Here is a 144,179-nt window from a genome sequence, read left to right on the forward strand (position 1 = left end):
TGAGGGGTATTGTGTTTGGAAGAGGACTTTTCTAGATTTCCCATACTGTCTTCCCCAGGTGATTTCAAAGAAAGCTGTGAAAATGTAGGAGCTGGTAGTTGAAAATAATAACAAAGATTTGAGTCCTAATGATCAAAGAACCCCTTACTAACTTAGAATGGCCATTTTCCCCTCCAAAGTATCCGTAACTAGGTAAAGGACATGGTGTGTTAGCTTAGCTCAATTATTTTTAAGCACTTTCAAAAAAAAACCCTTGGCATCCTTTCTTCAAAGAAACTTTCAGAAGAAACCTAGTATGTAGAACACAAGCTCAAGCTGATGCTGGGGTGGGAGTGGGGAATCTGCTGGGGCTGTGTAGACACCCTCCCTTTTGGAGACATCCTATCCCTCCTGAAGGCAACCTAGACATTTAATATGAAACTGAACAAACTTCTGTTTTAGCTTGTTGTTGTAAATTTTGGCTAAAATGTTGAAATAATAAGGCATAAAAGACATTACATACACCCAGACCCCAAGTTTAACAATATGTATTTTTAGGTTTTTGTCAAGCTAGTACCTTTTGAATACCGTTCTTATTCAATGTAGGCTAAATCCATGTTCTTTACGATGTATTGGTAAAGAACCTCAAATTGATTTTTCTTGATTCAGTTTCATTTAGTAGTTCGTGTCTTTCTGTTGCATTCTTTATGGCACCAATAGCTATAGAATTTATAAAGACTAGCTAGATGGCAAGAAGCAAGTATGCTACAGTTACTTTGAAACTGAGTTTGAACTTGAATGTATGTAATATATTTTTTCCACTTGAAGAGATTGAACATATTGTGTTATCTGTACTAAAACCTAGCATTATTGGAGAGAACGCTGGTCCTAAGAACCAAGTAGGTTAAGTGATGTATTGCTTTTATTCTTTTTTCTATCATTTTTCCCTTCCAGTGCTTTCTCATCTACTGGTCTCTAGGGAAAGCTCTGATTTCCCCTTCCACTCTATTCTTTAGAATCCCAAAGAGACGGTGTTCAGCTATGGATGAGTGAATCATCCAACAAATGTTTAGAGCACCTGCTTCTTGCTAGGCGCTAAGCTCTGCTCTGATACTACAGTGGTGTGCAAACCAGAGGAGGTTCAATGTTCCCACCCTCATGGAGCTTAGACTTCAGAGGGAGAGACAGACATATTTACATAATTATAAGATACTGAGTAATGATTGTGACACGTTATAAAGGAAAGTATAGAAAAGAATAAAATCATGTACCAGAGACCTAATTTTGTCCGCAGGAAAGGAAAAGCCTCTCTGTGGAACTGATGTTGGAACACTTAATATAAAATTAGAGTGTTAAGAGCTCAGGGAATTGAAAGTTAAATGAAGAAGATTTGGGGTTAGAAAAATCACAGGACTGGAGGAGCTGAAGGAACATATTTTTGGCAGATGATGTCCTTGCTTTATCTGCTGAAGGTAGAACCCAGATTCTAGCTAGGTACCAAGGTTAAATGCTTCTGACGGAACTGAGCAAAATAAGAAGTACAAAGAACTGGGATATGCTTTCATATACATTTTAGGATTTTCATTTTCTGTGGGTCAATAGAGAAGGAATTTACTTTAGAAAAAATTAAATTAATATGAAGAGTATTTTATTATTAAAATTTCAGGCATTTGGGCAAATATCATGAGATTTGGACATTTATATTTTTGAGGTTAGATTTTCTGAGCTATCTTCACACTTGGTTCATATCATTTAACCCTTTCAGGTCTGCTTGGGGAAAGGGATGAAGTCATGTCTCAGAGTGTATACTATATGGCTTTCTGGTAAATATAATTCATCTTCAGTCTTGACTCCTCTTACAGGCTTCTACAACAATACAAAAACATGTTTTAAACCAAGAGGGGTTCTACCTAATGGTTTCATTGGTTCCAGCAGATATGTAGAATCAGTGTCAAGATTTGGAAAATCAGGCATATTTTTTTTGTTTTTTTTGACTGAGCCCTACTGAGGTTTACAGGAAAAAAACAACACAGTATGCTATGCAATTAGCTTTAAGTCTCCCTTTCACATTTTTTGCAAAGACGGGTCAAAATTTTAGGCATGGACATTTATTAAGCCAAAACGCTATGAGTTTTGGCTTAATAAATTTTGGGGCTGAGCAAAGTGGTAAAGACTTGGGCTTCTTCCTGGCAAGTTATAGTAGTTATCTGACATCTTTTATTCAGCAAGCATTTCCTCTTATTTTTTGCAACAAGATTCTGCTTTCCCATAGGAGATTACGCTTCCTCCATTCTATATGATCTGGATAAGATAATTACTCAAGATGTACCAGCTCTCTGTCCGAAGGTGAGCAGTGACTCAAGCAAGACTAATGGGATTCCTTCTGGGAATTTGAATTTAGGCCAATTCTCCTTTTACGGCGTCACTAAGACACATAATTTCAACTGACTGTGGACCCACTTATCAGGAAATGTTATTAAATAGGTTTAAAAACAATCATGAGAAGAGTAATTCCAGGGTAGAAAATTGTTGGAGCTGAGTCATTTTTTAATGCTAGAGACCAAAAGAGACCCTCTCTGAGATGCCGTTCCCCAGATCCTCAAGCTATCCTAATTCTTGTCCTTCCTAGGGATTCTGTGAAGTACGTCATTTCCCTCCTGTTGTGGTTAAATTAGAGTATGTTCTGACACTGACTAGTATGTTTTTGTTATATTCCTTTGGATTGATTTCCTTTGGATGAACCTCCTTGGCTTGCTCTTCTCATGCCCCAGAGTGGCACACCCTCCTGGAAGAGGGCTATGGAAAAGGGCAGAGGAGGCTGCTGAACTTGATTTTAGTATAGGCTTTGGGCCAGAACCACCAAGGGAGTCTCTTGGCCTCCACATAATCCAGTCCTGTTCATCAATGCTAGAGGTTCTTTATCAGCACTTACGGTTAAGTCCATATAGCAACAAAAAAAATGAGCTTTGGCCTCCCCTATCCTCCTTTCTCGTTAGGTTTAAGTAGAGAATTGCTTGCGGGAATATGGTCAAGAAGGTTTTCTTTGCTTAACTTACATGGAACCCAAATGTCAAAGCGATTAACATAACCAATCTGGTGCAAATGATTTTCAATGCTTGATTTGGATATTTTGAGTATGTCGGCTATCTTCCGCGTGGTATAATGTTGTCAATTAATGTCTCCGTTTGACCGTTATCAACTTCAACTGATCTACCCAACCATGGAGCATTGTCCAGGAAGAAATGTACAGCATGAAACTTCACAAACTACCTTTGACACGTTTGATCAGTCACAGCACCTTCTCCATACACTGCACAAATCTCTTTTTGTGTTTCAGTTGCATTTTTACCTTTCTTGAAATCTTAAAGGATAATATGCCAAAAATGTTGCTTTTTTCTTCCATCTTCAATATTAAAATGGCTACACCAAAATTTACGAGTTTTGATAAGATTTTCTTTTTTAAATACAGGCTAATATGACAGCTCTCACAATCAATCTAACAGAATTGTTTCAAATGAAGTTAAAGACAACTAAACGCTACTAGAGCCACCTTATGGAAAAAAACCGAACAAAGTTTTTGGCCAACCCAGTGTATATTTTGCTCATGGATCTGTAGTGCTAGGTGGATGGTTGAAGTGGAAAAATTCTAACCAAGTGTCACTAGAGGCATGACTAATGACTAAATAAACCCATTTCCTTGAGTGATTTTTTTTAACATCTTTATTGGAGTATAATTGCTTTACAATGGTGTGTTAGTTTCTGCTTTATAACAAAGTGAATCAGTTATACATATACATGTGTTCCCATATCTCTTCCCTCTTGCATCTCCCTCCCTCCCACCCTCCCTATTCTACCCCTCTAGGTAGTCACAAAGCACCGAGCTGATCTCCCTGTGCTATGTGACTGCTTTCCACTAGCTATCTATTTTACGTTTGGTAGTGTATATATGTCCATGCCACTCTCTCACTTTGTCACAACTTACCTTTCCCCCTCCCCATATCCTCAAGTCCATTCTCTAGTAGGTCTGTGTCTTTATTCCCGTCTTACCCCTAGGTTCTTCATGACCTTTTTTTTTTTCTTAGATTCCATATATATGTGTTAGCATACGGTATTTGTTCTTCTCTTCCTGACTTACTTCACTCTGTATGACAGACTTTAGGTGCATTCACCTCACTACAGATAACTCAATTTCATTTCCTTTTATGGCTGAGTAATATTCCATTGTATATATGTGCCACATCTTCTTTATCCATTCATCTATTGATGGACACTTAGGTTGCTTCCATGTCCTGGCTATTGTAAATAGAGCTGCAATGAGCCAGGACATATTTAAAGTGATGAAGGAGAAAAACCTACAACCAAGATTACTCTACCCAGCAAGGATCTCATTCAGATTTGATGGAGAAATTAAAACCTTTACACGCAAGCAAAAGCTGAGAGAGTTCAGCACCACCAAACCAGCTTTACAACAAATGCTAAAGGAACTTCTCTAGGCAAGAAACACAAGAGAAGGAAAAGACCTACAATAACAAACCCAAAACAATTAAGAAAATGGGAATAAGAACATACATATCGATAATTACCTTAAACGTAAATGGACTAAATGCTCCCACCAAAAGACACAGACTGGCTGAATGGATACAAAAACAAGACCCATATATATGCTGTCTACAAGACACCCACTTCAGACCTAGGGACACATACAGACTGAAAGTGAGGGGACGGAAAAAGATATTTCATGCAAATGGAAACCAAAAGAAAGCTGGAGTAACAATTCTCATATCAGACAAAATAGACTTTAAGATAAAAACTATTAGAAAAGACAAAGAAGGACACTACATAATGATCAAGGGATCAATCCGAGAAGATATAACAATTGTAAATATTTATGCACCCAACATAGGAGCACCTCAATACATAAGGCAAATACTAACAGCCATTAAAGGGGAAATTGACGATAACACAATCATAGTAGGGGGCTTTAACACCCCACTTTCACCCATGGAAAGATCATCCAAAATGAAAATAAATAAGGAAACACAAGCTTTAAATGATACATTAAACAAGATGGACTTAATTGATATTTATAGGACATTCCATCCAAAAACAACAGAATACACATTTTTCTCAAGTACTCATGGAACATTCTCCAGGATAGATCATATCTTGGGTCACAAATCAAGCCTTGGTAAATTTAAGAAAATTGAAATCGTATCAAGTATCTTTTCTGACCACAACATGATGAGACTAGATCTCAATTACAGGAAAAGATCTGTAAAAAATAGAAACACATGGAGGCTAAACAATACACTACTTAATAACCAAGAGATCACTGAAGAAATCAAAGAGGAAATCAAAAAATACCTAGAAACAAATGACAATGAAAACACGACGACCCAAAACCTCTGGGATGCAGCAAAACCAGTTCTAAGAGGGAAGTTTATAGCAATACAATCCTACCTTTAGAAACAGGAAACATCTCAAATAAACAACCTAACCTTGCACCTCAAGCAATTAGAGAAAGAAGAACAAAAAAACTCCAAAGTTAGCAGAAGGAAAGAAATCCTTGAGTGATCTTACAAAACTTGATGAGATCAGGAGGGCACATATCATTTCCACTTTACAGACACATAAACTACAGCTCTGCATCTATGTGGTATGATGGTGTCAGGACAGAACTCAGGGCTCTGTCTCCTGCATTACTGAGGCCACATCATATATTTTAGTTGACTGTGAATAGAGCTTCTATTTTAGAGATTTAAAAATTACGCTGGCTATTGGAAAATAATTGCTTAAGTATCCTTAGTCCCTACCCTTGCACGTGGTGAATAATCCATTTATATTATTCTAAGTACTTGCTTGCCAGTTTAGCTTGAGCTATATAAAATTGCTGTTTGGTAGGTGAAAAACTGTCAAATACTGGCTGTTCCATGTGATTCAACCCACACCATTGAGAGATCAATTCACCTCTTACCACTCACCCTCCTCACTCAGCCACACTTGTGGCCTCCTCGCTGTCTTCACACAGAATGTTCTTGCCTCAGGGCTTTTGAATTTCTGTTTTCTCTGTCTTGATTGCTCTTATTTCAGATAATGATTCCCATCCTCACTTTCTTCAGAAATTTTATACAAATGTTACTGTCTCAAAGAAGCCTTCCTTCATCATCTAGTCTAAAATTTCAATCCCCTGTCCTGACCAAACACACCTTTTCTATCCCCCTTTCTGGTTTATTTTTTTTCCCCTTAGGATCCATCATTATTTTACATATTATATATAGTTATTTATTTTCGTTTATTGTGTATCTTTACCTTATAATGAAAGCTCCCAGTGGGTAGTGATCGTAGTTTGTTTTATTCACCGCTGTTATCTCCAACATTTAAAATAGTGCCTGATACATAGTAGATGCTCAATAAAATATGTTGAATAAATGAGTGTGAACTGACCTGTAGTAGCCATAAATCCATGGGTCTAGATCTTTGACAACATCACATGGGTAATTAGTTACTCTTTTGTGACAAAACCAGGATTGTAGAGGTCTCTGTAGCTATGGTACAGAGTGAGGGGTAGGCCAAGGAAACACAACTGTGGCCCATTCCTTTCCCATTCAAACAGGACAGCTCAGTTTTTATCTCTCTTATATTTTGGGGTTCAGGTAAGGATTTCATTAGGGAAAAGGTTTATGCAGATGGATAATAACAATTTGAAACCACTGATTTGGGATAACAACAACAAAAAGTGTTTATAAGTGATCGTGTATTTTTGAGACTAAAATATTGTGATTACAGTGTTTTTTCAGCACCCCATGAGGAGTGTAAGGGGTGGGTGTGATGGGGAGTCATCTGTAAAACCCACACATTCAGTGAGCTTCATATTTGAGAGATCTTTAAAACTGTTCTTGAAATGTAAAAGTTATTGTATTTTAATAAATTGTTGAAAACTCCCTCTCCCTCATTCCTAGGTATATTACTCTATATTAACCCTCCATGTGATTGAAAATTCCTAGTGGGGAAGGGGACACAATGTTATTTATGTATTTACTTTTTGGTGGGAAATCGGCCTGAGTGCTATACTGGCCAGAAGCAAGGGAAAGTGGGCATCAGGAATAACAGGTCTTAGTCCACAGTCTCCGAAATTTGTGTATTTCAACAAATTTTTAAACACATGATGACACAAAAATTGTTAAGGCCATAGTATAAAGACATTAAACGAATTGATGTGAAAGCAAGATGGTGAACCATAAAGTAATCAAAAGATATGTCTGCCTCTATTTGTTCTCCCAGTAACCTGGCCCAGAACCCTGCCTCAGATCACTGAGGGCTGCCTTAATCTCCTGTTTTTCCATGATACACTGCTTCCCTCTCACAAATCCTTCAAAATGGATATCAATGCACTTTATATGTTAATACAGAACTTTGCTCTATTGAAAATATAAACATATAAAGCAAGCTTTTACCTATCGAGATTTACAAATTGAAAAGGAACGTGCTAATCACAGTAAGCGTTAGTTGAATACTTAATAATTCTTAGACTAGAAGAGTAACTGATATTTAGCTAATAATTAATAATGATTTGGATGGAAGAAATACTATTTTCATGCAACTATACACATGTAAGGCTACCAGGGGAAAATAGATGGGAACAGGAAAAAGGAAAGAAGTCTGTGTGATAGTTACAGCAGAATGAGTGAAATTCTGAGTGAAGATTAGAAAGTCCAGGTAAATAAGACAGAGGAGAGCCAAAGGGTCCAGTGATACCGTAAAATGGAAAATGCAGCTGTTGTAATGAAATGAGGTCCTCCGTCTATTTTTTTTTTCTTGCCCTTACATTGTTTCTGTTAAATAAACATAATGGTTCGGTTCTTAACCTGTTTTGATCCAGGGACCTTTTGAAATCTTGTTAAAAATGATAGATTTTTCTCCCCAGAAAAAAATGCTCCTATGCACAATGTTCTCCAAGGCCACTAAGTGGTGTGCAAAAATGTAACCTTCTTTGTTTACCTGCTGCATTTGTCTCTGTCTCAAGCCTGCATTCTGCCTGATAGCAGGAACCTAATCCAGCTCCTGGCAGTAAGCCATCCCTTCAGTGGCTTCTCCATGACTTGAGGTTTAAAATAACAACAACAAAATCCTGATATTTCCTCCCCTCTTCCTGCTTCTGGGGTTACCTCTAAACCCTGGGGCTCTGCTTCTTGTTCTGGCTCTACTTTGAGCAGGTATCCCTGAGACATATGAACAGCGTGTTGGGGCTTCTGGTTGTTGCTTCCATCACTGCTTGCTTTTCTTGCTGAGCAGCCATGTCCCCATTGTGCTGCACCTGCATGGTCCCTGCTCCTGGTCACTGCTATGTCCTTTTGTCCTGACTCCCTGATTCTCCCTTTGTTAGGGCTCTGCCCTTCTTCCAATCCTTTTCTCCTTGACAGCTTGGAGGCTCTGGATGGCACAGGTCATAAAGGATTCTCCTTCTGGGAATATAAGAATATGTCTATGTATTTTCTTATTTAAAAATATACAAAGAATAAATGAAAAAGTAACCAAAATAAGTAATGAAAATGATTTATAGTGGGTGGGTAGGAATGGAGTAAAAGGGATGGGGAAAGGAGTGAAACTTTCGAGTGTGCCTTTTAAATAATTTGGACTTTTAAACCATTTTAACAATTTACGTATTCAAAAAATGAAATTAAATGAAAAAGGATGAAACAAGTCAAACCTTAAAATTGTTTACTAACAGGAACAAATACTAATCCTAACTATATATTGAGCTGATAACATAACTATAGATAAGATATTTAATTGGATTATATTTGTACACCTATTTGTACTTGGATATAATGTAAGATAATAAAATAACTGCAGGGAAATCTTAAACTATATTTAGTAGTTAACTAATGGCAGTTATTGTAATTCTAAAACTATTTTGTGTGTATTTTAGGATAAAATAAATGAATCAATATGTTGATATTGTTGGCAGCCAGGATTTTCACCAGGAGAAGGGAGTTTCAACATACAGGATGTAAGGACAGTAAGGAAGAACTCCTTGGTATTAAATTTAGATTGGAGTTATATTATAATATAAATTAAAACTTTAAAATATCTGTATATAGCTATAAGCACATATAAATATTATATAAATAATAGAGAACTAACATATATATATGTATATATGTATGTATGTATACACAGAGAGATAACTGGCTAACTGTATACATTTGTTCTCCCCTGGAAAGACCTAAAATCAAAGACACCTTAGTGGCAGCAAGTACCACTAGTACCCAGACCTTGGTTGTGAATACCATACTCTACTAAATGAAACCAGAATTTCTTAGAGAAATAGCTAAAATGGGGAAAGTACAAAGTGAGCCTGGAACTTCTTGTGACAGGAAACAATGAACTGTTCAAAGACTAACTGGGTCTTGTCAAGAACACAACATGAATAGTAATGGTAATACATAGTAAAAAGTCCATGAATCCACAGTGATATCCAGAAATAGGGAGAGGGAAAAGGAGAGGGAGAGGGAGAAGGGCAGGAATAGAGGGAGGGATTGAGAGAGAAGATTGTCCTCCTTTAAGTAGAATAATGCCAACTAATAAACGCAGAATGAATGATAGAACAGTCCCCACTTTGTAAACTCTAACATATTAAATTGATTTAGGTAAGCATCATCAATGGATGCTGTGGTGCTGTGGTAGCAGAAAAACAGCCCCCCAAAATGTTCATGCCCTAATCCCAGAAATGTGTTACTTTACATGATGAAAGGCATTTTGCAGATGGGAGTAAGGTTAAGGACTTGGAGATGGAGAGATTATCCTGGATTATTTGGGTGGGCTCAGTGTAATCAGCAGGGTCCTTATAAGTCGAAGAGGGAGGCAGAAGAGAGAAGCAGAGAGATGGCAATATGAGAAGGACTCAGTTACTGATTTTGAAGATGGAGGAAGCAGGCCATGAGCCAAGGGAAGCAGGCAGACAGTGAGATGGTTGGAAAGAGTGGGGCAGGATGGTAACGGTGGTTCTTGGGGAGGCATATGCAAGTGTTCATGCAATTTTCTTTTAATTTTCTATAGGTTTGAAAATTTTCAAGCTAAAAAATTAGTTAAAAAGAAAAAGCCTAGGGGCTTCCCTGGTAGCGCAGTGGTTGAGAGTCCGCCTGCTGATGCAGGGGAAATGGGTTCGTGCCCCGGTCCGGGAAGATCCTCTCCTGTGGAGAGGCTGGGCCTGTGAGCCATGGCCACTGAGCCTGCGCGTCCGGAGCCTGTGCTCCGCAACGGGAGAGGCCACAACAGAGAGAGGTCCGCGTAATGCAAAATGAGTTAATCTGGGTGTGGATTATTATTGTCATTTTGCACATAGGAAAGGTTAATAATATGAACATAGACACAAGCACCAGTGAACATCAGGGACGGAGTAGAACTCAGGTATTCCAGCTATGCATCTGTTGTACATTTTATTAAATCAGTGTTTAACCACTCGTGGGCCCTGGTGGCTTCAGGATCTATTGCAGAAAGTCTGTCCTGAAAATGAATTTGGGTACCCAGCTTTGTGTATAGATTGAACTATGCCTCACACATATTCTACTATTTACAATGTCAATTCAGCTGTTTAAAAATATTTAAAAATTAAAAGTATTCTCCTTCTATTAAATATGTACATTGAGAGTTTTAAAAAACTGAAAAGCCAAGGATTTGGATTTTTTTTTTCTGGTTACTTCTATGGCGCCACTGCTCATTCTCACCATAGGCCATCAACATAGGACAATACTGATCCCAAGTCTTGCCTTACTAGAAGAATTTCTTTGAGGGTGGAAAATTGATATGAGTTTTTCGTTGTTATATTTCTAGAGCCTAGAACAGTGCCTTGTACTTAGCATGTGTCCAGTAAATACTGGTTGAACTAATGATGGGACAGAACTTCAAGGATGGAACCGCATTAGCTAAAATGTCATATATTAACCGTCCACACACAGATAGAATTTTGTCTACATTTTAGAGCCATTGAAGAGCTCTCTGAAGTCATCCTTAGACTCTAAATGAAACCCCACTCTACAGTTCTTCCTTCCCTCTCAGTAATTTTCTATTGATCTTCTAGTCTTTATTTCTCTGTTGCTCAATTGTTACTTCTAAATAGGCCCCACTAGCTGGGCTGAGTGCCTCTTTAATCTGTGCATTTTATTTCTTGAAACACATTTTAAGCTTCTTAAGGACAGAAACTACTTCTTATCTATTTTTTTCTACTCTTTTTTTCAAACCCAGAACCTGACATGGTGTCTATTTTTTTTTTTTGTAGGCATCTGTTATTTTTGTTTCTCCTGGCTTCTATTCATTCCTCTTCTCTTTTTTTTTCACAGACACACACTATATTTTATTTTTACAAGAGATAGACTGACACCAAGCATTGTAAATGGATGACCACAACAAAAGCAACAATGATTGCAATTACCAAACACGAAACCCACTCATACTATGTCATAATATTGACATTCAGTCCAGTAATCCTCCACTGTAACAGCTCCTTTACTTTGCAGTGAAAATTGATTTGTATATTTTTTGCCTCTGAGTCCTTGTGGGATTTTTTTTTTATTCAAACAAAAAGTCACAAAAATTATAATCATCCTCATCAGTTCACTCAGTCCCATGTAATTAATTTTTTTTCATCTTGATCTTTTGTTAGCACTTTTATGATTTCATCAGTTTTCCATTAGAGTTCAGAAAATGCTTATTCATTCAGTTCACCAGTATAGTCAGTTACCAGAAACCTGTACTTTCAGAGTCTTTTCCATGAATTCCTTGAAGATGAAACCCTTTTATAGGAACATATTTGCAAAAGCATCAGATACACCCAGAACTGTCTGTAAATGACAAAAGACTTAAAAATGACCATGGTTAAAGATTTGATGAAAGTTCATAATAATGCAACTGACAAGGAAATTTAGTTATTTCTGAGATATACATTTTAAAGTAATAACTAGAATTATGACTTACAACATTATACCAGAATATATAAGATTTTTAGAAATTTCATGTAATGTCTCAAATATTTATATTAACATATTTCCATACAAATAATCCAAAGAAAGTCTGGTATTAGTTGTTTTGTTTGCTTGTTTGTCTTTTTATACTGCAGGTTCTTATTAGTCATCAGTTTTATACACATCACTGTTTACATGTCAATCCCAATTGCCCAATTCATCATACCACCATCCCCACACCCCTGCCGCTTTCCCCCCTTGGTGTCCAAACGTTTGTTCTCTACATATGTGTCTCTATTTCTGCCCTGCAAACCAGTTCATCTGTACCATTTTTCTAAGTTTCACATATATGCGTTAATATATGATATTTGTTTTTCTCTTTCTGACTTACTTCACTCTGTATGACAGTCTCTAGATCCATCCATGTCTCAACAAATGACCCAATTTCGTTCCTTTTTATGGCTGAGTAATATTCCATTGTATATATGTACCATACCTTCTTTATCCATTCGTCTGTCAACGGGCATTTAGGTTGCTTCCATGACCTGGTTATTGTAAATAGTGCTGCAATGAACATTGGGGTGCATGTGTCTTTCTGAATTATGGTTTTATCTGGGTATATGCTCAGTGGGGGGATTGCTGGATCATATGGTAATTCTATTTTTAGTTTTTTAAGGAACCTTCATACTGTTCTCTGTAGTGGCTGTATCAATTTACATTCCCACCAACAGTGCAAGAGGGTTCCCTTTTCTCGGCACCCTCTCCAGCATTTGTTGTTTGTAGATTTTCTGATTAAGCCCATTCTAACTGGTGTGAGGTGATACCTCATTGTAGTTTTGATTTGCGTTTCTCTAATAATTAGTGATGTTCAGCAGCTTTTCATGTGCTTCTTGCCCATCTGCATGTCTTCTTTGGAGAAATGTCTATTTAGGTCTTCTGCCCATTTTTGGATTGGGTTTTTGTTTATTTAATATTGAGCTGCATGAGCTGTTTATATATTTTGGAGATTAATCCTTTGTTGATTCATTTGCAAATATTTTCTCCCATTCTGAGGGTTGTCTTTTCGTCTTGTTTATGGTTTCCTTTGCTGTGCAAAAGCTTTTAAGTTTCATTAGGTCTCATTTGTTTATTTTTGTTTTTATTTCCATTACTCTAGGAGGTGGATCAAAAAAGATCTTGCTTTGATTTATGTCAAAGAGTGCTCTTCCTATGTTTTCCTCTAAGAGTTTTATAGTGTCCAGTCTTAGATTTAGGTCTTGAATCCATTTTGAGTTTACTTTTGTGTATGGTGTTAGGGAGTGTTCTAATTTCATTCTTTTACATGTAGCTGTCCAGTTTTCCCAGCACCACTTACTGAAGAGGCTGTCTTTTCTGCATTGTCTATCTTTGCCTCCTTTGTCATAGATTAGTTGACCATAGGTGCGTGGGTTTACCTCTGGGCTTTCTATCTTGTTCCATTGATCTATGTTTCTGTTTTTGTGCCAGTACCATATTGTCTTGATTACTGTAGCTTTGTAGTATAGTCCAAAGTCAGGGAGTCTGATTCCTTCAGCTCCGTTTTTTTCCCTCAAGACTGCTTTGGCTATTCGGCGTCTTTTGTGTCTCCATACAAATTTTAAGATGATTTGTTCTAGTTCCGTAAAAAATGCCATTGGTAATTTGATAGGGATTGCATTGAATCTGTGGATTGCTTTGGGTAGTAGAGTCATTTTCACAGTATTGATTCTTCCAATCCAAGAACATGGTGTATATCTATCCATCTGTTGGAATCATCTTTAATTTCTTTCATCAGTGTCTTATAGTTTTCTGCATACAGGTCTTTTGTCTCCCTAGGTAGGTTTATTCCTAGGTATTTTATTCTTTTTGTTGCAATGGTAAATGGGACTGTTTACATAATTTCTCTTTCAGATTTTTCATCATTAGTGTATAGGAATGCAAGAGATTTCTGTGCATTAATTTTGAATCCTGAAACTACCAAATTCATTGATTAGCTCTAGTAGTTTTCTGGTGGCATTTTTAGAATTCTCTCTGTATAGTGTCATGTCATCTGCAAACAGTGACAGTTTTACTTCTTCTTTTCTGATTTGGATTCCTTTTATTTCTTTTTCTTCTCTGATTCCCATGGCTAGGACTTCCAAAACTACGTTAAATAATAGTGGTGAGAGTGGACATCCTTATCTCGTTCCTAATCTTAGAGGAAATGCTTTCAGTTTTTCATCATTGAGAATGATGTTTGCTGTGGGTTTGTCTTATATGGCCTTTATTATGTTGAGGTAGGTTCCCTCTATGCCCACTTTCCGGAGAGCGTTTATCATAAATCAATGTTGAATTTTGTCAAAATCTCTTTCTGCATCTATTGAGATGATCATATGGTTTTTATTCTTCAATTTGTTAATATGGTGTATCACATTGATTGATTTGTGTATATTGAAGAGTACTTGCATCCCTGGGATCAATCCCTCTTGATTGTGGTGTATAATCCTTTTAATGTGTTGTTGGATTCTGTTTGCTAGTATTTTGTTGAGGCTTTTTGCATCTATATTCATCAGTGATATTGGTCTGTAATTTTCTCTTTTTGTAGTATCTTTGTCTGGTTTTGGTATCAGGGTGATGGTGGCCACACAGAATGAGTTTGGGAGTGTTTCTTCCTCTGCAATTTTTTGGAAGAGTTGGAGAAGGATGGGTGTTAGCTCTTCTCAAAATGTTTGATAGAATTCACCTGTGAAGCCAACTGGTCCTTTGCTTTTGTTTGTTGGAAGATTCTTAATCACAGTTTCAATTTCATTACTTGTGATTGCTGTGTTCGTATTTTCTGTTTCTTCCTGGTTCAGTCTTGGAAGGTTATATCTTTCTAAGAATTTGTCCATTTCTTCCAGGTTGTCCATTTTATTGGCATAGAGTTGCTTGTAGTAGTCTCTTAGGATGCTTTGTATTTCTGCGGTGTCTGTTGTAACTTCTCCTTTTTCATTTCTAATTTTATTGATTTGAGTCCTCTCCCTCTTTTCCTTGATGAGTCTGGCTAATGGTTTATCAATTTTGTTTATCTTCTCAAAGAACCAGCTTTTAGTTTTATTGATCTTTGCTATTGTTTTCTTTGTTTCTATTTCATTTATTTCTGCTCTGATCTTTATGATTTCTTTCCTTCTGCTAACTTTGGGTTTTGTTTGTTCTTCTTTCTCTAGGTCTTTTAGGTGTAAGGTTATATTGTTTATTTGAGATTTTTCTTGTTTCTTGAGGTAGGCTTGTATAGCTATAATCTTCCCTTTTAGAACTGCTTTTGCTGCACCCCATAGCTTTTGGATCATCGTGTTTTCATTGCAATTTGTCTCTAGGTATTTTCTGATTTCCTCTTTGATTTGTTCAGTGATCTCTTGGTTATTTAGTAACATATTGTTTAGCCTACATGTGTTTGTGTTTTTTACGTTTTTTTCCCCTGTAATTCATTTCTAATCTCATAGCGTTGTGGTCTGAAAAGATGCTTGATATGGTTTCAATTCTCTTAAATTTACTGAGGCTTGATTTGTGACCCAAGATGTGATCTATCCTGGAGAATGTTCCATGCGCACTTGAGAAGCAAGTGTAATCTGCTGCTTTTGAATGGAATGTCCTATTAATATCGTTTAAATCTATCTGGTCTACTGTGTCATTTAAACCTTCTGTTTCCTTATTTATTTTCATTTTGGATGATATGTCCATTGGTGTACATGAGGTGTTAAAGTCCCCCACTATTATTGTGTTATTGTCAATTTCCTCATTTATAGGTGTTAGCAGTTGCCTTATGTATTGAGGTGCTCCTATGTTGGGTGCATATATATTTATAATTGTTACATCTTCTTCTTCGATTGATCCCTTGATCATTATGTAGTGTCCTTCCTTGTCTCTTGTAACATTCTTTATTTTAAAGTCTATTTTATCTGATATGAGTATAGCTACTCCAGCTTTCTTTTGATTTTCTTTTGCATGGAATATCTTTTTCCATCCCCTCACTTTCAGTCTGTATGTGTCCCTAGGTCTGAAGTGGGTCTCTTGTAGACAGCATATATATGGGTCTTGTTTTTCTATCCATTCAGCAAGCCTGTGTCTTTTGCTTGGAGCGTTTAATCCATTCGTGTTTAAGGTAATTATCGATATGTATGTTCCTATGACCGTTTTCTGAATTGTTTTGGGTTTGTTTTTGTAGGTCCTTTTCTTCTCTTGTGTTTCCCACTTAGAGAAGTTCCTTTAGCATTTGTTGTAGAGCTGGTTTCATGGTGCTGAATTCTCTTAGCTTTTGCTTGTCTGTAAAGCTTTTGACTTCTCCATCAAATCTGAATGAGATCATTGCCAGGTAGAGTAATCTTGGTTGTAGGTTCTTCCCTTTCATCACTTTAAGTATATCCTGCCACTCCCTTCTGGCTTGTCGAGTTTCTTCTGAGAAATCAGCTGTTAACCTTATCAGAGTTCCCTTGTATGTTATTTGTCATTTTTCCCTTGCTGCTTTCAATAATTTTTCTTTGTCTTTAATTTTTGCCAATTTGATTACTATGTGTCTTGGCGTGTTTCTCCTTAGGTTTATCTTGTATGGGACTCTCTGCACTTCCTGGACTTGGGTGGCTGTTTCCTTTCCCTTGTTAGGGAAGTTTTCAACTATAATCTCTTCAAATACTTTCTCTGGTCCTTTCTCTCTCTCTTCTCCTTCTGGGACCCCTATAATGCTAATGTTGTTGCATTTAATGTTGTCCCAGAAGTCTCTTAGTCTGTCTTCATTTCTTTTCATTCTTTTTTCTTTACTCTGTTCCTCAGCAGTGAGTTCCACTGTTCCGTCTTCCAGGTCACTTATCCGTTCTTCTGCCTCAGTTATCCTGCTATTGATTCCTTCTAGTGTAGTTTTCATTTCAGTTATTGTATTGTTCATCTCTGTTTGTTTGTTCTTTAATTCTTCCAGGTCTTTATTAAACATTTCTTGCATCTTCTCGATATTTGCCTCCATTGATTTTCCGAGGTCCTGGATCATCTTCACTATCATTATTCTGAATTCTTTTTATGGAAGTTTGCCTATCTCCATTTTATTTAGTTGTTTTTCTGGGGTTTTATCTTGTTCCTTCATCTGCTATATAGCCCTCTGCCTTTTCATCTTGTCTATCTTTCTGTGACTGTGATTTTTGTTCCACAGGCTGCAGGATTGCAGTTCTTGCTTCTGCTGTCTGCCCTCTGGTGGATGAGGCTTTCTAAGAGGCTTGTGCAAGTTTCCTGATGGGAGGGACTGGTGGTGGGTAGATCTGACTGTTGCTCTGGTGGGCAGAACTCAGTAAAACTTTAATCCACTTGACTGTTGATTGGTGGGGCTGGGTTCCCTCCCTGTTGGTTGTTTGTCCTGAGGTAACCCAACACTGGAGCCTACGTGTGCTCTTTGGTGGAGCTAATGACAGACTCTGGGAGGGCTCACACCAAGGAGTACTTCCCAGTACTTCTGCTGCCAGTGTCCTTGTCCCCATGGTGAAACAGAGCCAACCCCCACCTCTGCAGGAGACCCTCCAACACTAGCAGGTAGGTCTGGTTCAGTCTCCCCTGGGGTCACTGCTTCTTCCACTGGGTCCTCATGCACACACTACTTTTTGTGTGCCCTCCAAGAGTGGGGTCTCTGTTTCCCCCAGTGCTGTCAAAGTCCTGCAGTCAATTCCCACTACGCTTCAAAGTCTGATTCTCTAGGAATTCCTCCTCCCATTGCCAGACCCCCAGGTTGGGAAGCCTGACGTGGGGCTCAGAACCTTCCCTCCAGTGGGTGAACTCCTGTGGTACAAGTGTTCGCCAGTCTGTGAGTCACCCACCCACCAGTTATGGGATTTGATTTTACTGTGATTGCACCCCTCCTACCATCTCATTGTGGCTTCTCCTTTGTCTTTGGATGTGGGGTATCTTTTTTGGTTAGTTCCAGCGTCTTCCTGTCAATGATTGTCCAGCAGCTAGTTGTGATCCTGGTATTCTCGCAAGAGGGAGTGAGAGTACGTCCTTCTTCCCCGCCATCTTGTTTCCTCTTCCATTCCTCTTCTCTTGATAATAACATTCTGCTTTCTTTCTGGGAACTCATCTCACCTCTATTTTGTAGACAACTGTGGGTAAATGCAAGCTATCCTGTCCTGTCTTAGCCAAGCAGGAGAGGAGGTTTTGGAAGAAATAGGTTAACACCTAGACTGTAATCTTCTTCAGCATTATAATTAATTGAGGAAAAATAGAACACTGTCAACCTTCTTACGATATCAACTCAAGAAATTTTTTCATTGCAACGGTCTCTGTGGGTTTGCTGTGAATAGATTACTGATCCATGAATATTCTTGCATACTTGGTTGTCAAGATAATTTATCGTATAATCTATAAGTTTTGATTTGTAGCCTCATAAAAGACAGGAAGCCAGGCAGCCTCTCCTTTAGTTCCCCAGTGACAGGTAACTAGAAAGATATTTAAGCTGAGGGACCCTAAGCCCTGCAGTTTTCTTGTGTTTTTGTGATTCGCACTCTTGTCATGTCAGTGCTGGTCCCTCATGACTAAAGTGTATCCCATGTAGTGACTGAGACATTGGAAGATGTGTCTGGGGTGTCCAAGGCCTCCACGACCTTGTTGCAGTATGTTGTTGTCCCTCTTCTTAAGGCTTCTGTGTGCTTTCTTAAGGCTAAGTAAACTCAGTGATGGATAAGCCTATTGTATGCTGTGCACTTGATTGACAGTCTTGCAGCGTGTGACCCAGACTCAGCCAATGATACTTTCTCCTGGGACTCTGAATCTTGGGTTGGTGGCATATGTCCTAAATGGATTTTTTTTCTTTTTTAATTTGACTGGCAGCACAGCACTCTGACAAAGCTATAGAATAGTTCTTACTCCCTGGATGTCAGAGCTACGTGTGTTTCTGTCTATTTCCAAGCTTTTCCATGGTTTCTGTTAGCATGCTCTCTTTCCAATGAATTCCTGTTTACCTGATTAATCAGAGATGGTTTCTTTTAGCTGCCACCAGAGAACTCTGATGATACAGCTATGAGTAAGGTAAGTTCTCAATACATTTTAATTGTTTAGTTAGTGTCTTGATTAGCTACTGCTCTGTAATAAATCACCTCTAAATGTGGTGGCTTGAAATTACAACCACTTATTTAGCTGCAGTTATGCAGGCCCATGGGTTAGACTGGGCTCAGCTGTCTGGTTCTCTTGGTCTCAGCCAAATTTCCCCACATTCAGTATTTTTGCCATAAACATCTTTGCCACAAATGTTTTTGCCCCAAACATTTTCACTGCATAGCTAAATGGCTGTGAGGCAAGTTTGCTATCATGGATAAAATAATGAAAAATAAAAGTGGGATACTAAAAAGGACATACTAAAACATGAGAAATGAGTAACAAAGTTAAGAGGACCTTATTGCAAAATACAAAATACTTGAATACATTTAGAATGTGTGTAGATTCATGCAATACTGCACATATAACTGATTTTATTTTGTGGGTTGTACCTAAGCACTTGTCTTCCAAGGCTTTCGTTGATGATATTTTATACATTGATTGATTGATTGTTAATTTGTCTCCCTGTTTGGTGCCACACTTTTTCTTTTTTGCTAAAATTTCTTCCTTTATTAATAAAGGTAGCAGTTTTCAAACACTAGGATGCATATTTGTAACTGAGCTTTGTATTGTGTTGGGAAAGCCTCTGCACTGTTGTTTGTTAGCATTATTTCACATGCTGGTTGAAAGATGTTTCAAAGTTCTATGGGAAACGTGGGTTCAACTCTGTGCCTTTGAGGCTTTTGAGGCCTCTTTCTCTTCCAATGTCGTGTGCTTCAAAATAAGAAACCCACTCTTGGGACAAATCATCATCATCATCTGTCAACTCAAAAAAACCCAATAACGTTGCTAACCAGAAGAAATGCTAATGTATTCAACCAGATGAAAACAAACTTTCTAATCAAAAATTGCCAACCATTTATTTTACTTTTCATGGAATAATTGCCTTAAGGCCAATTAGCTTTGGGCACAAATGCTTGTGGCAAAGATGTCGCTAAAGATGTTTATGGTGAAAGTGCCTAGAAAAATTTTCTCATGCTTTTGTGGTGGAATGCACGTCAGGTGGGCAGCTTTGCTTCTGGAGGTTAGCTGGCCATCTAGGAAGTTTCTCTGGGCTTGTTCAAATAGTGGCGGTGGGGTCCCGAGAGAATGAGGGAAGCATTTTGTGCTGAATTGTGTTCCCTCAAAATCCATATGTTGAAGATTCAACCCCCCATTAGACGGTGACTGTATTTGGAGATAGGACCTTTAATGAAGCGATTAAGTTAAATGATGCCATTAGGGTGGGCTCTAATCTAATCTGACTGATGCTTTTTTAAGAAGAAATTTGGACACACAGAGAGATACTAGGGGTACCCATGCATAGAGGAAAGGCTATGTGAGGACACAGCAAGAGGGTGACCAGCATGCCAGGAAAGAGGTCTCAGAAAGAACCAAACCTGCCAATACCTTAATCCTGGACTTCCAGCCTCCAGAACTGTGAGAAAATAAATTTCTGTCATTTAAGCCACCTAGTCTGTGGTATTTTGTTATTACAGCCCTAGCAAACTAATACACGAAGCACACAGGTTCTCTTGTGGCTTGGTCTTAGAACGGGCACAACATCACTTCAGCTGTATTATATTGATAAAACTAAGTCACAAGTCCAGCCCAGCTGGGAGGTCACATTACAAATGGGTATGGATATAGAGAAGGGAATAATTGTGGCCAATTTTGTAAATAAGCTGTCACAGTAATTTGAATGGAAAGGAAGTATACAGAATAGAAATAGATATTAATGCAGAAAATGTTGTTGTGTACTTTAATCTGCAATTGAAATGGTTTGTCCAAAGCACATTTCTCTTTGGTGTGAATGGAATAGGCTAGCTGATGTTCATCCCATGGCCTGCCCAATGAAAATATGCCCACCTGCACCAAGGAGACCGTATTATGAAGCATAATGCCTTGACAAATAACCAGAATGTGGGAGGAATGGTATATTTCTTTTTTAACAGATCAAATCATATCATTAGGTCTTAAAAACTTAGCATTATCATGTCTTATTAATTTTTCAGAGGGATAGTTGCCCAATTCTTTTTTTTTTAACTGCCTAGTCCCCTTATTTTGTTTTTTTTAAGCATTTTTATTGGAGTATAATTGCTTTACAGTGGTGTGTTAGTTTCTGCTTTATAGCAACGTGAATCAGTTATACATATACATATATCCCCATATCTCTTCCCTCTTGCCTCTCCCTCCCTCCCACCCTCCCTATCCCACCCTTCTAGCTGGTCACAAAGCATGGAGCTGATCTCCCTGTGCTATGTGACTGCTTCCCACTAGCTATCTATTTTACATTTGGTAGTGTATATATGTTCATATATACACTACCACTCTCTTACTTTGTCCCAGCTTACCCTTCCCCTTCCTCATGTCCTCAAGTCCATTCTCTTGTAGGTCTGTGTCTTTATTCCCATCTTGCCCCTAGGTTCTTCATGACCATTTTTTTTTTTTAGATTCCATATGTATGTGTTAGCATACAGTATTTATTTTTCTCTTTCTGACTTACTTCACTCTGTATGACAGACTCTAGGTCCATCCACCTCACTACAAATAACTCAATTTTGTTTCTTTTTATGGCTGAGTAATATTCCATTGTATATATGTGCCACATCTTCTTTATCCATTCATCTGATGATGGACACTTAGGTTGCTTCCATGTCCTGGCTATTGTAAATAGAGCTGCAGTGAACATTATGGTACATGATTCTTTTTGAATTATGGTTTTCTCAGGGTATATGCCCAGTAGTGGGATTGCTGGGTCGTATGGTAGTTCTATTTTTAGCTTTTTAAGGAACCTCCATACTGTTCTCCATAGTTTGCCCACTTCTTGTCATTGACAGACTGGAGTGCTAGAAAGGTCAGGGAAAGCCCTTAACTTAAAAAAAAAACAAAAAAAAAACCGAAGAAAAACCATTCTCCAAGCCGTTAAAGTAGTGTTATGTCTCATTCCACCTTTGCATCTCTCCATGATAATGACAGGCTTTACAGAGAAGGCGTTTAAATATTGAAGAATTAATACTGGCTTCTATAGTTGAGACTGCATCATTAGTTATGTCCTGACTCATGTAGCTGGAAAACTTATTTACTTTGGATTGTAGAAATAGACTTTAGTCAGGTGTAGAAAAATTCATGTGGTGGCCTATAGAATTAAAGAAAAATGCACCACTTCAACCAATATTTATTAAGTATGTGTTCACGTTCAATATTTATTTAGAGGGGAAACTGGTTTATTAATAGTAAAAATTCTTCCTCCCTCCCTTCCTTCCTTCCTTCCTTCCTTCCTTCCTTCCTTCCATCCTCTTTTCCTATTTTATTTTCTCCCAAACAAAATTTCACATCAATGAGAACATTAGGGAATGATAAAGTATTTACTGAGGTGAAGTGCAGTAGCAAGGAGAGGGTTGGTATTGCACTGTGCCCGCTGTTTCACAGTTTGCACACCAAGCTCAGTGAGCCCTACCTGGTTTTCCAAATTCCTCTTCTCATCCTCACAGCTACCAGGTTTCCTCCCTCTCTTTTCCCATCCACACTCTGCCTTCTTGCTCCTGCCTTAGATTTTCTAGATCTGTATCTGGGATTCTCAATTTTTCCTTTCTTAGGCAGAACAATTCAGTGCTGTAACAGTTTTAAATTCAAACTTTGACACTCCCACTCACTAGTTAAAACTGCCTACAGTAACATCAAAGGCCATTATATGAGGAACAAAGTTTTACTCCTGTTTAACAAATAGAAGTTCCTCCAGATACCAAAATTTGCGTTCCTTAGAAGGCAATGGGAAATAAAAACTGACAAATCTACTATGAGCAGATGACCATAGTAAAAGGCAAAATAAGCAATTTCTTACATGGCCTGCATAGGAGAGGGGCCCATTTACATCTTTCTATCGTGTTAAAAGTTGTTTTGATGTGTAAATCATTTAAAAGTTAAAATGATTCTCATGATATTTTAGCAACCCTTATGGAATGGAGTCCTGGAGGTATTCCACTTGTCCAACCTCTAACACACCCATAGTTATTGTGATAATGAAATTAACTGTATCTGTTGAGAGATCTTTGACAGCAGTAATTGACAAGTGAACGCTTTAATGTACATCTGCCCCCATCTGAACACTTTTTTCCCAGGATTTCTCTCCTGAAGCTACAGTGATGGGGTGGGTGGGAGGGGCTAGCCATCTCCATCATGCCTCTTTCTGTTGGTTCTCCCAGCTCTTCCACTTCATTCACTGCCCCTAACTCCTGCTACCTGGATCGCAGTCCCTGAAAAGAAATTTGTCTTTGTTTCCCGCTCTGTTTTCTAGGGAACCCAAGCTAAGATACTCATTAAGAAAAAAAAAAAGAGGATAAGACTGGGAAAATAAGAATACTGTAAACTCAAACTTTACTTACTTTAAAGTGTTTTATGTGCATGAGGTAAAGGGCTATAATTCCTTCTACTCAACGTTCTTTGAAATATCAGAAAGACTTGTCATCTTCCATTTTTTTCCCCCAAAGATTGAAAAAAATCCGTAAGTGCATTAGAAAATCAAAACATGTAAAGAATTCTTAGACGATAAAAAGCAATTGAGATTATTTTATAAGAGAATCAAGAGCAGGGAAGCCATGTCTCCAGATCCATCTCAAGCCTACCTGTGTTTTTCCATCTCCACTGTCACCTTCCTAGACCAAGGTATCTTCCCCTCTTACTGGGGTTCCACCGGGTCTCTTTGCTTTGCTCTCGTCCTCCTACAATTCCTTCTCTGTGCTTTTCCCACCTTCAAGCCTTTGCAATTTATTGTTGCCTCTGCCTTGGATGCTCCTTACCTGCTTCTTCCCGTTGGCTCCTTTTAGTTCACCTTAAACATCATTTTCTCAGGTCAGAGCATCTTCTGACCTCCTGGTCTAAAGTCACCCTCCTCTTCTGCTTACCTCCCATCATTTCCTATTCCATTTATCTGTTACTTTTTTCATGGAATTTACCAAATCTGTTACAGTTTTTTATTTGTTTGCTTCCATATTAGTGGCTGTTTCTCTCATTAGAATATCAGTGCCATGAGGGCGGGAACCTGGTCTGTTGTCTTTATTGCCCTGTCTTGGGTTTTCAGCACAGTTAGTGACACACAGCATAGAAAGAATGACACTTTTCTTAGGGCTCTTCACTCAGTCAACGAGCACTGTACCAACTATGGAGCTAGATATTGGCAGTCAAGAAGAAGGAAATAAGACCCTGCCTTCAAGGAGCTCTGAGTGGAGAAGAGCATGGCCTTTTATTTTCTGATGCATAGTTTGATCATTTGTGCTACATATTTTATTTTTTTACCATTAGACTTTACCACACTGAATGCAGGATCTCAATCATCATTGTATCTCTACAGAGGTTAGCATATACCATGAAAATAAAATCATATTTTTGATAGCATTTAAAAAGTTCTAAGGGAGCTTTTATAAATATGATAAATTATTATTATTTTAATATTACTATTATTATTATTTTTGTGTGTGTGTGTGTGTGGTACCCGGGTCTCTCCCATTGTGGAGCACAGGCTCCGGACGCGCAGGCTCAGCGGCCATGGCTCACGGGCCCAGCTGCTCCACGGCACGTGGGACCCTCCCGGACCGGGGCACGAACCCGTGTCCCCTGCATCGGCAGGCAGACTCTCAACCACTGCGCCACCAGGGAAGCCCTAATATTACTATTATTAATTGTCCAGTAAAGTATAATCAGCGCTTCTTAACTATTTGTTAATTACCAAATGAGATGTTTATGTAAAAGGGTGAGAAAAAGATTGTGGTGTTGGTGAAAAAGAAGAGTCTGAGTGGATGGTAGGTAAAGTGATCAAAAGAAAAATTGGATTTGAAAGCCAAATCCCACACTGCTGTAAGGATACTCTTCTGCTCATTTTCTTTCCTGGAACTTTATAATTTAATAATAATCATTTCTTTAGATGTCTGTAGGAAGTTAAATAATGAGTCTGCTGCAATTTCAACACCTAAGAACAAAAAGTTCACAAACCATAGCATATTTATCTACTTGAAAATTACCTCATTATTTTCCAGCTTCAGTGTGAGAAGGTCACACAAATTAATTAACAACATACGGTCAGCAACATTCATTTAATTGTGATCTTTTGGGAGAAGGAAATCATGTACCACTGTCACTGATATGAGTTGGGAAGCAGGGGAACATCACACACCTGTAATTTTATTAATTATTAATGAAGACCAATATAAATAATGCATTTCCTATTTTGTTTACTAAGCCAGTGGGACTCAGTATAGCCTGAGATAATATCTCTGCCTAAGACAAAGAAAATTCCAGCTGCTCTGAATTTCTCGGCTGGAATTTATATCTTATAAATTCCAGCCAATAGTTTGCCAAAAAGGGATCTGGCTACTACAAGTGGATTTACAAAAATGCTGTCTGTGATCTAATGCTTAATAAATACAGTTTAATGATAATAATGTGAGCTGCTGAGATGAAAATACTTGTAAGGTAAGACCTGATGCCTTTTCAAATCAGGCATGTTCCCCAGACATCATGGAGCCATGTATACTTTAGAAAGAAAATTAAAGGAAATTTATGCATGTGTGTGGTCCCATATGAATGCTCACCAAAGGGGGACTTCAGCAGAGGAAAATTTTAATAATCAAGTGGATAGGGCAACCTGTTCTGTGTATGCTAGCCAGCATCTTTCCCGAGGTACCCTTGTTATTGCCCAGTGGGCTTATGAACAAAGTGGCCATGATGGCAGGGATGGAAGTTATGCATGGGCTCAGCAACATGGACTTCCACTGACCACTGCCAACTTGGCTGTGGTCACTGCTGAATGCCCCATCTGCCAGTAGGAGACACCAACTTTGAGTTCCTGATATGGCATCATTCCCTGGGGTAATCAGTCAACTACCTGGTTGCAGGTTGATTACATGGGACCACTTTCGTCAGGAAAGGTCAGTGCTTTGTTCTTACTGGGATAGACACTCTGCATACAGATTTGCATACAGCATTGCTTCTGATCAAGGAACTCATCTCAAAGAAAAATGTATGGCAATGGAGCCATGCTCATGGAATTTGCTGGTCTTCCCATGTTCACTATCCTGAAGCAGCTGGCTTGATAGAGTGGTAGGATGCCATTTGAAAACTAAGTTACCACACCAGTTAGGTGGCAGTTCCTTGCAGAGCTGAGGCAAGGTTCTCTTGAGGGCTGTATATGCTCTGAAATCAGCATACAATATATGATGCTATTTTTTCCATAGTCAGGATCCATGGACTCAGCTATCAAGGGGTGGAATGGCAGTGGCACTACTCACCATTACCTGTAGTAACCCACTAGCAAAATTTTTGCTATCTGTTCCTGTAACTTTATGTTTTGCTGGCCTAGAGGTCTTAATTCCAGAGGGGGGAATGCTTCTACCAGGAGACACAATGTTTCCATTAAACTGGAAGTTAAGACACGTCCACTGTGAAGTCCTCATGCCTCTGACTCAACAGGCAAAACAGGGAGTTCTTGTGCTGGCTGGAGTGATTGGTCCTGATTATCAAGGAGAACTTGGACTACTTTTCTACAATGGAGGTAAGGAAGAGTATGTCTGGAATAAAGGAGATCCCTTAGATTGTCTCTTAGTATTACCATGCCCTGTAAATATGGTGAACTACAGCAACCCCATCCAAGTAGGACTGATGGCCTAGACCCTTCAGGAATGAATGATCACCCTGCCAGGTAATGAGCCATGACCAGCTGAGATGCCTGGCGAAGGCGAAGAGAATACAGGATGTCTGGTAGAAGAAGGTAGCTATAAATATCAGCTACAACCACATGACCGGTTACAAAAATGAGGACTGTAATTGTTATGAGTATTTCCTCCGTATTTCTTATGAATACGTTTGTGTATGTGTATAATATCTTTTTTCTTTCCTATATTATTCCCTTATCATGTAAGGTAAGATATATTGACTTGATATCAGTACTTAAATATTGTTGATTTTACGTCATAGTATTTAAGTTATTGGATGTCGGGAGAAGAGTAAACATCACTCAAGGACTTTACCTCTTTTTCTGGGAAAGGTATTAGTGCGTTTTCGGTTGTATGTAGGATAGTTGTATCATGTTAGATGGAATTATGACCTTGTTATTGTTTTTATCTGGAGATTAAGTATGGTTTAAGGAGATGCATATAGTTGCCAAGTTGACAGCTGGTGGGCTTGTGATAGTTAATTTTATGTGTCAACTTGACTGGGATAAGGGATGCCAGGTAGCAGGTAAAACAGTGTTTCTGGTGTGTCAGTGAGGGTGCCTCCGGAAGAGATTAACATTTGAATTAGTAGACTGAGTAAAGATTGCCCTCCTCCATGTAGGTGGGCATCATCTAATCTGTTGAGAGCCTGAATAGAACAAAAAGGCAGAGGAAGGGTAGTTTCACTCTCTCTGCTTGAGCTGAGACATCCATCTTCTGCCCTCTGACATCAGCGCTCCTGGTTCTTGGGCTTTTGGACTCAGACCAGGACTTACACCATCAGCCCCCTCACTCTCAGGTCTTTAGACTCAGAGTGAATTATACCATTGACTTTCTTGGGTCTCCAACTTGCCGATGGCAGATCTTGTCAGTCTTTATAATCATTTGAGCCAGTTCCTCATAATAAATCTTTTTTTACATATCTGTTATATCCTATTGGTTCTGTTTCTCTGGAGAACCCTGACTAATAGAGTGTGTGTGTCTATGTGTCTATAGAGCTAGTATTTGATATAGAAAAGAATCCACTGAGAAGCATAGAAATAAAATGTAAACAAAGAATAAAGAGTAATTAGAGAATAAAAACTTATTACCCAGTCAGATTTCATAGAATCGGAAATCTAATAAAAAGGCATTTGAATCAAAAGAACCTGAGTACAACCTAAGCATTGAAAATAAGGGAAAAATGTCCTCCCCCCCTTTTGTTTTTCATTCCCTCTATACACTTTCCTGATGATTTCACTCACTTCCAGAGCTTCAGCCCAGATGTCAGTGTATAAACGTGGACTAGAAGAGAAACTTTTAGCAAAAGTTTACCAGATAACATTCTATGAAAGACCTGAGCTCTGCACAGGCAGCTGCCTCTAGACATCTTACGTGGATACTCTGGTTCCTCAGACTCAGTGCACCCCAACCTGTACCCATCACTTCCCCTTGCAAACCTGTGCCTCAGTGCCATCACCATCCAGCCAGTCTCCCACAATAAGCCCCAGATTCACCCTTTTCCCCTCCTTTCCATTTACTCCTCATATTTGATTGTCCATTGACTCTTGTTGCTTCTACCTCAGAACTGTCTTTTGAATGCAAGCCTCTGTCCTCTGCCTCCCTTCCCCCTGCCTTAGTTTAGACTCTTATCAACAGATTCCAACAGGTCTGTGCTTCTCCATTCCTTCTGAATTTCTCTCCATCTGCCATTACTGCTGCCAGAACAGTTCCCCAGTTTGCAGACCACTGGTGATGCTCAAACTCCTCATCATGTCACAAAGGCCCCTCACAGCCAGGTCCCAACACACCTCTCCTGTGACAACCACTCGCTCTTCCCAAAGCCCAGCTCTTGGGAATTCTTAACCATTCCCCCAATATGCCAGGCTCCTTTTCACTCCTTTGTATCTGCAACTCCCCCTGCTTGGAATTCCTCTATTCCTTCTTCCTGCATTCTCCTTGAAGCCACCTCCAAACAGGTGACAATCTTGGTTACTGGTTAAGACTAGGGGCTATGGAGACAGATAGTCTGGGTTGGAATCCTCCACCAACTTGCAGTGTGATCTCAGGCAAGTCACTTAACTTCCCTTGTCTTAGGTTCCATGTCCATAACATGGGAAGATCAATAATGATACCTATATCTTAAGACTGTTATGAGAGTTAAATGATAAAATATATGTAGCAGGACTCCACATCCCTTCTTAGAACAGTAAATGTATAATAAATGTTAGATACTATGACCAAAATTTCTCAAGGCAGAGTTAGTTCTTCCCACTTCTTGGATCTCTAAAGATGAGGGCTCTGGTATCTGGAAAGTTTGCTCAGAAGGACAAGTGATGTCCTGAGTTCCGAGGAAATTACTAGGGGAGTTTTCATAGTTAGAGCAAGGAAAATCATTCTTTATTTCTTCAGAGTCCTAGGCACTGGGGATACAAAGTGACCAGTTTGTTGAATAAGCCTGTTGGAACTAAAGTGCAAAATTATATTTTTCTTCCCTCCGTTTTTAAAACTTTCTCAGCCACTGGATAAGAACCCATCAAGTCCTATAGATATTCTCTTCACTCTTGAGTAATTGACATTCTCTAACCTAAGTCACAAACTCTGTCTCAATTCAGTCGAATTTCCAGTCTAAGACATGATTAAAGCTTTAAACTTGATTTAATGCTATTTCGTTTCTTTGCTCCAGCTCTGCCTGCTTTAGGCTAAAAGCCTACAGTGGGAAAGTGAGTGTGGTGTTGGATAATGATACACAAAACACAGACCTGTTTTTCAAGCTCACTGTCTTTTGTGGGGACAGACGAATGGTAGATTGGATTACAGTGTGACATATGCTGTAATAGAGGTATGCTTATGGGCGTAGCAAAGCAGAAGAAGGGTGCTGAAATCAAGCTGTGACATGAGGAAGGCTTCCTATAAGAGATGAAACATGACCAAAGCTCAGTTTCGCAAGACTGGCAACAGTTTCCGATAGAGGAAGTAGCAGGTGCAAGGCAGGAAAAGGATCATGAACCTAAGGATCACTTGCCAAAGGGATTGCGTTTGCCATAGATCCCAAGGGAGTTACTTTTGCCAGCTGTGCTACTAAAATGTATATGACCACACAATGTAGGCGTGGAATGTGGTTTAGATATGGATTAGATTAGATATGGAAAATATTGTGGGTTGATATTTTGGGTTCTCTGATTTACTAGCTGCCTGATCTTGGGAAAGTTGTTGAACCTCTTTGAGCCCTAGTTTCTTCACCCAAAATGGAGAGATTGTTACTCACCTCAAAGTGTATAAATTTAAATGAGGAACTACATATGCAGAGTTCTTTGTACTATCCTATTGGTTCTGTTTCTCTGGAGAACCTTGACTAATCCAGTGTATGTTTCTGTGTGTATATGTCTGTGTGTCTATGGAGTTAGTACTTACTTAGTTTGGGCTTAATAATTGTTAGGTCATTTACTGAAACTATCTCCACTCCCTGCTTTTAATTTATATTGAGGACAGATTGGAGGAGCAGAAATTATATGGCAAACTCAAGAATAACATTTCTAGATATTGAGACAGCATGGACCTGAATTAGCAAATTGGTAGTGGGATGGGAGAAAAACCACATATAGTTGGAAACAGTGCCCTAAAAGAAATAGACTAGCTATGTCTGTTGTCATTGTTAATTTTCAATTACATTTTTATTTGCCCACTCGCTGATTATGCTTGTTTGTCTGGCTTCAGGATCCATCATCTTTATCGTATTTGAATGTAGCCTTGTACACAATTTGAGATCCTCAAAGAGAAGTTATTTCTATCAAAAAATGATTTGTACATTAAAATAAGCTGCCACCTGGGAGATTATAACCTAGAGGCATCATTACTTTATTAGCTGAGCCCAAAATTGTTGGAGTAAGATTACCTCAGATGAAGAGGTGGCATATGATTCTTAATTGCTTTTGATTTCTAACACAGCTTATTTTGGTTTAACTAAAATACATGTCCATTTATTTGAAGTACTCTGCCTAGAAAGGTGGGGCTATGAAGTCAATGCAAATAGAGGAGAATCATCAAAAGAAATATGGTGGAAATGGCACCAGAGGAATCAGAAAACCTGGGTTTGTTTCTGGCTCTGTCACTGACTAGTTGGGTAACTGGAAAAGTTGCTTGTAGGATAAATAAATATGATAAGATGAATACGGGGCCTGAATGGTGAAGTAACTGATAATGTATTTCCTTTTGTATCCCCCCTCTTATCTCTTTCTTTACTTCATTATCTTTTACCAGTTCAAACCACTAAGGCTCAACTGTTACCAGAGGTTCACCTGGGTATGAAAGAATTTTGTAAGAGTGAGGGTGATATGCCAACATGAGTGTGTCGATATGATTATATTACTGGTTCTTTCTTTTTGTGACCTTCTTTCTGTTGTTAATGCCAAACCAGAATTTCTTTTAGTGACTTTGATCTAGAAACTATTATTATTCTTAGTGAAAAGTCTTTCACATAATTCATATCATTTAAAAAATCATGAATATTTACCCATATTATTCATATTTACTAATAACAATTCCAATGCTTTTGATGACAGAGTAGCTTAAAGCAGGTCAATATTTCAGGCTAATTATTTGTGTGTTACCTGTTGCTGAATTTCTTCAGCAAATAGTCTTGGTTTGTGACTTAAATGACAGTAGAGAGTCAATCACTAATGTGAATTGAATGTGAAAATCAGGACTTGTTTGTTTCCTGGTTGATTGCTTTAATTCTGATTTGATTTCTTCACACCAAAGGAAGTGAACATGTAGTAATCCAGGTGGAAATTTAATATCCTGTCTATGCAGTACAAAATTGGAGTGGGAAACTGAAGCTTTTTGCAAAACATTCTATATCAATATCATGCCAAAAATGTTTTTTATTGAATGTCTAGAAATATGGTCCTGTTGTAAGATTTAGTACACAAAGAGTTGTCCCAACCCAAATCTGTGCTTTCAGAAAACATATTTTCATGCTATGAGCTTAAGAGAAAGAAGAGGGAGGCTTTCTAGCTAACAGTAGTAGCTGAGGTACTGTGGCATTTTAAACAAACTTGAATGGCCCAGTTGCTCAATAAATCCTCTTCGTTTACTTTCACCAAATGCACAGGAGGTTGGGATATGACACTGAGTTAATTATGGGTGCAGGACTTTCCAGAATAACACTGGGTTGAAGACAGGTTGACATTTTCAGTAATGCCATGGGTCAGAAAGGTAAGCTAAGTTGGGCTCACGTAAATCTGGAAAGCAGCTTTATGTTTTACCCAGTAGAAGGAAAGAAACAATCCTTAGAGTCCATTGCAACACTGCCTTGGAAGGGTCCTAAAGGCCATCTCGTTTAAACTGCAACACTTGTGATCAGGTTGGTTGGATCTAGAACGTCACAGAGTGCTTGACCTTCAGGGCCTGGGCTGGTCACAGAGCTGAAGAACCATTTTGACTCAACCAGTCCCAGAGTGCCAGATGAATCTGCTCAGTGGCCAATTCCCTATCTTCAAGGTGCACATGTGAATACTCACCTGTGTGCATGCCCCCAAGTGAACACATACACACGCACACACACCATGGTGTGCAAAGGAAAGGCTTGAGAATAAGACCAAGAAAGCTTGTGTTTTTAATCCCTTTTCTGTTACTTAATAGCTATGTGGTCTAGAGCAAATCACCTCAGCAAATCACGCTGGATAACTGCCTTTTGCCTCTCTGGATGTCCTATCTACCCTTCTCTAACCTGCTCTCTGTCCCAGGGGGCTGACTTTTAGGGACTATATCAGAAGGCTTCCTAGTCTTCTGGTTTCCTGTTGGGTTTGGTAAATGTTGAGCCCCAGCAGGAGGCTGGAGGGAGAGAGAACAGTGAGCTTGGATGTTTTTCTGTGACCTCACCTTGGGCTGACTTTGTCCCTCAACCAAAGGTCATAACTGCCCTTGGGCATATTATCCTTGTGTGACCCTCCCTGCTGTCCCCCTTTATCCCTCACCCACATAGTCCCTACCTACCTTACAAGCTGAGGATTTTCCCTTGATAAATAGTCCCTTTACTAAACTCTCTTTGAATTATGTTAATTTGGTTGTACCAACTGTTTCCTGCTAGCACCCTGACATGTTTTTTTTTTTTTTTTTTTTTTCCGGTACGCGGGCCTCTCACTGTTGTGGCCTCTCCCATTGCGGAGCACAGGCTCCGGACGCGCAGGCTCAGCGGCCATGGCTCACGGGCCCAGCCCCTCCGTGGCATGTGGGATCTTCCCGGACCGGGGCACGAACCCGTGTCCCCTGCATCGTCAGGCGGACTCTCAACCACTGTGCCACCAGGGAAGCCCCCTGACATGTATATTCAATGGACTATTATGAGAAGATCTCTTAGTTTATGTCACTGTTCATCAAAGAAGGGGCCATGGTGGGTCAGTGATGACTGCCGTGAGCTCAGCTAGAGGGAGGTAAGCATAGATGTCAGAATTAGCTCTTTCACAAGTCTCCTCTGGTTCTAAATGTTCTATGACTCAATGTGTAAGAAACTGAAGGAAGCCTATTACATTTTGGACTTTTATATTTCTATGGGGAATCTGGACTGGGATGATTAGACAAATGTAGTTTAAAGGAAGTTACAAGCAAGGTGTGCCTATGAAAACCAGAGATGATTCCATACACACAGAGTCTTCCTATAAATAGTGCCTTTCAACTATTGTTCATTATTTTCAGTATTGGATTATTTTTCACCAAGTATTGCTTTTTTGTTAAGTGTTAATTCTAGGTCAGTGTTTTCTTATATGTTAGCAATATACAGATTATAAAAAATATACAGTAGTTAGACAAGCCTCATTTGGCAATATGGCAAAAGTATTTACTACCAATTAGTAGTATTAAAAACCATCCCTAGGGCTCTGGGTGTATTCTCTGGATTGCAATTCTTTTTACTTTCCCATCTGCCTCTCAAGTTAAAACAGAAACTGCTTATACTCATGAAATTTGCCTGGTAGTAATACCCTTGGGCTTTCTCGTAAATTTTCCAAGAGTGTATATATGGTCAGAAAAGCCAAATGTGCCTATTTCAGCCCTCACTGTGGTAAGACTCATGAGATGATTTGAGGTCACCTTTCTCCTGGTAAGGATTTTATCCAGTTTCATTTTCAAAAAGGATCAACGACCAAAACTGCTTATGATCCCCAGCGTGAGTAAAAACTTTAAAGGAATTTTTCTGTTAGAAAAAGTTACTAGAGCATTCCTGTCAAGCTGTCTATCTTTGTGGGATTTGATCATTTGAACATTCAGTAGTTGATAGAATTTGACAGCTGCTGCAGCTGTCTTTTTTTTTTTTTTTAAAGATACTCCTTTAAGGGCCTTATATCATGGTTCTCCTCTCAAAACAGTGACCCAGAGCACTTGCCACTTTTGCCCACAGAAGCTAAACCTACTAGTTACTGGGAAAGAATATATTACTTGGCTATAGGATGCTAATAGTAAAGATAATTCTTCTTATCTTTGTTTTCCAAATTCCTTTCACACATGCTTGGTTATGTTATATTTGGGATAATGTAATGAGGTTCTTAGGGAAAGTGCTTTATTTTTAGTTTACACATGAGAAATCTGAGGCAGAGAACTGTTATCAGGCAGCACTAGAACCCTAGATTATTAGTTCATAATAGGCTTTAATTTTCATTTTCATGAGTTATTCATATTTAACATATGCCACATAATTTAACCGTAGGAGAGCATTCCCCATTCATAATTAGGTTCGTAAAAATGGTCTAGTAGTTGAAGATAATACTCTCCACTTTCAAGATACCCAATATTTTTAATGCTATTTTTTCATCTATATATTCCAACTTGAAGCACAGTGTGATTTGGTGCTTTGAGACAAGGCACAGACCATTAAATAGGCTTGGGATTTTGTATCCCTCACTAATCCCCTCCCAGCCCCTTTCTGCTTATTTCTTTACCCTGAAGCAAAGGCTGAGATTCTTCTCCACATGAGCCCTGTATTTGGATTTTAGAGCATATGGGTCATAGCACCACAGTAAAAGGAAAATAAAGATTTATACAGATGACTTTGGCAATTCCAACCCTCTTTGTTCCAAAGAACAAAACTTCCTTTGGCATGTTGTGTCAGAGGACTTGCTTGCACTACCTTCATATCCTTTGCAGGAAATGTATATAATTGAGAAGATCTCATCTGGAAAATCTAGAGTAATTATACTAATGAGCTGGACCTGCTGATCCCAGAGATCCTTTCAGCTTTAACAGCCTGGAATTTCAAGTATTAACAAAGAATTTGATCTCCAAATGATTGAGCTATTGTGTGTGAGGCAGAGAGCAAAGGGGTATGAGGAAGGGAGGGTTTCAATGTCCATGTGACCTAAGAAATGAGGATTGAGAGAGATCAATCCCAGCATGAAGGAGCCATGATGAAAAATATTATAGAAGCAAACTTAGAGAAATCACAGATAGTCATAAAGTTGAAGTTTGACTGGGAATGGAGATAATTACATGGACTTGGAACAGAGGAATTGGGAACCAAAATGTCAGCATGGTGCTGCATTCTGGAATCCAAGCATGTGGGTTCAAATCTCAGCTCTGTCCTCAACTGTACATCTGTCCATATATGATTCAGTACAGAACAGCACACACACCTTAGAGCAGTGATTTCCAACCTTATTTGGATATTAGAGCACTAGACTCATCTGGGAGTTTTGAAAAAATGCAGGTGGCTGGGCCCACTTCTGGAACAGTTCAGCCAGAATCAGGGACTCATTGGGGACTGGGGTGGTGGAGGAGATAGGCTTGAGAGCCTGGTTTGAAAGCCACAGGTTTATAGCCATTATTCTCACATTTTTGTGTGTCAAAATCAACTGGGGTGTTTGTTAAAATAGATTGCTGGGCTCTATGCTCATTGAAAGTGTTCCTGGTGAATTTGAGGTTCTTTCTTTGTCGCGAAAGGATTCGGAGATGCAGTGATAGGTAAGAATCAGATTTATTTAGAAAGAAACACACTCCATAGACAGTGTGGGCCATCTTGGAAGGCAAGAGGCAAGAGGCTTCAAAATATGGTATGGTTAATTTTTATGGGCTGGGTAATTTCATAGGCTAATGAGTGGGAGGATTATTCCAGTTATTTTGGGGAAGGGGTGGGAATTTCCAGAAATTGGGCCACCTCCCACTTTCTGGCCTTTTATGGTTAGCCTCAGAACTGTCATGGCATTGGTGGGTGTGTCACTTAACATGCTAATGTGTCACAATGAGCTTATAATGAGGCTCAAGGTCTAGTGGAAGTCGAATCTTCTGCCATGTTAGACCCAGTTGGTTCTCACTAATTTTTGTTATGTACTATGGCTATGTCGTTCTCTTAGAGGTTGTGCCCTGCCCCCTTTCCTCCTGTTTCAAAAGTGAACATCATCAGGTCAAATAGTTTGTCCACAGATCAGAGTGTTGCAGGAAGGGACATCTCTTCCAGGGCTCGAGAGTGGTCTCTTAGAGTGTTAGAGTGGGTCTAACACTCAGAAATGAATTGTCCAAGGAGACACATGTGCTGACAGAGACTTTATTGGGAAGGGCTGCCTGGGCAGAGAGCAGTAGGGTAAGGGAACCCAGGAGGATTGCTCTGCCATGTGACTCGCAGTCTCAGCTTTATGGTAATGGGGTTAGTTTCCTGGTTGTCTCTAGCCAATCATTCTGACTCAGGGTCCTTCCTGGTGGCACGTGCATCACTTAGCCAAGATGGATTCCAGCGAGAAGGATTCTGGGAGGTTGGTAGGCATATGGACTGGCATCTCTTCTCTCCTTTTGACCTTTCCAAAATTCTTCTGGTTGGTGGTAGCTTGTTAGTTCCAAGTTCCTTACCAGGACCTCCTGTTTTAAGATAACTCATACCTGGCCAGGGTGGTTTCAGTCAGTGGTTCCCCTAACAAGAGTATTCAAATCTATGACTATCCTAAAAATACCTGATACTTGATTTTATTAAATATAAACAATGACACAAGAGGAGCACAAAAAGAAGATGAAGCAGAATAATTCTATGTAAGATGAAAGACAAGTTGAACTCTAGCACATACATGGAATTGAACAGAATTCAATTGTTAGGAATTTTGTGGTTAAGGTCCCACACATTTTCTTTCCCCTCATAAGTCGAATTTGTAGATTGACTCCTCCTGACACCACAGGTCACCTTTTAAATGTTGACTTCAGTTGATTTTCTCAGGTGAGAAATGAATTTTATTAAATATTCTAAGAATATCTCATGTACTAGAAAGAAAAATATGATTGCTATCAGGTGATAAACATTATCATGAAAAGAGACCAGTGTAGATATGAAAAATCTAGTCCTAAAGCATACAGAATACAGTCTGAACAATGTTGTAATGGCAGAATAAATAGAATTCCTGCTTGTTTGCTCTTACTGATGTCTTTTCAGAGGATCTGGAAAGCTTTGTGTGTGGTGTGGTTTTTTTTTTTTGGTTCTCTCATTTAATGAGGTGGAGTATTCTCTACTCTAGAGCCTTGTCACACAAGATGTGGTCCACAGACCTGGAAATGTGTTAGAAAAACAGGATATCAGGTTTTTCCATAGACATATAAAATCAGAATTTACATTTTCACAAAATTCCTAGGTGAGTTATGTGCCTTTTTAAGTTTCAGAAGCTGTGCTACAACATTCCAACATTGTAAATCAGGGGTTGTGGGGAAGCAGATCATGGTCTAACAGAGAGCATGAAGATACATTCTCCTAGATACTGCTCCAGTTAAGATATGCGTTGGGTGCAAACAAATAGGCAGAGAAAAAAAAATGTTAAAGAAGAAAAACCATAGTTCATCGTCCTCCATCTGCCTTGCCTACATAGTATAGAAATTTGGGCCTATATTGGTGAGAAAAGTTTCAGAGGTTGGTGAGATACTTTCATGGCATTAGCTGAGGCCACTGGCTATCTTGGTTCTAGTTGCTTTATCTTTCTAAGGTGAACCAAGTCCTGACAGAAAAACAGGGGAGTGAATACAAATAATAAAAGCAATCCCATTGTAACTGGGTTTTGAAAGTTTATCCTAATGGATACAAACATGCAAGGGTCTAATTTCTTCTCAGCCAGTGCCTTTGACATTATTCTGTTGAATCTGGCTTTCCTAGATCTTAATAACATCTTTGTCAGATCTCATAGCTTCCAAATAAATTTCAGTTATTAAGTCTAGTCCAGTCCAATATAAAACTTCAATCACACCTACCCCCTCTTCCTAGCTCAGGGTTCATCAGTGGCCTGAGGGGGCATGCAGCACGGGGGGGGGCGGGGAAGGAGGCCCTCGCTATTAAAGTCCACTTCCCTCCCCTTTTCCTCTTCTGGTGTGTTGGGCTAGGGAGGAAGGAGATGGCATGAGAGGGAGAAGATAGAAATAGATGTATGGACACATGTGTAAGCTTTTTAGGTGGACTGTGGGAGGGACCCACTTCATAATTACTCTCATGGAAGATCCATCTTCAGCTCAAACTTTTCCCTTGGCCTCCAGATTCCTTCACCATTAGTATATCACATGGCCATAAGCTCCTGCTGCTTCCTGAAGCAACAGATAGCCCTCCTATTTAGGGTGTGAGCTCATAACTCAAGCCTTGCTACTATGTTCCAGTGTTCTCTTGACATATGAGAGACTCATACATCACTCATACATCACACATCATTCACGTACTCAAACATCACCAGACACCACATGGCTTCCGTTCCTTCCTTCACTTTTGCCATCTGTGTTCAACTTTCTTGTCTGTTCAGATTAGCAATAACACTAGGAATGAGATGCTCGTCTCTTTTTCCTGTAGACACCCCCAAATCCTACAAGTGGTCTTTTGGTGGAGCCCTCACTGGACTTTGGTGGGTGAGCACTCGCCTTCCTTCCTCCTTCCATGAGGAAAAGCTTCAGTACCCTGATTAGACCTTAGAATCAGTCATGTGTGCGTCTGTGGATCCTCAACCCCTTCTTCCCTTTCTCCCTCTCTACTTTTCTGTTTCTGTCTCGGGGGAGAGTCCTGAGGGATGTTTTGGAGCAACAGAGAGAATATACTCACCTTTTACAAGAACTTGGAGGGGCTGTCCTGCTCCCCAGTTGCTTGTACGTTTATTTAGGAAGTGTGTTACTAGACAATTCTGTGTCCTCAGCCGTGAGGCCTCACTGCCAATTCCAGAATAGTAGGAAAGGTTCTACTCAGCAGCCCTTTACATTATAATATACAATATCTATTGATGATTTCCTTTGTACTGATTGTATTAAGCATTTTATGTATTCTATTTCACTTAATCCATAGGACAATACCATATGATAGTTCTATTGTTATTCTCATTTAAACAGTTAAACTCTGTAATGGACTTCTGTTATATCTGGTTGCACAAAAATATTTTTAAAAGCCTTCCCATTTTGTAATAATTCCATTGAATTATGTCTTACTATCCTAGTGAGGAAACTAACAAATGAAAACTTTGTTTCTGGAGAAGAATAAGTGATTTAGATTCTACCCACCAGATATACCTGCAAGAGACTTCATACAGAATTGAGTCACGTGTAGTGAAGAGGCATGGTGCTGAGTTTCCATGTTGCAGCATGTCTCTGTACTGAGACAGAGAAAGTGTGTTAATCCGTTTGGGCTGCTGTAACAAAATACCACAGGCTGCGTAGCTTATAAACAACAGAAATTTATTTCTTCCAGTTTTGGAGCCTGGAAGTCCAAGATCAGGGTGCCAGCATGGTCAGGTGAAGGCCCTCTTCTGGGTTGCAGACTTCTCATTGTATCCTCACATGGCAGAGAAAGGGCAAGGGATCTCTCTGTAACCTCTTTTATAAGGACGCTAATCCCATTCATGAGGGCCCTGTGGTCATGACCTAAACGCCTCCCAAAGGCCCCAAATCCTAATACCATCACCTTAGGGATTAGGATTTCAACGTACAAATTTTGTGGGGGGACACACACATTTAGACAATTGCACTGAGGAAGGCTCTATTACTGGCAGTGATGGTAGCAGCCCCCTGACTTAGGCACTTTCTGATGATGGCAGAGGAAGCAGTTTCCTTCTTGGTAGGTTGGCTCTGAGATGTAGCTCTGGGTGTTCTCCCCAGAAGCTCAGCTTGGATTCTGACTCTTCAGCCTTACAAAGATTCCGTGGACTCTCTCTGTCTTTCTCTCTGCTTAAACCAGTAACACAGGGTTTGTTGGCTACAGCAAAGCACCCTGGCCAGGACAACAATATTACCAATATTGCTTCTATTCTTCATATTTCAAGAGGGAAAAACTGTAGACATTAATCTGTTTTATAAAGACAATCCTTAGAAAAATCTGAAAGTCGGGACTATCAATGGTTACAATATTTCTCCACCACTAATAGATATAGCTTTACTCTAACAGTGTTCTATTGAACCTAAGATGCTTATGAGGAAAATGTTTTAGATAACATGAAGACTCACTCTGGGTTCAAAATATCATATTTAAGATTTTGCTTTTGCATTGATTTGCTGCATATGATTCAGCAAATTTGTTTCGCTGAAGCATAGGATCATGAGGTGAAAAATCAGAAGACCTGTTTGAGTTCCGGCACTGCCCTTTATTAGTTATGTGGTCTTAGGCTAGTTTATTAACTGCTTTGAGACTCAGTTTCCTCATTATAAAATTGAAATAATCATCACAGTAGTATTTTCCATCCATTCAAGTTTTCTGGAAGATCAGATAAAAATGTTCTGTGGGCAATGAAAAGCTAAAATAAATAAAATAATAATTATTATAGCTATGGTCTTTTGAATAATCTCTGTGAGTAGAAAATAGTAGAAAATAAATGCCAGATTTATTTATAATTTATTATATATAATGCCAGATCCATTTATAATTTATTATAATTTAATTTTTTATAATCTGGCTTTTCTCTAAAAAGCCAGATTACTAGGAGAAAAAAGCAAAGACATTTTTAGGAAGGCATAGAGAACATATATATTTCTTTGCATGCAAACGTCTTTTTTCTGAAATTACGTAAGGCCTCTGATCAGAATATAGCAATTCAGGATCCCAGGAGAGTCAAATACATTTCATCTACAGTTCTGGAAAGGATGGCCAATTTTTTGAATGCTTTATTACCCATGAAAACTTCTTATTCCCCAAATATTATTTGTTCAATTAAATAGAAGAATAGAAGAATAAATAGAAGAGTAAATAGAAGAACAGTAGAAGTTGCCTAGAGGTTCTTAGGTCTCTGGAAAGTTGCTGGGTAGTTGCTAAGTCAAGTCTGTCTTTTGAAGATGGAACCCTGGGACCCTGGCACTTGTGTTGTCTAGTGAAAAAGGCCAAGGTCATTTCCATGGGGACTGCCCTTCTCCTGCTCTCTTCCCCGCCCCCACCCCCCTTCCTCAAAGGGTAGAGTAGGTTTAATGTGTAAAAGAGCCATGAATTCCTCTTGGGTGTACTGCATGCCCCCCTTCCCATCTGTGCTTCAGGATTACATCATTTTCCCGAGTGTAGAAATCAAAAGGAGTATTTTTCATAATTTGCAAGGGTGGCTATGGTAGGTCAAGTTTGCTATAATAACTTTTCAACTGTGTTCTATCTTCATTTTTACAATCGTTATATGCATAGGATAGCTGGTGATAACTATATTCACTGGCACATGAGACCACTCCCTGTGAGAAAAGCATTTGTAATGGAAGAATAGGCTGCACTTGCCATGCAACTGCTCTCAGCAGAGAGGATCAGATATCAGGAGCACAGGTGGGGAGATGGCAGAAGCCTGAAATCTTCAGTATAATAACTTATTTCACAATACAGTGGTCCCTCCTTTACTGTGGTTTCACTTTCCATGGTTTCAGTTACCCACAGTCAACCATGGTCTAAACTATTAAATGGAAGATTCCAGAAATAAAACATAGATAAGTTATAAAAATTGGGTAGTGTTCTGAGTAGCGTGATGAAATCTGGCACCATCCTGCTCCATCCTACCTTAGTCATTTGGTAGCCTTCTGGGTTATCAGATCGACTGTAGTGGTATCACAGTGCTTGTATTCAAGTAACCCTTATTTTACTTAAAACTGGCCCCAAAGTACAAGAGTAGTGAGGCTGGCAATGCAGATATTCTCTTACTGTGCCTAATTTATGAATTAAACTTTATCATAGCTATTTATTATAGGAAAAGCACATAGTATATATAGGGTTTGGTACTATCTGTTGTTTCAGACATCCACTGGGGGTCTTCGAACATATCCTCCTGAGGATAAGGGAGGACAACTGTAAACTGACTGTGACTGGGTTCCCTGAGACTACTGGAGAAAGGGCGGAAAATTCTATACAACTGATAGGATGCCTAAGCATGATGACCCACACAAATATTGGAGTACAGTCAGAGCTTTGAGGAAGGAAAGCTGGAAATTTGGAGAAAGCTTTGGACTTGGAAATGGGATGCAAAGGGGCAAAGGAGCTTGGTGGAAATGTGCATTCTATTTATTAGAAACCCTTCCCATAACTAATTCTTGAATTGTGCTTTAGAGCATACAAAGAGCTCTTATATACATCAGTTCTCTTTTCATCCTCCCAATCTGTGAAGAAACTATTTTGTTCCCATATTTCTTACAAGGAAACTGAGGCTAAACTTTCTTGTTTAATTTGCTTAAGCTCACACAGCAAGTGAGTGGTGGAGATAGATCATGTGACCTCAGCTGGAGCCCATTCTTTATTACCCCAGCTATCTTGCTGATTACATTGAAGATAATGGTGATGACTTTAATTTTTATTAAATTTTTTTTAAACATTACGGGGATTCTTTCTTCAGGCTAAGAAACTGAGGCTTATAATGTCAGTTTTGAATTCTGCTTTATAGTTCCAAGGTGAAAAGCTTAGATCCTTTACTCTTTTTCAGATTTCTTGACTAAACAATGATGTTATTTGAAGTTTTCTGATATTTGTCAAATTATTTAGGTCAACACATGGAAACAGCTTCAAGTTTAAAATGACTCTTGTAATCCCTTTCCTGTTTCTCTCCCAAGAATGATTTCCTCTTTCACGATTGGTTGGCCTGTATGTTACTGTAAAAATCAGTTTGTGGAAGGCTAGTTATTTAAAAAAAAATGATTTTTTTTTTACTATAATGGAAAAATGCTATTTTCAGAAGCATGAATTTAATTGTCTTAGATTACTAGAGTCCCAAAGAACCAACTGTGATAGATATAGCTACTACTGTCAAGTAAGTGATGCTATAAAGGAAAATAAAATTTTGGTAGAAAGATTAAACAATTACAGAAAGGGAGGAATGGGATTTTGTTGCCTAAAGACAATGATATAAACTGAGAAAGAATCCTAGTTGGCCACCCCCTTGTCAGGAAAGGACATCTGTCTTTGAACATACACATAAGTCATGAAAGTACAACTCCCCCAGGGAGGGGTAAAATTTTAAGCCTTAGCAGGATTTTAAGTCATAATGTACATAAACTCAACAGTCATTTGTAAGAAAAGGTTTTAACAGGGTTAGAATTAAGGGAGAAAAGCAAGACACGTGACTCTGGACACCTAAAGAGACAGAGTGATAGCATTCCTAGGGTGATAACAGGACTTTGGAAGGGGCCTAGTTCCTGATCTTTCTGAAGACAGTCCAGTAATAATCCTGCTCACTTTCTTATCTAACAAAGACAGGCTTAATATCCTGCAAACAAATTAGGAGATAAAAATATATAACCTTTTATATTACTTCGGTTTCTGATACAGACAGTGTGGCCAGACAGGATGTTTAGCCTAGTTGATTAAAAGCACTGAGCTAATAAGACCCCTAAAAATTATCTGTTCACAGTAAGCTTTGTGTCCTGGAAGAACAGTGCCTGCCTATGCTGAACTGTGCAGTAGACAGAGTTCATCTCGAGTGTCTCTTACTCCCACCTGCCTCCTCTGTCCCTGTTCCCAGAACTTTCCCACACTTTACATTTCCCTAGTGCTCACTCACATGCTCTGGCTCACGGAGACTTCACACCTGGGTCTGCTTCTGGCTGTGTCTCTGCTGCAGCCCTTTCCTTTCTGCCTAGCTTCTATTTAAACTTACATGTCCTTGCTCTCCTGACCCCAAGGCCATGTTTTCTGTTAGATGAGAGTATCTGATAACCCATGCTTTCCCAAACCCAACTTTTAGTGTTCCTCCAGATATCAGTAGATACAACTCAGGGGGATAGAAAAAGAGTTACTTGGCAAAATAAGTTTGTAAAATTCTGCATTCTATACCATCGTCTTAAAGATTCACAATTCTCATTAGCATATTAAGGCTTGGTGAAGTCTTTCAGAAATAAATTTCTGTGATGAATTCAGTATGGAAGAGACTATTATAACAATAAAAACGAAGGTGTAAATTTTTATCCTTCCCAGATATTATTATTTATTCTAACACAAGTCTATAGAAAAAAAATGCCTTGACTTTGAGGAATGACCCTGAGTTTTGGAGTTTCAGGCACAACAGTGTGTATTGATGGGTGGTATTTGGCACAATTCAAATTATTTCTGATTACTTTCTGCTCTGCTAAACTAAGCCACAGTCTTAGGGTAATTTGATTACTTCCTCTCCAATCAGAAAAAACGGGTAGAGTTTGGGTAAGCTTAAGGCTCTTGTTTTAGCAATTTCTATGTCCATTATTTCCAGATATTCTTTTTTTTTTAAATTTCAAAAGATATTCTTTTGAGAAGTGAAATGTTCTTCTTTTCCCATCAGTCCACTAATATCAGGTCACTCAACATTTAAAATACGGGTGAGAGGAAGGGGATATGGGGATGTATGTATACATACAGCTGATTCACTTTGTTATACAGCAGAAACTAACACAACATTGTAAAGCAATTATACTCCAATAAAGATGTTAAAAAAATAAAATATGGGTGATATTGGATTCTTCTTCTTTTCTTTTTTTGTTTGTTTGTTATAGCCATCTCAGGTCAGGAGCAGAGCTCTCTGATAATGTGATCAGATGACTAAATTGCAATCCTCTCCCATTCCATCCTCTGCTAATGAAAATATTTTTATTTACCTGGGAACTGGGGTATTTTGGAAATTATATTTTAAAGTGATTATATTAAGAAGATGCCTTTTGGAAAGCCTCAAAATGAGGTCACAGACCTTAAAGAAATATTTACTGCCTTAGGAATTTAGGCTGTCAAATGGAATCTGGAGAAAAATGTTGTCAATTTAGTTTCCTTCCTCCCTTCCTTCCCTCTGTGTGACCAGAGCACAAGATCTCTCTTTCTGTCTCATTCTCTCTCTGGATGCCAGCTCTTGTTTCCCATAATATAGACATTTATTAGTTCTCTGGTCTAATAAAATTTTTTAAAACTTCTAATATTTTAAATCACAGCTTTTTATCTGTGACTATGGTGGTTAAGTTTCTAACTTTGATGGAAAATCTCCTATTTCCACCAGTTCAATCTATCAAATAGTTGCAATGGGTATGATTGGAAGCTTTTCTCTGCTAACATCTTCCCCTTCCCTTACTTTTTGTTAAGTGTGAGTAGAGATGAGCCATTCTGTCAATCCAATATAATGATGTCTGAAATACAGGATTTGGGAAGTTCCACAGAAATCATTTGGACAGTTTTATCAGACATACTTATTCAATCATGTACTGCAAGATTCTACTGATGACTATGGTAAATTCTAGAGCAGAAACCTGTTTTTGAAATACCGAGCTCCTTAACGTGCCACGTATGTGTACCTTTTAAAAATTCTTTACTGGGCTTCCCTGGTGGTGCAGTGGTTGAGAGTCTGCCTGCCAGTGCAGGGGGCACGGGTTCGTGCCCCGGTCTGGGAAGATCCCACATGCCATGGAGCGGCTGGGCCCGTGAGCCATGGCCGCTGAACCTGCGTGTCTGGAGCCTATGCTCCGTGGCGGGAGAGGCCACAACAGTGAGAGGCCCGCGTACCAGAAAAAAAAAAAAATCCTTACTAATGAAAATTTATCTTAAGTTTATACATATATATATATATATATATACACACACACACACACACCCCTATCAAATTGAACTTTATTTATCTATTTATTTATTTTTGGCTGTGTTGGGTCTTCGTTTCTGTGCGAGGGCTTTCTCTAGTTGCGGGGAGCAGGGGCCACTCTTCATCGCGGTGCGCGGGCCTCTCACTGTCGTGGCCTCTCTTCTTGTGGAGCACAGGCTCCAGACGCGCAAATTGAACTTTAAAGTGCCAATTTACTGATTAACTTAATGAACATCAATCAAAAGAGGTAGTGACTAGCCAATCAGCCGAGAAACACATCAGTCATATTAACTGGGAATAGTTGTATATAAAATTTTGACATTAGTCAATAGGAGTATGTCAGTAACTTATCTAGAGGCTTAAATCACATTTAAAGATTTATTTCTGCTTGTGACAGAGCCTGTCCCTGAAGAGAACATCACAGGCAGTTGAGCTTATGCTTCTTTGGAAAAGCTTCTCATTCAGCATTGAGGTTGAATTATGTCTGCATGATTCATGTAATTTATGCTCCATATCTCTTTAGGAGAGAGAACTTAGTAATAAGCATGCAAGCTAAGGAGCATCTAGTAGGATGTTATCAATTACCAATTCACCCCAAAGTTTTATGGTCAAAGGGCCACTGATAAGGGCAACTGTAGGGAAAATGGTAAAGCTGTACCCACTGTAAACTTAACTAATTGGGAATCCTTTCCTACCTAAGGAACTATAAAGTTTTCATGAGGCAGTGGAAAGGTTTAGTGTCTGCCCTTGAAGTCCAGCCTTGATTTTTCCCCTTTTTGGGGGATATATCTCATATTCTAAACCTTTGTCCTTTATCTGCAAATCTCTCCACCAAATATCAATTCAAACTTACCTTCTTGGATGTATTCCCTCAAGGCTTAGTCTTTATTTCCTGTAATAATGGTTCATTATTTTAGAATTTGTGTATTCTCCGGCAAAAGGCATGCTGGAATTACCCTAGTAATATAGAGTGGTGGTATACATAAGAATCAGGGTGGATCTGGGGAAAAGTGACTGACCTGATGACCTGCGGACACCTACGAGGTTCGTGGATGTGCTGTGTTCATGAGAGGAGTGAACGTAGATGTGATTAAGTGACTCACCTTCTGGATAAAATAATAATTTTTTTCCTCAAAAGAAAGCTCAAGGGTTATCAATTATTTAGTTTAAATTGTCTATTAAGGGAGACGCAAGAGGGAAGAGATATGGGAACGTATGTATATGTATAACTGATTCGCTTTGTTATAAAGCAGAAACTAGCACACCATTGTAAAGCAATTATACCCCAATAAAGATGTTAAAAAAACTAAATAAATTGTCTATTAAGTAGACAAAGTAATATAGCTGACTTGTAATGTATTAAGCTAGAGGATTTATAGTTACAGTATACAGATAAAGTTCACAAAATATAAGGCCACGAAGGCTTGCTAAACCCTTCTATTTATAGTCAAGATAAAGAATTAAAGTGTGGTTTTATAACATTGCCTTTACAGTAATTATGGTGGGCGGAAAGACGTACAAAGCACAAGACAGATGTATATTGATTATAGTAACATGTTACTATAATAAATTGTAGTAGAAACACTGTGTTTAGTGGAAATGATTGGTTAGTTTAGCTTCTAATTATAGAATCAAGAGGGAGAAATTCAAACTTTTACTAATATTTCAAGGTTATGTTATATGACTTCTCAAATAAAATATTTATGAATTGATATGAAGGTGATATACATGTGTTTATTAAGAGTCCTCTTTTATTTATGCACTATGATCTACTTGTCTTTTAATAGTTCTTAAGAATAAGGGCTTATTTTATGTTTCTTCTAAATATTTTTATTTAAATTAATTTTTATTGGAGTGTAGTTGATTTACAATGTTGTGTTAGTTTCTGCTGTACAGCAAAATGAATCAGTTATACATATACATATATCCACTCTTTTTTAGATTCTATTCCCATATAGGTCATTACAGAGAACTGAATAGAGTTCCCTGTGTTATACAGTAGGTTCTTATTAGTTATCTATTTTGTATATAGCAGTGTGTATATGTCAATCCCAATCTCCCAGTTTATCCCTCCCACCACCGTTCTCCCTTGGTAACCATAAGTTTGTTTTCTACATCTGTGACTCTACTTTTGTTTTGTAAATAGGTTCATTTGTACCATTTTTTTAGATTCTACATATAAACGATATCATATGATATTTGTTTTTCTCTGTCTGACTTACTTCATTCAGTATGGCAATCTCTAGGTCTATCTATGTAAATATTTTTAAATGCATCATAAGACTATGATTACAACAAAAAAACAAACATGCTCATTTACATGTAATTTTACAAGAGGATGAATGCAGATGGGATTCTAATTAGAACTGTATTTATCAATTAAGTAAATAATGTGTTTGCTTCTTGGTAAAGCAATGTGAGTGACAACCCAGGACATACGGTCTTACGAAGACAAAAATGTTATGCTGGAGGACACCACTATCTCATTACTTGGGGGGAGGAGGGGCTGGGTAAAGATGTGTGAGCACCTCCAAATCCCACCTCATCCTAAGCCAGTGTAGGGCTATTTGGAATGGGTGGCAATGGTAGCCATGCCCAAGGTAGAAATGGAAGGGTTTATTTTGCCTCTTACAATCTGGCATGCGAAAATGGTGTCCCTCTAGATTTCTTCAGAAGGGTGATTGCCTTCTTATTCTACTGGAAGCCTCTTTTCCAAACTTTTTAGAAGAGCTCACTGTTTACATCTCTAGAGGCCCAATGGAGTCCCACGTTTGAATTTCAAGAAGTGACTAGAGATCATAGAGTTATTTTCTCTATTATTAAGTCCTAAAATGTAAAATGAACATTCTGTCTGCTCTGAAGGATAATTGAAAGCTGATAGCTGTCCTGTTGTGTTTGTGGTTTTGTTTTAACATGTTTTTTTCACCCCCCAGGGAAATCCAAGGGCACATCTTCTGGTATATACATTTACAGATTTATCTTCTATATCAGGAGGCTGAGGAAATCCAATTAATGAATTTGGTTTGGACAGATTACAGGAACAGACGGATGGTGGTTACCAAAAGCCTGCCATGTGCTGCTAATATGTAAATAGGCCAGTAAATTATTCCTGCTCTTGTGTTTTGAGAACACATGTTGGTTTCCTAAGCTCTGTATAATTCAAATGAGGAATACTTTGAGTATCAATGTTCAAATGTGTTTATTTTAGAGTTAAATAACAGATAATTTTTTAGATTTCACTGCATACATAAATCCTGTTGATTTGTGAATCTGAGGTTTTCACTAATTTTCTGGGCAGTGATGAGCTACGCTGATTTTAATTCTACTTGTTCATTGCACTGCATTACAAGCTAGAATATAGTTGGCTGATTTTGATTTCATGCTTCAGATTGGAAATTGCATTGTGGAAATGAACTCATCACAACAGGTAAATGAATTTGACCAAGACATTAAGTGGGCATCTCCACCATGCCTAATGCAATATCAGTATCTTCTCTGGGGTGCATAGGCATCTGTGACAGCTAAAAATGAGTTCCCTTGTTCCTCGAGTGCTTAGCATCTAATTTTAACTAACCCTGAAGGAAAGCCCAGAAAGCTGTGTCATGCTGCCCTGAAAATCATCAGGGACCAGTCCACCTGGGATTGGCATGCAGTGAGTCTGCTGATAAAATTTTCATAAAAATGAGGATGGATGCCTTCTGCAGGTTGCTCATTCTGTAGACTACTAATATGAAGTCACTGAACAACAATATATATGGGAATATCTGGTTAATAATTTTAGAGATAGCAGTTTTTTGGAAGTTTGAAAGATGGCCTTTTGTTTTTTAAACCTATCTGCAACAGTCCTGTTCTCTTTCTCTTTCTACTTTTTTCAGTCTTTGTATTTTTTTCTCTCTTCTTTCAACTCTTGATTTTGTCTTTTTTTCCTTCCAGAGTAAAGAGATGACAGAAGAGAGATATATTCTGACAAAAGAGAGGGTCATAATAACAGACTATACAATGTATTTTGATTTGTGTTTGGATCACATTGTATATTTTCATGTATTTATTTTGAAAAGTTGGAAAGTTGAATTTTTAATTATTTTTCTCAATTTTTCCCTAATGAAAATCAGTAACATACTTAGAATCAATGTTTAAAATGTTTGTTTCTGGATTGATCTAGTTTTATACATTAATGATCTCTGCATCTTAATTTTAAGGATTTTGGTCTTTTTTTTTTGTCCTAAAGTAAGGATAAAGAAGTTGGCTTATCAAGTAGGCAGAGGACTGGATGCAAGGTATGAAGCCAAAATGGGATGTGAGCTGGGGAACCAGGAAAGAAAAGATTTAGCTTTAGTGATTGGAAAAATAGGAGGTAGCCTGGAGGAACTCAAGAGCATTTGCCAACATCTCTTCCATACTTGAGAGAGTTGCATTCATTCAGAGGTCCTAGAACAGGCTAGAAACCATGGTTTTCAAATCTCTTTTACTCACAAAACTCTTTTATTAACTGAACTCTTGAACAGATTCTATTATGTTAAATAGTGAGGTAGAGCTCTACTTTCTTGGCCTCATATAAAGGTAGTCTCAGAGTGAACATTTGTCTTTGCAGAGCACAGCATGAAAATCACTGTGTTAGTGATTTTCAGCCTTGCATTCTGATTTTGTTTCAGAAAGCAAAGTCAGTATGACTAATTTTGGTTGTTACTCAGTGAGTTCTTTACTCATGTGAGATTGAACAATGGAGGCATGCCTTTGATGGACACCACACGTGGGGCATCCTTGGGCAGTTTGGAAATGTACCTGAGTCAAGGGGGCGGTGTGTGTTCTCCTGGAGGTACATAAGTGCTGACAGAAGAGGATCTCAAGCAAAGAGAAATGTCTAACCATGTAGCCTTCCTTCCTCAAGGCAATCGCTAAGGCTCACAGTGTTTTCTGAGGCAGAGGTCCCTAGCTCTTCCCGTAGCCTGAGATGTGCTTCCTCCAGCCCTTGGGAGGATTGCTTCTTCTTGTTCTTCAAGTGTCAGATCACTGGTCACCTGCTCAAAATGGCCTTTCCTGACTGCTCTGTCTCCTTTAGGCCCTCTTCTTACAGTCATGTTAATCATCTCCATCGCAACACCCTGTGCATTTTTTTTAAGGGACTCTAGGAAGAGTTGTAGCTTGCTAAGTTTTAGTCTTCCTCACTAGAATATAATTTCTGTGAGAGCAGGGACCATATCGCTCTAATTCCCTCTTGTAACTTCAGTACGTGGTGGTTACAATACCTGGTACATAGTAGACATTCAATAAATATTTGTTGAATGAATATTTTATATGAGAGGAATAAAACATAACAGAGACCACTAGAGGACTCATTGGGGTCATTTCTTTTAGGCAATTTCCCAGAACAGTGAAGTATTAATTTTCTGAATATTTTTATTAAAGAAAATTGTGAAGTTTTATGTATCAGAGAATGTCAATACTTGTAAAGTGAGTGTATTTATAGATTTCTAATCAGTCATCCATGGTAAAGGAGATAGAAAGTATTAGGAAAAATAAGAAACAGGATAATACATATTTTCTCTCTTCCCTTTGTTGTTATAACCAAGTCACATTAAAATTAATGACATTCATTTATCCTAGAGGTAGTGCCATTTTGCACTACTCACTTTCTGCCATGGTACTTGATAGTACTTGAGAGTAAATGTTTCCCTTCTGAATGCTGTTACTTGGGTCCCTACCAGTCTCCTGTGGATCCCTGCAAGGCGAATGTGGAGATCCTGATGAGGGGGACACAATGCTGCACAGAGAGGATACAGAGGGCCACGATGGTCACCCATCAGTAGACAGTTGTTGGAGCTAAGGAAAGTGGGTTTTATAGGCATAGGACACTTAAAAGAGATAAGAAGAGTTGACCTTTCTTGTTTATGTATATTTTGAGGCAGTGGAATTTGTTCATATTTCATTTCGAGCTTGGAAGACTATGAGAACTAGACATAATTACGACCAGGTGAGTTAGTAATGTTGGAAGGAGGATGGGAAAGGAAACTAACAGTTATGGACTGCCTGCTGGGTTCTGCGATAAGTACCTTTATGTCCATTACCTTCTAGAAATTTCCAGATGGAGGAGGCTCGTCTCTAACAGCTGACACCTGAACCTCAGATTCCTGGCAATGAGGTATAGATTGGGGAAAATGTTCATCTGTTATCATCACACCATAGTAATAAATGTTGTCAATGTTTGACTTTTCCTACTAACCGAAAAATAGGAGTTAGAATTTTTGCTTAGCAGGATTTTGGTATGAACTCTTAATTAACATTTCATTTATGTGCTTTTCCCCATTATTGTCAAGAGGGTTGGGGAAATGAGTCATGACAGCAAACCATATCTGAATATGAGTCTACCTTTTTCTCACCTGATACGTGTTACAAGTCCTTATTGCTTCAATTTCAATTTATTAGACAGCTGTTGTTAAAGTAGGCATGGATTTTTACTTCTGTAAATATGAGTGCTTTGAGAAATTTACTCTGTTGGGTATTGAAAGCAATTAAAGTTAAATAGTGTGTATGTGTTTTAAATTATACCCATGTTATGATGAAGTGATATTTGAATGTGAGTTGTTGTTGTTGTTGGTTTTTTTTTTGGCGGTATGCGGGCCTCTCACTGTTGTGGCCTCTCCCGTTGAGGAGCACAGGCTCCGGATGCGCAGGCTCAGCGGCCATGGCTCACGGGCCCAGCCGCTCAGCGGCATGTGGGATCTTCCCAGACTGGGGCACGAACCTGTGTCCCCTGCATTGGCAGGCAGACTGTCAACCACTGCGCCACCAGGGAAGCCCTGAATGTGTGAGTTTTTGATTTACAATGACAGAATTCAGATTACAGAATTCAGAAAATGTAATCCAGAATGCAGGTTTGTAAAAATCAATCTCTAATAGCAAAATAAACAAGGATAATATAAATGTAACATTGTATCTGATTGAATGGCTATTGAACCTTGGCATTTGAATTCACTTATTTAATATGGAAGTACTCAATATTTGACTGTCCCATGGATACAGCTTTCTCCATGTTTCCACTACCCCCGATCCCTTTCAAAAATTTCTGCAAACTCCCAGGTTGTTATATGGCCTATGTGAGTGTTTAAAAATGAACCAAATTTGCTTTTTTATTTTTGAAAACATTGTGACACCTCTTGAGCCCTTGCGTCCCATCCCTGTAATGTGGCTGGAGATACACTGAGGAGTCCCAGAACCCTCATGTTGTCAGTTTTGCAGGCCCTGGTGTGGCTGGAAGCTTAATGAGCCCTGCTATCACCTTGGTCGGTTGGCTTAGTCCTCTGATCCAGAAACCTGCTCCTGTCTTTCATCCGTGCATCATGTCATTGGAAGGGAAGGCATCCCTTTCACCATAAAACCCTCCTTTCCATACTCATTTCACCCCAGAAAGCTACTAAGGTACAGAGGTGTAGAATAGTACTGTTCTTAGAATCATTTATTGAGTCAAAATAACCCCCTAGTTTTCTTGCCTTACCAACCAGGACACATTCCATTCATAAGGAGCCCTCAGCCCATGCTTGGTGCTCTCCAATCTCTTCTCAGCCACTCATATCTCCTGCTGCCGCCCACCCAAGACACCTAGGCTTATTTTCCTAAATCCTAGGCTGTTGTGAATAACACAGTTAGAATAGAAAAATGAACCACATCACTTTCTGCTTTAATGTAGAACTTGGTTCATCCTAAAACTGTCTTGGACTCTAATTTCTCGCCCACTGGAACTTCTTTGCAGCCTTCTTTTCCCCTGACACCTAGTTTTTCCTCAGAGTGGGAGGTGGGTAGGATAGATTCTTTCACTCTGACCCAGCTCTGCTCAGAACTGTGTTGAGACTGTAAATCTGTGGATCAGCAGAACAGGTTTAAATGAATAATCCATTAGGTTTAGGCTTTTCTATTGATTTAAAAAAGCCTATTCTGCTTCTTTTAGATCCTGAGAATGTGAACAAGTAATTATATTCAATGCTGCATAAGATTGCTTGTACATGTTTTTAAATGAACCATTATGACACAAATTACCTTGAAAATGTAATATTACCAGGTCAGATGTTAGTATCCTTTTGGAGTCTGTCATCAATTACATGTTCAGATTACAGACTGAGTAAAGGTCATTCCTACTCACTAATTCTGCCAGATATACTGCCAGGTGGGAGAGCTGCTTAAGAAGGCAGTTTAGTTTAAGGACAGGACATCCTCTTACAAACCTATCTCTGAGGTGGGAGCTATTTGCATTAACATATTTATTCATGAATTTTCCAGAGCATAGGGAGAATGGTTGAAGTTTCCCTTTTCCTTAAGAATGCATGAATTTAACTTTATTAGTTGTTATATGCTTCTCGATTTTTAGTTGGAAAAGCTCAGAGGGCCTTGATTTTTTGCTCTCAAGAAATGGGCCCTTGGCTAATCTGCCAAAGGCAATCTTAGCCACCTTTGTGGTGTCTGAAGAAGGCTTGTAAGGTCAGGACACCAATTCTCACCAGGGTGCCCCCATTCAGGTGTCATCTCCACTCGCATTGATAGAATTTTATTTATAGCTTTTGTAAATTAAGGTATTTGTGAAAGTTAATTTGGACGAGGAAGTCATTATCCAAGGGAGAAACACAAATGGGGGGAAATAATAACAGAAACAAAGAGCTGGTTTAAGTTCGAGATGGTTTTGAATGAAAGCGGATGCACAGATATATCAATAGATTAGGATTGTAGGTGATATTTGATGGTAGAGAATAAAGCTGAGGTATTGCCTCAGGGAGTCTCATCTCAAAGAGTTAGGCTTGAGTGGGGAGTCCTCCCTGGTAGCCCTGAGAGGAGGGAACTAATATTTAGGCACCTATATGCACCAGGTGCCTCTGTATACATCATCGCCTTTGAATAGATGATGGGCCTCACACTGCCAGGGAACAGTTCCACAGAGAGGAGCACACTAGCGGAGACTTGGACAGAAGATAAGCAGGGTTAAAGGAGCAAATTTCTCCAAGAGCTGTGCATAGATTGAAAGCTTCAGACACAGCTATGACATCAATGGTGTAATGACCACAGAGAAGACATCAGGCCCAGAAAGAGGTGACACAAAGTTAGAGACAAAAGCTACAGAATCAAAGGAATAGTTGAAATACGAAAATGCTGGACTCTAGAGCTACACCATGCACCTTACTGTGATTAGTTTTAATCATTTGTACCCCTAAGATGAGCCGTTACCAGACTTACTGAGATTTTTCTAGCCTTCATGGTGACTTATACTCCACAGTTCCTGAGTTCTTATTTAGGACAACACTATGTTGTATGTATTTGTCCACTTAGGAGTAACTAGGGGTAGAGGCTAAAGAAAAGCCAGCGAGAACTCTCTAATTCTTCCTCCTTCCTTTCTGAAGGTCTTTGAAAGCCAAGGAAATGAGGGACTTAGGCTTTCACCATGGCCAGGGGGACTCCAAGGTGGCTGGAAAATCACAGTTCTTGCCTGGCTAGTGTTGGCTTCCTTAAGCTGTAGTCATGAGGACGAATTTCCCCACATTCAGGTATCTAGGAGCTTTCTGTGATCTTCTAAGACAGGTAACATGTACGTCTATGCCTCTTGGGCTCTGTAGATATATATCCCTAAAAGAAAGCTCGGCGACTCGAATTTCTCTGACACCATGTACTTAAGCTTCTGGATTCCTTCTCACTTCTTGGAGAGCAGTACCAGAGGGCTGGAAGGTTTATCCCTATTCTACTGGGACACTGCAGGACTGTGCAAATGCTTCACCTGAACCTAAAGTTCCATAGGTTCATATTCATTTGTCCAGAGGTGATTTGTTCAGGACACCTCTGTGTCAGAAGATGCCTTGCTCATTACGGAAGTATTCCATAACGAAATATGAAGTCATAAAATGTCAATATAAAGATGTGCTATATCTATTTCATTATTAAAAAGATAGGAAAATTGTGGTTCACATTGCAGTTTCTGAGGAGACCTAAAGGAATATGAAATTGATTTTAGTCCTAATCACGCTGTATGCCACTGAACCGAACTGGTCTCATGTTTCAGTGCTGGAAACAAAGGCAAAAAGGTCAACCCTAGACTCTGAAGCACAAATTCCAAAAGAGCCCCATTGCCCTGTTTTTTCTTGTCCTTTGCAAATAAATAGGGCTCCAAAGGAGAGACAGCCCAACTAGGAAGATTTCAAAATATGACTCTTCCAGATCCTCCTTGGGTTCTCCAGTTTGGAGTAGAAACCCTGACATTACTGCAGGCTGTATAGGCTACAGGAGTTCAGCCTGAACCTGTGTTCTACAGCAGGAATCTCCGAACAGGCGGCAAGAGGAGATAGTTCCTATTTTCCAGAAGCCTTGTGATCTCTGGGGTGTGGGGTGTGGGAGCTGGAGATACTGAGGGTGAAGTGCTCAGATGGGAAAGAAGTATTGCTGAAAGGGCATGAGTATGGAAGAATCTGGAAGCAAGGAAATCAGTTAGAGGCTCCTGAGCTACTTCAGGAGAGAGTTGATGAGGGTCTCACCTAAGGAGATAGAGCTGGGATGAAGAAGGGAAAGAATATTTGAGAGATGTTTCACAGGTAAAATCTTCAGTACAACCATACCTCTTAAACTTTGAAGTTTCAGCCTCCCTCTCTGGTGTTGCACGGGAGCTTCAAGTGTGAGAGTGAGAAAGCTCAGGATGGATGCCCAGAATATAGACTCAGCTTCATTCTAGTCGCACACTTTGCAGTTGACAACCTCTACCACCACTACCACCAATGCGAAGTTATTTACACCTCTAAATTTCCTACATTCAGCTCTCTCCTGTGTTCTCCTCAGTCTCCCCATCCCCTGGGATATCCTAGGTCCCAGTTTGAACTATCAAATTTTATAACTAATTGTGATTCACTTCACCATAGTTTTATAAATTTTTCATTTTGGTTTATTGTTTTAAAATCAACTCTTCCCCTAGGAGATACAGCAATGATAGAAAATAAATGAAACCTGTGCTTATTACAACTCACCCTGCATAAATCATCTTACCCTTGGTGAATGGGAAAATGGCTATTCGTGTGAGGCTGAAAATTGAATGTACTCGGGCAAATTAAGGAGCAGAAAATGAGTACGAAATGAGAGCGTTCAAAAAAGGTTGTTTTAAGACGTTTCAGGTTTGTTTTTCCTCTTCTGCTCTAAAATATTCTGTGTACTAAGGACTTGCCCAGGAGTCAAGGGAAGCAGCTTCTACATTATCAGAGTCAGTGTGAACCTGTATTATCAGCAGGTCCACAGGACCCTAAGCATTTTTCTCAGGATTAGAGAAGATGTGAGAATCATCACACAGAGCTGAGTCTGAGTGAAATGAGAAGCAGACCAAAGGTAAGAGGTCTCTGGGCAGAATTTTTTTCAAAAGTGGTTTCAGACTTCCCTACACGGCCGAAGTCCCCAAGAATTTAAGTACAGATCCATGAGCAAAACTTGGGATTTGAATCTGAATTTTTAAGCTTGGGCCCTGGAAATGTGCATTTTTATAAAAGCTCTTGAAGTGACTAAGAGTCATGATCAGGTTTATAAACTTCATTTCTGGTAGTTGGGACTAGAATATAAGAAACTAAGAAATGGGGTTGAGTTTTCCCTTTAATTACAACCTTAGAGAAGTACCTCTAGGTTTTACTTCTTTCTTATAAAATATGAGGCTCCCAGATCCCTCCAGGATCTAAAATGTTATGATTCAATAAATAAGAGTTTTAGCAGTTACATTTCTGTTTTTGTGCCTTTGGGTTTAGAAACTAATTTTCAGAGCTTGCCTTTAATGTAGATGGAGTTTGTGGCTGACTATAGCACCAATTCAAAGGATTCCAAGTAGGTTTTTCTTCCTCAGAACATCTACACCAGCCTGCTTTCAGTTTCGGAAATTTCTGCATTAGAGGAATGAGTTAAAGTGAGGTCTCTTTAGTTACATATTTAAGTCCCCTTTTGTAGGAGTTAGTAACTGCATTAGCAAGTTGATAATAGTTTTGTACCAAATATTGTAGCATTTCTCAGCCACTTTTTCTATCATGACACTTATGACTAGTTGTGTTCACATGTGCTTTTCTTTCTCATTGATGCAGTCAGTGTTGTGTATGATGCCCAACTGTATCACTACTGTTTTCCTTCCTATTATGAAAGCATCTCAGAATACAAAGAATGAAAGTGACGTAATTATTAGAATAACCTAGAATTTGGTCAAGTTTTATAAGAATAAAAGTATCACTAATTCTCCAAGTTGGATGTGAGTAAAAAAAAATTAGTTGAGACATGCCTCTTCTGATTGTGACTGTGTTAATTTGCTAGGTCTGCCATCAACTGATTGGTTTAAACAACAGAAACCTATTGTCTCAGTTCTGGAGGCTAGGAAGTCTGAAATCAAGGTGTTCTTCTTTCCAGGCATGTCTGGCTCTGTGTCCAAATTTCTCCTTTTTATGAGGATACAAGTCTTATTATGTAAGGATCCATCCTAATGATTTCATCTTAACTTGATCATCTGTGAAGACCTTATTACCAAATAAGGTTACATTCACAGGTACTGATGGTTAAGACTTAAACATTTTGGGGAGGATACAGTTAAACCCATAACAGTGTCATTCCATTGTATGGTGGCATTGATGGTGAAAATCTAATGAATTAATTTATGAGGTGGATCATGGTCCTCGAAAATTAATAAAAACATAGACAGGTTTTTCTGGTGTGAGATGGAGAAATTAAAGATGGAGCACAGAAACTGCCAGAGGCATGACTGGCCCAGATTGAAAGGCCTTAAACTGCCAGCAAAAAGTAATTGGTAATGAAGACCATGGGAAGGGTTGTCATAACTAGGAGAACTACCTTAAGGTAGTTGCAAGGACACTAAATACAAACTTAGCCTTCTTTATGTAGAAGACAGCTCCTACAGGGAAGTGTGGGAAGGGTAAGGTTACTAGAGTAAATTTTGGAGTAGCTGTTTTGAATCTCTGCTCCTGAGAGTTTCATAGCATTGAATTTTTATATCACCATCTTACTGTTATAATAAAAGCATTAATCACATCATTAATAAAACTAGTATTTTATCCCAAACCTGGTAGTTTTCTATTGGTATATATTAAGGTTGTACAATTGCACAGCACATATACTGTGCACTGACATGTATTTTGAAGGTAGTCTGGGAAATGGGAAGGTATTTGATGGTATTTTGGACATACATAGTGATGCCTGCTTGTACTGTCATGAAGCAACTGTGTGCATATTTCCCCAACTTCATGATCATGTTGGTATCGTGAAATTGTTCAAGATGGGAGAATTTATACTATGGCAATTGGCAAGTGCTGTAAATTATAGCTTCAACTTTGTATTGAAAGCTGGTTATTAAACATTCACCAGAACACCACCAGATATAAACTGTGTTTTAAACAAATTAATACACTCTGGTTTTAGGGGCACTTACAAGAAAAACTGTTTTTCTTATTGAACAAAAGTAGCTGTTTCTTGGTACCATGCATTAGAATAGTGTGAAGATGAACAATAGGGCCAGTTTAGGAAGCAGATGAAATGAATTTGAACTGCAATCTAGTAATGCCTTCTAGAGCTCTTGAGCAAATTGCCGAGGTAATTCTGGTATGTGAAATGCATTCATTAAGAAGAGTTAAAATTCAAACTTCCTGCTTCCCTGACACAGGATGATTAACAGGAGGGCTAGAAGGATCATCATTTCCATGGAAAACCCTGGAAATCAGAGAGTTCCAAGCTGTCATTAGTTGTTTTCAGGATTAAAAATTTTTTTAAAAATGACTAATTAAACATTTGTTAATTCAACCTGTACATTTTATGGGTATTTGGATAATATGCACTAATGTGAAGAAAAATGAGCTTAGGAACTTAGAACCTTCTTTAGGTTGATTTGCCTTTGAATTACCAGAGAAGAACAAAGATGTCACCTTTCTGAATAAGTCTGCAGTGCACCTCAAGCTTTAACGCGTTTATAGATCATCTGGGAAGCTTGTTAAAAAATTTAGATTTTCATTCAACAACTCTGTGGTGGGACCTCAGCTGCTGGTCCCCAGAGCACACTCTGAGTAGCAAGGAGCTAGAAATCTTTCAGAGGATGTGAGTGTGGAGATGCCCCTGACTGGGTGTGACCCTCCCTTTCGCCCACCTTGCCCTCAGCAGCAATAAGCAACACATGATTTGAAGGTTTTCCTTCTATTTTATTCTGCTACACTTTCCTTTAATTTAGATTTATTTACTGGTTGATGGTAACAGTGTTCTCCCTTAGAAATTCCTCTGAGGTCACCACTTCTTAACATTTAAACCTGTTCTATTTTTTTTTCTCCCTAAGTCTTGAGACTAACTGGGATCTCTGTAATTCCACACAGCTGCCAGTAGAGGTCATTACCTCGTTACAGAAATATTTTCTTTCTTTTTTTTTTTTCCTAAGAGATAGTTCAGTGGCTGGGATGAATTTGCCTTCTCTGGGAGGGAGTCAGCCTAAGGGACCAGTTATCTCCAAGGCCACTGGTTTGCACATAATATCCCCTCCATGCAAAAGTGGGAGTGTCAAAGATGGGCAGACTTTTCCAATCCCCTAGGAAAAATGAAGGAAACAACAACTGAAGCATGGCTAAAGGGCTACAAAATTTAAATGCAGTGTATTAGTTTGCTAGGGCTGCCGTAACAAAGTTCCACAGCTGGTGACTTAAACAACTGAAATTTATTTTCTCACAGTTCTAGAGGCTGGAAGTCCTCAATTAAGGCATTGGCAGAGTTGATTTCTTCTGAGGGAAGGATGTGTTCCAGGCCTCTCTCTGACTTATTGGATGGCCATTTTCTCCCTGTTGTCTTCATATCATCTTCCCTCTGTATGTGTCCATGTCCACACTTCCTTTTCTTATAAGGACATCAGTCATGTTGGATTAGGGCTCACCCCAATGAACTCATATCAATTCAGTTACCTCTTTAAGGACTCTTAATAAATACAATTAGTGCTCACCTCGGCAGCACGTATTACTAAAATTGGAATGATACAGAGAAGATTAGCATGGTCCCTGTGCAGGGATGACACGCAAATTCGTGAAGCATTCCACATTTTTTTTTTCTATTGTGGTGCTGATGTATCTTCTGGTTGTTTCAATATTTTTGTATTCTTCCTAACATACCTGTTAGTTTCCTAGCCTAATTTTTTTTTTTTTTTTGCCACTCACGCAGCTTGGGGGATCTTGGTTCATGAGCCGGGGGTCAGGTGAAGGAAGCTTCTGTGGTGGGAGCTCCAAGTCTGAACCACTGAACTAATAGAGAAACTCAGACCTCTGGAAATATTCACTGGAGTGAGGTCTCATGGAGGTCCCTGTCTCAGCACCAAGACCCAGCTCTACCCAACAGTCTACAAACTACAGTGTTGGAAGCCTCAGGCCAAACAACCAGTAAGACAGGAACACAATCCCACTCATAAAAATAAAAAAAAATGAGGCGGTAAAAAAATATGTGACAGATGAAGGAGCAAGGTAAAAACCTACAAGACCAAATAAATGAAGAGGAAACAGGCAATTAACATGAAAAAGAATTCACATGAAAGATAGTAAAGATGATCCAGAATCTCGGAAATAGAATGGAGGCATGGATTGAGAAAATACAAGGAATGTTTAACAAAGATCTAGAAGAACTAAAGAACAAATACAGATGAACAACACAATAACTGAAATGAAAAATACACTAGAAGGAATCAATAACAGAATAACTGAGGCAGAAGAACAAATAAATGAGCTGGAAGACAAAATGGTGGAAATAACTGCCAAGCAGCAGAATAAAGAAAAAACAAGGAAAAGAATTGAAGACAATCTCAGAGACCTCTGGGACAACACTAAATGCACCAATATTTGAATTATAGGGGTCCCAGGAGAAGAAGAGAAAAAGTAAGGGTCTGAGAAAATATTTGAAGAGATTATAGTTGAAAACTTCCCTAACATGGGAAAGGAAATACCCACCCAAATCCAGGAAGTGCAGAGAGTCCCATACAGGATAAACCCAAGGAGAAACACACTGAGACATATTAATCAAACTATATAAAGTTAAGTACAAAGAAAAATATTAAAAGCATCAAGGAAAAAGCAAAAAATAACATACCAGGGAATACCCATAAGGTTATCAGCAGATTTTTCAGCAGAAACTCTGCAGGCCAGAAGGGAGTGGCAGGGTATACTTAAAGTGATGAAAGAGAAAAACCCACAACCAAGATTACACTACCCAGCAAGGATCTCATTCAGATTCAATGAAGAAATCAAAAGCTTTTCTGACAAGTGAAAGCTAAGAGAATTCAGCACCACAAAACCAGCTTTACAACAAATGCTAAAGAAACTTCTCTAGGTGGGAAGCACAAGAGAAAAAAAAAAGACCCACAAAAACAAATCCAAAACAATTAAGAAAATGTAATAGGAACATACATATTGATAATAACCTTGATTGTAAATGGATTAAATGCCCCAACCAAAAGAAAAGACTGGCTGAATGGATACAAAAACAAGACCCATATATATGCTGTCTACAAGAGACCCACTTCAGACCTAGGGACACATACAGACTGAAAGTGAAGGGATGGAAAAAGATATTCCATGCAAATGGAAATCAAAAGAAAGCTGCAGTAGCAATACTAATATCAGATAAAATAGACTTTAAAATAAAGACTGTTACAAGAGATAAGGAGGAACACTACATAATGATCAAAGAATCAACCCAAGAAGAAGATATAACAATTATAAATGTTTATGCACCCAACATTGGAACACCTCAGTACAGAAGGCAAATGCCAACAACCATGAAAGGAGAAATCGATAGTAACACAATAATTGTAGGGAACTTTAACACCCCACTTACACCAATGGACAGATCATCCAAACAGAAAATAAATAAGGAAGCACAAGCTTTGAAGGACACAATAGACCAGATAGATTTAATTGATATTTATAGAACATTCCACCTGAAAGTGGCAGAATACACTTTCTTCTCAAGTGCACATGGAACATTCTCCAGGATCACATCTTGGGTCACAAATCAAGCCTTGGTAAATTTAAGAAAATTGAAATCATATCAAGCATCTTTTCCAGCCACAATGCTATGAGATTAGAAATAAATTACAGGGGGAAAAAAACATAAAAAACACAAACACATGGAGGCTAAACAATATGCTACTAAATACCAAGAGATGACTGAAGAAATCAAAGAGGAAATCAAAAGATACATAGAAACAAATGACAACAAAAACACGACAACCCAAAATCTATGGGACGCAGCAAAAGCAGTTCTAAGAGGGAAGTTTATAGCAATTCAATCTCACCTCAAGAAAAATCTCAAATATACAGTCTACCCCTACACCTAAAACAACTAGAGAAAGAAGATCAAAGAAAACCCAAAGTCAGTAGAAGGAAAGAAATCATAAAGATCAGAGCAGAAATAAAATAGTAATGAAGAAAACAATAGCAAAGATCAATAAAACTAAAAGCTGGTTCTTTGAGAAGATAAACAAAATTGATAAACCCTTAGCCAGACTCATCAAGAAAAAAAGGGAGAGGACTCAAATCAATAAAATTAGAAATGAAAAAGGAAAAATCACAACTGACACTGCAGAAATACAAAGATTTGTAAGAGAATACTACAAACTATATGCCAATAAAATGGACAACCATGAAGAAGTGGACAAATTCTTGGAAAGGTACAATTTTCCAAGACTGAACCAGGAAGAATTAAAAAATATGAATAGACCTATCACAAGCAATGAAATTGAAACCGTAATTTAAAATCTTCCAACAAACAAAAGTCCAGGACCAGATGGCTTCACAGGCGAATTCTGTGAAACATTTAGAGAAGAGCTAACACTGATCCTTATCAAACTTTTCCAAAAAATTGCAGAGGGAGAAACACTCCCAAATTCATTCTATGAAGCCACCATCCCCTGAAACCAAAACCAGAAAAAGATATCACAAAAAAAGAAAATTACAGACGAATATGACTGATGAACATAGATGCAGAAATCCTGAACAAAATACTAGCAAACAGAATTCAACAACACATTAAAAGGATCATCCACCATGATCAAGTGAGATTTATCACAGGGATGCATGGATTCTTCAGTATATGCAAATCAATCAATGTGATATACCACATTAATAAATTAAGGAATAAAAACCACATGATCATCTCAATAGATGCAGAAAAAGCTTTAACAAAATTCAACACCCATTTATGATAAAATCTCTCCAGAGAATGCACATAGAGAGAACCTACCTCAACATAATAAAGACCATATATGACAAACCCACAGGAAGCATTATACTCAATGGTGAAAAACTGAAAACATTTCCAGTAAGATCAGGAACAAGACAAGGATGTCTTGTTAAAAACTTGTTAAAAAACTTGTTATTTAACATAGTTTTGGAAGTCCTATCCATGGCAATCAGGGAAGAAAAAGAAATAAAAGTAATACAAATTGGAAAAGAAGAAGTAAAACTGTCACTCTTTGCAGATGACATGATACTATACATAGAAAATCCTAAAGATGCCCCCAGAAAACTCCTAGAACTAATCAATGAATTTGGTAAGGTTGCAGGATACAAAATTAATGCAGAGAAATCTCTGGCATTCCTATACACCAACAATGAAAAATCAGAAGAGAAACTAAGGAAACACTCCCATTTACCATTGCAACAAAAAGAATAAAATACCTAGGAATAAACCTGCCTAAGTCTTTCTCCCTCTGCCTAAGGAGGCGAAAGACTTGTACTCAGAACACTATAGAACGCAAATGAAGGAAATCAAAGATGACATAAACAGATGGAGAAATATACCATGTTTTGGATTGGAAGAATCAATATTGTGAAAATGACTATACCACCCAAAGCAATCTACAGATTCAGTGCAATCCCTATCAAACTACCAATGGCATTCTTCACAGAATTAGAACAAAAAATTTTACAATTTGTATGGAAACACAAAAGACACTGAATAGCCAAAGCAATCTTGAGAAAAAAAATGGAGTTGGAGGAATCAGGCTCCCCCCGACTTCAAATTATACCACAGAGCTACAGTAATCAAGACAGTATGGTACTGGCACGAAAACAGAGATATAGATCAGTAGTACAGGATAGAATGCCCAGAGATAAACCCACGCACATATGGACACCTAATTTGTGACAAAGGAGGCAAGAGCATACAAAGGAGAAAAGACAGCCTCTTCAATAAGTGGAGCTGGGAAAACTGGACAGCTACACGGAAAAGAATGAAATTAGAACACTCCCTAACAACATACTCAAAAATAAACTCAAAATGGATTGAAGACCTAAATGTAAGACTGGACACTATAAAACTCTTAGAGGAAAACATAGGAAGAACACTCTTTGACATAAATCACAGCAAGATCTTTTTTGATCCACCTCCTAGAGTAATGCAAATAAAAACAAAAACAAACAAATGGAACCTAATGAAACTTCAAAGCTTTTGCACAGCAAAGGCAACCATAAACAACAAAAAGACAGCCCTCAGAATGGGAGAAAATATTTGCAAATGAAACAACAGACAAAGGATTAATATCCAAAATATACAAACAGCTCATGGAGCTCAATATCAAAAAAACAAACAATACAGTTAAAAAATGGGTGGAAGACCTAAATAAACATTTCACCAAAGAAGATGTACAGCTGGCCAGGAGGCACATGAAAAAATGCTCAACATCACTAATTATTAGAGAAATGGAAATCAAAACTACAATGAGGTTTCACCTCACACCAGTCAGAATGGCCATCATCAAAAAATCTAGAAAAATGCTGGAAAGGGTGTGGTTAAAAAGGGAACCCTCCTGCACTGTTTGTGGGAATGTAAATTGATACAATCACCATGGAAAACAGAATGGAGCTTCTTTAAAAAACTAAAATAGAACTGCCATATCACCCAGCAATCCCACTACTGGGCATATACCCTGATAAAACCACAATTCAAGAAGAGACATGTACCACAATGTTCATTGCAGCACTATTTCCAATAGCCAGAGCATGGAACCAACCTAAATGTCCATCAACAGATGAATGGATAAAGAAGATGTGTCACATATATACAATGGAATATTACTCAGTCATAAAAAGAAATGAAATTGAGTTATTTGTAGTGAGGTGGATGGACCTAGAGTCTGTCATAAAGAGTGAAGTAAGTCAGCAAGAGAAACACAAATACCATATGCTAACACATATGTATGGAACCTAAAAAAAATAAAATTGGTATTGATGAACCTAGTTGCAGAGCAGAAATAAAAGATGTAGTCATAGAGAATGGACTTGAGGACACAGGGTGGGAGAGGGAAGCTGGGGTGAAGTGAAAGTAGCATCGACATATATACACTACTGAATGTAAAATAGTTAGCTAGTGGGAGGCAGCTGCATAGCACAGGGAGATCAGCTTGGTGCTTTGTGATGACCTAGAGGGGTGGGATAGGGAGGGTGGAGGGAGGCTCAAGACGCAGGGGATATGGGGACAATATATATGCATATGGCTGATTCAGTTTGTTAAACAACAGAAACTAACCAATATTGTGAAGCAATTATACTTCAATAAAGATCTATTAAAAAAATAAATCAGTATGACACTGGTGTAATGATAGACGTATAGATCAGTGGAATGCAATTGGGTTTCCAGAAATAAACTCATGCATTTATGGCCAATAAATAAATAAATAAATAAATAAATAAATACAATTAAATTCTGAGGTATGGGGGTATTAGGATTGCAACATATGAATTTTTTTTTTTTCAGTACGCGGGCCTCTCACTGTTGTGACCTCTCCCGTTGTGGAGCACAGGCTCCGGACGTGCAAGCTCAGCGGCCATGGCTCACGGGCCTAGCCACTCCGCGGCATGTGGGATCTTCCCAGACTGGGGCACGAACCCGTGTCCCCTGCATCGGCAGGTGGACTCTCAACCGCTGTGCCACCTGGGAAGCCCTACATATGAATTTTTTTTTAAACATCTTTATTGGGGTATAGTTGTTTTACAATGGTGTGTTAGTTTCTGCTTTATAACAAAGTGAATCAGTTATACATATACATATGTTCCCATATCTCTTCCCTCTTGTGTCTCCCTCCCTCCCACCCTCCCTGTCCCACCCCTCCAGGCGGTCACAAAGCACCGAGCTGATCTCCCTGTGCTATGCGACTGCTTCCCACTAGCTGTCTACCTTACGTTTGGTAGTGTATATATGTCCATGCCTCTCTCTCACTTTGTCACAGGTCCCCCTCCCCCTTCCCATATCCTCAAGTCCATTCTCTAGTAGCTCTGTGTCTTTATTCCTGTCTTTCCCCTAGGTTCTTCATGACATTTTTTTCTTAAATTCCATATATATGTGTTAGCATATGGTATTTGTCTTTCTCTTTCTGATTTACTTCACTCTGTATGACAGACTCTAGGTCTATCCACCTCATTACAGATACCTCAATTTCATTTCTTTTTATGGCTGAGTAATATTCCATTGTATATATGTGCCACATCTTCTTTATCCATTCATCCAATGATGGACACTTAGGTTGTTTCCATCTCTGGGCTATTGTAAATAGAGCTGCAATGAACATTTTGGTACATGACTCTTTTTTTTTTATATACTTTTTTTTTTATTTTTATTTTTTTTTGCGGTACATGGGCCTCTCACTGTTGTGGCCTCTCCCATTGTGGAGCACAGGCTCCGGACACGCAGGCTCAGCGGCCATGGCTCACGGGCCCAGCTGCTCCACAGCATGTGGGATCTTCCTGGACCGGGACACGAACCCGTGTCCCCTGCATCGGCAGGCAGACTCTCAACCACTGCGCCACCAGGGAAGCCCCATGACTCTTTTTGAATTATGGTTTTCTCAGGGTATATGCCCAGTAGTGGGATTGCTGGGTCATATGGTAATTCTATTTGTAGTGTTTTAAGGAACCTCCATACTGTTCTCCATAGTGGCTGTACCAATTCACATTCCCACCAGCAGTGCAAGAGTGTCCCCTTTTCTCCACACCCTCTCCAGCATTTATTGTTTCTAGATTTTTTGATCATGGCCATTCTGACTGATGTGAGATGATATCTCATTGTAGTTTTGATTTGCATTTCTCTAATGATTAATGATGGTGAGCATTCTTTCATGTGTTTTTTGGCCATAAGAATTTTTGATGGGACCCAATTTAGCCCATAACATGCAATAAATAGACAAAATGTCTTAAAAGAATGGGACTTCACTGAAAAATAGCGCTATGTCTACAGCTATAATTTGTCTGGAAAATTCAAATCAAAAGTTTCTTTTCCCTCCATTACCTGAATATGTCTTGAAGATTGAATTAAAATAAAAATCAGCTCCAGTTGTCTTAAGTAATTGTTCATTTTTTGTAGGTGTTACATTTTGATGGCTGATCTAGGAGTAGATCATAGGGGAGGAGAACTCTGAAGCAGGAGACAGGGTGCACATCTTCCAGTTACATTATCCAGACCAGAGGCATTTTCTCCTAAATTATGTCCCACCACTATTTCTATCATAATTTCTTTGTTTCATGTCTGTTGAGTTTCCTTCTTCTTCTTGATATCTTTCCAGAGATCACATGAACTAAAAGTAAAGTCTCTGTTCTTTGAATTCATTAATTCATTCCAAAGACACACTCCAAAGCACCCACTATATTTTTAATACCCTGGGCACATAAACTTAAATGTCAGTAACTTCTCCCTAGTAACTTACTATAATAGAGTAGAAATGTTTGTAAGAGATGTGTGGCCATGTGCCATTGCAGAATAGTTGGGGGGAGTAGAGTAATTTTAAGGAGGAATCAGGAGATTTTGATATGTCCTTAATTTGGCATTTATTCATATGCCTTAGGAACCCTCTTCTTACCCACCCAAGAGTTGTTATTTTTGTATTTCTCAGAAGGCAGTACACATTGTAGGTGCTCAATGAATGCTTGTAGAAGAATGAATAAAATCAGGTGTTATAATTCTCTTACTCAGGAATAAATGTTAAGGTACTATTCTGCAAGGTGGGCTTACTTGGGTGATCTGCCCATTCTGGGCACCAGCCCTTGTCCATCAGGGTCCACACGGGCCACATAACTATAAATCCCACTCCCAGAGGGGCTTCATCAGAACAACAAAAAGGTATGTTGTAAATGACTGAACACGAGTTACAGACTTAGAACTTTATAGAATTTAGCTATTTTGAAGATGCAACAACTAAAATGTTACAGACTGGGGTTTTGAGATTAGCATTTTACTTTCTCCTTTCTAAGGAAATAGTGAAAACCTTGGTCAGCTCTGGCTGAGAGAATTGTATCCCTCTTGATCTCCTTCAGATTTTCAGGTTTATTACATTAGTTCTCTTGTAAGTATTCTGCCTTGTTCTGTCCTATGCCTTTTGGTGTCAAGAAGGTCACTTCTTCACAGTGGAGCCCTTTTTAATTAAAATAAAGATTCTAAATTTGCTTTGGGTCCATTTTAAGTGCAGAGACTTCATTAATTACACCAGGAGGAGGTTTTCTAATGCTATAACATCTAGGAGCCTTTGAAAAATTAATTTGAAAAGGTGTTTCTTCCTTATTGTGCGGTTTTGTTTCCTCTTGAGTATTCTGATGGCTGTATCTTTTCTTTTTTTTAAATCCAGATTGCTTTAGAGGATGAGGAGCCTGCTGATTTGATTGCAAATGAAATATAAGCCTCACAGCCAAGAACCATTAATACCATAACATTCTATCTGGTTTTAGCCACTAGGGAAAATTACTATTTAACAAAATGTTGAAATAAATAAATAGTAATTTATGACACCATTGTTCTCTGTTGTTGGAAACCTCACCTTTAAAAGTAGTTATCACATCTTGGAGGGAGACTCATGAGAAGAAAAAGAGTTTGAGGGGTTTTCTCCAGTGGTGCTCTCCTGCTTGACTCTTTCTCCCCCTTATTAACCCACTCCTACTGAAGCAAATACACTTGGTCTTCCACTTTGTTTTTTCCCCAATTTCTTTTTGTATAAATACTCTTGGCTTTGAGGTAACATGAAGGAGTGAATGCTAGGTCTGAGAGTCCAGAACATAAGCAGACATGAACGCCTCATCACTAGAACATCAAAGGCTAACACAGAAAGTGCTAAAACAGAAATCAAGTTGTTTCCAGCTACCCTTTCTTGTGAGATATTTAGCATCCTGTTCAATATTTGGACACTTGGACTATTCCACAGGCTCCTCAAATCTAAAGTAGAAGTGAGTTAGAGGTAGAAACCTAGATGTGGTCCTTTAGTTGTCTGAGCAAGGACATTGTCCCAGTAGATTCTCTCTCGACATGGTTTGTGCTTGGCTCATTATGTCCTATCAGTATTTTTACTTTTTAGTTATTTATTTTTTGAACTGGTTAAAGATTTAGATCAGAATGGGGACACTGTGTAGAAGCTATTCATGAGGTTTACTTGCCAGTTTATTACAAATTTCATCCCTCTCCCCAGGGAGAACACACTCTCTGTTTCCTTTAATCTCTTTTATAAGGGATGACAGTGTATATTAACAGAGGGCAAGAATAGATCATTGGGTTTAAGTATTAATAATCATCTAATAATAAGATGTGATAGGATTATATTAGAATTGCAAAACTGGTCTATTTATTAAGAGTGACAGGCTATCAAATTATAAGCCTCAGAGGACAGAGGAATAATTATAATCTTCTAGAAATGCAAAAAGTTAAACTCTTTTGAAAGTCAGTTTTATTATTTTGCTATAAACTATGGCCAAATAAGGTTAACTCTGAAAATGTCTGCTATGTGAAAAAAAAACTTTTATTAGCATTTAAATGAGACCTCATCTTCTAACACTTTCTGGTAGTTTTTAGAAAAATTCTACCTTTTTGGTATGTTCATTATGCATAAGGATGTTAAGGTCTTGTTGATAACATAGAAATTAATATGGTTTTAAAATGTTTAATTCAGTGTTATAAAATGATTATTAGCTGCAAGTATAGTACATTCTCTAATAGCTCATTACAAAACATGTTATGGAATGTATCAGTTAAAAAACTTTATATACAGTCTGTGACGACTTGAAAGAAAAGGCAGTGTGAGCAATAACCCTAACACAGGATCTCAAAGTGGGAATTCACATTTCATCTGGAACCTTGACTGACTACTTATAGAACTTCCTCTACAAAACTAAACAAGTCACTTCCCTGATAATAGCAGCTAACTTATTTGGATGTTCTTTGAGCCCCAGTTGAGTGACCTTCATCTGGTGTATTGTCTTCCATTATCTCCAGCCTCACTCAGCCTCCCATTTGGAGTATCTTCATTTTTCTTTCTTGGCTTCTTTATCAGAGCATCTAATTTTAGCTCCTACCCCATTTCTTCTCTTTATTTCTAAAAAATTTTGAGGCGTGTTCTTTAATAATTAGTTTAATTTATTTGTAATTTTTCAACTCATTGCGTCTTGGCATCAATTCCTACCATTTTACCAAAACCATTCCTAATTGCTGGATTTGGCAGTAATTATTTTCCTGTCATTGTCTTTTTCTTTTTTTAAACGTTTTATTTTATATTGGAGTATATTTGATTAACAATGTTGTGTTAGTTTCAGGTGTATAGCAAAGTGATTCAGTTATACATATATGTATCTATTCTTTTTCAAATTCTTTTCCCATTTAGGTTGATAAATGTATTTTGGATGTTGGCTTTGAAGATAAAATACTAGACCTGTAGACCAGCTTGGTGGAGCAGGATGTCATCCCCAAATAGTGACATCTGCCTCTGTGAATATTGGGGGGATTCGAAGACTCCAACACATTCACCCTAACAACTCTAGCCAAGCCCTGCACTGGTTCCTCAAGGTGGTCAAAAAATATAACTTATTTACTAATCGTGCCCTCTCTTTTTATGAAAGTGGGATTCTGTAATTACTAAACACTGTTAAAGTGCAGTAATTATATTTCATTATACCAACAGGGGGATAATAAGCATTGACTATTACCCCCAGAGTCTAGCTTCAAATTTTTTGAACTCTAGAGCATCAGTGTGGGGCTACATAATGCTAACTTCACTTCTCTCTGATCCCTACAAGGACCATACAGAGTAAAAAGAGACTGCAGTTAATGGTGCCCTAGGAGTAGGAACTGGAGAGGTTAAGAAAAGTCCTATACAGGGTATGCAAATAAGTACATTGATGCAGTTTGTCATGAATAAACAGCTTGAAAGTCCAGGAAAATTTTAAAAAGATCTAGAGAAACAACTAGTCATGGTAAACGTGGCCTCAGCCTACATTTCCATGATTAATACAGCAGAGTAAGTTAAAGAATGCCTTTGGAAGGTCACCTCGGTTTCTTGTTAGTTAAAATCAAGACATACAATTTGTTCATTGTAATAGGGCATGGTATCCTTACTATAAAATTCTATCTAGGGATAAGCAGGAAGCTTCTTCATGACTAAAAAGTTATATCTAAATAAGTAGAGAGGTAGAAATCTTAATACCTGAATTATAGAGATGAAGTTGGTCTACCTTTCCTGCCCACCAATAGGACTTTGTCTCCCTAGAGGTATAAACCATAAGACCTGGAAACTCTTTAATTCTGTTACCTGATCTACCTATGATGATGGTCCAGGAGTCACTACAATAAACACTGAATTAATCAGGTTCAGAGAAAGTTATTTTTACCTTAAATGTATAAAAAACACAGATGACTGAAAAGATAGACTCATTTTCAGGACCCCAGGAGTATTCTCATGCCTTGAAACCTAATGAAATTTACCTTGCTGGGTTTGAGATGTTCTTGGGAACTGCAACATCTTTATTCCTTCCCAACTGGAATGGGAATATCTATTCTATACCTGTCCCACCATTGTATTTTGGGAGCAAGTAACTAGTTTGTTAGTTTCACAGGCCCACGATGGGGAAGAATTTTACCCCAAGATGGAGCATAACCCAAGTCTTATTATACTTGATTTAGATAATTTAGAAGATGAGTTTTGGGACTTTTTGTGTTAATGACATTTAGATGAGATTTTTGGATTTAGAGTTGGTGCTAGAATGGGTTAAGTCTTTTGAGGAGGTTGGAAAGGGGTGAATGTATTTTGTACTTGGGAAGGATATGAATTTTGGGAGACCAGGGGCAGACTATTATGGGTTGAATTCTGGTCCCCAAAAGGTGTGTTGAAATTCTAAGGCATGGTACTTGTGAATGTGACCTTATTTGAAAATAGACTCTTTGCTGGATTATCCAATGACTGATTTCCTTATAAGGAAAGAGAGCTTTGGGGGCACACAGAGACATAGAGGAGACACAGGGAAGAAGACCATGTGAAGGCGGAGGCAGATACTGGAGTTATGCTGGCACAAGACAGGAAATGCCAAGGATTGCCAGCAACTATCAGAAGCTAGAAGAGTCAAGGAGGGCATCTTCTTTAGGGCCTTCAGAGAGAATGTGGTCTTATCAACACATTCATTTCAGACTTCTAGTCCTAGAACTATTAGAGAATACATTTCTGTTGTTTTAAGTCACTTGGCCTGTGGTAATTTGTTACGGCAGTCCTAAGAACGTAATACAAGGTAGGGTTCTATTTATATGAAGTTCTAGAAAATATAAACTAATCTATAGTGACAGAAATTAGATGAGTGGCTGGCTGGAAATATGGGGGTGGTATGTTGGGGACAGGAGGAAGGAGGAAAGGTTTACAAAGGGACATGAGGAAATTTTGGGAGTGATGGACATACTAATTATTTTGATTGCAGCGATCGAAACAGCATAATGTGCACTTCAAACATGTGCAGTTTATTGTATGTCAATTATACCTCAATAAAGCTGTTAAAAAAGTCATTTCTGGCGAGTAGAATTGGATTTAGAATGGAATTAAGTGAGGGCTGTTGAAAGAGTAGCAACATAGAATATATTTTCCTTCTTTTATCTATGTTGCTGTGTCTTTTTTTTCTGAGAAAAAGAAAGAAAACATTGTACTTGATTAAATTCTTGGAAATTAGCTCTTAAGTGGATTTAAATGAATTAGCATTAATCTCCCATGGACACTTTTGCCATTGTCCACTTACGGCACCTTTATCCTAACATTTTGCCTTGGTTGGGTTCTATTCTCCCTTTATCAAGCTCAGTAATTGGAAGTCCATTGATAATTGCAGTCATATTATTTGTCTCATTTTCTGTGAGAAACATTTTCCAATGTGCTGTTGTAGTCTTAGGTATAATTCAGTTAGTAGAGACTTTGTCCTAACCAATGCCTCCTTAATGACAGCTGTTTTACTCTGCTGGAGCAGATGAAGCTAACTAGCTTTCTATTAAGGCAAGGTAAGAGGTAGGGATAAATATCTATTTTTTTTCTTTATACAGATCTGATAGTGCTGGCTCACAGATATACATTAATGGTCTTTGCAAAAGATCTTGTGTGATTTGAAAATTTATGATTGGTGAAAAATGAGGGAACAAAAGGGAATTATAGCTTTGTAGTATTTTACATGGTTGGACAGTTTCTTCTTCTTAAAACCTTTAATGACAGAAGTCTCCTTTAGTTCTCTGATTTCCTTGGCTTTTCATGCTCCTCTTTTTATTTTTGTTTTCCATTTAAATGTACCTCTGTACCTACTCTTTGGATGACCTCCTCTAAATGAATGGCTTCAAGCACTACACTTACTGTTACCACTCACAATTCTGCTGAGCTTTACACTTGTACACACAGCTGCCTAAAGGGTAGTTCTATGTCCCACCTCCAGGTAGTGAGACTTACCTGTTTCCCCCAGTGTCTACTCAATAAAGCTAAACATCTTCACTATTTCTGCTTCTCCTCCCTTCACAGGCAATTCTTTAAAAGTCTTTTACTTTTTTTTAAATGTAATTTTTATTTTATATTGGGATATAGTTGATTTACAATGTTGTGTTAGTTTCAAGTGTATAACAAAGTGGTTCACTTATACATATATCCATCCTTTTTCAGATTTTTTTCCCTTATATGTTATTACGGAATATTGAGTAGAGTTCCTCTGCTATAAAGTAGGTCCTTGTTGATTATCTATGTTATATATAGTAATGTGTGTATGATAAATTAGGAGTTTGGGATTAAGATATCTTTTACTTTGTTTTACTTCAATATCTCATATCGCTCCCTTCGTTTCCAAATCTTCCAATTCCTCTCTATTTGAGTTACACACTAGATTGTAGACCTTGACCTATATTTTAATTTTTCTCCTACATATTCCATAGAAATATCTTTTCAAAATGGACAGAGAATCAATCTGCTTGAAGTCCTTTAATATTCTCCAAAATAGTCCCCCCAAAGTTCAGAGTTCTTTGTTTAACCAGTAAGATAAAGCCCCTAATCACAAAACTAGCCATATTACTGTGTTTGCTGTACATTTTATAAATACCACATTTATCATTTTATCAGGTAAGATAGTTCCCTTATTTTACTAGCTTGTTATGTTTGTTTGTTTGGGTTTTTTTCTTTTTTGGGCTGATGTGCTGAATTGTTTATCATAAAGGGGTAATGAATTTTAAGTTATTTTCCTTCATTATTGATAAGATTCTATTGTTTTCTCCTTTAATCCATTAATGTAATAAATTAAATTAATTGGATTTTTAAAAAGTTAACCAACTTTGCATTCCTGTGTAAAAAAAAAACTTGCCTATGGTTTACTATATTTTTCACATAATTCAGGATTTGGCTTGTCTATATTTTGTTTATGATTTTGAATGTGTGTTCCTGCGTGAGGTTAGTCTATTGTTTTCTTTTCCCATATTGTACTTGCTTGGTTTTGGTATCTAGTTACACTAATTTCATAAACAATTCCAGGAGTTGGCCTTCTTTTTTTTATAAAACTCTGGACAAGTTTTGTAAGTTGGAATTACCTGTTCCTTGATAGTTTCATGGAACTCACCTATTGGACTGTCTGGGTCTGGAGTTTTCTTTGTGGAGATATGTTTTTAACTTCTTACTCAAATTATGTAATGTTTATGTAAATAGTAGGGGTCTTCTTGAGCCAGGTTTTGAAAGTTATATATATTTTTGGAATTTGACATCTCATCTCTGTTTTCATCTTTACTGGTCTATTATATCAATAGACTTCTAACAAAAATTTTTGCCTTACAATTTACCCTCTTTTATTCCAAATATTTTTTTAACATCTTTATTGGAGTATAATTGCTTTACAATGGTGTATTAGTTTCTGCTTTACAACCAAGTGAATCAGTTATACATATACATATGTTCCCATATCTCTTCCCTCTTGTGTCTCCCTCCCTCTGACCTCCCTATCCCACCCTTCTAGGTGGTCACAAACCACCTAGTTGATCTCCCTGTGCCACGTGGCTGCTTCCCACTAGCTATCCACCCTACGTTTGGTAGCGTATATATGTCCACGCCACTCTCTCACTTCGTCACAGCTTACCCTTCCCTCTCCCCATATCCTCAAGGCCATGCTCTAGTAGGTCTGTGTCTTTATTCCCGTCCTACCCCTAGGCTCTTCATGACATTTTTTTTTTCTTAGATTCTATATATATGTGTTAGCATACGGTATTTGTTTTTCTCCTTCTGACTTACTTCACTCTGTATGACAGACTCCAAGTCCATCCACCTCACTACAAATAACTCAATTTCGTTTCTTTGTAAGGCTGAGTAATATTCCATTGTATATATGTGCCACATCTTCTTTATCCATTCATCTGTTGATGGACACTTGGGTTGCTTCCATGTCCTGGCTATTGTAAATAGAGCTGCAATGAACATTTTGGTACGTGACTCTTTTTGAATTATGGTTTTCTCAGGGTATATGCCCAGTGGTGAGATTGCTGGGTTGCATGGTAGTTCTATTTGTAGTTTTTTTTTTTTAACATCTTTATTGGGGTATAATTGCTTTACAATGGTGTGTTAGTTTCTGCTTTATAACAAAGTGAACCAGTTATATATATACATATGTTACCATATCTCTTCCCTCTTGCGTCTCCCTCCCTCCCACCCACCCTATCCCACCCCTCCAGGCGGTCACAAAGCACCGAGCCGATATCCCTGTGCCATGCGGCTGCTTCCCACTAGCTATCTACCTTACGTTTGTTAGTGTATATATATATATATGTACATGCCTGTCTCTCACTTTGTCACAGCTCACCCTTCCCCCTCCCCATATCCTCAAGTCCATTCTCCAGTAGGTCTGTGTCTTTATTACTGTCTTACCCCTAGGTTCTTCATGACATTTTTTTTTTCTTAAATTCCATATATATGTGTTAGCATACGGTATTTGTCTTTTTCTTTCTGACTTACTTCACTCTGTATGACAGACTCTAGGTCTATCCACATCATTACAAATAGCTCAATTTCGTTTCTTTTATGGCTAAGTAATATTCCATTGTATATATGTGCCACATCTTCTTTATACATTCATCCGATGATGGACACTTAGGTTGTTTCCATCTCCGGGTTATTGTAAATAGAGCTGCAATGAACATTTTGGTACATGACTCTTTTTGAATTTTGGTTTTCTTAGGGTATATGCCCAGTAGTGGGATTGCTGGGTCATATGGTAGTTCTATTTGTAGTTTTTTAAGGAACCTCCATACTGTTCTCCATAGTGGCTGTACCAATTCACATTCCCACCAACACTGCAAGAGTGTTCCCTTTTCTCCACACCCTCTCCAGCATTTATTGTTTCTAGATTTTTTGAAGATGGCCATTCTGACTGGTGTGAGATGATATCTCATTGCAGTTTCGATTTGCATTTCTCTAATGATTAATGATGTTGAGCATTCTTTCATGTGTTTGTTGGCAATCTTATTATCTTCTTTGGAGAAATGTCTATTTAGGTCATCTGCCCATTTTTGGATTGTTTGTTTGTTTGTTTGCTTGTTTGTTTGTTTGTTTGTTTTTTTAATTGAGCTGCATGAGCTGCTTGTAAATTCTGGAGGTTAATCCTTTTTCAGTTGCTTCATTCGCAAATATTTTCTCCCATTCTGAGGGTTGGCTTTTCATCTTGTTTATGGTTTCCTTTGCTGTGCGAATGCTTTTAAGTTTCATTAGGTCCCAATTGTTTATTTTTTTTAATTTCCATTTCTCTAGGAGGTGGGTCAAAAAGGACCTTGCTCTGATTTATGTCATAGAGTGTTCTGCCTATGTTTTCCTCTAAGAATTTTGTAGTGTCTGGCCTTACATTTAGGTCTTTAATCCATTTTGAGTTTATTTTTGTGTATGGTGTTAGGGAGTGTTCTAATTTCATACTTTTACATTTACCTGTCCAGTTTTCCCAGCACCACTTATTGAAGAAGCTGTCTTTTCTCCACTGTATAGTCTTGCCTCCTTTATCAAAGATAAGGGGACCATATGTACAGGGGTTAATCTCTGGGCTTTCTATACCGTTCCGTTGATCTATATTTCTGTTTTTGTGCCAGTACCATACTGTCTTGATCACTGTAGCTTTGTAGTATAGTCTGAAGTCAGGGAGCCTGATTCCTCCAACGCCATTTTTCGTTTTCAAGATTGCTTTGGCTATTCAGGGTCTTTTGTGTTTCCATACAAATTGTGAAATTTTTTGTTCTAGTTCTGTAAAAAATGCCAGTGGTAGTCTGATAGGGATTTCATTGAATCTGTAGATTGCTTTGGGTAGTAGAGTCATTTTCACAATGTTGATTCTTCCATTTCAAGAACATGGTATATCCCTTTGTATCATCTTTAATTTCTTTCATCAGTGTCTTATAATTTTCTGCATACAGGCCTTTTATCTCCTTAGGTAGGTTTATTCCTAGATATTTTATTCTTTTTGTTGCAGTGGTAAATGGGAGTGTTTTCTTGATTTCACTTTCATATTTTTCATCATTAGTGTATAAGAATGCCAGAGATTTCTATGCATTAATTTTGTATCCTGCTACTTTACCAAATTCATTGATTAGCTCTAGTAGTTTTCTGGTAGCATCTTTAGGATTCTCTATGTATATTATCATGTCACCTGCGAACAATGATACCGTTACTTCTTCTTTTCCGATTTGGATTCCTTTTATTTATTTTTCTTCTCTGATTGCTGTGGCTAGAACTTCCAAAACTATGTTGAATAAGAGTGGTGAGAGTGGGCAACCTTGTCTTGTTCCTGATCTTAGTGGAAATGCTTTCAGTTTTTCACCATTGAGGATAATGTTGGCTGTGGGTTTGTCATATATGGCCTTTATTATGTTGATGAAAGTTCCCTCTATGCCTACTTTCTGCAGGGTTTTTATTGTAAATGGGTGTTGAATTTTGTCAAAAGCTTCCATGTATTGAGATGACCATATGGTTTTTCTCCTTCAATTTGTTAATATGGTGTATCACATTGATTCATTTGTGTATATTGAAGAATCCTTGCATTCCTGGAATAAACCCCACTTGATCATGGTGTGTGATCCTTTAAATGTGCTGTTGTATTCTGTTTGCTAGTATTTTGTTGAGGAATTTAGCATCTATGTTCATCAGTGATATTGGCCTGTAGTTTGCTTTCTTTGTGACATCCTTGTCTGGTTTTGGTATCAGGGTGATGTTGGCCTCATAGAATGAGTTTGGGAGTGTTCCTTCCTCTGCTATATTTTGGAAGAGTTTGAGAAGGATAGGTGTTAGCTCTTCTCTAAATGTTTGATAGAATTCGCCTGTGAAGCCATCTGGTCCTGGGCTTTTGTTTGTTGGAAGATATTTAATCACAGTTTCAATTTCAGTGCTTGTGATTGGTCTGTTCATATTTTCTATTTCTTCCTGATTCAGTCTTGGCAGGTTGTGCATTTCTAAGAATTTGTCCATTTCTTCCAGGTTGTCCATTTTATTGGCATAGAGTTGCTTGTAGTAATCTCTCATGATCTTTTGTATTTCTGCAGTGTCAGTTGTTACTTCTCCTTTTTCATTTCTAATTCTATTTATTTGAGTCTTCTCCCTTTTTATCTTGATGAGTCTGGCTAATGGTTTATCAATTTTGTTTATCGTCTCAAAGAACCAGCTTTTAGTTTTATTGATATTTGCTCTCGTTTCCTTCATTTCTTTTTCATTTATTTCTGCTCTGATCTTTATGATTTCTTTCCTTCTGCTAAATTTGGGTTTCTTTTGTTCTTCTTTCTCTAGTTGCTTTAAGTGCAAGGTTAGGTTGTTTATTTGAAATGTTTCCTGTTTCTTGAGGTAGGATTGTATTGCTATAAACTTCCCTCTTAGAACTGTTTTTGTTGCATCCCATAGATTTTGGCTTGTTTTGTCTCCATTGTCATTTGTTTGTAGGTATTTTTTGATTTCCTCTTTGATTTCTTCAGTGGTCACTTTGTTATTAAGTAGTGTGTTGCTTAGCCTCCATGTGTTTGTAGTTTTTACAGATCTTTTCCTGTAATTGGTATCTAGTCTCATAGTGTTGTGGTCGGAAAAGGTATTTGATACGATTTCCTTAAATTTACCAAGGCTAGATTTGTGACCCAAGATATGATCTATCCTGAAGAGTGTTCCATGAGCATTTGAGAAAAATATGTATTCTGTTGTTTTTGTATGGAATGTCCTATAAATATCAATTAAGTCCATCTTGTTTAATGTATCATTTAAAGCTTGTGTTTCCTTATTTATTTTCATTTTGGATGATCTGTCCATTGGTGAAAGTGGGGTGTTAAAGTCCCCTACTATGAATGTGTTACTGTCGATTTCCCCTTTTATGGCTGTTACTATTTGCCTTATGTATTGAGGTGCTCCTATGTTGGGTGCATAAATATTTACAATTGTTATATCTTCTTTTTGGATCGATCCCTTGATCATTATTTAGTGTCCTTCTTTTTCTCTTGTAATAGTCTTTATCTTAAAGTCTATTTTGTCTGATATGAGAATTGCTACTCCAGCTTTCTTCTGATCTCCATTTGTATGGAATATCTTTTTCCATCCCCTCACTTTCAGTCTGTATGTGTCCCTAGGTCTGAAGTGGGTCTCTTGTAGACGGCATATATATGGGTCTTGTTTCTGTATCCATTCAGCCAGTCTGTGTCTTTTGGTGCGAGCATTAAATCCATTTACATTTAAAGTAATTATCGATATGTATGTCCCTATTCCCATTTTCTTAATTGTTTTGGGTTTGTTATTGTAGTTCTTTTCCTTCTGTTGTGTTTCTTGCCTAGAGAAGTTCCTTTAGCATTTGGTGTAAACCTGGTTTGGTGGTGCTGAACTCTCTCAGCTTTTGCTTGCGTGTAAAGGTTTTAATTTCTCCATCAAATGTGAATGAGATCCTTGCTGGGTAGAGTAATCTTGGTTGTAGGTTTTTCTCCTTCATCACTTTAAATATGTCCTGTGACTCCCATCTGGCTTGCAGAGTTTCTGCTGAAAGATCAGCTGTTAACCTTATGGGGATTTCCTTGTGTGTTATTTGTTGTTTTTCCCTTGCTGCTTTTAATATGTTTTCTTTGTATTTAATTTTTGATGGTTTGATTAATATGTGGCTTGGCGTGTTTCTCCTTGGATTTGTCCTGTATGGGACTCTCTGTGCTTCCTGGACTTGATTAACTCTTTGCCTTCCCATTTTAGGGAAGTTTTCAACTATAATCTCTTCAAATATTTTCTCAGTCCCTTTCTTTTTCTCTTCTTCTTCTGGAACCCCTATAATTCGAATATTGGTGCTTTTAATGTTGTCCCAGGGGTCTCTGAGATCATCCTCAGTTCTTTTCATTCTTTTTTCTTTATTCTGCTCTGCAGTAGTTATTTCCACTATTTTATCTTCCAGGTCACTTATCCGTTCTTCTGCCTCAGTTATTCTGCTTTGATCCCATCTAGAGTATTTTTAATTTCATTTATTGTGTTGTTCATCATTGCTTGTTTCCTCTTTAGTTCTAGGTCCTTGTTAAATGTTTCTTGCATTTTCTTTATTCTATTTCCAAGATTATGGATCATCTTTACTATCATTATTCTGAATTCTTTTTCAGGTAGACTGCCTATTTCTTCTTCGTTTGTTAGGTCTGGTCAGTTTTTACCTTGCTCCTTCATCTGCTCTGTGTTTTTCTGTCTTTTCATCTTGCTTATCTTACTGTGTTTGGGGTCTCCTTTTCGCAGTCTGCAGGTTCGTAGTTCCCGTTGTTTTTGGTGTCTGTCCCCAGTGGCTAAGGTTGGTTCAGTGGATTGTGTAGGTTTCCTGGTGGAGGGGACTAGGGCCTGTGTTCTGGTGGATGAGGCTAGATCTTGTCTTTCTGGTGGGTAGGTCCACGTCTGATGGTGTGTTTTGGGGTGTCTTTGGCCTTATTATGATTTTAGGCAGCCTCTCTGCTAATGGGTGGAGCTGTGTTCCTGTGTTGCTAGTTGTTTGGCATAGGGTGTCCAGCACTGTAGCTTGCTGGTCATTGAGTGAAGCTGGGTCTTGGTGTTGAGATGGAGATCTCTGGGAGATTTTTGCCATTTGATATTATCTGGAGCTTGGAGGTCTCTTGTGGACCAATGTCCTGAACTTGGCTCTCCCACTTCAGAGGCACATCCCTGATGACTGGCTGGAGCACCAAGAGCCTTTCATCCACATGGCTCAGAAAGAGGGAGAAAAAATAAGAAAGAAAGAGAAAGAAAGAAAGAGAAAGGAAGGAAGGGGATAAAATAAAGTAGGATAAAATAAAATAGTTATTAAAATAAAAAATAATTATTATGAAAAAAAATTTTAAAGGGTAAAAAAAAAAAAAAAAAAGAAAAAAAAAAAAACCCGGATGGTCGGAACCCTAGGACAAATCGTGAAAGCAAAGCTATACAGACAAAATCTCACACAGAAGCATACACATACACACTCACAAAAAGAGGAAAAGGGGAAAAAATAATATATCTTGCTCCCAAAGTCCACCTCCTCAGTTTGGGACGATTCGTCATCTATTCAGGTATTCCACAGATGCAGGGTACGTCACGTTGATTGTGGAGATTTAATCCACTGCTCCAGAGGTTGCTGGGAGAAATTTCCCTTTCTCTTCTTTGTTCGCACAGCTCCCCGGTTCAGCTTTGGATTTGGCCCCACCTCTGTGTGTAGGTTGCCTGAGTGTGTCTGTTCTTCGCTCAGACAGGACATGGTTAAAGGAGCAGCTGATTCAGGGACTCTGGCTCACTCAGGCCAGGGGGACAGACGGGTACGGATGCCAGGCAAGCCTGTGGCCACAGAGGCTGGTGTGACGTTGCACCAGCCTGAGGCGTGCCGTGTGTTCTCCCAGGGAAGTTGTCCCTGTATCACGGGATCCTGACAGTGGTGGGCTACACAGGCTCCCGGGAGGGGCGGTGTGGATAGTGACCTGTGCTCGCACACAGGTTTCTTTGTGGCTGTAGCAGCAGCCTTAGCATCTCATGCCCGTCTCTGGTGTCCACTCTGATAGCCGCGGCTCACGCCCATTTCTGGAGCTCCTTTAAGCAGCGCTCTTAATCCCCTCTCCGTCCGCACCAGGAAACAAAGAGGCAAGAAAAAGTCTCTTTTCTCTTCGGCAGCTCCAGACTTTTTCCCGGACTCTCTTCTGGCTAGCTGTGGTGCACTAGCCCCCTTCAGGCTGTGTTCACACCGCCAACCCCAGTCCTCTCTCTGGAATCTGACCTCTGAAGCCCGAGCCTCAGCTCCAAGCCTCCGCCCGTCCCGGCAGGTGAGCAGACAACCCTCTCAGGCTGGTGAGTGCTGGTCAGCACCGATCCTCTGTGCGGGAATCTCTCCGCTTTGCCCTCCGCACCCCTGTTGCTGTGCTCTCTTCCATGACTCTGAAGCTCCCCGCCTCCACCATCCGCAGTCTCTGCCTGCGAAGGGGCTTCCTAGTGTGTGGAAACCTTTCCTCCTTCACAGCTCCCTCCCACTGGTGCAGGTCCCATCCCTATTCTTTTGTCTGTTTTTTCTTCTTTTCTTTTGCCCTACCCAGGTACGAGGGGATTTTCTTGCCTTTTGGGAGGTCTGAGGTCTTCTGCCAGTGATCAGTCGGTGTTGTATAGGAGCAGTTCCACGTGTAGATGTATTTCTGATGTTATCTGTGGGGAGGAAGGTGATCTCTGTGTCTTACTCTTCCGCCATCTTCTCCAGAATCCCCTATTCCAAATATTGTTAATTTATGCCTTCTATTTTTTTTTCTTGGTAACTCTTACCAGAGTTTTGTCTGTTTTATCAGTCATTTTAGAATATTAATATCTAACTTTTAAAAAGTCTCTGTTTTATAATATTATTTTATATTTCATTAATATTAATTTTGTTTTTATCTTTATATCCTTCCATACGCTTTGGATTTATTCTTGTTCTTAGCTTTGTGAGCTTGATCTATTTATATTTATTTTTATAACTACATGCTCGGTTTTATTTTTGTATCCTATTTTTTTTATTTCTACTTGTCTCACTTTATCTTGGATCCTGTTTTCCTCCTTTCTAGCTTTCTTTTGGATTGATTTTCTTTTCATTCTATTTATTCTCCTTTACAGGTTTGCAATTTATACATTATATTTCTATGCTATAATTTTCTACACAGAAACCACTATTTATCAACTTAAAAAGTTCAAAGCTATAAAATAATGTTAGGAATGAAACGGGATAGGACTCAGATTCATATATAATAAGAAAACAATGAAAATCACTTAATGGCAGTAGATTAAGAACATAATAAAACAGGAAATATTCTAAAAATCGAATTTATCAAACCTGAGTTAAAAATGATCTGCATATATTTATAACCATTAAAAATTGAACAATGGTTAAAATTTACATGTCAAAATATTAGCAGACTCAAGCAATTTTCTGAAAGCTTCAGCATCTCTGTCATGCACACATTATTCTTAAGAATAAAACATAGGAAAAGTTTTACAATGCTATAGGTGAATTTAAAGTAAATATTCTTAAAAAGTGAGTACATACTCAAAGCAGCAATGTAAAAATAGCTTAAAATACTGTGACTAAGTAGGATTTAACTCAGGAATATAAGAAAGAGATTAAAGAAGAAAGGACATATAAAAATAATAGTAGATACAGAAAAAACATAAAATCAACAGCAATTCATGATGAAAAATACACAGTGAATTAGGTATAGAAAATAACTTTTTCACCTAATAAAAGGCACTGCCAGTAATCCATAGGATACAGAGGTAATGAAGGCAAATATGAACATTCTTTTCAAAATCAGGAACCAGATAATTATCTGTGAGAGCACTACTTCTATTTTATATTTTACTGAAGTTTTTATTCACTAGTCCTTCTGTTGATCTTTCTCCATTTATTTTTTGGGTGAAGTAGGCTAAATTTGTCTCTTAGTAGTTCTTCATGAAAGACTCATGTGACTAATATTCCCTGTTTTCTTGAGAGTTCAAAACATTTTGTTTGGAGCCTGTATAATTGGCTATATCCTGGGATCCCAGAACCTTCTAAATATTATTAAAAATTTGCATACAGTAAAGTTCACTCTGTGCTTTAAAATTCATGGCTTGTGACAAAGGCATAGTGTTACATATCCACAATTATAATATCATACAGAATAGATTGACCATGCTAAAAACAGATCAGTCTCCTGTGCTTTACTCATGCTACCTTCCTCTACCCCTGAGCCTCTGGCAAACACTGATCTTTTTACTACAGCTATACTTTTGCCTTTTTCAGAATGTCATATAATTGGAATCATACAGTATGTAGCCTTTTCAGAATGGCTTCTTTCACTCAGCAATGCATATTTAAGATTCATCCATGCTGAGTGTGGATTAATAGCTCATTTATTTTTATTTATACTAAATAGTATTCCATAGTATCAATGTACCAAAGTTTGTTTATGCATCAATGTACCAAGTTTATGCATTCGCCTATTTAGTACATCTAGATTGTTGAAGGCTTTCTGTGATTATTAATAAAGCTGCTATAAAAATTTGCCTGCTGGTTTTTGTGTAGAAATAAGTTATCAAATCAATTAGGTAAATATTTAAGAGCATGAATACTGGGTCATATTTAAGTTTATGATAAGTTTTATAAGAACCATCAAGCTGTCTTCTAAAGTGGCTGTACCATTTTGCATTCCCGCCAGCAATGAGGGAGAGTTCCTACCGCTCCATCTCCTTGCCAGCCTTTGGGGTTGTCAGTGTTTTGGATTTTAGCCATTCTTATAGGTGTGTAGTGATGTTTCATTGTTTTTTGTTTGTTTGTTTTTGTTTTTTTTTTTTTGTGGTACACGGGCCTCTCACTGTTGTGGCCTCTCCCGTTGCGGAGCACAGGCTCCGGACGCACAGGCTCAGCGGCCATGGCTCACGGGCCCAGCTGCTCCGCGGCATGTGGGATCCTCTCAGACTGGGGCACGAACCCGGGTCCCCTGCATCGGCAGGTGGACTCTCAACCACTGTGCCACCAGGGAAGCCCTCATTGTTGTTTTGATTTCCACTTCCCTAATGACAAATGATGTTGACTGTCTTTTCATATGCTTATTTGTCATTTGCATATCTTCTTTGGTGAGGTGTCTGTTCAGATCTTTAGTCCATTTTGGGAGATCATTTCTTATTGTTGAGTTTTAAGAGTTCTTTGCATATCTGGATACAAATCCTTTATCATATGTGTGATTTTCAAGTATTTTCTCCAGTCTGAAACTTATCTTCTAATTTCTTAATAGCATCTTTCATAGAGCAAAAGCTTTTAATTTTAATACAATCAAACTGATTAATTTTTTGTCTTTCATGGATCTTGCCTGTGGTATGTTGTATCTGAAAACTCATCAACAAACCCAAGGTTATTCATATTTTCTCCTGTTTTTGTCTAGATGTTTTATAAGTTGTATTTTCCATTTAAGTCTATGATCCATTTGGAGATAATTTTTGTGTAAGGTGTGAGTTCTGTGTTGATTCTCATTTTTTTTTTCTTTGTATGTGAATATCCAGTTAGAAGCACCATTTGCTGAAAAAAACCATCCTTATTCAATTAAATTGCCTTTGCATCTTTGTCAAAAATCAGTGACTATATTTGTGTGGGTCTATTCATGGGCTTTCTATTCCATTACATTGACATGCTTGTTTATACTTTCACTGATATATGCTGTATTGATTAATTAACTTTATACTTAATCTTAAAATTGGGTTATAAGGAGTCCACCAACTTTGTTCTTCTTTTAAAAACTGTACTAGTTTTGGTTCTTCTAGTACTTTTGCCTTTCCATATAGATTTTAGAATCTATTTATTAATATCTACAAAAAGAGCTTGCTGGGTTTTTGATTTTGAATGTATTGAATATGTAGATCAAATTAGGCATAATTGATATTTTAACAATATAAAGTCTTCCAATCCATAAAAATAGACTGTGTCTCCATTTATTTAGATAGTTAATTTCTCTCTTTTTTTTTTTTACCATCTTTATTTGAGTATAATTGCTTTAAAATGTTATATTAGTTTCTACTGTATAACAAAGTGAATCTGCTATACACACACATATATCCCCATATCCCCTTCCTCTTTCATCTCCCTCCCCCTCTCCCTCTCCCCCCCCCTAGGTGGTCGCAAAGCATGGAGCTGATCTCCATGTGGTTTTCCACTGCTTCCCACTAGCTATGTATTTTACATTTGGTAGTGTGTATATGTCCATGCTATTCTCTCACTTCATCCCATCTTACCCTTCCCCCTCCCCGTGTACTCAAGTCCATTCTCTACATCTGCATCTTTATTCCTATCCTGCCCCTAGGTTCATCAGAACCATTGTTTTTTTTTAAGATTCCATATATATGTGTTAACATAAGGTATTTGTTTTTTTCTTTCTGACTTACTTCACTCTGTATGACAGACTCTGGGTCCATCCACCTCACTACAAATAACTCAGTTTCATTTCTTTCTATGGCTCAGTAATATTCCATTGTATATATGTGCCACATATTCTTTATCCATTCATCTGTTGATGGACACTTAGGTAGCTTCCATGTCCTGGCTATTGTAAATAGAGCTGCAATGACCATTGTGGTACATGACTCTTGAATTATGGTTTTCTCAGGGTATATGTGCAGTAGTGGGATTACTGGGTCATAATGGTAGTTCTATTTTTAGTTTTTTAAGGAAACTCCATACTGTTCTCCATAGTGGCTGTATCAATTTACATTCCCATCAACAGTGCAAGAGGGTTCCCTTTTCTCCACACTCTCTCAGATATTTAACTTCTTTCATTGTTATTTTATAGTTTTTCATGTACAGATTCTGTACACATTTTTTGTTAGATTTGTATCAAAGTATCTCAGTGTTTTAAAAACAAAATTCTCTTAAAAATTTTATAACATTTAATAACAAAAAGTCATTCAACTTTTTAACAGTTTTTAGTAAGTTTTTTTTTAATGTTGAGCCTTCGTTTAATTAATTTATTTTTATTTTTGGCTGTGTGGGGTCTTCGTTTCTGTGCAAGGGCTTTCCCTAGTTGTGGCAGGCAGGGGCCACTCTTCATCGCGGCGTGCAACCTCTCACTGTCGTGGCCTCTCGTTGTGGAGCACAGGCTCCAGACGCGCAGGCTCAGTAGTTGTGGCTCATGGGCCTAGTTGCTCCACGGCATGTGGGATCCTCCCAGACCAGGGCTGGAACCCATGTCCCCTGCATTAGCAGGCAGATTCTCAACCACTGTGCCACCAGGGAAGCCCAGTAATGTTTTGTTTTAAAAATTAAACTTATTTAAAAACTAGTCATATATACCAATCAGATATAAATAAAGCCTTGATTTTCAGGTCTTTTTTTTTAACATTTTTATTGGAATATAATTGCTTTAGAATGGTGTGTTAGTTTCTGCTTTATAACAAAGTGAATCAGTTATACATATACATATGTTCCCATATCTCTTCCCTCTTGCGTCTCCCTCCCTCCCCCCCTCCCTATCCCACCCCTCTAGGTGGTCACAAACCACCAAGCTGATCTCCCTGTGTTATGCAGCTGCTTCCCACTAGCTATCTATTTTACGTTTGGAAGTGTATATATGTGCATGCCACTCTCTCACTTTGTCACAGCTTACCATTCCCCCTCCCCATATCCTCAAGTCCATTCTCTAGTAGGTCTCTGTCTTTATTCCCATCTTACCTCTAGGTTCTTCCTGACATTTTTTTTTCTTAGATTCCATATATATGTGTTAGCATACGGTATTTGTCTTTCTCTTTCTGACTTACTTCACTCTGTATGACAGACTTTAGGTTCATTCACCTCACTACAAATAACTCAATTTCATTTCTTTTTATGGCTGAGTAATATCCCATTGTATATATGTGCCACATATTCTTTATCCATTCATCCGATGATGGACACTTAGGTTGCTTCCATGTCCTGGCTATTGTAAATAGAGCTGCAATGAACATTTTGGTACATGACTCTTCTTGAATTATGGTTTTCTTAGGGTATATGCCCAGTAGTGGGATTGCTGGGTCATATGGTAGTTCCATTTGTAGTTTTTAAGGAACCTCCATACTGTTCTCCATAGTGGCTGTACCAATTCACATTCCCACCAACACTGCAAGAGTGTTCCCTTTTCTCCACACCCTCTCCAGCATTTATTGTTTCTAGATTTTTTGATGATGGCCATTCTGACTGGTGTGAGATGATATCTCATTGTAGTTTTGATTTGCATTTCTCTAATGATTAATGATGTTGAGCATTCTTTCATGTGTTTGTTGGCAATCTTATTATCTTCTTTGGAGAAATGTCTATTTAGGTCTTCTGCCCATTTTTGGACTGGGTTGTTCGTTTTTTTGTTATTGAGCTGAAAGAGCTGCTTGTAAATTTTGGAGATTAATCCTTTGTCAGTTGCTTCATTTGCAAATATTTTCTCCCATTCTGAGGGTTGTCTTTTGGTCTTGTTTATGGTTTCCTTTGCTGTGCAAAAGCTTTGAAGTTTCATTAGGTCCCATTTGTTTATTTTTGTTTTTATTTCCATTTCTTTAGGAGGTGGATCAAAAAGGACCTTGCTGTGATTTATGTCAAAGAGTGTTCTTCCTATGTTTTCCTCTAAGAGTTTTATAGTGTCTGGCCTTACATTTAGGTCTTGAATCCATTTTGAATTTATTTTTGCGTATGGTGTTAGGGAGTGTTCTAATTTCATTCTTTTACATGTACCTGTCCAGTTTTCCCAGCACCACTTATTGAAGAGGCTGTCCTTTCTCCACTGTACATTCCTGCCTCCTTTATCAAAGATAAGGTGACCATATGTGTGTGGGTTTATCTCTGGACTTTCTATCCTGTTCCATTTATCTATATTTCTGTTTTTGTGCCAGTACCATGCTGTCTTGATTTAATACATTTAATGTGAAAAAGTCATTCAACTTTTTAACAGTTTTTAGTAATGTTTTGTTTTAAAAATTAAATTTATTTAAAAAGTAGTCATATAAACCAATCAGATATAAGTAAAGCCTTTATTTTCAGGTCTTTTTAATGTCTATCTTCTTTATTAGTTTTACGGTAGTATTGTTATAATAGTATTGTTTCCTTATTCTTACTAAAATTAGCTGTTTTCAGGATTAATGGTTATAATAAACTTTGCTTTTTATCACTCTGTTTAGGTAAGGTAGAAACATTTTAAAATTAATTTTCAACTTCATATGGACTATTTTATAGTAAAAAACTATTTGTTCCCAAATGTTGTTAGGCTAAATGTTCTAAAAGTAATCTTTAGACCTCAAATGAACTTTGTACTCTAAGATTTTTTATTTTAATGATATTTATATAATAAATATTAATTAATTTATTAGTGTGAGGGGGTTCCGCAATGACTGTGGGCCCCAGAAATTTCTCACTCTCAAACTCTCCACACCTAGTCTCCAGCAGTTTGACAGAATTTTTTTATTTAATATTTATACCAGCTTATGACATCCAGCAGATTCTGCCCCAGGTAAGCATATCTCAGGAGCTATATCTCTCTGGATGCAACCTGACTGTCCAGATTTCAGCCTGGTTATATGCCCTGCAACCTCAGTTTTCTGATAGCTTAAAGAAAAGTACTTGATTTTCAGTTTGTTAAAGTTTTTCTTGTAGGGATAGAAGTAGTGTTTCCAAACCTTTTACATGTCAGAGCTGAAGCCAGAATCCTTTTTTATATTTTTTATCTGCTTTGCAGGTACATTTTCTTGGTGAATTTTCATCATCTGTAAAATGGTTAAGCTGTTCATTTCCCCCTTTTTCTGATAATATCTTATTAAACATATATTTTTGTTGTTATTCCAAGGTGATGGCATTGAATTTTCTTAGGTACTAGCAGGAAGTTTTTGTGGGAGGTGGTGGGGGGAGAGGCCTGGGTAGTTTTCTAAGCCTCTCAGCTCAGAGGCTCTTTTATTGCTATAGCTATAGCCTGTTTCCATAGAGTTTGATGCTTCTGTATAGAGAGGCTGCCTCTGAATCTCAGAATATAATCTGGCTCAGGACGACTTCTAGTGTGACTCCTGGGGCTGCCAAGTCTCACAGGCTGGCTCAGAGGCAGCCATCATCAAGGGACTGTTGCCTGCCCGAGTGATGACTCACTTTTAAAGCAGTGTTTTCTGAAAGCCACTCATTGTGGCTCCCCTGGGCACTTTCTGCAACTTCTTTCTCCACTTACTGAAAAGTTAGAGTTCTGTTACCTCTCAGCACTTCTCATATAAGTTTTGTCACAGAGACCTCCTCTTTTGGAAAGTGAATATTTGCTGAATAGTCTATGAGACTGCAGATATTATGAAGTCATAGTATTTGGCAGTGCGATATTGGTGCAAAGATAGACAAATATACAAATGGAAAAAGTAGTCTAGAAGTAGTCACACCTAAATAATTTACTGATTTACAGTGAAGGAATTACTGCAATTCAATGGGGGATATGAAGGTATTTTCAATAAATTGTACTGAATATATATATATATATATATATATATGGAAAAAAAAGAATCTTGACTCATATCATGCCACACACAAAATTTTATTCAAAATGACAATAGCTCAAAGATCCAATTGTGACTGGTAAAGCTATGAAATTTTCAGAATAAAATATATAAGAAAATATTATTCACCTTGGGATAGACAAATGTTTAACAAGACACACGAAAAAAAAAAGAAAGATTTGGGGCTTCCCTGGTGGTGCAGTGGTTGGGAGTCCGCCTGCCGGTGCCGGGGACATGGGTTCATGCCCCGGTCCAGGAGGATCCCACGTGCCACGGAGCAGCTGGGCCCGTGAGCCATGGCCGCTGAGCCTGCGTGTCCGGAGCCTGTGCTCCGCAAGGGGAGAGGCCACAATAGTGAGAGGCCCGCATATAGCAAAAAAAAAAAAAAAAAAATTCATATATTTGATGATATTGAAATTAAAAATTTTGTACATAAAATGAAACCATTAGAAGAGTGAAAAGACAACCTATGCAGTGGGAGAAGATGTGAAAGCATATGAAAAGATCATCAACTTCATCAGCCATTAGGGAAGTGAAAATGAAAACCAGAGTGAGATATCACTATACAACTGAATTTGCTTCAGTTAAACAGATGGAAAACACTAAGTGTTGATTTTTATATAGGGCACCTGGAATTCTCCTATACTGTTGATGGGAGCATAAATCAGTACAGTCACTTCGTAAGACTGACAGTGTTTACTATAACTGATATACTCATTCCTATGATGCTGCAATTACACTCCTAGGTTTATACCCAACAGAAAAAAAGTGTATGTTTCAATGTACTTATTTCATGTACTTACTCACATACATGAATTTTCTTAGCAGCACTTTTTGTAAAAGCCAAAAAATGGGAACCACCCAAATGTCCGTCAACCATAGAATGGATAACTAAATTGTTGTAAGGAACGGATAAATTGTAGAATTCTATACAGCAATGAGACTGAACTATCTACAACAATGAAAAGGAGCTAGATAGCAAAGTTGTACTATATGGTTTATTTATATAGATATAAAACCAGGCAAAACTAATCTGTGCTATTTTAAATCGGGTAGTGGTTATCCTGAGATGAAGTGGGTTAGGTCAGTGATAGGAAGGGAGTATAAGGGTGGCTTCTGGGATGTGTGTAGTATTGTTTCTCGATCCATTTGTTGTTTACATGACTTTGTTTAGTTTGTAAAAATTCACTGTTTATGCTCACAATTTGTATACTTTACTGTATTTTTTATTATTCCATAAAAACTTCAAAAACCAAAACCAAAACCAAAACTCTTTGTGGTCATCTACCCAAAATCTATGATTTGAAGCAGGAGGGCTTTTCAACCTACTACTTCTGCTGTATTACCAAAAGCTGTAGCACCCCTTGGGCCCATCTCTCTATGCTTGCTTATTCCAGCTCTTTTGGAAAAAAACCAGAACAAACTAATGGTTTCTAAACTTGGCTGTATATCAGAAGAAAACTTGGGAATTTTTAATAAGGTATAGATTTACACTCTTCCAGGTTAATTTTATCCACAGACAGGTTTGGGACCTAACGTTAAACTACTCAAAAGACTCCCAGAGGGATTCATCAGGCATAATGTTAATTTATAATTACATGGGTACAAGTCAGTTTGACCAAATTCTGACCCTCGTTATTTCATGCCTTTTGTACTGATTGGACACAATGGGATCCATATTAAAAAGATAAAGCTTGTTAGATAGCACCATCCTAATAACTCAGAACTTTCTTTTAGAAAACTTTCAAATTGTAATCAAATTACAGATGTTCTTACATCTGTAATTGGTGGATGAAACCCATCTCATGTGGTTGTTATAAGGAATAAATGGAGAATACAGTAAAGCACTTAGCATAGTGGTATCTGGTGCATAAATTTTTTGAACGAGTTTCCAGGATCTCTATGAGAGTCAAATTGGCATTTCTCAGTCAATTTGGAATTCTGCTTTTTCAGAATAGTGCTGTATTTTTTGGAATACGAAGCTAATACAACTACCCACTAACATCAGGTGCATTTTTGAGGTGTTTATTCCAGCCATGGTAATGAATTTGTACTCATCAGCAATGATTTCTTCAAGTTCCTAATCTGGATTATCACCATCCTTTTGTAAAATGCCTGGCCGGTGTTAGGGAGGAATCCAGAGCCTGTGTCGTGAGCAAAACAGGCCTATTCAAGTGTAAAATTAAATCTCCTATCCAATCTTTCCTAGCATCATCATTTAACCAGTGAGCCAACCAGCTACAGGGAACTGAACAACAACCATGTAATTGGTATGAAATGCTCCACTGATTCAGAAGACCAATTTGGTCACATCTCCTTAATTTTTTCAATTAATCACTTCAGTACCCAACTTCCTTCTTTATCAGGAAATCTAGAATCTCCCTCTTGGGGTTTCCCCTACCCTTAATTTGCCCAAAAACTTCAGAATCTCACACAACCCCAAAGCAGTTCACATTTTTACACCAACAAGAAAGAACCCTGGGGTTTTCCAGTCTACTGCCATGAAATCTATTACCACGTGGTGTGACTTTTGCATTTAGTCTTGCTCTGTCATGCAATTAGTATGGAATCACTGATGTTATGAAGCCTAGATGATCCAGATTCCTGCGGAGACTACGATGGTTCTTTGAGGATAGATAATCCCTTGGTGCTAAGCTTGGCTAAGAGTGCCCCAAAGCTCTCCACATTATGGGATCTTTAGTGTCCACATATTTCAGCTCTCTTATAAGTTACTTCCATGTTTCCTCATCGTCCCAGAAGTGGTAAGACAGGATCAGCTATGTATTGCTGTTACTTCACAGATCCAAAACCACTGTCTTCTTTTTCTACATAGGAATCAACTATCTAACTGCATAATGTCTGCTGTTGTTTCTTTTCCCCAGATTGTGGTACTAATCCCTCAGCTTTCCAAAGAAGACTAATTTCCATGACTTTAGGGCTTCATCTCTATACTTTTTGTATTCAGACTCCAACAGCCATGGTACCCAAGCAGGGAAATATCCCGCTGCCTCACTGTATTTTATATTCTAAAGCTTGCCTTCTATATGCCCATTTCCTGCTCCCAAACCTAACTCTTCTCAAAATGATAGACAGTGGAAATATTCTCTACCTTCCAGGCAAACAGTATTATCCACTTGGAAGATTATGTCTTCAGTGCATGATACACACAGAATATTATTCTCCATTAGCAGTACATTTGTAGCTGGGATTTTGGCTTAAATGCGAGAGTATTAACATTACAGTTAAGTTGGGCATTGCACGGTACAGATTGCTATCACTGGTATTGCCTTTGGAGTTATGCTGGTATTAACTTTTCAGAAGTGTAAATTCTTGGACCCCACTCCAGATCTACTGAGTTAGAAACTTCAGGGCTGAATTCCAGCAATTTATTTCAACCAGTCCTCTAGGAGATTGTGATTAAAGGCAGAGTTTGGGAACCACTGATCTACACAGAAACATACTTTATAATTGTTTCTCCTGTAGGAGGTAAAGATCTGACTTCTGTGTTCTTGGTGATGTTTTCTGAGTGTCAGCTGTTCTTCAAACATGAATATACATATGTCTTTTCTAGGATAAGCAACTGGATGTAGAAAACAGTGTAGTATAAACAGGTTTTTCTTGGAGCATTTTAAAAAATCTGTGTCTGTTAGTAGTTCTGAGTTGGGGGCTCAGTGTCCTATCTGGGATATATGAAGAGGCACTAAGGAAACCCAGGGGACTCACTGCCATGTTGTTGCTTAGGTCCTAAGGTCCCTAGAATCTGCTGCCTTCTTTCCGGCTTTCAGCATCTTCCTCTTCTTGTTTGTTGTGTTATGTCCATGGTGTTTTCTTTGTAAGTCAGTAGAACTAGGCAGGGTCCATGGTTTTTTCCTTGCAAGAGGATAAAAGTATGTGGGATGGAGCTACCACAAGTTGGCAGAACGAGTTCTGTGAAGCTCTTTATAGCCAAATCACCATAAACTTGTGGTAGTGTTTTATGTCTTTTCCAATCTTTGATGTATTTTTATTAAGGAAAAATGTGGGATTAGAAATGAATATTTTGATCTATGTTGGGATTATTTGAATTCAGATGCAGTATATGGTGTTACTGAGCAATGGGAACAATAATTTCTCAGATACTTTGATACTTCTAGCCCATGGTCTATTGTGAAAGAATGCATTGCCCCTGAGAAAATGTATTATGAGAACAGAACAAGAGAGCACCAGGAAGAAATAGTGACAGTAGCAGCATTTTATTTCTTCTAGGTGACAAACTAGTGGCAAGGCTACACAACTTATGCACCTACCTATCTAATTTAGAAATAAGATTTTAAGATTTAGAAAATACTGGGAAGTACGTTCTGCAATGCAGTGTGCTTTTGTCATTTTCATCATTCTCAGGAATGAGAAAGAATCCAATAAGCAATTTTACACTTTCAGGTCTTGGTCTTTACCTTAGCTGCATAGTTGTCATGAATCAGATCAGGCATAGATTTAGATCAATGTTAAAAAGGAACATGTATCAGAGCTCAGAGTGTTATAGTTTAATGATCAGTTACTTAGATTCATAGGGGAAACATTTTCATTACATTTTTCCAGAAAATTATTTGATAATGTAAATATATATTCTTTTTTATAGTAGCAGTGTACAAGCCTTCTGCTCACATCACTCACCAACCACTTTTCTTATTTGTTTATTAAATACTCATTTATCCTTTCATTTAATTATATGATTTAAATTAACCAAGTTGGTTGTGGGTTTATAGTGTAGATTCTGTTATGAATAATGTACTTGATACTAATTTTTATTATAACAACTTGCATAAATTCTGCACTTTGTAGTGGTTAACTACCTTCTTGTCCTTTTGTATAACATAGTGCATGCTTTAAAAAACAGATCTCCTTACTTAAGAATTTAGTTCCCTTCATTTATATATTTCTTTAAAAATGTTTATTAAATTCCGGCTGAATGCTAACCATTTACCAGATACCATAAAGCAAAGATGAATAAAAAACAATCCTTCCCTTCAAGGAATCCTAGTGGAAAATGCACGAATATAATGAAATATGATGTTTAAAATGAAGGAATATGCAAAATATCAGGTGACTACAAATATTAGACTGTCTCATTTTGACTGAGGGACTAGGAAAACCTCCCCAAAGGAGGTGATGCTTTTAGCTGACTCTTGAATTAGAAGTAGGAGTTTATCGGGATGTGTGTGCCAGCAAGAAGTTGCAAAGGGGTGAGATATTTCGGGATATTAGTAGAGATGGGGCATAGTTTTGTGTAATTTAATTTTAAATGAAGAACTAAATAATCTTCAGTATATTAACAACATAACACCAATAATAATAACTAAAATATGATGAGTGTTTGACTTAAAACCTGAAGCTTTAAAAAACATACATTGTCCTTGATTTGTTTTTGATAATTTTTTTTGGTAAACCATTGAAGAGGTCAACCTCCAAGCTTTGGGTTTGACAACAAATATGTCACAAACTGAGTGTGTTGACGGCATTCTAAATGTCACTTTTTGCCTCTCAAAAAGTCCTACAGGGGAGTCAGGCTCCACTAGAAAGACTTCAGAGTTAAAAGCAGCCAACCAAATGAAATACTTTCAAAGTCAAGTACTTTGGTAGAGTCCAAATAGATGGGTAATTGTAAGCTAAAGATTGTAATATCTACAGTTCCACCTGGTTCCTTACATTGGACTCTTTGAGCTGTTATGGATCTAAAATATTGTGCTAAGTCAGACTTTATAACCCAAAAGGGAATTCTTTGAGAATGGAAGACGCTAGAGAAAGAAATTTTACCTTAGACCTCTGGTGGGGTTGGATTTTGTTAGAATGCCGTTTTTCATAACGTTTTTCAAGGGTTTTTAATGTCATTCTATCTAATATTGTAATTTTCTGCAAAGACTTTAAGGTTGCTGATTTTTAAAAATATGAATTTAACACAATAGTTATGTTGCATTCTGGCATTTTGACCTTTTAAAAACATGTCATTTCATTACGTTTCAGATATGTAAGTGCTGTGCTCTTTTATAGCTTTTGCCCAGAGGAGAACTCATAATGAAGATAAGAGCCAGGTAGAGCTCATACCCTCTGAATCTCTGACATCCTCATTTTTAGGTAAACTATATCTGTCAACAGAGGGGAGGCTTTCTAGTTCCTGGAACTTTATCAAATTATGCATGCTGTTGAATAGAGTAGAGGCAAAAATAAACCACTTAGGGTACAGGAAAAGAGAAATCAGATCTGGTTCAAGTTTCATCCCTTTCCTATAACTTCCTGAAATGTCTCTTGACAGATGCACTTCACACCAATCTCCTCCATCTTTGACCCACCTCAGGCCTGTATTATCTGTGTGATATATTTTGGCACTTAATCGTACACTCACTGTCTTCTAACATAAATGTGTATATCTTGTGTCTCTAATTAGGCCATATGCTTTTAGTGGGAAAGGACTCTGCCTCTACTTCTTGGTATTCTCTTTGACCCTTAATATAATTTTCAGCATATAATATATATTCTATACATTTTTATTTGATAAAGCTTAGTTGAGTTAGCTTATCATCTTTAAGAATGTATGAGAGCAGAAGAACCATGAAAGTATCACTAACCAGAGAATGCTGATAAGTGGTCATGCTAGTGAACCAACTGGATTCCCTGTCTAACCCCTACTACTCCTTACTCCCTCCTCTCAGTAGAGCTGCACACTGCACTTTATTTATTTACTTACCTTACTGTGTAACTCAGGGACACACTCTGAGGTAGAAGGAGTGTCTTATTTTCCTTCAGACAGCTCAAAAGTGGTGAAAAGTATTTTATATAACATTACCAGTTGTTCAGATTGTATGAGGCAAATAAAACATTGCTGGTAATAATGAAAATTATGGCCAAAGTGTCAAAAGTATAAAGTGTACCTATAAGTCCTAGGGCAGAAAAGAAGACAGGCTTAAATTGGAAATGGGAGTAAAGAGGATTGGTCTGTGGTTAGACAGGGAAAATGGGGAAGATGTAGGGGAGGAGGTCTGGATGGAGTATTTAGACTTGACAATGGGAAAATTCAGGTTAAATCTGGCATAAGTTCATCCACTTGCAGAGCTCAGGGGAAGAGCATCTCAAGTAGCTAGAGCTGTTTTAACTCTTTGAATATTCCCTCTAAGGAAGCAGACCCAGAGAACACTAAACACAGGTGGGCATGACTAGCTTTATTTATTTATTTTTATTGTTATTATTTTTAATAGATCTTTATTGGGATATAATTGCTTCACAATACTGTGTTAGTTTCTGTTGTACACCAAAGTGAATCAGCCATATGCCTACATATGTCCCCATATCCCCTCCCTCTTGAGCCCCCCCTCCCACCCTCCCTATCCCACCCTCCCTATCCCACCCCTCTAGGGCATCGCAAAGCACCGAGCTGACCTCCCTGTGCTATGCTGCTACTTCCCACTAGCTGACTGTTTTACATTCGGTAGTGTATTTATGTCGATGCTACTTTCACTTTGCCCCAGCTTCCCCCTCTTACACTGTGTCCTCAAGTCCATTCTCTACATCTGCATCTTTATTCCTGTCCTGCCACTAGGTTCATCAGAACCATCCCTCCCTTTAGATTCCATATATATGTGTTAGCATACGGTATTTGTTTTTCTCTTTCTGACTTACTTCACTCTGTATGACAGACTCTAGGTCCATCCATTTCACTGCAAATACCTCAATTTCATTTCTTTTTATGGGTTAGTAATATTCCATTGTATATATGTGCCACATCTTTATCTATTCGTCTGTCGACAGACATTTAGGTTGGTTCCATGTCCTGGCTATTGTAAATAGAGCTGCAATGAACATTATGGTACATGTCTATTTTTGAATTATGGTTTTCTCAGGGTATATGCCCAGTAGTGAGATTCCTGGGTCATATGGTAGTTCTAGTTTTAGTTTTTTAGGGAACCTCCATACTGTTGTCCATAGTGGTTGTATCAATTTGCATTCCCACCAACACTGCAGGAGGGTTCCCTTTTCACCACACCTTTAAATTCCAAATGGATTAAAGACCTAAATGTAAGACCAGACACTATAAAACTCTTAGAGGAAAACAGAGGAAAAACAGTCTTTTACATAAACCACAGCAAGATCTTTTTTGACCCACCTCCTAGAGTAATGGAAATAAAAACAAAAATAAACAAATGGGACTTCCTTAACTTAAAAGCTTTTGCACAGCAAAGGAAACCATAAACAAGACAAAAAGAAAACCCTCAGAATGGGAGAAAATATTTGCAAATGAAATAACTGACAAAGGATTAATCTCTAAAATATACAAACAACACTTGGAGCTCAATATCAAAAAAACAAACAATCCAATTAAAGAATGGGCAGAAGACCTAAATAGACATTTCACCAAGGAAGACATACACATGGCCAAGAGGCACATTAAAAGACATTCAACATCACTAATTATTAGAGAAATGCAAATCAAAACTACAATGAGGTATCTCCTCACGCCGGTCAAAATGGCCATTATGAAAAAATCTAGAGGCATGACTAGATTTACATCTCTGCATGTTGGTAGCTGAGGCTAACTGTTATAACAGATAGATCCCAATGTGTACAGTGTCAAACCAAAAGAGATTTATTTCTTGCGAAGAGCACTGGGTGTTTGCCTAGGTTGGCATGGTGGCCTTCTTGCATGTAGCTCTCCAAGGACTTGGTTGATGGAGGCTTTGCCATCTTTAATATGTAGCTTCCATGGTCTCTGCAGGGGTGGGAGGGTCATCTCTATTTCAACTAGCCATAAAATGGAAAAAGGCAGTGAGGAACATATGTGGATGTTTTTAGGGGCCAGGTCTTGAAGTGCAAATATTTCCATTGGTATTTATTCCAGTGTCTAGAACTCAATAATATGGTTATACCTAACTAGTAGGCGTTTAAGGAGCTAGAGAATTCATGCAAGGTGATGGGGAGGGGTACCTCCTTTGGGAAAGAAAAGATGAGAACCCTGGAAACTTCCCAGTTTTTCTCTGCTTGGCATACCTGTAACACTGTGTGTGTTGGTGTGTGTGTGTGTGTAATTATGTCAGGTACAGCTATACGTAGATGCATCTTATGAATGTCTCTGGGCCTGAGACACATGAACTATGCCAAAGTGCTTTTTCATGATTTAAAAGGACTGTTGTTTATTTGACTTAGTCAATTTTCTTTACTATTAAAAATAACCTTTGTGTCCGGAGTTTCATTAACTGAGGTATCTTTTATTTATTTATTTATTTATTTGGTGCACCGGGTCTTAGTTGCGGCACGCATGTGGGATCTAGTTCCCCAGCCAGGGATCAAACCCAGGCCCCCTGCATTGGGAGCATGGAGTCTTAACCACTGTGCCACCAGGGAAGTCCCATAACTGAGGTATCTTTGTATGTGGCAGCATCTTATTAGCACAGCATACACTTGGTGCCTTTGATAATATTTTTATTTTTTTAAATTAGAAAATGCTCATTAAAATGTATCCAAGGTGAGATTTTTTGGTATTTCAGTGAAGAGTTATATAGAACATGAATAATTTAGTGCTGAACTAATTTTGCATTACATGGTCTATAAAATATAAAAGGCTTTTAGTGCTTTTCTGAAACTTTAATGGATTTCTACATTTCAATAATTTTTTACTTTGTTGTATGCAAGCACAATTACCAAAAATTACTCCACTGGAATAGCTGTAGGCAATAGCATTAACATAATCTGCTAACGAATTAGTCTATAATGTTCTGAGGTGCCCTTTCTTTGTTTAAATGCTTTCCTAACCTTATAAGGGAATCACTAAAATGATTTTGACCTAAGTCCATTACAAATGTTTGTATAACTTCATTTGGCAACAATTTATAAAATATCAAAAATTTGATAGGAACTGTGTTAACAATGGAGAAATGAAACTATAAGCCACATTGTAGGTGCTAAAAAATATTTGTTGACAAATGAATGGAAAGATACAAAGATTCTATCACCTCTCTTTTGACCTAACTTATCACTTATTACCTGAATAATTGATCACTTATTCAATCACCTGAATATCAAGGCTTTGTTCCTGATTAGTACAGGCACAACTGTCAAACTTGTGGAGCAGTAATCCCATTAAAGGCTGTGCAGAGACTGGTTTAATTGCTAACAGTCAGTTCTGAAGATGAAGATGTCCTTAAATCGATACAAAAAATAAATTAATTGAGCATTTACTTTGTATGAGCCAATTCAATTAAATAATTCATTTTGATTCAATCAAGTAAGCTCATATTGATTGCTCTCCATGGAAAGGCACTAACACTGGTTTGGGGAATATTTATATAGAATTGAATGAAGAAATACATCTATAATTTAGCGAGCTTTTGGTCCTGTAAAATATCATGATTGTGAAAACTCATCAGTCTGATTGATATGTGTCATATCTGGAGGGAAGCTCCTTGATTGGCACCTGAAACCGCTAGTTTTAATGCTTCCTGTGGCCTGGAAATGACCTGTCAAGACATAATGGCTGTTTTATGTTTCCTCTTCTAGTCATTCATGATTTAAAAACATGATCATACTCAGTTAGAGATGCATGTTTTGTCAGATACACACATGCACACACTCCTTTTAGCCCCTGTTTAGCATGTACCTTGAACTCTCCCTTCTGAACTGGCTTTGGTAGTTGAGAAGGGAGGTTGGAATAACAGATTCAGAAGAACAACGGATATTGAGATCCCAGGATCCCAACATCTTGGGATCCCAGGTTCCATTAGGAAAAGAGTCAGGATGTCTGCAAACAATTGAAAGTGTATGTTGGGAGGGATGACAATAAAGAGAAGTCTCTTGGTGTATAACTTCCTTTTTTCCAGCCTTCCAGTCTTTGCAGAGCCATCTTTCCCAGTGCTCTTGGGCTGACCTTTTGCCCATGCAGAAGTCCCGCACAGTTAGGTACTCTCTAGCAAACGCTTCAACACTTCAGAACTTACTCTTCCTATCAGGTATTTCAGAAAATGACTACCTCTGCTCAACCTGCAGGATATACTAGAGGTCTGTTACTTGCAGGCTCAGTTCCACTTAATTTCAAAACCATTGAGAACAAAATGTTATAGAGTATCATGGACTTTTTTCCCCATCAGACTGTGGTCTGGAATATCCAAAACATGCCTAGTGAAACTGGAGGGAGGGAGGGAAGCCTAGCAACTGATGAGCTTGGATCTACAATCTCCATTTCCACTCATGTGATGGACACACTGCCAAAGCCATGGCAACTAGTTTCTAGTCTGGGTCCTATTGGGTCTTGAGCCTGTCCTTAGAACTCAGTATGTAGGAATAGAGCCCCAACTCCTTTCCTCTCACAGTAAGCCTCTCCCTGAATTGAGCTGGGTTTCTGGTCCCCACCTGACTTGACCACTTCTGTTATTGAGAAGTCTATGTCCCCATATGATGCCCAAAACATTATTCTACCATTTGTGTATCAATATCCAGCTTAGTCTTTTCTTGTACTAACTGGGACTTTATAATTTGTACTAGGGTACTCTCTGCCCAGTGATTTCATCCTTAGCCTCAATCTTACACCAGTCTCTGCTTTTTCTTATTTCCCTGACAGGATACTCCAGCATGCCATGTGCCCAGGGTTGCTTCATCTCTGATGGTTTACAAGATCTACCTTTCCTTCAACACACACCCTTACCCAGTTCTTGAGGGTAGATATAAGGCAAAGGCTTTAGGAAAAAGTAGTTTGTTGACATGCTGAACATGTAGGAGAACCAAGGGTAAGTCATCTATTCTCAGAGTCCTATTGGCTTTTTAAAATATACTTTAGAGGTTTAGATTATGTAGTTTTGAACATATTAGCAAATCTAAATCTGCTTCCTGAGAAGAGCTTTGTCTTACTTGTTGACCTTTTGACTCATGTAGCTTGTTTCCTTGCAGGGATAGAATGCCTTTTCTTTGGGCAAGAAGTCAAGTTAGATTCTTCACTTCTTTTTTAATTAATAGACTTTATATTTTAGAGCAATTTTAGACTTACAGAAAAATTGATCTGAAATTACAGAGAGTTACCACATACTCTCTCCTTCCCCAGTTTCTCCTATTATTAACATCCTGCATTAGTGTGGTACATTTGTTACAATTGATGACTATTATTGATATGTACAGTGTTATTAACATAGTTTAATAACATAGTATTAAACTATGTTAATAGTTTGTAAACTAAAGTCCATAGTTTATAATAGGGTTCACGCTTTGTGTTATACAGCTAGATAGATTTTGACAAATGCATAATGTAGTGTATCTAACATTACAGTATCATACAGAATAGTTTCACTGCCCTGAAAATCTCCTGTGCTCCACTATTCATCCCTCCTGCCCTTCCCCCAAGCCCTTGGGCACCACTGATCTTTAAACTGTCTCCATAGATCTGCATTTTCCAGTATGTCATAAAGTTGGGAAATTCAGTATGTAGCCTCTAAAGATTGTCATCTTTCACTTAGTGATATGCATTTAATGATCTAATTAATGTCTTTTTGTGATTTGATAGCTCATTTCTTTTTATTGCTGAATAATATTCCGTTGTATTAATGTATACAGTTTATCCGTTTACTTACTGAAGGACATCTTGCTTTCTTCCAAGTTTTGGCTGTTATAAATAGAGTTGCTGTAAACATCTGGGTGTATTTTTTTGTGTAGATATGTTTTCAACTCATTTGAGTAAATACCAAGGAGAGTGATTGCAATATCATATGGTAAGAGTATGTTTAGTTTTGTAAGAAACTGCCCAACTGTCTTCCAAATGGGCTGTATCATTTTATATTCACAAGCAATAAACGAGAGTTCCTGGTGCTCTGCAGCCTCACCAGAATTTGATGTTGTCAGTATTTTGGATTTTAACCAAATCCAAACGTGGATTGGCATTCATGTTGTAGTTTTAATTTGCATTTCCCTAATGACTTATGATATTGAACATCTTTTCATATGCTTGTTGGCCATTGGTACATATTCTTTGGTGAGATATCTGTTCATATCTTTTGTCCATTTCTTAGATTAGGTTCTTTGTTTCCATATGATTGAATTTTAAGAGTTCTTTTCATATTTTAGGATCCTTTATCAAATATGTATCTTACAATATTTTTCTCCCAGTCTGTTACTTGTCTTTTAATTCTTTTAACAGTGCTTTCACAGAGTAGAAGTTTTTTTTTAGTTCCTGTTTTGTTGAGATATTGAGATATAATTGATATACAGCACTGTATAAGTTTAGGGTGTACAGCAAAATGATTTGACTTACACTATCCTGAAGCTATTACTACAATAACTTTAGTGACCATCATTCATATAGACATCAAATTAAAAAAATAGAAAAAAGTTTTTTTCCTTGTGATGTGAACTTTTAGGATTTACTCTCTTAGCAAATTTCACATGTAATTGAAGTATAATCAATTATCTTTATCATGTTGTACATTAGATCCCTAGTACTTACTTATCTTATAACTGGAAGTTTTTTTCTTTTGACCACCTTCATCCAATTTCCCCTACCCCCACCCTCTGCCTCTGGTAACCACAGATCTGATCTCCTTTTCTATGAGTTCTTTGTTTATTTGTTTGTTTTTGAAGTATAACTGACTTACAACACTATGTTGGCTCCTGGCACACAACATAGTGATTCAATATTTCTATACATTTCAAAATAATCACTGTGTTAAGTCTAGTTACCATCTGTCACCATACAAATATATTATATTATTATTGACTATATCCCCTACATTGTACCTTGACACATTTATTTTGTAATCAAAAGTTTGTACCTCTTAATCTCCCTTAGATATTTCTCTCCTCCCCTCACCCTCTCCCCTCTGACAACCACTGTTTGTTCTCTGTATCTATGATTTTATTTTGTTATATTTGTCCATTTGGGTTTTTTTTTAGATTCCACATATAAGTGAAATCATATAATATTTGTCTTTGCCTTACTTATTTCACTCAGCACAATACCCTCTAGGTCCATCCATGTTTTTGCAAATGGTAATAATTATCTTTTTATGGCTGAGTAATATTAATATTCTCTCTCTATACATAGAATAATATAGTAATATTTTATATATATACATAATATTGAATTGCTGGGTTATATGGTAGATCTATTTTTAATTTTTTGAGGTACCTCTGTACTGTTTTCCATAGTGGCTGCACCAATTTACATTCCCACCAACAGTGCATGAATGTTCCCTTTTCTCCACATCCTTGTCAACACTTGTAATTTGTTGTCTTTTTGTTAATGGCCATTCTGATAGGTATGAGGTGATATCTCACTGTGGTTTTGATTTGCATTTTCCTGATGATTAGTGTTGCTGAGCATCTTTTCATGTGCCTGTTGGCCATTGTATGTCTTCTTTGGAAAAACGTCTATTGTGGTCCTCTGACCATTTTATAATCATGTTGTTTCTTTGTTTGGTGTTGAATTGTATACGTTCTTTGTATATTTTGAATATTAATCCCTTATTGGGTATATTATTTGCAAATATCTTCTCTATTCGGTAGGTGGTCTTTTCATTTTGTTATAGTTTCCTTCACTGTGCAAAAGGTTTTTAACTTGATTTAGTTCCATTTGTTTATTTTTGCTTTTGTTTCCCTTGCCTGAGGAGACATATCCAAACAAATATTACTAAGAACAATGTTAAAGAGTATACTGCCTGTTTCCTTTTAAAACTTTTATGGTTTCAGGTCTTATATTTAAGTGTTTGATCCATTTTGAATTTATTTTTGTGCATGGTATGAGAGAGTAGTCCAGTTTGATTCTTTGCATGTAGCTGTCCAATTTTCTTCATATCACTTATTGGAGAGGCTGTCTTTTCCCCATTGTATATTCTTGCCTCCTTTGTTGTAGATTAATTGCCCATATAAGTATGACTTTATTTCAGGGTTTTCTATTCTGTTCCATTGACCTATGTGCATATTTTTGTACTGGTTCTGATTAATGTAGCTTTGTAGTATAGTCTGAAGTCAGGGAGCCTGATTCTTCCAATTTTGTTTTTCTTTCTCAAGATTGCTTTGGCTATTCAGGGTCTTTTGTGTTTCCATGCAAACTTTAGAATTATTTGTTCTAGTTCTGTGAAAAATGCCATTGTTATTTTGAGAAGAGTTGAATTGTGTCTGTAGATTACCTTGGGTAATATGGTAATTTTAACAATATTAATTCTTCCAACCTAAAAGCATGGTATATCTTTGCATTTGCTTGCGCCATCTTCAATTTTTTTTTGTCATAAAGTTTTCTGAGTATAGATCTTTGCCCTCCTTAGTTAGATTTGTTTCTAAGTATTTTATTCTTTTTGCTGCAATTATAAATGTGATTGTTTTCTTAATTTCCCTTTCTGATTGTTTGTTCTTAGTGTATAGAAACACAAAGAATTTCTATATATTAACTTTGTATCCTGCAACTTTACAAAATTCATTGATGAGTTCTAGTAGTTTTTTGGTGGTGTCTTTAGGATTTTCTATGTACAGTACCATGTCAACTGCAAAAAATGACAGTTTTACTTCTTCCTTTCTAATTTGGATGCTTTTTATTTCTTTGTCTTGTGTGATTTCTGCATCTAGGATTTCCAATACTATGTTGGATAAAAGTGGTGGGAGTGGGCATCCTTGTCTTGTTCCTGAGCTTAGAGGAAATAATGTCAACTTTTTACCATTCAGTATGATGTTAGCTGTGGGCTTGTCATACATGGCCTTTATTATGTTAGGTACGTTCCCTCTGTACCCAATTTTTCGAGAGTTTCTATCATGAATGGATGTCGAATTTTGTCAAAATCTTTTTCTGCATCTATTGCAATGATTGTATGGTTTTTATTCTTCAGTTTGTTAATATGGTGTATCATATTGATTGATTTGTGAATGTTGAAAAATTCTTGCATCCCTGGGATAAATTCCACTTGATCATGGTGTATGATCCTTTTAATGTACTGTTGGAATTGATTTGCTAATATGTTGTTTAGGATTTTTGCATCTATGTTCATCAGCGATATTGGCCTGAAATTTTCTTTTTTTATGATGTCTTTGTCTGATTTTAGTATCAGGGTGATGCTGGCCTCATAGAATGAGTTCAGAAGTATTCCTTCCTCTGCAATTTTTTGGAATAGTTTGAGAAGGATAAGTTTTAACTCTTCTTTAAATGTTTGGTAGGATTCACCTTTGAAGTCATCTGGTCCTGGACTTTCGCTGCTTGGGAGTTTTAAAATTATTGATTTAATTTCATTACTGGTAATTGGTCTGTCCATATTTTCTATTCATTCCTGATTCAGTCTTGGGAGATTGTTCATTTCTAGGAATGAGTCCACTTCTTCTAGGTTGTTCATTTTATTAGTGTATAATTATTCATAGTGATATTTTCTGACCCTTTGTATATCTGTGCTGTTAGTTGTTACTTTTCCTTTTTCATTTCTGATTTTATTCATAAGAACCCTCTCTCTTGATGAGTCTGGCTAACGGTTTATTGACTTTATCTTTTCAAAGAACCATCTTTAGTTTCATCGATCATTTCTATTTTTTAGGTGTAAGGTTAGTTTGTTTATTTAAGATTTTTCTTTTTTACTCAGGTATGCTTGTATCGCTTTAAACTTCCCTCTTAAAACAGATTTTGCAGTGTCCCATAGATGTAGTTTTTTTTCTTTTTAACATCTTTATTGGAGTATAATTGCTTTACAATGGTGTGTTGGTTTATGCTTTATAATAAAGTGAATCAGGTATACATATACATATATCCCCATATCTCCTCCCTCTTGCATCTCCCTCCCACCCTTTTATCCCACCCATTTAGATGGACACAAAGCACCGAGCTGATCTCCCTGTGCAATGTGGCTGCTTCCCACTAGCTTTCTATTTTACATTTGGTAGTGTATATATGTCCATGCCACTCTCTCACTTTGTCCCAGCTTCCCCTTGCCCCTCCCCATGTCCTCAAGTCCATTCTCTACATCTACATCTTTATTCCTGTCCTGCCCCAATGTTCATCAGAACCATTTTTTTTAAGATTCTGTATATATTTGTTAGCATATGATATTTGTTTTTCTCTTTCTGACTTACTTCGCTCTGTATGATGGACTCTAGGTCCATCCACCTCACTACAAATAACTCAATTTCATTTTTTTAAGGCTGAGTAATATTCCATTGTATATATGCACCACATTTTCTTCATCCATTCATCTGTTGATGGACACTTACATTGTTTCCATGTCCTGGCTATTGTAAATAGAGCTGCAATGGACATTGTGGTACATGGCTCTTTTTGAATTATGGTTTTCTCAGGGTATATGCCCAGTAGTGGGATTACTGGGTCATATGGTAGTTCTAGTTTTAGTTTTTTAAGGAACCTCCATACTGTTGTCCATAGTGGCTGAACCAATTCACATTCCCACCAACACTGCAAGAGTGTTCCCTTTTCTCCACACCCTCTCCAGCATTTATTCTTTGTAGACTTTTTCATGATGGCCATTCTGAGTGGTGTCACATGATACCTCATTGTAGTTTGATTTGCATTTCTCTAATGATTAGTGATGTTGAGCATCTTTTCATGTGTTTGTTGGCAATCAGTATATCTTCTTTGGAGAAATGTCTATTTAGGTCTTCTGCCCATTTTTGGATTGGGTTGTTTTTTTTTGTTGTTGTTGTTTTGTATTCCTTTTATTTCTTTTTATTCTCTGTTTGCCATGACTAGGACTTCCAAAACTATGTTGAATAATAGTGGCCAGAGTGGACATCCTTGTCTTGTTCCTGATCTTAGTGGAAGTGCTTTCAGTTTTTAACCATTGAGAATAATATTTGCTGCGGGTTTGTCATATATGGCCTTTATTATATTGAGGTAGGTTCCCTCTATGCCCACTTTCTAGAGAGTTTTTATCATAAATGGGTGTTGAATTTTGTCAAAAGCTTTTTCTGCATCTATTGAGATGATGATATGGTTTTTATTCTTCAATTTGTTAATATGGTATATCACATTGATTGATTTGCATATATTGAAGAATTCTTACATCCTTGGGATAAATTCCACTTGATCTTGGTGTATGATCCTTTTAATGTGTTGTTGGATTCTGTTTGCTAGTATTTTGTTGAGGATTTTTGCATCTATATTCATCAGTGATATTGGTCTGTAGTTTTCTTTTTTTGTAGTATCTTTGTCTGGTTTTGGTATCAGGGTGATGGTGGCCTCATAGAATGAGTTTGGGAGTGTTCCTTCCTCTGCAATTTTTTGGAAGAGTTTGAGAAGGATGGGTGTTATCTCTTCTCTATATGTTGATAAAATTCACCTGTGAAGGCATCTGGTCCTGGACTTTTGTTTGTTGGAAGATTTTTAATCACAGTTTCAATTTCATTACTTGTGTTTGGTCTGATCATATTTTCTATTTCTTCCTGGTTCAGTCTTGGAAGTTTATACCTTTCTAAGAATTTGTCCATTTCTTCCAGGTTGTCCATTTTATTGGCATATAGTTGCTTGTAGTAATCTCTCATGATCCTTTGTATTTCTGCAGTGTCAGTTGTTACTTATTGTTTATTTCTAATTCTATTGATTTGAGTCTTCTCCCTTTTTTTCTTCATGAGTCTGGCTAATGGTTTATCAATTTTGTTTATCTTCTCAAAGAACCAGCTTTTAGTTTTAGTGATCTTTGCTATTGTTTCCTTCATTTCTTTTTCATTTATTTCTGATCTGATCTTCATGATTTCTTTCCTTCTGCTGACTTTGGTTTTTTGTTTTTTTTTTCTTCTTTCTCTAATTGCTTTAGGTGTATGTTTAGGTTCTTTATTTGAGATGTTTCTTGTTTCTTGAGGTAGGATTGTATTGCTTTAAACTTCCCTCTTAGAACTGCTTTTGCTGCATCCCATAGATTTTGGTTCATCATGTTTTCATTGTCATTTGTTTCTAGGTATTTTCTGATTACCTCTTTGATTTCTTCAGTGATCTCTTGGTTATTTAGTATTGTATTGTTTAGCCTGCATGTATTTGTATTTTTTACATATTTTTTCCTGTAATTGATATCTAGTCTCATAGCATTGTGGTCGGAAAAGGTACTTGATATGATTTCAATTATCTTTTTGAAATTTACCAAGGCTAGATTTGTGACCCAAGATATGATCTATCCTGGAGAATGTTCCATGAGCACTTGAGAATAATGTGTATTCTGTTGTTTTTGTATGGAATGTCCTATAAATATCAATTAAGTCCATCTTGTTTAATGTATCATTTAAAGCTTGTGTTTCCTTATTTATTTTCATTTTGGATGATCTGTCCATGGGTGAAAGTGGGGTGTTAAAGTCCCCTACTGTGATTGTGTTACTGTTGATTTCCCCTTTTATGGCTGTTAGCATTTGCCTTATGTATTGAGGTGCTCCTATGTTGGGTGCATAAATATTTACAATTGTTATATCTTCTTCTTGGATTTATCCCTTGATCATTATGTAGTATCCTTCTTTGTCTCTTGTAATAGTCTTTATTTTAAAGTCTATTTTGTCTGATATGAGAATTGCTACTCCAGCTTTCTTTTGATTTCAATTTGCGTGGAATATCTTTTTCTGTCCCCTCACTTTCAGTTTGTATGTGTCCCTAGGTCTGAAGTGGGTCTCTTGTAGATAGCATGTATATGGGTCTTGGTTTTGTTTCCATTCAGCCAAAATGTGTCTTTTGGTTGGAGCATTTAATCCATTTACATTTAAGGTAGTTATTGATATATATGTTCCTATTACCATTTTCTTAATTGTTTTGGGTTTGTTATTGTAGTTCTTTTCCTTCTGTTGTGTTTCCTGCCTAGAAAAGTTCCTTTAGCATTTGTTGTAAAGGTGGTTTGGTAGTGCTGAATTCTCTTAACTTTTGCTTGTTTGTAAAGGTTTTAATTTCTCTGTCGAATCTGAATGAGATCCTTGCTGGGTAGAGTAATCTTGGTTGTAGATTCTTCCCTTTCATCACTTTAAATATGTCCTGTGACTCCCTTCTGGCTTGCAGAATTTCTGCTGAAAGATCAGCTGTTAACCTTATTGGGATTCTCTTGTGTGTTATTTGTTGTTTTTCCCTTGCTGCTTTTAATATTTTTTCTTTATATTTAATTTTTGATAGTTTGATTAATATGTGTCTTGGCGTGTTTCTCCTGGATTTATCTCTGCACTTCCTGGACTTGATTGAGTATTTCCTTTCACATATTAAGGTATTTTTCAACTATAATCTCTTCAAATATTTTCTCAGTTCCTTTCTTTTTCTCTTCTTCTGGGAACACTATAATTCGAATATTGGTGCATTTAGAGTTGTTCCAGAAGTCTCTGAGACTGTCCTCAATTCTTTCATCCTTTATTCTTTATTTTGCTCTGTGGTAGTTATTTCCACTATTTTATCTTCCAGGTCACTTCTCTTTCTTCTTCCTCAGTTATTCTGCTATTGATTCCTTCTAGATTATTTTTAAATCCATTTATTGTGTTGTTCATCCTTGTTTGTTTGCTCTTTAGTTCTTCTAAGTCCTTGTTAAACGTTTCTTGTGTTTTCTCCATTCTATTTCCAGGATTTTGGATCATCTTTACTATCATTACTCTGAATTCTTTTTCATATAGACTGCCTATTTCCTCTTCATTTGTTTGATCTGATGGGTTTTTACCTTGCCCCTTCATCTCCTGTGTGTTTCTTTGTCTTCTCATTTTAAGTTACTGTGTTTAAGGTCTTCTTTTTGAAGGCTGCAGGCTTTTAGTTCCCATTTTTGTTGGTGTCTGCCCCCAATGCCTAAGGTTGGTTCAGTGGGTTGTGTAGGCTTCCTTGTGGAGGGGACTGGTCCCTGTGTTCTGGTGGATGAGTTTGGATCTTGTCTTTCTGGTGGGCAGAATCATGTCCAGTGGTGTGTTTTGGTGTGCCTGTGACTGTATTATGATTTTAGCCAACTCTCTGCTAATGGGTGTGGTTGTGTTCCTGTCGTGCTAGTTGTTTGGCATAGGGTGTTCAGCACTGTAGCTTGCTCATCGTTGAGTGGAGTTGGGTCTTCGCAATGAGATGGAGATCTCTGGGAGAGCTTTCACCGTTTGATATTACGTGGAACCAGGAGGTCTCTGGTGGACCAGTGTCCTGAACTCGGCTCTCCCACCTCAGAGGCACAGGCCTGACACCCGGCTGGAACACCAGGACCCCGTTAGCCACACCACTGAAAAGAAATGGGAGAAAGAAAGAATGAAAGAAAAAATAAAATACAAGTTATTAAAATAAAAAAGTTATTAAAAATTAAAAAATATTAAAAAGTAATTAAAAAAAGAAAAAAAGAAAGAAAGAAAGAAGAGAGCAACCAAACCAAAAAAGAAATCCACCAATCATAACAAGTGCTAAAAAGTATACCCCCCCCCCAAAAAAAAGTATAAACAGAACGTTAGGGCAAATATAAAAGCAAAGCTATACAGACAAAATCACACAAAGAAGCATACACATACACACTCACAAAAAGAGAAAAAGGAAAAAAAAATATATCTATATATAAAAAAATGAAAAGGAAGAGAGCAACCAAATCAGTAAACAAATCTACCAATGATAATAAACTCTAAATACTAAACTAAGATAAACATAAAACCAGAAACAAATTAGATTCAGAAAACAAGCCCCAAGTCTACTGTTGCCCCCAAAGTAAACCACCTCAATTTGGGGATGATTCGTTCTCTATTCAGGTATTCCAGAGATGTAGGGTACATCAAGTTGCTTGTGAAGATTTAATCCACTGCTCCTTAGGCTGCTGGGAGAGATTTCCCTTTCTCTTCTTTGTTCACACAGCTCCTGGGGTTCACCTTCGGATTTGGCCCCACCTCTGCATGTAGCTTGCCTGATGGCATCTGTTCTTCGCTCTGACAGGACAGGGTTAAAGTGGCAGCTGATTAGGGGGCTCTGGCTCACTCAGGCTGGTGGGAGGGAGGGCTATGGAATGCGGAGCAAGCCTCTGGCGGCAGAGGCTCATGTGACATTGTAACAGCATGAGGCATGCCAGGTGTTCTCCCGGGGAATTTGTCCCTGTTTCACAGGACCCTGGCAGTGATGGGCTGCACAGGCTGCTAGGAGGGGAGGTGTGGATAGTGACCTGTGCTTGCACACAGTCTTCTTGGTGGCTGCAGCAGCAGCCTTAGTGTTTCATCCCCATCTCTGGTCTCTGGAGCTCATTTAGGCAGTGCTCTGAATCCCCTCTCCAAGCATACCCCGAAACAATGGTCTCTTGACTCTTAGGCAGTTCCAGACTTTTTCCTGGACTCCCTCTTGGCTAGCTGTGGTGCACTAGCCCCCTTCAGGCTGTGTTCACACAGCCAACCCCAGTCCTCTCCCTGGGATCTGACCTCTGAAGCTGGAGCCTCAGCTCCCAGTCCCCACCTGTCCTGGCAGGTGAGAAAACAAGCCTCTCAGGCTGGTGAGTGCTGGTCAGTACCGATCCTCTGTGTGGGAATCTCTCCACATTGGCTTCTACACCCCTGTTGCTATGCTCTCCTCTGTGGCTCCGAAGCTTCCCCCTGCCCCCGCCCACCCCCCGTCTCCGCCAGTGAAGGGGCTTCATAATGTGTGGAAGCTTTTCCTCCTTCGCAGCTCCCTCCCAGAGGTGCAGGTCCCACCCCTATTCTTTTGTCTTTTCTTTTTTCTTTTGCCCTACCCAGGTACGTGGGGAGTTTCTTGCCTTTTGGGAAGTCTGAGGTCTTCTGCCAGCATTCAGTACGTGTTCTGTAGAAGTTGTTCCACATGTAGATGTATTTGTGATGTATTTGTTGGGAGGAAGGTGACCTCCATGTCTTATTCCTCCACCATCTTGAAGGTCTCCTCCTGTCCCATAGACTTTGGATCGTTGGGTTTTCCTTTTCTTTTGTCTCCATGTATTTTTTGATTTCTTAAGTAACCCATTGCCTGTTTAGTAGCATATAGTTTAGCCTCCATGTGTTTGTGTCTTTTGCTATTTTTTTTCTTGCAGTTGATATCTATTCTCATAGTGTTGTGGTCAGAAAAGATTCTTGATATGATTTCAATCCTCTTAAATTTATTGATACCTGTTTTGTGGTCTGGCATGTGATCTACTCTGGAGAATGTTCCATGTGCCCTTGAAACGAATGTGTGTTTTGCTGCTTTGCATGGAATGTTTTCTCTCTATATCTGTTAAGTACAGCTGGTCTAATGTCATTTAAGGCCAGCATTTTCTCGCTGGATCATCTGTCCATTGATGTAAGTGGGGTGTTAAAGTCCTCTACCATTATTGTTTTACTGTCACTTTCTACCTTTATGTCTGTTAATATTTGTTTTATGTGTGTAGGTGCTCCTTTGTTGGGTGCGTATATATTTACAATTGATATATGTTCTTGGATTGCTCCCCTGATCATTTTATAATGTCTTTCTTTGTCTCTTATTACAGTCTTCATTTTAAAGTCTATTTCATCTGATATTAAATTGCTATCATGGTTTTCTTTCTATTTCCCATTTATACTTTTTCCATCCCCTCACTTTCAGTGTGTGTGTGTCTTTAGATCTGAAGTGAATCCTCTGTAGGTGGCATACATGTGGACCTTGTTTTTGTATTCATTCAGCCACTCAGTGTCTTTTGATTGGAACATTTGGTTCATTTACATTTAAAGTAATTATTGATAAGTATGTACTTATTTCCATTTTTTGGGTTGTTTTTGCAGTTGTTCTTTTCTTCTTCTTTTACTCTCTACCCCCTTATGATTTGCTGACTATTTTTAGTGTTATATTTGGATTCCTTTCTCTTTTTGCATGTGTATCTATTACAGATTTTTGGTTTGTGTTACCGTTATATACATAATTCAAGTTGCTGATTTCTTTAGTTTGAAGGTATTTTAACAACCCTGCATTTTTACTCCCCTTCCTGTATATTTAATGTTCTGATATCATATTTTACATTTTTTTGTTTCCTTTAACTACTTATTGTGGATATAGATGATTTTACTACTTTTGTCTTTTAATTTTCCTAGTAGCTATATAAGGGGTTGATTTTGATTGGGATTCTGTTGACTCTATAAATCAAGTTGGGAAGATCTGAAATTCTAAAAATATTGACTTTTTCTATCCATGAACATGGAATATCTCTCCACTTGTGTAGATTTTTTTGTTTAATTTCTTTTATCAGTTTTTTGGTTTCCTAATATAGACCTTGTACTTCTTTTTTTACCCTTATGCCCAAGTATTATTATTTTTTGGCACTAAGACAAATGCTTGTACCTTTAATTTCAAATTCCTATTGTTCACTGCTGGCATATAGAAAAGTAACAATGTAGATTTTTCACTTTTTTATAACAATATGTTAACTTTATTACCTACACATCTGGTTTCCAAAGTTATGTTGATTTCCTCTCAAACATATAACATCTGTTATTCAGGGACTCAGTAAGAACTAAAATCCAAATTGACTACTAATGAACTTCTTAAAAATCCTATCCAAGTTAAGTTGGGGAGAAATAATGATCCATTTCTAGATTCTCTGCTCTGAGAAGAAAAACTTCTTGTACTTCAAACTCAAAAAAGTTGGTCATAATCCATCTCAATCAATCCCTGTAAATTTGCTTCTTTAACTACACTTCTGAAAGCTATCCACTGGGAACATCATCACTTGGCTGAAGGCCAGGCAATCAGCAATAGCCTCACTATGACTGACTTTTAGAGACACTTCTACCGCTTGAAATGCTTCCACTTTTAGAGACACTTCCATAACTACTAAAGATCAACTAATTCTGAGTCATTCCGAGTTCTGAAAGTCTAACAGTCCCCAAAATCTCTGCTTCCCCAAACCCTGTATAAGATCAGCAACTTGCTTTGATCAGTAATGCTGAGCTCTGTTCATACAGATCTCTCTTGCTTACCAGATAATCCATTAAACTTTTTGTTTCAAACGTAAAGCAGTGACCTCTTTTGTTGAGAGCTTTTTTTTCCTGTTATCAATTAAGCTACCTAAAACAGCACCTGTGGGGGTTTCCCTGGTGGTGCAGTGGTTGAGAGTCCACCTGCTGATTCAGGGGACACAGGTTCGTGCCCCGGTCCGGGAAGATCCCACATGCCGTGGAGCGGCTAGGCCCGTGAGCCACGGCTGCTGAGCCTGTGCGTCCGGAGCCTGTGCTCCACAACAGGAGAGGCCACAACAGTGAGAGGCCCGCATACAGCAAAAAATAAAATAAATAAATAAAACAGCACCTGTGGATTGCATTGTTTTAGAGCCAGGTAGAAACTCTTAATGGAAATATGATTTTACTATTTTCTTGGCAATTTTTTTTGTTGTAAATTTGTGTAAAACTCAGTTACATGAATATAGTTTCCATATCTTTTGTAAAACAGCTATTTAATTCATTGCTCAATAGCTAGTTAAATGTTCTTTATATAAAGAAAAATTTTTAAGTTCCTCTTAGAGTTTAATGCTAGGTAAAATTGTGTCTCCTGAGCAAATGATTTCCTCTTTATTTTGGCTGCCATGAATCTCAACACTACAATTTCTAATCAGTTATAAGACTTAATTTCTCACTTTAAGATTATATTCTTAACCATAAATGATACATGACTTTCATTTATTTTCATGTTTTTTATTGTTATAATCCTTATCATAATGGTTTTATTACATATGACTTTTGCTTAACCTACATTAAAAATCCATGTTTGGGACCAGGTATGGAAAAAAATTTATAATGCATTTTTTTTTGAGGAACATTATGATAATACACTAGTATTTGCATACTTCTTGTTCTTTCCAGGCACTTTCACCTTTGATAATAATCCTTCTTTATTTTGTTTCTATGATATCTAGAGTTTGGCAGCAATATTTTAATGAAGTCAGTCAAATGAATTTATAGTTTTACAAATCATTTCTAACATTGATATTCTTTAGAACAAAATTCTGTGTGAAAATATTAATTATCAGTGTAACTGGTAAAAGTTATACCTCCACAGCAGTTAGTTGGCCAACTGCACAATCACCTTTGAAAGTGCAACAACTTTAATAGCAACATTGTACAAAAATAAAAGGCAACATCTTAACCTTGAAACTTTGGTGCTAACAATGGAAATCAAAATAAACACTTCTAAATGTTTATTTCACTCCTCTATTCAGCAAGGCAACAGGTTAGTTAATGGAAGAATTTGACATCCTGCCTGGAAGAATAGCTTTCAGGACATATATAACAAAAAGCACATCCTAAATATGAGACTGATTTTGAGTCTGATATAAATTTTCCTGTTTCCATTGCAGGTTCCTTACCATTCACAAATCCAACAACTTGCATTAGGGTGCTTGAAACTAATTTGTTTGGCTCGAATTATAGTCATTGCTGTTATTATGTATAGTTTTTATTTTCCTTTTTTAAAAAAATCAGTTCTGGGGTTTTCCTGGTGGTGCAGTGGTTAAGAATCCACCTGCCAATGCAGGGGACACGGGTTCGAGTCCTGGGCCCGGAAGATCCCACGTGCCACAGAGCAACTAAGCCCATTCATCACAACTACTGAGCTTGCGCTCTACAGCCCACAAGCCACAACTACTGAAGCCCGCGTGCCACAACTACTGAAGCCTGTGTGCCTAGACCCCATGCTCCGCAACAAGAGAAGCCACCGCAATGAGAAGCCTGCCCACCGCAATGAAGAGTAGCCCTCGCTCACCGCAACTAGAGAAAGCCTGCACGCAACAACGAAGACCCAATGTAGCCAAAAATAAATACAGAAATAAATAAATAAATTTATTTTTAAAAAGTATTAAAAAAATCAATTCTGTCTATCTGGCTGTGTCAGGTATTAGTTGCGGCCTATGGGATCTTTCATTGTGGTGAGTGGGCTTCTCTCTAGTTGTGGCACATGGGCTCTAGAGCGTGTGGGTTCAGTAGTTGAGGCACACAGGCTTAGTTGCCCTGCGACATGTGGGATCCTAGGTCCCTGACCACAGTTCGAACCCATGTCCCCTGCATTGCAAGGCAGATTCTTAACCACTGGACCACCAGGGAAGTGCTTACTTTTTGTTTTCATATAACAAATACAGGTCTTATAAAGAGATGGAATAAATCATGGTGCCCATGGTAGGGCTTAAAGAGGTGGTGAGAAAGGCTTATTCTACTGTATATTTCTTCCCTTCTTCCCTAGATGCCATCCTGCTTAAAATTCTGTCTTTAGAAGGGTTGCAGGGAGGGGTGCAGTGGAAGAGAGATGTGAACTACCTCTTCCAAATTCTAATGAAATGTAATAAAAGATTAAGCAGAATTGACATCATTAAGACCAATTATTCTTTTTTCCAGGAAATATAGTAGGTACTTCTGGGGGATGAAACACAATAAATTCCTATTTCCTGAGGACATACAGATTACTGGATCTTTTCTGAGGCACAGGATGATAGGGTGGGGAAGGCAATGGCAGGGGATGTTTGAGAATCCTCTAAAATTAGGTACGTGCAGAAACAGCAGTCTTTAGAAGAAACAGCTAGTAAATCTGCTCCAGATTAGTAGTGGACTTAGGTTTGGATGAAAAGGGAGCGTTAGTTCTAGTTCCAACAACCTGAACTTCAGGAAAGGAAGGAAAGAGGCAATCTTTGCCTACTTCCTAAATCTTTCTCAAATGACCTTGTTTATAAGGAATATAAGGTTTAGCTATTCTAAAGTGCCAACATGGCAACAAATACAATACTAGACAAGAATCCACCTATTTTTCTAATAAAGAGAGGAAAGTTGTTGCAAAAGAAAGTGTTTCTGACTTTCATAGATGTCTCCACCTGTTCCTGAAACCACTGGAATTGAAGTTGGGAGGCATCTGTTTTTGTCTTGTCATCTCTGCTGATTTTCTCAGCTACTCAGGATATCCCCAACATCATTTACATCTCATATACAGAGGTTTTCTTAGGATGAGGCCAAGAGAGGCTCCTTGGGCCTGCTTTGAAGACCCTCACTATGAGCAGCTGGGAAACCACCACTGAAGATGAAGAAATTGGCTCTACCATAACTATTTTTTTAATTCCAAAGTTTTATTTTATTTTATTTTAGTATTTAAAAAAATATCCAACTTATTAGGTTTCCTCATTGAAAGCCAAGGCAAAGCAGGTAATATACTTTTATCCACCCAAGGCTGTCCTTTGGTGATTTCTATTCCTATTTAAAATGACCACTAATGCCACGGAGTCGCGCGGAGACTGAGGCTCGGGTGCACTTAAGATTCGGCTCCACCCATAACCCACCGCCAGGGCCGAGGAAGGCACTGCTGCTGGAGGTGTAATGGACGTTAATCCTGCTCTGCAAGAGGTGCTGAAGACCAACCTCATCCACGATGGCCTAGCACGTGGAATATGCGAAACTGCCAAAGCCTTAGACAAGCGTCAAGCCCATCTCTGCGTGCTTGCATCCAACTGTGATGAGCCTATGTATGTCAAGTTGGTGGAGGCCCTTTGTGCTGAGCACCAAATCAACCTGATTAAGGTTGATGACAACAAGAAACTAGGGGGATGGGTAGGCCTCTGTAAAACTGACAGAGAGGGAAAACCCGTAAAGCGGTTGGTTGCAGTTGTGTGGTGGTTAAGGGCTGTGGCAAAGAGGCTCAGGCCAAGGATGCCATCGAGGAGTACTTCAAATGCAAGAAATGATCAAATAAAAACACTGGGCTCTTGTTCCTCAAAAAAAAAAAATTAAAATTAAATAAAATGACCACTGATGTATATTGTAACCTGAATCACATGGGAGCTACTTATAGTGATATCCCTACTCACACTCCATAGTTAAATTTACATTTATTGAGGACCTTTAATGAGCCATCTGCTTCATATTAGCACATCAGCAGCAGAAGTACCACTGCCACCAGTATAACAGCTGCCATTTATTTAGAAATAACTATGTGTCAGAACCAAAGCTAAAGACTAATTTTATTTCATCCAACTCTTACATAAACTATGGCAGGTAACATTATCCTCATTTGATGGAAGAGAAAACTGAAGCAGAAAGAATCTCAGTAATCTGCACTAGGTCGTAGAGATAACAAGTGGCAAGAATTCAATCCTTATGACACTGCAGTTTACAACTAAGGACATTGAGGCCCAGAAAGACCAGAACCAAGGGGACACAGTAAATGGCAAATTGGAAATCAGATCTGTCAGAACCCTCAGAGAACATGTTCTTTCTATTGTATCATATATCTTTCATTCTGTGTTTTGTTTCTCTGCCCTCTCTGAAGTGTAGGAAGAGGAAATAAAATTTGTAAATTAAAAGGTTTTGAAATATTCTGGAAGGTTCCATTTTAGAAGGAACTGCCTGAGTCCACATTTTAGAAGGAACATGTCAGATATGAGTCGCTGGCTTGGCAGTGGTCTCAAGCTTATGTTACCTGGTGACCTCAGTGTTGCCAGTTAATCACTGGCATATGAGCCAACACAAAGTTACTTTTTCTTTTTCAATTTTTTTTATTGAAGTATAGTTGATTTACAATGTTGTGTTAGTTTCAGGTGTAAAGAATATATATTCTTTTTCAGATTCTTTTCCATTAAATTTAGGTTATTGCAAGATATTGAATATAGTTCCCTGTGCTATACAGTAAGTCCTTGTTTTTTTTAATCTATTTTATGTGTAGTAGTGTGTATCTCTTAATCCAAAACCCCTTTTGCCCCTTTGGTAACCATAAAATTTTTTTTCTAACATTACTCAGCCATAAAAGAGAATGAAATAATGCCATTCACAAACAACATTGATGGACCTAGAGATCATACTAAGTGAAGTAAATCAGACAGAGAAAGACAAATATCATATGATATCACTTATTTGTGGAACTTATTTATAAAACAAAGTTACTTTTATATAGGACAGAGGCAGCTAACAGTAGCTTGCTTCAGAAATCAGTGTTATTGATGATGGGAGAAATTGTGAGATGAGTTTCACAAGAAAGTGTTGTAAGTTTTCTATTTAACTAATTCCTGAGCTCACATCTGGGCTGAGTCCTGGTGACTTTGGGAAGGAATTCAAAAAGAAAATGCAGACAATAGGAAGGCTGCTTCACTTTCTTTGCCTTCAGCTGGAAACAGGTTAGTGCTCACCCACATCAAGGCAGTACTTGGACTGGCTGCCTGAAGTACAATTATATTCTACAAAGTTGCCTTGTAGTTTGCATTCTCCTCCTTCAATGGCTTTCATATCAAAGCCGCTTTGTTTCCAAGTTAACATAATGGGACTCAACGTAATATTTTGCCAAGCTCTCACTGATCCTCGGTGTGGAATAAATGTGAACACTGCCTCATTAATCCTCTCCACGGTCCTTGGAGAGAAGTGGCAAGCAATATCCCATCCATTTTGCAGTGGAGGAAAGAATGGCAAAGTAAATTGTTCACTTTGCATCTGTGCCCAGCCTTCTGGGCATTTCCATCTGGATATCCTGCTGGCTTGTCAAACTCAACTTACCCCAAATTGAACTCATTCCCTTCCGTTTTCCAAAACACATCTCTCTGTCTGGGCATTGTCTTGGTTAATGGCACTACTATCCACACAGTTCCCCTGGTGGAAGCCTCGAGTCATCTTTGACTTCTTTCACTTTCCATATACAATCAGTTATGAAGTGTATCTCATTTTCCTCTGAGATAGCTCTCCAATTCATCCATTCTCTTGAAACAACCCTGCCCCAATCTCTTGCTCTGTCCAGTGTCACATCATCCCTCATCCAGGTTAGAGCCAAAAAATAATCCTTACTAATATACCCAATTTGGGTTTTTCAATTTGTCATTTATACTGTCTTCAAAAAATTAATTTTCCTAAAACCAAGGTGGTATTATTTTCTCTCTTGCTCAAAAAGCTCTGATGGCCCCACATGGCCAACAAACGTGGTCCTGACTCTTTTCACATCAATATCTTTTAAAATCAGGCACAACCTCATTCTGAGAACTTGTCTGCCACTTTTTGTTACCATGTACCCCCTACTCTAGACACAAGGCCATCTCACTATTCTCCAAGTGCTTTGGCCCATCTCCTAACCTTAGTTCATGATGAGCTTGCCTTAATTTCAGCTGACTCAACAAATTTTAGTCATTCTTTACAGTTCATATGGAACATCTTATTTGTTATCTTTATGACTCATTCATCTGCCTACTTTCCTAATTAATCTCTCCCTCTTTTGGATCTTCATAACAAGTTGTTACCATTTATCATACCTTGTTTTACAGTTAGTTATCAGTATTTCTCAAAACAGCCTATAAGTTTCTTGAGGACAAAGTCCATATTTTATTTATCTCTGAATTATTAGTACTTAGTATGGTGCTGGGTACTTACTTGGTGCTAAAATTTTTTTGTATAGCAATTTATGTACAATCAAGAACTTCTTTTAGAAAAAAATTACTATATTTAATAACCACAATAACTGTAATACAGGTATTACTACTGATCCCTAACTTACAGATGAACAGACTGAGGCCTTAAAGAAGTAAAAGGACTTTTCTATGGCCTGTCTAGCATGAGGGCCAAGACTTAAACACAGGATACTCATCTGAAAACCCTGATTTTATTTCACTGTACTGGACTGCACGTAGGCAGAAGTATATTTGGAAATGTGGCCTGAAACAGTGCCCAATTTTGATAAAGCAAGCATTTCTGGTTACTACAACATGCTAGATGTTGTTCATATTGAGGGGTCATCAATTTCCAAAGGACTGTACATCATTCCTGGTTGTTTTCTGTGTCTGAGTAAGAACACAAACATCTCAGGGGCAAGGATTCTGTCATGTTCATGTTGGAGCAGCCATAGCACCACTATGGACTTGAATATAGATGATGTTTAAGAATTATTGATTGTCTAATGGAATCTAGTCAAAGGACTTTGTTATCTTTGGCCATTTTCTCTTGTCATCCCCGACCCACACAATGTGTTGCCAAATGTTTATGAAGAGAATGTATATACCTTGTTTGAATTTTTAAAGATAATATTATAGGCACAGTTCCACGTCCTTCTTTCCCAGAGAAAAATCACTATTGTTATGTGGGAGAGTAGATTTCCCATATACGGTTATATATTTTTCACCACATATATCTGAGCTTATAGCAATTTTCTGTGTGTTTCAAAGTTAATATATTACATGTCTTTTTGCAACTTTTTAATAATCATATAATAATACATCATTTAAGCTCTTTTTTATTGTATTACAACTTTTTATCTCTTGATAATACCCTTAGAAATACAATGCTTTATAATAATTGCTACAATTTATTTAGGGTTTATTAAGGGGTCTAGCACTGTGCAAAATGCTATTGAACCCTCAATAGAATCTGATACAAATAAAAAAATAATCTGATCAGAATTTTTCCTGATATCAAGTTTTGAAGAAAACGAGATCCAGTGAGAATTTTGGACTGAAGACCCAAGAATACTCAGTGGAAGAAAGGTTGAAAAATAGGTTGGTCCCCTGTTTACAAATGCCATCTAGTTTTCTCTTTTGCCCTGAGATGGCCCAGTCCGTAGCAAGACTCAGACTCCTCAATCTGAGTGCCTTAACTCTTAATTTAAATTTTCTCTGTATTCTTGCCTAAGGAATTCACCATATTATTTCACAGATGCTTATGTTGTCCTTAGTGTGGTTCTCCAGGTATTATATATACACATAAATTTCTCCTCAACAGACTCTATGCTGTTTATTAGAGATCAAGCAAGTTAGCAATAAATACTCATTAACTGATTTGAATTGAAACGGATTCTAGTTGTCTGCCTCTTCTAGGGAAGAGCAGTCCTGTGATATGAGAACCCTATGAGTCCAAATAGAATACTCATTCTCCCAGTGGGCAAGAAAACAATTGAGATCATAGCTTTAGTTGCCCAAGTGTGAGTTAATAAATTTGAGCATGTGGAACAAGGCTTAGTTATGAACTCTGTATCCGTGGCTTTACAAGATGAAATGTGCAATCACATAGGGATTAAATGAACTACTTTCATTGTTTATTTGTTCAGTATTATGAGCACATTCACTACATTGTCTAGCTTCCACCTAAAAACTTCTAATAAAAGGGAACTCATTATACTCTAAGACAGCCTGTTCCGTTTTTGGACAGCTTATTTTGTTGTAGGATAAAAGGATCACTGGGCCTATTTCCAAGGGCTGTAAGAAGAAGATTACTTTTGCAGATGTTTGGAGACTGGAGTTTAGATCAGGGATTAATAATCAAGTTTAGGAAGAGTGATGCAGAGCAAATTGTGTTATCCCTGAGGCTATATGAAGTTGACTATTTTCAGGTATCATCACAGTCCTAGGAAGTCAAAAGTAATCTTCCCTTTAAACCCTACTGCATAATAATATACAGTGTTCTCAGTTCTGTTGTTTGCCAGATTATGCTGAAACAGGGCAGCTATGGGGATAATTAAGATGATGACAAACAGACTTTCAAAGAAATATTTAAGAAACTAGAATTATTTAGTCTTGGACAAGGGGAGATTAAAGGAAGGCAGTGATGGTATTTAGTTATAGGTTCACAATTCTTTAACCACATGCTCCCCCCAAGTCACTGAAAAAGAAGTATTTCGTAACTCATTTTATAGCAAAAACCTGACTGAATAGAGGTGACACTATTTACAGTCTCTCTCCCACTTGGTGTGAATATTCATGTTTTGTTTCAGAAATACTTACGTGTTTGGTCATGGAATACTGTTCCAGGCCTTGTTGGTGGCATTGGGTAACATAGAATATATGCACCATCTTCTCTAAAGTTTGAAAAAGTGTGAATTTTGAAACACATCTGTTCCCGGGGCTTGTAGACTGTCAAATTTCATTTCCATATTTAGCTTTGGTGAAGACGACCTTCCTATTTTCCTAAATTTGGGATACACTGATATTGCAAAAGATCCTTGAAAGCAAACACCAGTCAGAGAATACTCTGAAAGAGGAAAGGATCCTTTACTTCTGCAATTAAGAACTAGGTGCATGAGGTGGGGTGAGAGTGTGGGAATAGGAAATAGGAGCTCAGCAGGATATTTCAAGAGCATTAGTTCTTAACCAGAGTTAGGTTATGGACCTCTTGGACAATCTGATGAGAGCAGTCTCCTGACACTCTCCTAGAAAAAATACAAATGAAGACAAGATTATGCATATATTTTCATGGTGCACAAAGATCTTCTAAGCTTATATGATTAAAAACCTCTGCTGTAGAATGCAATTGAGTGGATATAGAGTCAAGTAAGCGAGTAGTTTCCTGTAACTAAGATACAGGTAAACATCTTAGAAGTTTTGAATTTTGGGGGAATAGGGTGTAAATACCCTCCTTGTCTCCACCATAGTTTAGAACCAAATGAGAAATGAGAGATACAGCAGCAGGTCTCCCCTCTCACAGCATAGCCTTCCCAGCTAAGCTTACCACACAGCAGTCTTTCCAGGCAGAAAGACATGGAGGAGAGAATCTGGAGCAACTGTTGAATTCTTTCAACAGAAAGAATTCTTTTCTTGAACTTGAATTCTTTTCTTGAACTTAGCATCCCATCAAGTGTCTCCTCCTCCATAGGAAGGGATGAAGAGGGACAGAGAAGAGTCAACCTGGCTCCTCCTGGTCAGTAGTGTACAAATCATTTCTGTCTCTATGGAAGCATGAGGAATGAGGATTAAGAATTAACACTGACAGGTTATGTGGCTGTTTTTGATCAAACCAATAGTAGCCAACAAAAGGCAAAGAAGCCAAACATCTCTGAAGCGTAGGCTATCCCATCCGCACACAAAACAAGCTAGATTGTAGGTTTCTCAGGCGGGGTCAAGAGAATGGTGGACAAGACACAGTTTCCAGTTACTTGGGAAGCTGTAACTGGGAAAAAGATATATCAGACTGAAAAGTTGGAGAGGCAGATACTCTACAATTTAGTATCTCTTTCCCCTTCCTTCCACTCTTTGCTGACACTGCCTCAGTGCCCTTCTCCTTCCATCAATAGTGTCCTCAAAGCTCTTCCAGTTTCTTCTACCTGCTGCTGGTTCCTAAAGTCATTGCCACATGTTTTAGTTTTTTGTTATAGTAGCACTTCTGGGGACCAATTTCTGTTTACTTATTTCTGTATAACAAATCACCCTAAATCTGAGTGGCTTAAGATTCAACAATCATTTAATTTGTGCTTGAATATATGGGTCAGGAATTTGGGAAAGCCTTGGCTGGATTATTCTTCTTTTCCATATGGTGTTGTCTGGGGTCACTTGCTGTTCAGCTGGTGGCTGGTATTTTCTAGAGGTTCAAAATGACAACTGGACGACTGGGTTCAGCTGAGCTTCTCTTCCTTTCCACATAGCCTAAGGGCCTCTCCGTGTGGTGATTTATACTTGCTACATAATGAATGAGGTTGAGCATCTTCTCAAGTATTCAGATCCATTTATATTTCCCTTTCTATGATCTGCTTGAAAAATTTTTTTCTATTGGGTTTTAGTCTTCTTTTAACAATGTTAAGGACATCTTACCCTTCATCTATCATATGCGGTGGAAATAACTTTTCCCAGTTTTCAACTGGCCTTTTGGTTCATTTTCCTTGTATATTTTCCTAAGCAGAAGTTTTAACGTAGATCTTTTATCCTTTTAGTAATCTTTCTAAACTGGTTCTGTCTGTATACAGATAATGCTGTGATTTTGGTTAATTATAATCAAAATGACCAAACTTCTAATTCTTTTACTTTCAAAGCTTTCAGAATCACCGTACTTTAGATGTCTCTATAATAACATATAGGGCTTCCCTGGTGGTGCAGTGGTTGAGAGTCTGCCTGCCGATGCAGGGGACACGGGTTCGTGCTCTGGTCCAGGAAGATCCCACATGCCGCGGAGCGGCTGGGCCCATGAGCCATGGCCGCTGAGCCTGCGCGTCCGGAACCTGTGCTCCACAACGGGAGAGGCCACAACAGTGAGACGCCCGCATACCACAAAAAAAAAATAAATATAATAACATATAATTATATAATGTATTTAGAGATATGCTTTCCAATTCAACTTGTCTTTTTAATTAAATATATTTGCTTATCCCATTACAGTTTTTTTTGAGGCTCAGAAACCTGTGTTATTTTATGTATTTATTTATTCATTCATTCCAGCTTTATTGAGATATAATTGACATGTATAAGTTTAAGATGTACATCATGATAATTTGATACACATATATTCAAAGTGATTACCACAGTAAGGTTAGTTATTATCTCCATTACCTCACATAATTACCATTCCTTATGTATGGTAAGAACATTTAAGACCTTCTTTCTTAGCCATCTGCAATTATATAATACAGTACTGTTAACTATTGTTACCATGTGGTACCTTGGAATCTCCAGAACTATTCATCTTATAACTGGCGATTTATACCCTTTGATAAACATCTGCTCATTTTCCCCACCCTTGGCCTCTGACAGCCACCATACAACTATCTATTTCTGTGAGTTTGGTTTTCTTAGTTTCCACATGTAAGAGCCATAAGGGTTTGTCTTATTCTGTCTGACTTATTTTACTTAGCACAGTGCACTCAAGTTCCACCCATACTGTCACAAATGGCAAGATTTCCTTTTTTTCTCATGGCTGAATAATATTCCAGTGTGTGTGTGTGTGTGTGTGTGTGTGTGTGTGTGTGTGTGTGTAACATCATTAACTATTAAGGAAATGTAAATTAAGACCACAATGAGATACCGGTACACACCTATTAGAATAACTAAAATGAAAAATAGTAACAATACCAAATACTGGTTAGGATGTGGAAAAAGTGTACTTCTCAGACATTACTGATTGGACTATGAAATGGTATAGTCACTCTGGAAAATAGGCAGTTCCTTAAAAAAGTAAGCATACACTTACTATGTCACTCAGCATACATAATCCTGGGCATTCATCCCATCTAAATGAAAACTTAGGTCCACACAAAGCTGTACATGATAGTTCATAGCAGCTTCATTTATTATAGCCCCAAATGGAAGCAATCCAAATGTCCTATCATAGGTGAGTGGGTAAACAAACCGTGGTAGACCCATATCCTGAAATACTACTCAGCAATAAAAAGGAATAAGCTATTGATATACACAAGAGCTTAGGTGCATCTCAAAGGCATTAAACTGAGTGACATTAGCAAAAATGGTGGAGTAGGTAGCTCCAAGGGCTCAGGCCTCTGTGGAAACGTTGAATAAGAAAGCAAATGCTATTAGAATCAACTTCGTCAGCATTCTGGAAAATAGTCAAAGGTTTATACCAACCAAACAAAAGCTGAATCAGGAAAAAGGCAACTTAAAAATGGTAGGAAAGCTTGGCAGCCCTTTATTTGCCCTTGTTCCATACCTCTCCCAGGCTTGATGACGGTCTTAAAGATGGCAGCCTGCATTTCCAGCATGGGACCTTAGTCTCTGGTTTTGGAGGGAGCAGAGCTGACTTTATTCGTAAACTATTATTCTAACCTAACTGGGGGTTACCTGAGGGCAAGGTTTGTTTCACCTACCTTGGAACTCACTGAGGGCAGAAAGTGCTGGTCACTCTTCAAAAATATTATGAGGTAAATGAATAATCAGCAGCCACCTGAGGCAAAAGGTTAAATTGAGGCCAACTATAGACACTGGGAGCCAGGGAGGTAAAGCTGGGGAGAGAGGTTCTTTGGGGAATTTGAGCATACAAAATTGTCTGTGTATAGTGGGGACTTTAGAATGCCACAGACATGACCAGGGCAGAATGCATGCTTAGCACAGACCTCAGAAGACCTTAAGCTTTTACCTCTGACTTATCTCTAGGCACAATGCAAGCAGAAGTGAAAGCTAAGGCAGGGTTGTAAATAGCTTGGTTAAGCATTGAAGGAGTACCAGTCTTCAAAAACTGGGAAAGGGTTTCTTTTCTTTTTATTTCTTACTCTTATTCTACTTCTCCTTTGTCTCTCTCTCCTCCTCCTCCTTCTTGTTCTACTTCTTTTTCAGCTCTCTCTCTCTCCCCTATCTCAACTGGCTCCTGGCATTTAAGGAAACCTTTCAAAATACTAGCTGAACCTACGCTAAATGAACAGTTCCTTTCAGAGACCACATATAACAAAAAAGTACAGTTTAACAAAAATCGTTTAGAAAAGTCACAAAACAAAGTCACTAAATAAAGAGCTAGTGTCTACATCAAGCTACATAAACAGACTCCAAAGCGGGGGAAGGAGTCTGATTTTCAGGGCTATTACATTATGATATTCAAAATATCCAGTTTTCATCAAGTGCATTATGCTGAACAGGAAAAAAAAAACTTAAGTCACATGCTGTAGCTGTATGATTCCATTTATTTAACATTATTGATGTGAAGAAATTACAGAGATGGAGAACAAATTAATTATTGTCAAGCATTAGGCATGGTGAGGAGGAAGGAGATAGGTAAGATCTATACCTACATCTTCTCAAGGTAGCATGAAGTACATCTTTTAATTCTGTTTCTTGATTGTAGGGTGGTTACATGAATCTACACATGTGATAATATGACATAGGAATACATACACACTGTATACCAATATCAATTTCTTGCTTTGGTATAATATTCTCATTCTAGAAAGTAACCATTGGGACAAACCAAGTGAAGAGTATGTGGGACCTGTCAGTAGTATTTTTATAACTTTTATGAATCTATAATTAGTTCAAATAAAAAGTTAAAAAATGGGAACTTAAAACATTACATTTTGTAATTGGATATTGATAAGGAGTAGGAAAGCTATTGATTTTAGTGTTAACATCTATATCAAGTCTCCTTAATAAATTCTAACTAGAGCTAATTGCCTTTTCTGTTGGCTTTTTTGTAAGTTATAACTCATTACCTCAAAATAATGACAGTTTTAAGCTTTTCCTCTCAATGTCTTTGTCTTTTCTTACTGAATTATTAAGACATTGAGCACAATGTTGGAAAGTAAAAGTAGTAGCAGGCATTTCTTTCCTGTAAAGAATGTGAATTCTTTACATTTTCTATCACTAAGTATGATGCTTACTGTAGGTTCTAGTAGATTTCCTTTACGACGTTAAAAAACTTCCTTCTATTCTTGATTGTATTTTATTTGGCACATTATGTATCCCATCGTTTAAAATTTAGTATGTCAGTATTTCATTGTATTCCCCTGGATGTACTATGACTTTTAAATTCTAAACTTCCTAAATAAGTTTGTTAATTATAGTAGTTTAGATATAGTTGTCCATTTTTATTAATTTTCATATTTTCCACAGGTAAAAGCACACAGAAGGGTAGATTCAGAATGAAAAATAGGCAAATGAACATCACTGCTTCACAGAATGTGATTTGTTTCCAAATCTGTCAAGGAAATCCTATTTCTCTGCCTTGTGACTGTAACCAAATTCCTTTTGTGTGAATCACATTAACTCTTCTAGTGTCTCTTGTGAAATAAGAAATCTGTTGTCCCGAGTCCTCAATTTTATTGCTAATTTAAGCAAATCAAAAATTTGGGATCTTGATTTTCCCATCTATAAAATGGGGGATAGTTTTCTCTTTCTTTGTCCATCACATAGGGCTATTGGGAAAATTGTTATATTTATTAGTAAGGAAAAGATAATTACTCATAAATAAAATATAATGTTATTACTTCATCATTATTTGATTGATTTTCAGAGAATGAGTGTAATTCTGGTTTCCAGGCTTGACCATTTTTTTAATAGCTGAGTACAGTCTTTGATGGTTCATGTCCCTTCATAGAAAAACAGACATAAATGGACAATATTTACTCAATTTAAATATATGTGACATGTGACTCCATTGCTCCCCATCTTTCTGATATTCTTTCTTAGGCTGCCTTGTCTTCCCAGCTTCAAGTACTCAGAACCTTTTGCCTCTAGGCAGTTTTCCAGGGAGGAATCACAAGTTACCTCACCTATGAGAATCAGCTGATCGGATTGAAGACCTCACTGAGTCTTACATAGGTATTATCTTCTATGGTTAGCTTTCTTCTTTAGTGCTGACAGTCTGTTCTGCTTGAATAGTTGCATAAGTTGGCTTCTCAACCTCAGATGATTAGCTAAAATGAGTCTAAAAACTGAGGTTTTAGACATTTATATTGATAACTATAAACTTGGCTTTCCTTGATACTACCTAAGATTTATACAGTGTGAGGAGGCCTCTGGCCAGGGGAAATATTTTACTCTGTTGACATCTCTTAAATACTAGTGATTCAGCACAGGTTTTAATTTTCCTTCCAGATCCATGGCAAACTCAAGTTGCAATATGCTGCTTAGTCCTGTCCATCTATCTCTTGAAAAGCATGAAAGAAAAGTCACAATAGTGTAAGCTTTCTGTGAGATTTTATACTTCTACTGAGTGAAATGCAGGCTTCCCTGTATCCATGGCGGTATTGGTCTGATATCTTTTCCTCTGCCTATTATCCTGTCTAGTGACATGAATCACCCAAGCCCCCTGGGCAACATTTTCATCTGATTTATCTAATTAAAGGAGAGAGAGGCCCAAGGATTGGTGTCAGGCTAGTGGCCCAGCTAAACCATTTGAGTAAGAGTCTTTGAAACATATTAGAGAAATATCTGAAGTCAATTTCTGATGATTAAAAGAAAACAGATATAATTGGGAAAATAAATTCAGAAAAAAGAGAGAAAAAAAACTTGCTTATCTTCATTGTAACTTATCAAGTTTTTTTTTTCTGTCAAACCTGAGGATAAGAACAGTGACGTAATTCTCCTTAAATACGCAATACTCAGGAAGAGATTGAGTCTGAATGGCTAAAAGTCACTCCTGTGGAGATATGTTCTTATAAGATCAAGGTCTGATTTTTACAATAATACTGCTAGTAATGTCCTGTAAGTGTGTTAATCTGTATAATAGGGAACTTCTTGGTTTTGAAAAAAATGTTTTCTACTTTCCATGAATGGCTCGTGTTTGATGCTTTCTCTGGAGTTTACACGAGTTACGAAAGTGGGACATGGTGGTATGGAGCTTCATGATCCTAATTATTTCTATTCTTCCACTTTTGCCCCTATCCATCATAATTTGCCTTGGAATGTGAAGAGGAGATAAGGCAGAGTGCAGAAGAACAGCATGGGCACTTAACATCAGAAATGTTTAAATCTTCCTCACACAGATCCCCAGTTGAAATATTTTTTTCTTTCTTTGTTTTCTTATTAGTCATCCATTTTATACACATCAGTGTATACATGTCAATCCCAATCTCCCAATTCATCACAGCACCCTCCCCGACACCCCCCCCCACCGCTTTCCCCCCTTGGTGTCCATACGTTTATTCCCTACTTCTGTGTCTCAATTTCTGCTCTGCAAACTGGTTCATCTGTACCATTTTCTAGATTTCACATATATGCGTTAATATATGATATTTGTTTTTCTCTTTCTGACTTACTTCACTCTGTATGACAGTCTCCAGATGCATCCATGTCTGAACAAATGACCCAATTTCATTCCTTTTCATGGCTGAGTAATATTCCATTGTATATATGTACCATACCTTCTTTATCCATTCATCTGTCAATGGGCATTTAGGTTGCTTCTATGACCTGGCTATTGTAAATAGTGCTGCAATGAACATTGGGGTGCATGTGTCTTTTTGAATTATGGTTTTCTCTGGGTATATGCCCAGCAGTGGGATTGCTGGGTCATATGGTAATTCTATTTTTAGTTTTTTAAGTAACTTCCATACTGTTCTCCCCAGTGGCTGTATCAATTTACATTCCCACCAACAGTGCAAGAGGATTCTCTTTTCTCCACACCCTCTCCAGAATTTGTTCTTTGTAGATTTTCTGATGATGCCCATTCTAACTGGTGTGAGGTGATACCTCATTGTACTTTTTATTTGTATTTCTCTAATAATTAGTGATGTTGAGCAGCTTTTCATGTGCATCTTGGCCATCTGTATGTCTTCTACGGAGAAATGTCTATTTAGGTCTTCGTCCCATTTTTGGATTGGGTTATTTGTTTTTTTTAATATTGAGCTGCATGAGCTGTTTATATATTTTGGAGATTAGTCCTTTGTCTGATGATTCATTTGCAAATAGTTTCTCCCATTCTGAGGGTTGTCTTTTGGTCTTGTTTATGGTTTCCTTTGGTGTGCACAAGCTTTTAAGTTTCATTAGGCCCCATTTGTATATTTTTGTTTTTATTTCCATTACTCTAGGAGGTGGATCAAAAAAAGATCTTGCTGTGATTTATGTCAAAGAGTGTTCTTCCTATGTTTTCCTCTAAGAGTTTTATAGTGTCTGGTCTTACATTTAGGTCTCGAATCCTTTTTTTTTTTTTTTTCCAGTATGCGGGCCTCTCACTGTTGTGGCCTCTCCTGTTGCGGAGCACAGGCTCCTGACACGCAGGCTCAGCAGCCATGGCTAACGGGCCCAGCTGCTCCATGGCATGTGGGATCTTCCCGGACTAGGGCACAAACCCGTGTCCCCTGCATCGGCAGGTGGACTCTCAACCACTGCACCACCAGGGAAGCCCTCGAATCCATTTTGAGTTTATTTTTGTGTATGGTGTTAGGGAGTGTTCTAATTTCATCCTCTTACATGTAGTTGTCCAGTTTTCCCAGCACCACTTATTGAAGAGACTGTCTTTTCTCCATTGTATATGCTTGCCTCCTTTGTCATAGATTAGTTGACCATACGTGTGTGGGTTTATCTCTGGGCTTTCTATCCTGTTCCATTGATCTATATTTCTCTTTTTGTGCCAGTACCATATTACCTTGATTACTGTAGCTTTGTAGTATAGTTTGAAGTCTGGGAGCCTGATTCCTCCAGCTCTGTTTTTCTTTCTCAAGATTTCTTTGGCTATTTGAGGTCTTTTGTGTTTCCATACAAATTGTGAAAATTTTGTTCTAGGTCTGTGAAAGATGCCATTGGTAGTTTGATAGGGATTGCACTGACTATGTAGATTGCTTTCGATAGTATAATCATTTTTACAACGTTGATTCTTCCAATCCAAGAACATGGTATGTCTCTCCATCTGTTGGTATCATCTTTAATTTCTTTTATCAGTGTCTTATAGTTTTCTGCATATAGGTCTTTTGTCTCCCTAGGTAGGTTTATTCCTAGGTATTTTATTCTTTTTGTTGCAGTGGTAAATGGGACTGTTTCCTTAATTTCTCTTTCAGATTTTTCATCATTAGTGTATAGGAACGCAAGAGATTTCTGTGCATTAATTTTATATCCTGCAACTCTACTAAATTCATTGATTAGCTCTAGTAGTTTTCTGGTGACATCTTGAGGATTCTCTATGTATAGTGTCATGTCATCTGCAAACAGTGACAGTTTTACTTCTTCTTTTCCAATTTGCATTCCATTCATTTCTTTTTCTTCTCTGACTGCCGTGGCTTGGACTTCCAAATCTATGTTGAATAACAGTGGTGAGAGTGGACATCCTTGTCTTCTTCCTTATCTTAGAGGAAATGCTTTCAGTTTTTTAACCATTGAGAATGATGTTTGCTGTGGGTTTGTCGTATATGGCCTTTATTATGTTGAGGTAGGTTCCCTCTATGCCCACTTTCTGGAGAGTTTTTATCTTAAATGGGTGTTGAATTTTGTCAAAAGCTTTTTCTGCATCTATTGAGATGACCATATAGTTTTTATTCTTCAATTTGTTAATATGGTGTATCACATTGATTGATTTTTGTATATTGAAGAATCCTTGCATCTCTGGGATAAATCCCACTTGATTATGGTGTATGATTCTTTTAATGTGTTGTTGGATTCTGTTTGCTAGTATTTTGTTGAGGATTTTTGCATCTATATTCATCAGTGATATTGGTCTGTAGTTTTCTTTTTTTGTAGTATCTTTGTCTGGTTTTGGTATCAGGGTGATGGTGGCCTCATAGAATGAGTTTGGGAGTGTTCCTTCCTCTGCAATTTTTTGGAAGAGTTTGAGAAGGATGGGTGTTATCTCTTCTCTATATGTTGATAAAATTCACCTGTGAAGGCATCTGGTCCTGGACTTTTGTTTGTTGGAAGATTTTTAATCACAGTTTCAATTTCATTACTTGTGATTGGTCTGTTCATATTTTCTATTTCTTCCTGGTTCAGTCTTAGGAGGTTATACCTTTCTAAGAATTTGTCCATTTCTTCCAGGTTGTCCATTTTTTTGGCATAGAGTTGCTTGTAGTAGTCTCTTAGGATGCTTTGTATTTCTGCGGTGTCTGTTGTAACTTCTCCTTTTTCATTTCTAATTTTATTGATTTGAGTGCTCTCCCTCTTTGTCTTGATGAGTCTGGCTAATGGTTTATCAATTTTGTTTATCTTCTCAAAGAACCAGCTTTTAGTTTTATTGATCTTTGCTATTGTTTTCTTTGTTTCTATTTCATTTATTTCTGCTCTGATCTTTATGATTTCTTTCCTTCTGCTAACTTTGGGTTTTGTTTGTTCTTCTTTATCTAGTTCCTTTAGGTGAAAGGTTAGATTGTTTATTTGAGATTTTTCTTGTTTCTTGAGGTACGCTTGTATAGCTATAAACTTCTCCCTTAGAACTGCTTTTGCTGCATCCCATAGGTTTTGCATCGTCGTGTTTTCATTGTAATTTGTCTCTAGGTATTTTCTGATTTCCTCTTTGATTTCTTCAGTGATCTTTTGGTTATTTAGTAACGTATTGTTTAGCCTCCATGTGTTTGTGTTTTTTACATTTTTTTCCCTGTAATTGATTTATAATCTCATAGCATTGTGGTCAGAAAAGATGCTTGGTATGATTTCAATTTTCTTAAATTTACTGAGGCTTGATTTGTGATGCAAGATGTGATCTATCCTGGAGAATGTTCCATGCGCACTTGAGAAGAAAGTGTAATCTGCCTTTTTTGGATGGAATGTCCTATAAATATCAATTAAATCTATCTGGTCTATTGTGTCATTTAAAGCTTGTGTTTCCTTATTAATTTTCTGTTTGATCTGTCCATTGGTGTAAGTGGGGTGTTAAAGAGGCCCATTATTATTGTGTTACTGTCGATTTCCTCTTTTATAGCTGTTAACAGTTGCCTTATGTATTGAGGTGCTCCTATGTTGGGTGCATAAATATTTATAATTGTTATATCTCCTTCTTGGATTGATCCCTTAATCATTATACAGTGTCCTGTCTTGTCTCTTGTTGAAAGTTTATTTGGATTCTTTAACCTCTATGTAGCAATGGTTTCAAAGGCCAATGGCCAATGGTATTCAACTCTGCCTATATATTAGGAGGAGGTGTGTGGGGGGCCATTGTGGGGTGGTGGTGGGCTGCATACATGTGTGTGTTGTGCAGGGCTGAAAAATACTGATACCAAGGCCTTGCTCCAGATCTATTATATAAGAATTGCTGGCATTGGGGCCTGGGCAGTTGTGTTTTAAAGTCTGGAGAAGGAGAGCAGGGACATCCAAGGTATTAGCATTTAGAGGAATTGCTGAGCATGATAGGAACCTCAACAACCTGCCTGCTCTCAGTCTTACAGTTTTCTGGAGGCATGAAAAATATAACTCAAATGAGCTTGCAGACTTCAGATTCTTTGAAATGACAGGTAAATTCAGGCACATTGTAGAAAACAATATTGTTTGACAATCTGTACTTTACAGACACCTTTAGTAACTGCTTCTTGGAGTCAACCTTTAGGCCAGTGGTTCTCAAACTTGAGTGTACATCAGAGTCACCTGGATGGCTTGTTAAAACCCAAACTGCTGGGGCCCACCCCCAGAATTTCTGATTTAGTAAATCTACAGTAGATCCCTGGAATTTCCATTTCTCACAAGTTCCCAGGTGATGCTGATGCTGATGTTACTGGTCTGGGAACTATGCTTGCTTTAAAGAATAGCTTAGGAGAGGTGTACTTTTCAATCATAGTTGATTGTTTCTTGGTTCAGTCAGATCCATCTCTTAATAAAATAATTATTTTATTCTTAATAGTTATGGGTTATTAAAATGGCATAGATATATAAACATAGGGAACTTAGGGCTGTGGACCTAGGAAGCTTCAATGATCAGAAGGGGACAGTGCATCTTTTCCAAAGTCCATTTGTAAGTCATCTGTTCAGAGTGAAAGGTGTTTTATCCCCAAAGGAGCAGTGCCTTGAGTGGGTGCTGGGATGCTTATTCAATCCATACAGCCTAATCAACTGGTGTGCTGGTTTTCAAATTATATGTATCAATTAATTGTAACTGAGTTTTATTACTTTTGCTTCTTCACCTTTGCAGTGTAAATTTTAATTTTTATATAGATTGTTGGAGATTTAACTCTGAACTCAAGGAGATTTTTCCCAGTCTGTCCATAACTTGTTATGGAAATATTTCTGGTCATAGATAAACTCAACTCCAAATGGAAAGTTGTCATTAATGTTTTAAGTTAGAAGCAATTACCTTTGAAATATGTTTGTAACAAAATATGTTTGTATGCTCCCTGCCACTGACTCTACTTTTCTTCTGAGGCCATTCAAGATGGCTGTTCTCTTGCTGTCTGTATATCCCCTGCTCTACCAGTCCCTGCCTCACTCCCATGACTATCCAATCCTCCTAATTATAGGGCGTAATCAGTAACTGCCTACATTCCTGCCCCCGCCCTATTCACTCGTTTCCCTGGTAACAGATGAGTCAACACAACGTCAATTCCCTCTATAAATGGTAGCCTCTTTCTCTCCCAAGTAGTGAAGAGTGCTGCCACGTCCTGCCTGCTGTCTGCTGTACACAGTGGGGTGTCACTCCAGGACCCTTTGTTTCAGGTGTGTAAGATCCTCTATACAATATACTGTTGCTGTGTCTGTAGCTGTCTCTGGGTTCTTTCTTAGGTCTTGAGGCTGGGCAACTATAAGGCCTGGGGGGTAGCCCAACAGAGGAGGCTAAGGGAAACAGCAATATTTGTTTAGCTTAAATTAGAAAACCTGACATTGATATTGAATACTTGGGAGTAGTTATCTGCAAACTTTTTTTTTTGCGAGAAAGTGTTTGAATTATTTCAGTATCTTTAAAACTTAAGTTTTCTATTTCTGTTGCAACAGTGTTGGCTTTTTTAAATTTTTGAGTAATTTATCCATTTAACTTTGGTCAGCATCTTGATCAGAGTATAGTAGACTGTTGGAGGAGGTCTTGTGAGCTGGACCCTGGCAATTGGAGGCTCTTCACCCCCTCCCCTGTCTAGGAATATACATTCTGTCCACTGTTCCTACAGTGGGACTCGGTTTCAAGGATAAAACCTTGAGAGAGTAAGGAGTGATTGAGACCACCTGAACTGAATATGGGGTTGAACCCAATTAGGACCTCTATATAAACTCTTAAGATTCTGGTGGGTTGGTGTGGAGATCTGCTCGTCTTATGACCACCTAAGACAAGCCCTGTATGTAAGTTCTGTTGCTTATTGTTGTAAAACTGCCACCTACCAATTTGGAGTGGTCTGCCTCTTTTTCTGTTCTCTCTTTGCCCTCTAGTTTCAGATTTTACCTGGCAACTCCCAAAGGTGTTCCCCAGCCACACCATTTCCCTTAGCCTCTGTTGGGCTGAACTGTAATACTGAGAGTCTTTATAGTTCTTTATTTTTTCCACTGCTACTTAATAGGACAGAAGGAACAAGAAATATTTGGAGGCTTTATGTACCAGTTTTAATTTTGGTAAAAAATGAAAAACATGCTTACTTGATATGTAATGTAGTTAAGATTCTCCCAGAAATGGCTTTCTGAAGGACCTGGGAGCCATTCCTTTAAAATGTAATCAAGAAAGATAGCATCCCTATCTCCTCGTCTCTGTCAGAGGGTCAGAGCCTAACTTCAGTGGGTCCATTGCTCCAAGATGTAAAACTACCTCCCATCATAAAGATAGGAGACGCTTATTTTCCTTTGGCTAAAGCAAATTAGCAAACACAGGTGGCCACCATAATTACCAGGTGAAGTTAAGATGGACTATGCACGACACATGGTGCTGTCAAGTCATCTTGCTTGAGGACTAGTTATTGTTCACCTTGAACATGTGGTTAATGGGCTGTATGTTCTTGGCTACATAAAAGGGGAAGATTTCTTTCTGTCTTCACAGTCCCTTAGCAGACTGACTGTGATGCACTTATATTCTGGCTTAATGTTCATTCAATAATAAACTCTGTTTCTACTTTTGTGAAAAGTTTTCTGGGTTGGCAGAAGGTTTTGTCTTGCATTTATATTTCTCCAATATATTTGCTATGTTTGCATGTGCTATATAATATAACCCTCTGAACTATGCATTTTTATGTCAATGTTTTGAAACAGAAAGCTTAAGTTCAGAGAAATTGACTTACCAAAGTTCATATAACTTATAAATGAAGAATATAATTTGAACTTTTATTTTTTTTAGCTCCACAGTCTTTTATTTCATTGTGCCACATTTCTCATAAGCAGACATATCACTTATTTATATGTTGTCATACTGCATTCAATAACATTGACTTGTTGTTGACATGAGAATTACTAAGGTTTACTTGCTAAATGTGCTCAGTTGACTTATGGGCCAAGTCAGATGGAAGACAATTCTCTTCATTTATGCCTGGAGCAATAGTGAGGAGCATATTTATCTCCAAAAGCATGAATTCAAGTCCTTTATTTAAAGTACCTAGACTGCAAAGCAACCATAAACAGTTGCAATACTACCTGTTAAACTAATACCTTATTTAAAATTTTTTTCTAACCTTCTTTACCAATGTAAACAAACCAAAACTTACTACCTGGTGTTTGTGCTTGCTTGTTTTTTGTTTTTTGTTTTTTTTGCCTCAGGTTCTGCATTCAAATAATGATATCTTTGGAAGTACTCATGAATTTAAATAGCATTTCCTGACTAAAGAAATCCTTGTAAGGATTTCTTTACAAGGATGTTTATTAAGATAAAACATTGTTATATGTAATTGATTTTAAATTATTCTAGTACCCACATTTTTAATATTTCTTTTCTATTTCTCTGACTTTTCTCTTTACACCTTTGAAAGAGTTTTGTTTTGTATATTCTTAAGTTCATATGAATTCAAAATGTTGAAGTATGTTAGCTGCTTTTTTATTGAAGTATAGTTGATTTACAATATTAGTTTCAGGTATACAACATAGTGATTCAGTATTTTTACAGATTATACTCCATTTACAGTTACTCCAAAACAATGGCTATATTTCCCTGTGCTGCAAAAGGGTATATTACCTGCTTCTTGCAGTTTTCAAAAAGTCCTACAAGAGAGGTGAACTCTTGCTAGAGCTAGCCTTTCTGCAGATGGAAATGGCAAAGTCTTCATCTTATAAGACACCTGCCTCAGATGAGGTCTTTGCAAGGTGTCCAGGCAAGTGAAGTCTGGCTCTCCATCAAGAAGGTGGGATCTGCTACAATTGGCCAAGGGGGTTCAAGTTTCTCAGTTTCTTTCATGCAAATGAGTCTTTCCCAGGTATCAGGGTCCCACTCTCTATTAGGGTCCTGGTTTTGATGCAGAAGTCCTGCTGAGGCTATCATTCATCTTGTAGGTGTCCTACCAGTACCTTTAAAGCCTGAACCTGAAATTTTCCCCACACTTGGACCTGAAAAGGGTCTTAAATATTGCTATGAGGCTTTCTGATTTTCACAGTATGCCTTGAATTGAGTTGAATAACCCAAACCTGTCTTTGCTTTAAAAAAAAACAACTCTAAAAACAGTTAACCAAAGGCAGCCAATTCTATAGACCTTATTACCATTGACCCCAAACCTTTCAGGTGCTATCCCTACCTCATAAACCAGTGCTTCACTTTCACCTGTAACTTGTCCTAATCTGCAGAGGATTAGAGTGTTATAATTATGATGCTTCTGCAGCCAGTTCTGATCACCACTCCACCTATTGACAGCACTGGGGCCCTGATTGCCAGCTGACCTGTTGGTCACTGAGAACAACCAAGTATCCTAACCTGAGGACTCTCCCAAACTAAGGATCTCCTGTCTAGGGCCACTCTCTAGACCAGCTATCTTAACCTGAGTCCCCCCAAAAGCAGAACCTGAGACAAAGCCTGCCTTTCAGGTAGGTTAATTTAGAATGTGCTTCCAGAGACCCAGAGATGGGGGGGATGGGAAGAATAAATCAAGAAAGGAAGGAAAGTATATCCCAAGTAACATCTTTGGGCTGGTTACTGCTGTAGAAAAGTGGGACTCAGTTCTGTTGGGGACCCTTGGAAAAATGGTGTGGATTTTTCCACGTTCCATTCAAAACGTGAGGTTAACATTTATCAGAAAGTCCCTCTGTTAGTTTTCTCTTGCTGCTGTAACAAATTACCACAAACTAGCAGCAACACTCATTTACTATCTCACTCTTTCATATATCAGAAATCAAGGTATTGGCAGGGCTGTAGTCTTCTCTGGAGATGCTAGGAGAATCTATCTCCCTGTTCAATCAGGTTTCTAGCAGAATTCAGTTCTTGCTTTTTATTATTTTCAGAAGATCCAAGTTTCCACAAATATCATTTTCCCACAACCTGAATAATTTCCTTTAGCATTTATCATAGTGCAATTATATTGGTAATAAGTCTTCTTAGTTTTCTTTTACCTGGAAATCTTTAGTTTGCCTTCATTCTTGAAGGAAAATATCCTGTATATCTAGGATAAAGATATCATAGAATCCTTGTTAGACCCCCCCCAAAAAAAAAAAACAAATCAGTTTTCAGCACTACAGAGAGATTTTCTCACTCTTCATGGTTTCTGATGAGAAATCAGCCATTAATTGGATCATTTGTCCCCTGTACATAATGCTTTTTCTTACTGCTTTCAAGAGTTGTTCCTTATCTTTGATTTTCACCATTTTGACTATGATGAGCCTCATAACAGGTTCTTTGTATTCTGCTTGATGTTTAATATCTTCTTTTTGAAAAATACTATATTTCAATAATTTGGGAAAGTTTCAACTGTCATTTTATATTCTGCCTCACTTTCTCCTGGTATATCAATTACATGTATATTAGATCATTTGATACCATCTAATCAGTTCTTGAGACTATTTTTTTTCTCAATATTTTATCTCCGTGTTCTTTGCCTTGAACAATTTTCTATTTCTTCCATTCACCAAAAGTTTTACTTCATTGGTGATAATTATAAGAGCCATTTAAAATTTCTTATAGTTAGCTCCAACATTTGTTCATCTCTGGGTCAGACTTTTTTTCCTTTTCTCCTTTGTATTTTCTTGGTTTTTCTCATGTTGAATAATTTTGGATTGCATTCAAGATATTATGAATGTTGGAAAGATTCTAGCTTCTGTTATCTCTGATAAGGATCATTTCCTTTGCAGCAGGTACTTGGCTTGTCTGGATTTGAACTATAAGCTCTGCTGCATGGGTATCAGATATGGTCTCAGTTGAGAGCTTTTGTCTTTAATTCAGGTGCTTTGAGCCTATTCTGCTTTGAGCATGTTCAGGTTCAGTTGGAGATACTGACAGAAGAGTTTGGAGATCCCCTTTATGGTTTTTGCCACTTCAGAACTGCCATAATTCCTTCAGAGTTTGACATTGCCTAGCTTCACTTTTCTGGTTCCCCAGACCAGAGAGAGTGGGACTTTCTCCATGTGAGACTCTCTCACCACTGTGTGTTCCACGTGCATGTATTTAGTCCTAGGTTAAGGCCACAAAAGATGGAAACATAGTCATGGAGCATGCCATATTCCCCATTCCAAGTGAGTGTGCACTTTCCATCAGACTCTGTTATCTTCATTCTCCAGTACCTTCAGATATTTGCTTTTTGTATTATGTCTAAGTTTTATAGTTGTTTTCTGCAGAGGGGTCCATCTGGTAGCCTTAGTGTCCTACTTGAAAGTGACATTTCCAGTGAAATCTGGTCCTGGGCTGTTAGAGACACAGTGGTCATCGTTTGTTCCCTTTTTACTTCTCTCTCAGAAAGAGACAATATTCTCAGGAGTATGGGCTCTCCGCACACTGGTGATCCCTCTATGCAAAGAAGACATGGACACCACATGCTAGTGGGTTCACTCTTGAGATTTAGGCTCAAATTCTACAAGTACAAAAATATTCTAGTTGGTATTCAGCTGCCTTAGTAGTAAAGCCATAGTCCTCATTCATTCACTTATTTATTTCCCTTATTTAACAAATACTGAGTGTCTACTATGTGCCTGGCACAACACTGTTATTTTGAGTTATGACAGTGAACAGTGTATACATGGCCTCTCCTATTACAGTTAATGTTCTATCAGGAAAGACATTATAATTAATGAGATATAAGATATAATAGGGAGAATACATGTTGTTATAGAAGCCCACCTAAAGGATTTATAATTTAGCTAAGTTGTCTAGTGATGGTTCTATGCTGAAGTGATAAAGTTGATAGCTGAAAGGCAACTTGGAACTATCCGAGTGAAGAAGAAGAAGAAAGGAAAAAAATAACACATACAGAGAGATCATTTGCAAAGGCCCTCAGGAAAGTAAAAATATAGAAGAGTCAAATATATAAAAAGAAAAAGAGTGGTATAGCATAGAGTATGGGGAAAAGGGTGGTGAGATATGTGGTGTTAAAAGGACTGGGGAGTAGGGGGCAGGTCATGATGTGTCATGTAATATATGTGTGCTGGGTGTCTTCCAATATGTCCCTTACTCTCTGCACTGGAGGTCAACATGTATGGATTATATCAATGGTTCCTATGCCTGTAGTTTCTGCCAGTGAGGACCCCAGACAGTAGACTGGAAGGCAGGAGGAGAGTGAAATCAGGGTATTTATTTCCCTACTGTCCTTCCTATGAAATAGCCTTGAAGTATTTCCCTACTGTCCTTCCTATGAAATAGCCTTGAAGTAGTTGTGTTCCATAGCTTGAAGTCCCTCCTAATCTCAAGGAGGCTTCCTCCACCTGATTGTTTTCTCTCTTTTCTGCCTAGGGATAACAATAATCCCAGACTCTTAAATGCTCTGCAAAGTCAGGGAAGCAGAACTGCTATGGATATTATGAAATAAGGGATTTATTATAGGAATAAGACCTTCCACAATGGTGGGAGAAGCTGGGGAAATAATGGTCCATGGGGAGAGTTAGAGGATGAGAGAGAAGTCATA

At 37.9% G+C, this 144,179-nt stretch overlaps 1 non-coding gene and 1 pseudogene across 1 annotated transcript; both read left to right on the forward strand.

Annotated features, from left to right (window-relative positions):
- Nucleotides 1-26,602: 26,602 nt before the first annotated feature.
- LOC132518316 (small ribosomal subunit protein eS12-like) lies at nt 26,603-119,913 on the forward strand (annotated as a pseudogene).
- On the forward strand, nt 60,591-60,698 carry LOC132518999 (U6 spliceosomal RNA). Its single transcript, XR_009540103.1, has one exon. It is a non-coding gene; the product is annotated as a U6 spliceosomal RNA (small nuclear RNA).
- Nucleotides 119,914-144,179: the final 24,266 nt, after the last annotated feature.

This window comes from Lagenorhynchus albirostris, chromosome 3 (genome assembly GCF_949774975.1).
Source record: "Lagenorhynchus albirostris chromosome 3, mLagAlb1.1, whole genome shotgun sequence".
Lineage (NCBI taxonomy): Eukaryota > Metazoa > Chordata > Mammalia > Artiodactyla > Delphinidae > Lagenorhynchus > Lagenorhynchus albirostris.